The 144,080-nt window shown below is 43.0% G+C and overlaps 6 protein-coding genes and 1 pseudogene across 7 annotated transcripts; all 7 read right to left on the bottom strand.

Moving 5' to 3' along the window:
- Nucleotides 1-9,677: 9,677 nt before the first annotated feature.
- Nucleotides 9,678-20,124, bottom strand: LOC308276726 (vomeronasal type-2 receptor 116-like; the record flags this gene model as incomplete). Its single annotated transcript, XM_080715566.1, has 6 exons — nucleotides 9,678-10,630; nucleotides 11,107-11,230; nucleotides 12,171-12,398; nucleotides 13,946-14,752; nucleotides 18,338-18,629; nucleotides 19,940-20,124. The coding sequence occupies 6 exons, from the start codon at nucleotides 20,122-20,124 to the stop codon at nucleotides 9,678-9,680; spliced, it is 2,589 nt and encodes an 862-aa protein (XP_080571692.1).
- A 10,793-nt stretch (nucleotides 20,125-30,917) lies between these two features.
- LOC308276725 (vomeronasal type-2 receptor 116-like) lies at nucleotides 30,918-40,589 on the bottom strand (the record flags this gene model as incomplete). Its single annotated transcript, XM_080715565.1, has 6 exons — nucleotides 30,918-31,870; nucleotides 32,298-32,421; nucleotides 33,385-33,612; nucleotides 35,980-36,786; nucleotides 38,807-39,098; nucleotides 40,405-40,589. The coding sequence occupies 6 exons, from the start codon at nucleotides 40,587-40,589 to the stop codon at nucleotides 30,918-30,920; spliced, it is 2,589 nt and encodes an 862-aa protein (XP_080571691.1).
- A 1-nt stretch (nucleotide 40,590) lies between these two features.
- LOC308276724 (vomeronasal type-2 receptor 116-like) lies at nucleotides 40,591-58,871 on the bottom strand (the record flags this gene model as incomplete). The annotated part of the gene is made up of 8 exons (XM_080715564.1): nucleotides 40,591-40,732; nucleotides 40,900-41,062; nucleotides 48,639-49,517; nucleotides 49,952-50,075; nucleotides 51,040-51,267; nucleotides 53,445-54,251; nucleotides 56,718-57,009; nucleotides 58,687-58,871. 8 exons carry the CDS (start codon nucleotides 58,869-58,871, stop codon nucleotides 40,591-40,593), a joined length of 2,820 nt encoding a protein of 939 aa, XP_080571690.1.
- A 3,663-nt stretch (nucleotides 58,872-62,534) lies between these two features.
- LOC308276723 (vomeronasal type-2 receptor 116-like) lies at nucleotides 62,535-77,953 on the bottom strand (the record flags this gene model as incomplete). The annotated part of the gene is made up of 7 exons (XM_080715563.1): nucleotides 62,535-62,626; nucleotides 67,389-68,267; nucleotides 68,686-68,809; nucleotides 69,967-70,194; nucleotides 72,195-73,001; nucleotides 75,644-75,935; nucleotides 77,754-77,953. 7 exons carry the CDS (start codon nucleotides 77,951-77,953, stop codon nucleotides 62,535-62,537), a joined length of 2,622 nt encoding a protein of 873 aa, XP_080571689.1.
- A 2,564-nt stretch (nucleotides 77,954-80,517) lies between these two features.
- LOC308276722 (vomeronasal type-2 receptor 116-like) lies at nucleotides 80,518-101,833 on the bottom strand (the record flags this gene model as incomplete). The annotated part of the gene is made up of 8 exons (XM_080715562.1): nucleotides 80,518-80,817; nucleotides 81,180-81,373; nucleotides 89,928-90,806; nucleotides 91,234-91,357; nucleotides 92,531-92,758; nucleotides 94,767-95,570; nucleotides 99,461-99,752; nucleotides 101,649-101,833. The coding sequence occupies 8 exons, from the start codon at nucleotides 101,831-101,833 to the stop codon at nucleotides 80,518-80,520; spliced, it is 3,006 nt and encodes a 1,001-aa protein (XP_080571688.1).
- Nucleotide 101,834: 1 nt separating this feature from the next.
- LOC308276721 (vomeronasal type-2 receptor 116-like) lies at nucleotides 101,835-139,152 on the bottom strand (the record flags this gene model as incomplete). The annotated part of the gene is made up of 10 exons (XM_080715561.1): nucleotides 101,835-101,976; nucleotides 102,195-102,309; nucleotides 120,402-121,277; nucleotides 124,078-124,201; nucleotides 126,329-126,556; nucleotides 128,215-129,174; nucleotides 131,199-131,490; nucleotides 134,610-134,788; nucleotides 135,034-135,302; nucleotides 139,134-139,152. The coding sequence occupies 10 exons, from the start codon at nucleotides 139,150-139,152 to the stop codon at nucleotides 101,835-101,837; spliced, it is 3,204 nt and encodes a 1,067-aa protein (XP_080571687.1).
- Nucleotides 139,153-140,901: 1,749 nt separating this feature from the next.
- LOC308276720 (rab proteins geranylgeranyltransferase component A 2-like) lies at nucleotides 140,902-143,017 on the bottom strand (annotated as a pseudogene). Its single transcript has 2 exons — nucleotides 142,812-143,017; nucleotides 140,902-142,672 (listed from the first exon to the last, which is right to left on the bottom strand). The product of its transcript is annotated as a rab proteins geranylgeranyltransferase component A 2-like (transcript).
- Between the last annotated feature and the right edge of the window lie 1,063 nt (nucleotides 143,018-144,080).

Below are 144,080 nucleotides of genomic sequence, written 5' to 3'. Positions count from 1 at the left end.
AGTCCCTGTGGCACAATGGTCTTATTCCACCAAATTCTCACTGCAGCTTTGAGTGCTAACTGAATGTGAGTGAAGAGGGGTCACAGGCCCTGGACATGTGATTCAGAGTAGAGTCCGATGATTGTCTCAATAAAAACCTTTACCACACTGTGTTCAAGTCTAAAAATCTAAGGTGAAAACTATATAAATTCAACTAAGTAGAAAATATTGGGAGTAGGGTTTGAGCCCAGGGACATTTCACACTCCCAGCCTTTTTTAGTTTTTATTTGGAAATAACATTTCACTAAGTTGCTGGACTGGCCTCAAACCTGCAATCCTCTGGTCTCAGCCTCCCAGGTACTGGGATGTCAGGTGTTACTACCATGCTCAGTTCTCTAAGTAATTTTTAGTTAAGAAAGTTAGCATCATGCCTAATACATAATCATTACACAAAAGTGTCCTGTGTCTGAATTGGCAGGTGGCAAAAGAGAAGAAAGTAGATAAAATTTATGTTAAAGTTAAAGTCAAAGGCAACCTTAATAATCACGATGGAATCAGTAACCATCCCAGAAATCGTCTGCAGTTGGGAGTGGTGGCTTACACCTGTCATCTCAGTACCTGGGAGGCTGAGACCAGAGCATCACAGGTTCCAGCATCAGCCACTTAGCCAAGCTCTCAGCAAGTTACTGAGACCTGTAACAAGCCATGAATAAAATACTCAGTGTTTTACCCCATATTCTTCTAGTGCTGATGTCTCTTTTTTTCCCAACACTCTTCATGGACAACCTTCTATACATAGTTTTACAATTTTTATTTTTTTAAATATAAATAGCCATAAAATTCATATATTTATGGTATATGAGATATTTTGAGACAACTATATCCTGTGCAATTTCTAGAGACCTCGCATACCTTTCTCTTTCTACAGTGAGAACACTTAGATCTGCTCTCTGGATACTTTTCAAAAACATAAGAGATTGCTTTTTAATTTGAATGCTTTTATTAAGGCATTTCATGCTCTATGATTGCAATTATTAGCACAGTGTGGTTCATTGTGATACAGCATACATGGTCTTGGTGTATTGGTTTTGTTTGGGAGTTTGGTGGGTTTTTTTTTTTCTTGATACTGGATATTATACCTGTGAGTTACATTCACAACCTTTTTTATTTTTTCTTTTGAAATGGAGTCCAGGAAAGTTTCTGAAGACCTGGCTAAGATGCCGAGGCTATCCTCAAACCTGTGATCCTCCAAAATCAGCCTCCCAAGAACCCAGATAACAGGCAAGAGCCACGGTGCCTAAGTTGGTAGATTGTTTTTAACTGTAGTGACTGGGATGTAAAACCCATCTCTTGTACTCATGCCTGCTTATCTAACTGAACTTTTGGACAAAAGTTTTAACTGAAAATTTCTTATCTTTGATCAACATGCTTCCTCCCCCAACCAAATATTAAGTTCCTCAGTGAACCTTCATCTTCTCTCATATGCATAACTTAACTCAAAATGAACCAAAAAGCCAGCCATCAATTCTTAATTTCTAATTCTCCTGTGTCTCCTTAACAAGAGCCATTGGGGCATCAGTCACATGACCTCAAAACCACCCTGAAGAAAAGGCTGTGAGATCTGGAACATTCCATGAAGGATAGAATGTAGCTTTTCCCTGCATATCCTCCTTCTCCAGTGGAGATCCAGTGGTTTACCCTGTCCTGGTCTTCCTCATGAAACTGCACTAAGTCCTCATGCTGATAAAGTCTTAAATATCTCAAACAAAATGAATTCTATGCTGACCCAGCATCCCTCTGCCACTGTGTGGACTCAGGTAGGTTGGCGGGGGGGGGGATGCTCATTTCCTGGAAAGTCTTTCCTTGTCCCCTCTTGGTGCGCTCTGCCTTCCATGTCTCTTTCCTGCCTTTCCCAACAAATATGTAATCACCTGCATCACAACATGCATAGCACTGAGCAAACACAGGAAGGTGTTACAGTTGTAATGGAACTGTGGGCTCTGTTCCTCAATTCAAATAGTTAAATTGAATCAGGATATTAAAACTACTAGATAGCTCAGTGCAGCTACAACAAATTTTTATTACAAAGTTAGTAGGCAATAGAAAAGGAAGAGAAGAAAAGCAGTGTGCCTGGAAAACACACTGCAGAGCCCCAAAATGGAATTCTACCCACCTTTCTGTCCCTAGGCCTTAAATACAGGGTTTGGTATCTGTTTTATGTTTTAATTGGGTTATTCTTATTTGTGTTACCAAGGTAACAGGTAGTAACTTTTTTCTTAGGCAAGTGGTACCTACTTGTCTGTGAGCAGTGCACCTACTAAGTGCAAAGGTTAATGATCCATCTTGTTTTTTTTATCTCTGCTGTATCATTTGCCCATCAACTATGGGTGCTTTGAAGTAAAGTCCTGGTTGCAAAGAAGAGGAGGTAAACCGAGGTGCTGATCTCCTCTATGTATATTTAAGGCTAAAGGCTTTGATTGCATCTACATTCTTACTATGAGTATCATTAGGACACAGAGCAGAAGGAAGGGGAGCTGCTCAGTGTTCCAGGCCAAGCTGCTGCTTCTCCGTGCATGAGTGCCTGCTCAGTGCCCAGAATCTTCCTGCATTCACATTTTTTTTTGGAAATCAATACCAGAGCTACTTTTTAATATGGTAAAATGTGTATAGCATATAGGATGAATATAAAACAATTTTTAGTAACTCATAAACAACTTATTTACACATACCAGAACAGAGCTCAGACATTGTGAGAAACTCCTAAGGAACTTGTTTATTTCTGCTATCATATAACTTCAGAAACATGTGTGGACAGGTGAGCACAGGGCTCAGACCAGCACAACAATGCTGCATTTGATAACAGACCCCTGGATCAGGAACTGTATCCTCTCCTCTGATGGACACGCCGCATCAATACTTTGTGACTCTGATGGGAGTCTCATGGTGTTGGATGAGCCTAGAGGAGCCTGCCAAGATGCTGGGCAGTGCCTATGAAGTCCTAGGAAGAGACCTGCCTTCCTATGAGCAGCATGGGGTCCTGTGCTCACAACACAGAAGCCTGCCCCTGTTTGCCACTCCCAGCCAGCAACCACTGCAGTCCTGCTCTTCTCTCTGCCTAAAGATCAATGCAACTCAAAACCACTCTATCAACTCCTGAATCTCTTCTTCCATTCCTAGACTTGGTTCAGTATTCCCCACTCCCTGTTTGTTTGCATCATATTATTTTTCAAATTAATTAAAGTGCTCTGAATGGTTAGTTTTGCTTGTGTGACATGTATTATTTAATGCTCTTTGGTGCTAATTGGCTTTAGCAAAGTAACCACCCGACATTTGAACTTAACCTAACTTCACTTTGAGTTTCCCGGTAAGTTTCTGTGTTCTTTGACTTTCGAGTGTCGAATAAACCTCGGGACATTGTGGAAAGACAACAATTGTGTTTGAAAAGACACACAGTACACGGTGCAGGAAAAAAATAAAAATTTCTCCTATGCGATTATGAGTGAAAGTAGCAGCTGACCAGCTGAGTCAATCAGAGGTGCTGAACACACTGGACACTGTGGCTAACTTGTAAAACTATTCGCTCCAAAAAGCTGTCCAGGCTTTGTAATTCTTTATTTTTTATTTTTTATTTTTTTTAAATGGTGAAAAAACGTTTAATATAGATGTTCTCAAATTTACACACAGTTCAATTGTTCCTGCTTTTCAAGGGCTTTGAGGTGTGTCATAAGGCTATTTATTTGAAGATTTTCTGTTTTTCTTATGTGAGCACTCAGTGCTATAAATTTTCCTCTTAATACTGCCTTCAAAGTGTCCCAGAGGTTTTGATATGTTGTTTCTTTATTTTCATTTGTTTCTAGAAATTTCTTGATTTCACCTCTTACATCTTCTATGACCCATTCTTCATTCAGAAGTGTGGTGTTCAGTCTCCACATGTTTATGTTGTTTCTCTGGGTCTTCTTATAGTTGACTTCTAGTTTCATTCCATTATGGTCTGAAATGACACAGGGAAGTATGTAACATTTTTAAAATTTGCTAGTGCTCATTTTGTGTCCCAGGATGTGATCTATTTTGGAGAAGGTTCGGTGAGCAGCTGAGAAAAATGTAAACTCCGCTGTAGTTGGGTGAAATGTTCTATATGTGTCCAACAGGTCCATTTGGTTAATGGTGTTCTTTAGTTCTGAGACATCTTTACTGACCCTTTGTCTGGAAGATCGGTCTAGTATTGTGAGAGGTGTGTTGAAGTCTCCCAGTATTATTGTGTTGGGATTTATGTGTGACTTCATGTCACAAAGAGTTTGATTTATGAAAGTAGCTGCCCCTATGTTTGGGGCATAGATGTTGATTATTGTTATTTCCTCTTGCTGGACTATTCCTTTTACCAGTAAAATGTGACCTTCTTTGTCTCTTCTAATAAGTTTGGGTTTGAAGTCTAACTTGTCTGATATCATAGTTGCTACTCCTGCTTGTCTTTGAGTACCATTAGCATGGATTACCTTGCTCCAGCCCTTTACCTTGAGTTTGTTCCTATCTTTACTTGTGAGGTGTGTTTCTTGTAAGCAGCAGATGGATGGATTCTGGCTTTTAATCCATTTTGCCACTTTATGTCTTTTTATTGGGGAGTTGAGGCCGTTTACATTCAGTGTGATTATAGAGAGATAATTTTTAATTCCCAACATGTTATGATCTTATTTCTGTTTGAGATACTGTTTATTCTTCTTTGCTTAGTTGTATGCTGAATGGAAAATCTTGTTTCTCTGGTTCTGGTGTGTTTTACCTATTTCTTCTTTGTAGTTCATCTCTTTGAGTATTTTCTCTAGCGCTGGTTTTGAAGACATAAATTCCTTGAGTTTCTGTTTGTCATGGAAGCTTCTCGTTTCCCCATCTAATTTGACAGATAAGTTTGCTGGATAGGAAATTTTTGTCTGGAAGTTGTTTTCTTTCAGAGTCTGGAATATGTTACCCCAAGCCCTTCTGGCTTTCATGACTTGGTTTGGGAAGCCTGGAGTGATTCTAATTCATTTGCCTTTGAATGTCACTTGGCCTTTTGTTTTTGTTGCCTTTAAGATTCTCTGCTTGGCTTCCACATTAGTCATTTTGACAATTATGTGGTGTGGGGAACCTCTTCTCTGATCTTGTCTAAAGGGAGTTCTATAAGTTTCCTGGACCTGTGTATCGATCTCTTGCTCTATGCTTGGAAATTTTTCTGCTATTATTTCTTTGAATAGATAATTGATCCCTTTGGTTTCACCTTCTTTGCCCTCCTCTATTTCGACTATTCTTAGGTTAGCTCTTTTAAAATGGGCCTATATTTCTTCAATGTCAGATTCCTGCTGTCTGATTTTTTTTTCTAAGTTAGAAAGTATGCAATCGTTTTTGGAATGATCATCTTCTAGGAGTGAGATTCTATTCTCCATGTGGTCTAATCGATTGTTTATACTTTGAATTGAGGCCTTTACCTCAATGATTGCTTCCTTTCTTTTAGACTCTCTCTAAATTCTTTTTGAAAGTCCTATATTATTTCTATAGTTATATTCCTGATTTGATCTTCTGGAGATCTCTGAATTTCTGTGTTATCAGGTTCTGATAATATGGGGTTGTGGGCATTCATTGCTCTATTGTTGTTCCTCTTTCCCATAATTTCAGAATTTTGTGCCTTCCCTTGGTCACTACGACTTCACTTAGGGCTCTGTATCTTGAGTCTATTGCAATCGCAGCAGTCACTACTCCTTTACTGGGATATATCTCAAAGTCTCATACAAAGGAGGTTAATCGAGGCTGCGAGAGACCATGGGGGTACCAGGCTGGGTGATTTCATATGGAGAGATGTGACTAGGGTGTGGTATCTCTGCCACTACTACTCCTTCACTGGGTTGGACTGCAAAATATCCGACCCAAGGAGATTATCAAAGCTACTCAAGTCCCTGGGAGTGCAGTACAGGAATTTCTCCTTTAGAAGCTGCAATTACACTCATGGTTATCGTGCGCGCAGTTCTGGAGCTGTGGTGGGGCATGGTGAACTCACTGTTGCTGCTGGCAATATGGCACTGCTGCCATGCCCTTGGCTGTGAGGATGGTGTATTTCTTTCCTGGTTTTGAGCTCTGTTCTGAGAACCTGAAAGGTGTGATGAGCTTGGCCACTGGAAGTTTTAGACATTCATTGCACTGAAAGAACTGCTGAATTACACCCAAATGATCTGCAGCTGCTCACTTCAGCACCTTGTTTACCTTTCCTCTCTATGCCTGGTGCTGTGAGGGAAGATGGTGCCGGCATGGCTCCGCTGCCGCATTGCAGGCTTGATTTCTGGTCTCTAGTTGTTCTTCTAGTCTTTTTTTTCCCTGTCCCTTGTGTTTACGTTTTTTATTTCTCTGCTGATGGTGTTTTCTGACTATGAAAAGCGCTGATTTTGTGGCAACAAAGATCGAGTTTTAGCAGGACTCATAAATGCTGCTTTTCTCGGTTGCCATCTTCCAGGAAGTCCTTATTTTTATTTTAAAATTGGGTCTCAGGGAAGACTGGGATAAGATGCTGAGGCTATCCTCAAACCTGTGATGCTCCAATCTTAACCTCCCAAAGATCAGGATAACAGGCATGCAACACTGTGCTTGAGTTTTTATTGTTTTTAACTGTAGTGACTAGGATGTACAACCCATTTCTTAGACTCATTTTTCCTTATATAACTGAAATTTTGGACTGAACTTTTAACTAAAAATGTCTTACCTTTAATAAAACAACCCCACAGCTGAATATTAAGTTCCTCAGTAAACTTTTATCTATCATATTGCATAACTTAATTATAATGAACTGGAGACCCAAACATAAAATACTAATTCCTAATACTCCTGTGTATCCTAAAAAAGAGCACACTGGAGCATCAGTCACACAACCTATATACCACACAGAAGAAATGGTTGTGAAATCTTGATCATTCCAGGGACAATCAGAATGTAGCTTTTCCTTGTATGTTCTCCTCCTCCAGCAGAGGTCCAGTGTTTTACCCTGACCTGGTCTCCCTGATAAACCTGACACTAAGTCCTCATGCATATATGGTCTTAAATATCTAAAACAAAAGGACTTCTATGCTGACTGCGTGGACTCAGGTCAGTGGGCTGGGAGATGCTCTCTTCCTGGGAAAGTCTCCCCTGTCCCCTTGTGGTGGGCTCTGCCTTCTGTGGCTCTTCCCAGCCCTGCCCAGTAGATATATAACCACCTCCATCACAACATGCATGGCACTGAGCAAACACATGAAGGTGTTACGGTTGTAATGGCACTGTGGGCTCTTTTCCTCAATTCAAATAGATAAATTGAATTGGGAAATTAAAACTAATAGGTCAGTGCAGCTGCAACAGATTTTTATTACACAGTCAGTAGGAAATAGAAAGGGAAGAGAAGAAAAGCCTTCCCCAAATGGAAGGCTGCCCACCTCTCTGTCCCCAGCTTTTAAATACAGGGTTAGTTTATTTTATTAATTGGGAAGTTATGATAGGTGTTAATAAGGTAATGTGTAGTAACTTATTCCTTGGCAGGTGGTGCCTCTTGTCTCTGGGCAGTGTACCTACTAAGTGCAAAGTTTAATGATCCATCTTTTTGGTATAAGCTCGGCTGTATCATTTGCCCATCAACTATGGGTGCTTTTTTAAAAAAAGGCCAGGTCACCAAAGAGGAGGTAAACAGAGGCACTTATCTCTTCGATGTATTTCTAAAGCTAAAGCTTAATTGCATCCACATTCTTACTATGGATATCATTGGGACAAAGGGCCAAGGGGAGGGCAGCTCTGCAGTGTACCAGGCCCAGCTGCTGCCTCTCCTTGCCTGAGTGCCTGCCCAGAGCCCAGACTCTGCCTGCTGTTAACTTTTTTAAATCAATACCATAGCAATTTTTTAATACTGGCCAAAGAAGTATCGAGTATGGAATATAAAAGAATTTTCAGAAACTCATAAACAACTTTTTTACACATGCCAGCAAATAGATCAAACAACTTGAGAAACTATGAGTTTAATTTGTTTATTTCTGCCAGCTTATAACTTCAGAAACTTGTCTGGATGGTCAGCACAGGACTCAGACCAGCATATCTGTGCTGCAGTTGATATCAGACCCCTGGGTCAGGAACTGTCTCCTCTCCTCTGATGGATGCACATCATCAATATATTTCTGACTTTGACAGGAGTCTCATGGTGTTGGAGGAGCCTGGAGGAACCTGCCAAGATGCTGTACAGTGCCCATGAAGTCCTAGGAAGAGACCTGCCTTCCTACAAGCAGCGTGGGCACTTTGCTCACACCACAGCAGCCCGCCTGTGTGCACCACTATCATCCAGCGACCAGTAGGGTCCTGCTCTTGTCCCTCCCTGAGGATCCCCAAAACTCCAAACCATTCTATGAACGTTTGAATCTCCTCTTCAATTCCTGAAATTGATTCATTATTTTCCACCCCGTGTTTATTTGTATCATATTATTTTTCTAATTAATTAAAGTGCTCTGAGTTTATATAATTGTGTGTTGTCCAACACACTTATTTGACCTAAATTGTTAGACTTGCTTGTATGACATGTATAATTTAATGCTCATTTATTGATAATTGGCTTTGTCAAAGCAACAACTTAAACTTCAAACTGAGCCTACTTTCACTTATCAATTCTCGGTTTCTCTGTGCTCCTCTCAGGACACAGCTACCTGGGACCCCACAATTTTATCCCAGAACCAAAGGTCTGGCAAGAAGTGTACCCAGATCCCAGAATAAGATGAAGGAGGAGGCCTTGGCAGACTCTTCACAAAAAGAGGCCAGAGCCACCCGGGCCTCTCCTATGCCTCCTCTCTCCACTCTGCCCACACAAACGTGGCCCTCGCCTCCTGACATAATAAATCCTGATATGATGAAAGCCTCCCATGGCTTCTGTGGCATGATGCTCTTGTTCCACGAAACCATAGCTGCCGCGTGTTCCGTGACTGCTTACTCCAGGTGAGCAAGCAGGGGGCACGGGTCCAGGACTCAGAATTCAGTGTGGATGCAAAATAATTGTCTCAGTGAAAACTCAGAGCACAGTGAATAAAAATGAATAAAAATCTAAGGTCAGAACTATAAAAATTCAACTAAATAAAAACTGATGGGACCAAGAGTTGAGCCCAGGGGCGATTCAACCCTTTTTATTTTTCATTTGAAAAAAGCACCTCACTAAGTTGCTGAGATTGACCTGAAACTTGTGATCATCCTATCTCAGCCTCCCAAGTACTGGGAAGACAGGTGTGTGCCATCATGGTGGGCTGTCTAAGTAATATTTAGGTAAGGAGCAAATAGGTTTTATGCATACTACATAATTCATTAGAGAAAGATGTCCTACTTCTGAATATGCAGGCAGCACAAAAGAAAAAAGTTGATAAAGTTAATGTTACAGTTAGATTCAAAGGAAACCTGAGCAATTTTATGGAATTAATGATCATCCCAGAAAATCTCTGCAGCCAGATGTGGTGGCAAACACCTGTCATCCCAGTACCTGGGAGGCTGCAACCAGAGCATCACGAGTACCATGACAGCTTCAGCAACTTAGCAAGGCTCTCAGCAACTTACAGAGACCAGTTTCAAAACAAAAAAACAAAACTTGGAATGTAGCTCAGAGGTAGAATGCCCCTGGGCTCAATCCTCAGTATCTAGAAGGAGGAGGAAGACAGGAAGACATTACCAAAACTCACAACCAGGCTAGATCTTTAAAAAAGAGAGGGAGATTTATGAGAAAAGTCCTCAGAAATCTTATTTCTCCTAGAACTTCTGTCCTTCAGACCTTTCAGAGAGTTCTTCTCAGGTCTTAGGAGAATGATGTAGCACTTGGGGGCAAAGATGCAGCCCAGGAGCCCCGCACTGGAGGCCAAGATGGAGAAGACCTCCACGGCCACCATGGCCTTCCCCTTGCTGCTATGGTAGACAGGGAGGAAGGTGACCCAGACACTGCAGAACAGCAGCGTGCTGAAGGTCAGGAACTTGGCTTTGTTGAAGGTGTCAGGCAGGTTCCTGGCCAGGAAAGCCACAGTGAAGCTCCCCATGGCCAGGGCACCCAGGTATCCCAAAACACAGTAGAAGGCAGTGACTGAGCCCTTGTTGCACACAATGAAGATGTGGCCATGTTCAGAGTGTGCATCAGTGTCAATAAAGGGAGGAGACGTTCCCAGCCAGATTGCACACAGCATCACTTGAATCAGGGAGCAGATGGGGATGATGAAATTAAGAGCCCCTGACACCAGGAGCTGCCTCATCCTTCTCCTAGGACCAGTGGCCTTGAAGGCCAGAACCACAGTAACCGTTTTGGCCAAGACAGTGGAAACAGCCACAGTGAACCCAACTCCAAACGTAATCTGCTGGAGGATGCAGGTCGCCATGTTGGGATGGCCAATGAAGAGCAAAGAGCAGAAGAAACAGAAGGCAAGGGAGATGAGCAGGACGTAGCTGAGAGTGCGGTTGTTGGCCTTGACAATGGCAGAGTCTCTGTGCTTCACAAAGACCCCAAGAACTCCAGCTGTGAGCGCAGAGAAGCCCAGAGCAGCACAGGCCAGAGCCATCCCCAAGGGCTCCTCATAAGCCAGGAATGCCACCAACTTTGGGAGACAGAGACTCTTCTCTGTATTTGGGAACTCATACAGGGGGCACTGGGTACACTGCTCTGCATCTGGAGGGGGAAAATCAGCAGTTAATAGTTATTGATTTGTCCTCTTTGTCACATCTAAGTCCATGGTCACCACTGCAATGTTACTGTGAGGACAGGATGCTCGTGATGTTCAAGAGCAACCCCTGAGCTTGGGGTAGCACTTGGGGGCAAAGATGCAGCCGAGGAGCCTTCTCTGAGCTTCTCTATTCTTTCTCTGAGCTGGAGAATACTGAACCCAAGCTCCCAGGGACACTGAGCTCACTGTGGGTCCTGGTGGCTTCTCCTGTGGCTCAGTCATGTCACCAAGTCCCTTTCCACAACCCTGAGTCTTTTCATGACAAGAGGACTGCCATGCTTATAACACTGACCCAGAGCCATCATGGGAAAGCTTTCCTGGTACATGCTCAACTCAGAGGCCAACTTCTTATACCATACAGCACCTCCATCCCTGAGAAATGTGACAGAGATGATTACTGTAGGGTGGCTGTGAAATTTACCTGTTTTATTGGAAATGTGTCCCCCTGGGCATAGAACACAGGTAAAACAGCAGACTGGTCTTCCTTCCTGGGGGATTCTCCTGAATCCTGGGCCACAGCTCTGGCTGCACACAGACTGAGGCATCTGAGGGAAACCAGGTGATGGTTAGAGTGTGCTGTGTTATTATCTACTTTAACAGTAAGTCAGAATCTCTCTCCTCATAAGAAAGAACTTTGATCTGAAATAGAAGGTCATCCCTTGTAACACCAAAGGTCACCATGGGATTCTACAGGGACACCTGATTCAGGCTCCTATGATGAACTGCTGTCTCTTGTAAGTTATTACCAAATGTTACCATGGCACAGGATCATGTTGGGTTTAGACATCACCAGCCACACACCCAGGCTTCTCTCTTCTTATGTAACCTCCTTTCTGTATGAGATTCTCTGTGATCTTTCAGCCTGTATGCCTGAGAATATTATAGAGTTGCATCTTTGATGGGGATTGTGGACTTCCTCTCTCTCTCTCTCTCTCTCTCTCTCTCTCTCTCTCTCTCTCTCTCTCTCTCTCTCTCTCTTTCTCTCAGTCTTTTTCTATCTATCTCTATATCTATCTCTACATCAAATCTAAAGAGAACCTCAGATTGTGTGACACACCACTTGGTGCTAAGATAAAGAATTCACAATTGGCATCACCTCAGGACTCTTTTTACTTAACTACTTTTGCAGCAATTGGGATTGAACCCAGAGCCTTGAGCAAGCCAGGCAAGAGCTATACCCCTGAGCTTTTCAAGACCTTGTTTGTTTATTTATTTTTTATTTATCAATTCATTTTTACTGTGGTGCTACTGATTGAAGCCAGGGAAAGTCTACAACTGAGCTAGCCCTATTTTATTTTTATGTTTGTGTTTCCTTTTACTTTTGTCTTTGAACAGTTTTGCTATGTTGTTCAGGCTGTCCTGGAACCTGCAATCTTTCTGTATCAGCATACCAAGTTACTAGGATTGCACACATGTTCCATCACACCTGGCCCCAACTATACTCATGATCCTCTTTGTTTATTCAATAAGGAAACAGAATCATACCTGTGTGAAGCCAATAGGCCACTCTATGATCTCTTCATTGATGACCAAGCCTTGATGGAGTGGACTCCCAGAGGCAAACTCCCCTACTTTAACCAGCAACCCAAGACCACCAGGGAAATTCACAGCGTTCTGGATATCATACGTGGCCCCGTGGTTTCCTTTCTTGTCTAAGGATATGAGCTGCCCCGCATTGTTGGTAAACTGGAGTTTCTTCAGGAGTGGATGGAGCTGGAGGAGAGGCATTGATGTGGCAATGAGGTGTACATACAAATGGAAGGTGGGAAGCCCTTAATTCCTAGGCAGTCCTTCCTACCTCCCTAGGCTCAATTCCTTCTGGGGAAAGATACTGGTCAGTATGTTTCAATGGTCACCTCTCGTGGCCTCTAGGGAAGGAAGAGCTCTCTCATGGGCACAGAGGTAGAGCCCTGGAGTCCAGGGATTGTAAGATGTGTCAAGAGGGTGGTACTGGCAGAGGATCTGCCACAACCCTGACCAGCAAAGCCTATATGGAGCAGCTTGGAAGCTAATCCTTGAACTTAGTAGGACACAAGTGTGGTGGGGCTTTTTAGAAACTGCATACTGGGGAGGGAAGACTGGTGTGTGCATGTCACACCTCATCAAAACTGAAGGAATTCCGGGTGTGGTGGCATACCTTTGCAGTCCACCTGGACACAGTGACCTCCTTTTCTAAGTAGCAACTTCTCATAAAAACCAAATGGCACATTGAATATTATTATAGGAAAAATAGAAATTAGATGGTAAATGAGACTTTCTGACATTTCTTTTTACATATTTGCCTTTGTATACAAAGTAAACTTATTTAGATATTCCAGAAATCTGAATAGTGGTGTTGATTATTATTAATGAGTTGATAAATGTATTTCATACACAGACTAAAGATTCAGATCAGTTAGGATTAAAATAGATAAACATCCATCTCAAATCTGGAGGGCAGTCTGAGATGATAGGAAGCATCCATGGTCTCCTACTTAGAAGTGGAGCCAAAAGCTACATTCCAGTTACTTTTATAGGTTTGAGAAAAATAATAATGTCTAAACTGGATGCAATGGCACATTCCTGTCACCAAGTATTTGGGAGGCTGAGACAGGAGGATCTAAGGTTCAATGCCCACCTCAGCCTCTGAGTGAGGCTCTCAAAAACTTTTGAAACCATGTTTCAAAATTAATATAAAAATTGAGAGACATTTAAAAACATTTAAAAGGCTGGGGGTGTTCAGTCTTCGAAAATTATATGGAACGGTAAGATGGAGGAGAAAGAGAAAGCAGAGGAGGAGGCTTAAGAACAATTCATTTTCCAGACTCATAACTTATATGTAATAGTGATATAGAGTAATAGAGCCTCAATTTGTAGAGTCTACTTTCTCGATGCAAAGTACCCAGAATCAGACATGGCACTGAGTCTATGTCTCCCCACATTAGATACATTCTAAAAATCATACAGATTAAAGCAATTTTAATCACCCACTTATTTACAAGTTGTGTTCACATATTGGAAAGCATTTCTTCCTGCAATAGAAAATGCTTTCCTGGATCAGTTTTCTAATTAAATAGTCTGAGATGGAAGCTCCCAGGAGCAGAATTCTCCCCACATGGGTAACAGTTCCAACTACACCTAGAGCCAGTGTGAAGGTGCCTATGTTCCTTCTTGCTGGATCCTGCTAATCTAAGATGAAAACACAGTCATGATGCCCCTCACTATGGTTCCACAGGTACCAGCAGGTGCTCAGCCCTTGCCTGCTCATGGAGAAGCCTTACCTGCCATGGAGGGGGCCTGGGATGCTCTGCATCCTCTGTAGATCCCTGTGCTATTCTCTCAACAAGCACCTCATGGAGGACGTGGGCCACGGCATACACACCATTATAGAGGAAATAACTGGAGTCAGATAAGGTCATCATGTCGATATCTCCTGTCAAAGACTCCAAGGAGGTATTTGGTCCACACTCAAAAATTTTCCCACATGATGGCCCAGTGTGTGAGCAGTTAAAATGGGAAGTCCAATATTTACTGAAGATAAAATCATCTGGGTACTGAGAAGGGTTGACAGTCTTAAGAAAGTTTTGGAAGCCAGGGATTTCTCGCTTGTGTTCTGAAAATGAGAAGCTTCCATGGAAAGAATTGAGTATATGCATCATCTCTAACACAGTGATGTCCCACTTGTCTGCCATGATCCACACCTTCCCTGTGGTGAGAAAGAACGATGCCATGAGGTCCACTATGATGAGACTCTCTGCTTCTCCGTAGAGTATATGCACGTTTGCAGGTGGAATGCTGAGCCTCCTCAGGGCAGAAGGGACACTTGTTGTATATGCTTTCTTAAGGGCGGGGAGCCTTTCTGTTAAGGCCACACAGATATCTTTCTTCACCATTTCCACATTCAGAGCCTGAAGGAACTGTTCTCCTTTCAAGTCATCAGATATGAAGATCGCCACCCAAGTCCAGCCAAAATGTAGCAGTAATGACACCATTGCATGGACCAGAGAGCTGTCCTCCGGGGCCATCTGGTAGAGTGATGGGAACTGGTCTTTGTCACTTAGCATGGGATCAAAACGTCCATACGTGACCTGAGCAAGCAAACAAAATATGATTGATTCTGAGTTTATTGGGCCTTGGGGTTGTCTGCCTGAGAAAGGAATTAGATATCTGTACATTACAGGGCTAATCAGACAAGCAAAGTTACACACATCAGTGACCTCTGGTTGTGAGGCTCAGACAGGAGGATGGCACATTGGAGACCAGCACCAGCAAATTGTCAAGGCCCTGTTTCAAAGAAAAAAATGAGCCAGGTTTGGGGGCACACATTTGTAATTGCAACACTTCGGAGTCTGAGATAGGAGCATCACATTTCTCAGACAGCCTCAACTATGTAGTGAAACCCTCTGCAACTCAGTGAGACCATGATTCTAAACAAAGAATAAAAAATAAATTTGGGGGTATAGTTTGAAGGTAGAATGCTACTTAGTTCAATCTCCAATGCCAAAAAAATAACAAAAAATGCAGTTTCTCTTTCCTGGAATAGAATCTCCCCAAGACAAATTAGAGAAAGAGAGAAAGGGAGAGGGAGAGGAAAAGAAGAGAGAGAGAGAGAGAGAGAGAGAGAGAGAGAGAGAGAGAGAGAGAGAGAGAGAGAGAGAGAGAGGAGAGAGAGAGAAATTCAACTGAATAAAAAAAATACTTTAAATACTTTTGAGTGGAGGGGAAGACCTATAGACCTTATGTGTTAGCTCATTGTGGGCATAGAAAACACTATGTCTGAGTGTTCTTACCTGTAAAAAGGGAAGAGGACACACACTGACATACAATCATTATCCCTGTACTTGGTTGACTGAGAAAGGAGGATCACAGGTTCTCAGTCAGCCTCTGCAACTTAGTTAGGCTCTGATTCAAAATAAAAATATAATGTGTCTTGGTGTGTTACTTAGAAGGAGAATGCCCCTGGTTTTGGTGCACAGTACCACAATTTAAAAAGGCAAACAAATGGAAGGGCAAAATCTGTAACTGCTTCAACCTCCTGCCTGGGAATGAGGAGGTATGGCATCTGAGTTTCTTGGGCCTTGGGGTTGTCTTTCCTGAGAAAGGAATTAGACAATTCTTTCCATTACAGGGCTATTCAGCCAGGCAAAGTTGCACACATCAGTGACCTCTGTGGTTGTGGGGCTCAGACAGGGGGATTGCACATTGGAACCAGCATCAGCAAATTAGGAAGGCCCTGTTTCAAAGAAAAAATGAGCCAGGTGTGTTGGCACACATTTGGTGGCACACATTTGTAATTGCAACACTTGGGAGGCTGAGACAGGAGGATCGTGGTACTCAGACAGCATCAACTAGTTAGGGAGGCCCTCTGCAACTCAGTGAGACCTTGTTTTAAAATAAAGAATAAAAAGTAAACTTGGGGGTATAGTTTGAAGGTAGACTGCTTCTGAGTTCAATCTCTAGTGCCCCCCCCCCAAAAAAATAACAAAAAGTGGAGGTTCTCTGTCCTGGAATAGAATCTCCCTGGGTTCAAATCAGAGAAAGAGAAAAAGGGAAAGGGAGAGGGAGAAGGAAAAGTAGAAGGAGAGAAAGCGAGAGCAAGAGAGAGAGAGAGACAGAAGAGAGAGAGAGAGAAAGAGAGAGAGAGAGAAATTCAACTGAATAAAATAATTTCGAGTGGAGGGGAAGACCTATCGACCCTATCTGTTTGTTCGTTGTGGGCACAGAGAACACTGTATATCTGAGTGTTCTTACCTTTAAAAAGTGAAGAGGACACACACTGACAATCAATCATAATCCCTGTACTTGGTTGACTGAGAAAGTGGATCGCAGGTTCTCAGTCAGCCTCTGCAACTTAGTTAGGCTCTGAATCAAAATTAAAATAAAATGTGTTGGTGTGTTACTTAGAAGGAGAATGCCCCTGGTTTGGTGCACAGTACCACAATTTATTTTTTTATTATTTATTTATTTATTTATTTATTTATTTATTTATTTATTTATTTTTGGTGGTACTGGGGTTCCTGGAAGCCCTTCTACTTCCGGGCTACACTCCCAGACCATACTTTTTTTTTTGTTTGTTTGTTTGGCTTGGTAGGGCACCAAATATAGTGTAAATGTATACTATTTATGTTCAATAAAAAAATTGTTATAAAAAAAAACAGTACCACAATTTAAAAAGGCAAACAAATAGAAAGGCGAAATCTGCAACTGCTTCAACCTCCCGACTGGGAATGAGGAGGTATGGCATGGGGTGCAGTGCTGAGGTAGCAGGTTGTATTTTGCTCTTGTGGAACAGAGTCAGCACCAGCGACCCATGCTGCCTGTGCACACCAATTATAAAATGATTTCTTACTACACTGACCTCCTGGTAGTCTGGACTTCATTTATGAACACAAGGACTGAGGTCATCTAGAGGATTACTTCCATTTACACTCTCTGGTTTTCTCAAACTTACTTCTCCCTGAACACAATGCTGCTAAGCTACTGCCTGTATTTGGCAGTGACACCATCCTGAGTGTTAGAAGTGTCTCCAGAGCTTCCTGCAAAGAAGCAGTGACGTGGGTATGTCTGATTCCTCACCTCTGTCATCATTCTGACCAAAGTACCTGATGAACACAGCTGAGATGAGGAAAGGTCTACTAGGTTCACAGATTTATAAGTTCTGGAGTTGCCATTCCTCTATCCATGATCAGATGTCTCCAAGTCAGAGACTTTGGTGATAAGACATGGCAGAGGGACAGAAATCACAGCTCATGGCAGGGGAAAGCATCAAGTGAGATGGGAGATCCAGGAACAGACACAGTTCCCAAGACTAGGCCCAGAACCACCTCATCCAGTTATATCTCACTTCTACAGCTGGCTGGTTCTGTAACAGTGAATTCCAAATCACATATATATTAGGGTGAATGTCACTAGGTGGGCTCTCAAGAGATAGTCTTGGATGAATGGGAGTTAGGCAGGCTGGACAGAGGTTGTGTGTAAGTGCCAGTACACATGTCTCTGAGCCTCTGCTCTCCTTGGAATCCTTAGAGGCAGAATGGACAATATTATTGCCCCAAATGCCAGACAGATGCCCAGGGGCTGCTCTCGCCACACCTGACATTCTCTGGTGGAGGTGTCTGAAGTTGTCAAGTCCTGTGTGGACAATCCCTATGCTGTGAACATTCCTAGGAGGCTCACAGAATTGAGCTGTCGAGAGTCAATCTTCCCAGTTTGTGGGAGACAAATACATTGTTGAGACTTATTTATTTATTTATTTATTTATTTATTTATTTGCATTGGGGATTGAGCTCAAGGGCATTCTACCTCTGAGCTACATTCCTAAAAATGGACCATTTTTCATTTGGAAATAGGATCTCCCTGAGTTTCCTTAGCATCTCATTATTTTGCTGAGCCTGGTCTCCAATCTGTGGTCCTGCTCCCACAGCCTCCCAAGTACTGGGATCACAGGTGAGCTCCATGTCCTGCTCACATAGATGCTTAATAGCCAGAGCTCCTTCTTCATCTTTCTCCTCACACTAATGATAGTCTCAAGAGTTTGGGAATTCACTGAGACCCAATCACCTGAACCCTCATGAGTGATAAACACTCAAATTCCACTTTGTTTCGATCACACATTAGGGACAAACACTAGGGGAAATCTGCACATTTCTTTACAAAATTCTTGGCCAACTTACCTGAGGGGTTCTGTAGAGCTGCAACACGGCTCCAATCTCAGCTGAAAACGTTGGCGAGGTCCCAGCAATGGCGGCAACAGGACTGTACTTGCTCTTGCACACGTAGTTGGGGAGAATCACGTCACCACCAGACAGCCACCTCAGAGTGTCACGAAGGGTCCTGTGTTCACTGGAGTAGACATTGTAAAGCTGAAACCCCAAGGTCAGGTTGGGGAGCAGGTGTGGGTCCCTGTTGATCTCCTTGATGGTGAAGTAAAAGGCCAGCACGTGTTGGTATTTCTTCCAAAGCCACCTGGACAGAGGAGCAGCATCAGAGAGAAGGTGAGGTCAGGAGGTTCATGGCTGTGTCCTGAGCCAGCATCACCACCAGACAGGCTAGATCCAGGAGGCAATGCAGAGGTGGCCCTGGCCTTTGGACCCTTTGTGAGTAAGGTTCCCAGGGCTCAGGATGATCTTGAAATGGCTCTTGGATTTTGAGAAGCAAACTGTGTCCTTAACATTGAGAAATTTGTGAGAAAAATGGAGTGGGCTGAGGTGGAGATGTGCTGGATGCTATTGCTATCAACTGGACCACTTTGCTGAAGTTTCTATAAATTTGAAGTGCATTGATGAGTACAACAGGAGCAGGAAGTTGTTAGGGAAATGAGTGAATGTGGCTCACACCATTCTTCATAAACCCTCTTGTTTTATGATGCTGAGGATTGAACCCAAGCAGAACCTAGGCTTTCTACTGTTGAGCCACACCCTCTCCACATAATAGTTTTTTCTTGAAAATAGGTCTCGGTAGAGTACCAAGAGTTTCACTAAGTTTCTGAGACCTGCATTGAACCTGTGATTTTTCTGTCTCTGTCTCCCAAATGCTGAGATGATAGCCATGAGCCAAGAAGCCCGCTCAGACAAACCTTTTCTCCTTTTCCTTTTAGAGCAGAACCAAGCCACAAGCAGTGCTGGTTCTCCCTGTGTTCAGGAATCCTTAGCCAGCCTCTTCCCTGCCTGCTGACCAAAGCTTTGGGAACAGTTTACCCTTTCTCAGGTTTCCCAGAGGAATTCTGAGCAGCTCATGTGGTACAGAGCAACTATAATCTAATCCACAGACACTTAAGAGAGCTAGCCAGTCATAATGTTTTTCTTCAATCATGAACACATTATTCAGGACCTACAATTAATTTTTCTAGGTATCAACATTTTCTCTTTGTGTTCCAAACATTTTATTTTTCCTGTGGCACTGGAGATTGAGCCTAGGGGCTTTCTACTTGTAAAAAAAAAACACCCCAGCACTATTAGCAGTAACCCAGCATGGAGGAAAAGCTTGTAATTGCAGTTTTGGGGAGGCTAAGACAGGAGGATCGTGGCTTGCAGACAGCCCTGGTTTCTTAAGGAGGCCCTCTGCAACACTGTGAGACCCTGTTTCTAAATAAAGAATTAAAAATAGAACTGGGGTGTAGCTCAGAGGAAGAATGCCCCTGGATCCAATCCCAAGTGCCAAAAAAGAAGACATTAAACACACAGAAATTGGCACAGCCATGGCCAAGCATAGCACTGGTTGAGAGTGGAACTTATATAGCAGGTTCCCTGCCCTTTGATTTTATTAAAGAAGATTACCAGTTCATGGAGGACTCCTGTGTTGCATAATAAAGTTGGAAAAAGAGCCCCAGCACCAGGTCTCCTTCTTTCTGGATATTAGGCCTCCGGTATTTCCAACACATCGTGAAAGCATCTTCCTTGGAGGATGAGGACGTGAGCATGAGCTGCAGAATCAGGAAGAAGAGAGACAGAGAGAAGGACATCTCAAGCTCCCCCATACATGGACAGTGCTGCTTTCAGTCTGATCTGCTCAGGTGAGGAGCAGGATCCAGGTGTCGTCTGTGCGGACACAATGGCGTCTCGTTGTTGCCAGATGTCCTGGACTTGTATAAATTGTGCAGCAGGCTTCTCAGCAGAGACACAGCGAGAAGGAAAGGGGGCACAAAGAGAGTCATGCAATTCACACCTGCAACTTCTGGCTGTGGTTACAGCAGCTGTGGTGCCCTGTCATTTCATGGCTCTGCTGCTGTCCCATCCAGGAGCTTGGGGACCCACTGCCCGGGGCTCTACACCTGTCACCTCCATCCTGATGAAAACACTTGGCAAAAACATGTTTGTGCCTCGGCTTCTAAACACCCATCATGATTTCATCATGGTCCAGCAGGGCTCTGAGGACCACAGCAGCCCTGATTGCTGAGATCCCAGAAGTTTAGACTTGGCAACAGTCCACTGCCCTGAGGGAAAGGACAGGGTGAGCAGGAGTCCCTGTGGCATGATGGTCTTATTCCACCAAATTCTCAGTACAGCTTTGAGTACTAACTGAATGTGAGTGAGCAGGGGTCATGGACCCTGGACATGTGATTCAGAGTAGAGACCAACAATTGTCTCAATAAAAACCTTTACCACACTGTGTTCAAGTCTAAAAATCTAAGGTGAAAACTATATAAATTCAACTAAGTAGAAAATATTGGGAGTAGGGTTTGAGCCCAGGGACATTTCACACTCCCAGCCTTTTTTAGTTTTTATTTGGAAATAACATTTCACTACGTTGCTGGATTGGCCTCAAACCTGCAATCCTCTGGTCTCAGCCTCCCAGGTACTGGGATGACAGGTGTTGCTACCATGCTCAGTTCTCTAAGTAATTTTTAGTTAAGAAGGTTAGCATCATGCCTAATACATAATCATTACACAAAAGTGTCCTGTGTCTGAATTGGCAGGTGGCAAAAGAGAAGAAAGTAGATAAAATTTATGTTAAAGTCAAAGGCAACCTCAATAATCACGATGGAATCAGTAACCATCCCAGAAATTGTCTGCAGTTGGGAGTGATGTTGCAAAACTGTCATCTCAGTACCTGGGAGGCTGAGACCAGAGCATCACAGGTTCCAGCATCAGCCACTTAGCCAAGCTCTCAGCAACTTACTGAGACCTGTAAAAAGCCACAACTAAGAAAACTCAGTGCTTTACCCCATATTCATCTAGTGTTGATATCTCTTTTTTTGTCACAAACACTCTTCATGGAAAACCTTCTGTACATAGTTTTCCAATTTTTATTTTTAAAAATATAAATAGTCATAAAATGCTTATATTTATGATATGTGAGATATTTTGAGACAACTATATATTGTGGAATTTCTGGAGACCTTGCATACCTTTCTCTTTCTACAGTGAGAACACTTAAGATCTGCTCTCTGATAATAGATTGATTTTTAATTTGAATGCTTTTATTAGGGCATTTCATGCAGTATGATTGCAATAATCCATACAGTGTGGTGCATTGTGATACAGCATACATGCTCTTGGTGTATTGGTTTTGTTTGAGGGTTTGGTGGGGGTTTTTTTCTTGATACTGGATATTATACCTGTAAGTTACATTCACAACCTTTTTTATTTTTTCTTTTGAAATGGAGTCTTGGAAAGTTGCTGAAGACCTGGCTAAGATGCTGAGGCTATCCGCAAACCTGTGATCCTCTAATCTCATCCTCCAAAGAACCCAGATAACAGATAAGAATCATAGTGCGGGGACAACTACAGCAAGCCGAGGTGAGCCGCTGCAGAACAGCCAGGCGGGAACTTTCGGCGCACGGAGCATCTAAAGCTCCCAGTGGCTGAGCTCAGCACATGCTGCAGGGACTCAGAGTGGAACTCAAAACCAGAAAAGAAAAAATATGCCAGCCTCACAACCGAGGGCGTGGCAGCGGCGCCATATTGCCACCGGCGGCAGCAGCAGTGAATTCACCGAGTCCAGTACAGCTACCTCTGCATACTGAAGAACAGTGAGTCAAATTGCGGGCCACAGAGGAGAAATCCCAGTACTGTACACCCTGGGACTTGACCCAGTTGGGGAATGGCAGTGGCAGAGATGTCACACCATAGGAGAACGCCCAACCTGGCACCCACCCCCCATAGTCTAAAGCAGCCTCTATCGACTCCCGGGGTCGGAGACTCTGTGATACAACCCAGTAAAGGAGTAGTGGAATCAGAGATACTACAGACTCAAGATCCAGAGCACCTTAAGCGAAGACATAGTGACCCAAGGGAAGAACCCAGAGAAGGCACAAACTTCAGAAATCATGGGAAAGAGGAATAACAATGGAGCAATGAATGCCCACAACCCCACAACATCAGAACCCGATAAAACAGAAAATCAGAGATTTCTAGAAGATCAAATCAGGAAAATAACTGTAGAAATAATAGAGGTGCTTCGAAAAGAACTCAGAGAGAGCCAAAAAGAGATAAAGGATGCAATTAATGAAGTAAAGGCCTCAATTCAAAGCATGAACAACCGATTAGAACACATGGAGAACAGAATCTCGCTCTTAGAAGATGATCATTCCAAAAATGAACTCATAGTTTCTAATCTAGAAAAAAATATCCGACAGCAGGAATCTGACATTGAAGAAATATGGGCCCATTTTAAGAGAGCTAACCTAAGAATAATTGGAATAGAGGAGGGAAAAGAAAGTGAAACCAAAGGGATCAACAATCTCTTCAAGGAAGTAATAACAGAAAATTTTCCAAACATACAGCAAGAGGTTGATACACAGGTCCACGAAACTTATAGAACTCCCTTTAGACAGGATCGGAGAAGAGGATCCCCATGCCACTTAATTGTCAAAATAACCAATGTGGAAGCCAAGCAGAGAATCTTAAAGGCAACAAAAACAAAGGGCCAAGTGACATTCAGAGGCAAACCAATTAGAATCACTCCAGACTTCCCAAACCAAGTCATGAGAGCCAGAAGGGCTTGGAGTAACATGTTCCAAACTCTGAAAGAAAACAACTTCCAGCCAAAAATTTCCTACCCAGCAAAACTTTTTATAAAATTAGATGGAAAAATAAGAAGCTTCCATGACAAACAGAAACTGAAGGAATTTATGTCTTCAAAACCAGCGCTAGAGAAAATACTCAAAGAGATTAACTACAAAGATGAAATAGGTAACACACACCAGAACCAGAGAAACAAGATTTTCCATCCAACAGACAACTAAGATTGGTTATCTGTGGAGATTCATTATGTTAGTCTTTTACCTATCTCTAAATTGTATTCTTTGCCTTTATTGTTGTTAATTTTTAGGATGTCTAACTGGAATATTAATATACCTTCAGATATAGCATTTGGAAATATTTTATCCAATTCTATTAGTAACTTTCAACTCTGTTTACATTGTCTTTGGATATACAATATTTTTTTTAATTTTTAGGGAGATTGTATACTCTTCTGTTGCCTGTGCCATTGAAATCATATCCAAGAAATCACTGCCAATTTCAATGTTGTGAGGTTTTATGACCCAAATTTTCTTCTAAAAGTTTATAGTCAAGATTTATATTTAGGTCTTTTATCTATTTTGAGTTAATATTTGTATATGGGATAAGGTAAGGGTCCAATTTTATTATTTTGCATGTAATTATTATTTTTCAACAATATTTAGTTAAAAGATTAGTATTTCCTCCAACAAATGTTCGTGGAAACCTTTTCAAAAATAACTTGACGATATAGGGAAGAATTTAGCTCTAGGCTTTTATTTAACTCCAATGGTTTATATATCTGCCTTTAGAATAGTACTACACTGTTTCAATTATTGTAGCTTTATATGGTTTGAAATCAGAAAATATATATCTTCTACCTTTGTTCTTTTTCAAGATCGTTTTGGGTATCTAGAGTCCATATTCCATATTAAAATAGATTTTTTTTCTGAAAAATGAATATATAAATATATGATAGTTTCACCTAAAAAAAAATAGAAAAAAATATTTTCTGGTAAGAAAGTAAGCAAAAAGAAATATTGAAATGTTATCTTTAAGTCATCAAAAGCTTGGTATCAGACAAATGAAACTGTTATGTGAAATTATCATTTTTAATTTTGGATAAATTGCTATAATACTAGATGTCAACCACTAAGCCAAGAATGGGAAGGAGGGATGGGGAGGGAATGGGGTGGGGATCGGGTGGAGGCTGACTGGGCGATGTGTGCATGTATGTCTACAAAAGTTTGTATCCCACTATGATGTATGAATACAGTGAACCAATAAAAAAAAAAAGAATCAGTGTGCATAAGTTGATACATTGTTTTTAGCTGTAGTGACTGGGATGTACAACCCATCTCTTGAACTCATTCCTGCTTATGTAACTGAACTTTTGGACAAAACTTTTAACTGAAAATTTCTTATCTTTGATTAACATTCTTCGTCCCCCAACTAAATATTAAGTTCCTCAGTGAATCTTCATCTTCTCTCATATGCATAACTTAACTCAAAATGAACTGAGGAGCCAGCCGTAAATTCCTCATTTCTAATTCTCCTATATATCCTTAAAATGGGCACACTTGGGCATCAGTCACATGACCTCAACACTACCCTTAAGAAAAGGCTGTGAGATCTGGAACATTCCAGGGAAGAAAATAAGGTAACTTTTGTGACATACTGGCTTAATTGGGAATAATATGCCCAGCACTGAATATGGCCATTGAGTACATTCGGGACCAAGTTTTCTCAGAAAGGTGTGCAGAGGCTTCGGGTGCAGTTCTGCAGCCACTTATCTGCAGCGATTTTTTCCCTTTTTATGAAATAAACTCCTTTAAGTTCCTATTCCCAGCGCTAAAACTGGAGATTCCTCTCCGGGAAAGAATCTGACATGGACAAATGCCTCTAGTGCAATTGACACGTTATTACAAGAACCCAGGAAAATTTATATCCTTCACCAGTGAGATTAATAGTTTAAAAAAAAAGAAGAGAAGTGTAATCACCACAAAACAATAGTGAAGGACATGTAAACAAAGTAAAAAGACACTAGTCCGGCATTCAAGATTAGCTCCCGATCTTGTGACCAAATCCAGCCCCCTGTCCTTGAGCCCCCTGCCCTTGCAGACAGGCAGCTCCAAAGGGCAAATTCCAGAAGGCACAGGCACGCCCAGGGCTTGGAGAATATGGCCTCTCATGGAATCTCCTATAACTTTTCAGAACTTTCCGTTTCTAGGGCTTAGTCCATATGGCTGGCATGGGGAGATATGGTGATCCAAGGGGATGTGATGGAGGTCTCCCCAGTTTCGTCTGCGTTGCCATCCAAAGTCTGAAAGCTTAAACAAGCTCACAACGCAGTTGAGCAGATAAACACCAAAAAGTAACATGAAGTTTTTAGATTTAGTTGTCAGATGTACTTCTCTAGCTGCTGAGCACTTTTCCTCAAACGATAGGCTCATTAGAAGCCTATTCCTCTTTTTATAATCCATTTTCCTATCACAAACCCTCTGCAACTTCCTTTTCTTTTCTGATTACCCTGATTCTCTCTTTCCCATTTGGGACAATCTTAGGATAAGCTCTTCTTCATACAAAAATGCTTTCTTATTCTCACCATATTTCCTTTCTTTCACACTTACACATTTATTATATCTGTCCTTTGTTCTGACATATTCATTTCTTAGCCACATGGCACCTCCCTGTCTCAGGCAGCGCACATACTGGGTGTAAAGGTCAAGAATCTTCCTAGCCTTCAGCTCTATTGTATTGGGCAGTATTAGCTGCTCATCAACTAGGCTGCTTTGAAGTCACACACAAATTTTATCTTCTCTCTATCTAGGCCAGATCACAAGGAGAGGGGGTAAACAGAGGCACTAGTTGCTTCCCTTGCAAGTTGTTTAGGTCTAATGACTTCAGCTGACTCTTAAGGCTTTTACTATAGGATAATGATTAGAGATAGAGGGGAAATCTGCGTTTGTAATTGCTGTGACTGCAATGCTTCCAGAGCATCTGAATTCTGACTAGATTTTATTACCATTTGAGCAAAGCCTAGGGTGTTTAGAGGCTTAGACAAATTACTAGAAATTTTATTTTCCACGGACTCAGTTTCTCTCACAGTCCTGATCTTACATCACTGGAGCAATTCGTGTAGAAAGTTAAAAGAATCATTACCAAAAGAATAGTAGTTATGAAAGAATATCTAAGAGTGGGGGAGTACTTTGGCCAGAGACAACACTTCCCCTCAGGGCTCTGCTTCCTTTAAGCTTAGCCAATTTCTTGCCTGGGAAATATCTCCATGCAGATGCCAAGGAAAAGGAAGTAATGGCGGCAAACTTTCCCTGCATGTTCTCCTCCTCCAGTAGAGGTCCAGTATTTTAGCCTGAGCTGGTCTCTCTGATAATTCTGCACTAAGTCCTCATGCTTATATGGTCTTAAATAACTCAAACAAAAAGAATTCTATGCTGACCCAGCATCCCTCTGGAACTCTGTGCATTCAGGTTGGTGGGCTGGGGGATGCTCACTTCCTGGGAAAGTCTCCTGTCCCCTCGTGGTGGACTCTGCTTTCTGTGGCTCTTCCCAGCCCTGCCCAGTAGATACATAACCACCTGCATCACAACATGCATGGCACTGAGAAAACACAGGGACTTCCGGGAAGATGGCGGCCGAGAAAAGCGGGGCTTAAGAGCCCTGCTAACAACCAATTTCCATTACCACAAAACCAGCGCCTTTCATAGCCAGAAAACACCATCAACAGAAAAACAAAAAAACCACCAGGCTCCAGAGAGAAAGCTGACTGAGAACAGAGCTCAGGGCCACAGAGGAGACACACGCGCCCGAGGATGCGGCAGCAGCGCCATACTGCCGGCGGCAGCGGCGAACTCATCGGATGGCTAAGCAAGCCGAGGTGAGCCGCTGCGGAACAGCCAGGCGGGATCTTTCGGCGCAGAGAGGATTTAAAGCTCCCAGTGGCTGAGCTCAGCCCACGCTGCAGGGATTCAGAGTGGAAATAAAAACCAGAGAAGAAAAAATACACCAGCCTCATGGCCGAGGGCGTGGCCGCGGCGCCATATTGCCACCGGCGGCGGCAGCAGCAGTGAATTCGCCGAATCCAGCACAGCTACATCTGCGTACTCAAGAACAGTGAGTCAAATTGTGGGCCACAGAGGAGAAATCCCAGTACTGTACCTCACTGAGGTACTCACTGTACCCAGTGAGGGAGTGGTGGTGGCAGAGATACCACACCATAGGAGAACGTGCAACCTGGCACCCCCCATAGTTTAAAGCAGCCTCTATTGACTCCCTGGGTCAGAGACTCTGTGATAAAACCCAGTAAAGGAGTAGTGAGGTCTGAGATACTACTGACTCGAGATCCAGAAAACCTTAAGTGAAGTTATAGTGACCCAAGGGAAGAACCCAGAGAAGGCACAAACATCCGAAATCATGGGAAAGAGGAATAATACTGGAGCAATGAATGCCGCCCACAACCCCACAACATCAGAACCAGATAAAACAGAAAATCAGAGATTTCTAGAAGATCAAATCAGGAAAATAACTGTAGAAATAATAGAGGTGCTTCGAAAAGAACTCAGAGAGAGCCAAAAAGAGATAAAGGATGCAATTAATGAAGTAAAGGCCTCAATTCAAAGCATGAACAACCGATTAGACCACATGGAGAACAGAATCTCGCTCTTAGAAGATGAGCAATCCAAAAATGAACGCATGGTTTCTAATCTCGGAAAAAATATCCGACAGCAGGAATCTGACATTGAAGAAATATGGGCCCATCTTAAGAGAGCTAACCTAAGAATAATTGGAATAGAGGAGGGAAAAGAAAGTGATACCAAAGGGATCAACAATCTCTTCAAGGAAGTAATAGCAGAAAATTTTCCAAACGTAAAGCAAGAGGTTGATACACAGGTCCAGGAAACTTATAGAACTCCCTTTAGACAGGATCGGAGAAGAGGATCCCCACGCCACATAATTGTCAAAATGACCAATGTGGAAGCCAAGCAGAGAATCTTAAAGGCAACAAAAACAAAGGGCCAAGTGACATTCAGAGGCAAACCAATTAGAATCACTCCAGACTTCCCAAACCAAGTCATGAGAGCCAGAAGGGCTTGGAGTAACATATTCCAAACTCTGAAAGAAAACAACTTCCAGCCAAAAATTTCCTATCCAGCAAAACTTTCTATCAAATTAGATGGAGAAATAAGAAGCTTCCATGAAAAACAGAAACTGAAGGAATTTATGTCTTCAAAACCAGCGCTAGAGAAAATACTCAAAGAGATTAACTACAAAGAAGAAATAGGTAACACTCACCAGAACCAGAGAAACAAGATTTTCCATCCAACAGACAACTAAGATTGGTTATCTGTGGAGATTCATTATTTATGTTAGTCTTTTACCTATCTCTAAATTGTATTGTTTGCCTTTATTGTTGTTAATTTTTAGGATTTCTAGTTAGAATATTAATATACCTTCAGATATAGCATTTGGAAATATTTTATCCAATTCTATTAGTAACTTTTAACTCTGTTTACATTGTCTTTGGATATACAATATTTTTTTTTATTTTTTAGGGAGTTTGTATATTCTTCTGTTTCCTGTGCCATTGAAATCATATCCAAGAAATCACTGCCAATTTCAATGTTGTGAGGTTTTATGACCCAGATTTTCTTCTAAAAGTTTATAGTCTTAAGATTTATATTTAGGTCTTTTATCTATTTTGAGTTAATACTTGTATATGGGATTAGGTAAGGGTCCAATTTTATTCTTTTCCATGTAATTATTATTTTTCAACAATATTTAGTTAAAAGATTATTATTTCCACCACCAAATGTTCGTGGAAACCTTGTCAAAAATAACTTGACAATATAGGGAAGAATTTAGCTCTAGGCTTGTATTTAACTCCAATGGTTTATATATCTGCCTTTAGAACAGTACTACACTGTTTCAATTATTGTAGCTTTATATGGTTTGAAATCAGAAAATATATATCTGCTAGCTTTGTTCTTTTTCAAGATCGTTTTGGGTATCTAGAATTCATATTCCATATTAGGATAGATTTTTTTCTGAAAAATGAATATATAAATATATGATAGTTTCACCAAAAAAACAGAAAAAAATATGCTCTGGTAAGAAAGAAAGCAAAAAGTAATATTGAAATGTTATCTTTAAATCATCAAAAGCTTGGCATCAGACAAATGAAACTGTTATGTGAGATTATCATTTTTAATTTTGGATAAATTGCTATAATACTAGATGTCAACCACTAAGCCAAGCATGGGAAGGAGGGATGGGGAGGGAATGGGGTGGGGATCGGGTGGGGGCTGACTGGGCGATGTGTGCATGTATGTCTACAAAAGTTTGTATCCCACTATGATGTATGAATACAGTGCACCAATAAAATAAAAAAATAAATTTAAAAAAAAAAAAAAAGAAAACACAGGAAGGTGTTACAGTTGTGACAGCACTGTGGGCTCTTTTCTTCCATTCAAATTGATAAATTGAATCAGGAAATTGGAATTAATAGACATCTCAGTGCAGCTGCAACAAATTTTTATTACAAAGTCAGTAGGAATTAGAAAGGGAAGAGAAGAGAAGCAGTTTGCAGTTTGCTTGGCAGAAACACTGGAGAGCCCCAAAATGGAATGCTGCCCAACTTTCTGTACCCAGCCTTTAGATACAGGGTTTTGTTTATAATTTAAATGGGAAGTTATTATAGCTGTTAATAAGGTAATGTGTAACCAGGATGGAGGCACACACTTGTAATCCCCTTGCTTGGGAGGCAGACACAGGAGGATCCCAAGTGTTCGAAGCCAGCCTTGCTGATTAAGAGACCTGGTTTCCAAAGAAAAATATAAAATAGGTCTAGGAGTGTAGCTGGGAAGTAGAAGGGTTTCAGGAACCCTAGTACTACCAAATAAAATTTAATAAAATAAAAATAAGGTAATGTGTAGTAACTAATTTCTTGACAGGTGGTGCCTCTTGTCTCTGGGCAGTGCACGTACTAAGTGCAAAAGTTAATGATGTACTGTCTTCTAATATTGATATTCTCTTTTCCATTTCATCTAATCTTCCAGAATTTCTTTCTATTGCTGTCTTCATTTCACTTATTGCCTCTTTCATTTCATTCCAGACCTCTTTCTGATTCTTTTTTAGTGTTTCTATCTCACCTTTAACCTCTCTATACTTGTTTTAAATCCTTTCATCATATTGAACATCAAGATTCTGAACTCCCCTTCTTGCATTTCTAGTAGGTCAGTATTCCTGAATTCTGCTGTCTCTTCATAATTCCTGGTTCTCATATTTATAGCGTTCTCTGTCCTGTTTTTCTGATTTCTACCCATCGTTCGTGAGTATTATGCTTAGTCCAATCTTAATATTAGGAGTTTAGGGGTATCGGCAAGTCAGCAGAGACTTTCCAGTGTTGAGGGTGGGTGATGTGGGAGGAGCTAGGGTGATAGGTAAAGGAGTCGGATTAGGTAGAGGATATGTTTAGGTTGAGAAAGACTTTAAGTATGATAAGGTAATATCTTGCTAGGAATGAGAGAGAGTTAACTAGTAGGACTCTAGTAGGACCTGTCATTCCAGTACCTTGGAGGCTGTGACCAGAGCATCACGAGTACCATGACAGCTTCAGTAACTTAGCAAGACTCTAGGCAACTTACAGAGATGTGTTTAAAAACAAAAAACAAGGTTGGGAATGTAGCTCAGGGATAGAATGCCCCTAGGCTCAAGCCTCAGGATCTAGAGAGAAGAGGAAGACAGGAAGACAAACAATACCAAAACTCACAATCAGGCTAGATTTTTGTCTCAAGCTTTAAAAAAAGGAGGGAGATTTATGAGAAAAGTCCTCAGATATCTTATTTCTCCTAGAACTTCTGTTCTTCAGACCTTTAAGAGAGTTCTTCTCAGGGCTTATGAGAATGACGTAGCACTTGGGGGCAAAGATGCAGCCCAAGAGCCCTGCACTGGAGGCCAAGATAGAGAAGACCTCCACGGCAACCATGGCCTTCCCCTTGCTGCTGTGGTAGACAGGGAGGAAGGTGACCCAGACACTGCAGAACAGCAGCATGCTGAAGGTCAGGAACTTGGCTTCGTTGAAGGTGTCAGGCAGGTTCCTGGCCAGGAAAGCCATAGTGAAGCTCCCCAGGGCTAGAGAGCCCAAGTATCCCAGGACACAGTAGAAAGCCGTGACTGAGCCCTTGTTGCACACGATGAAGATGTGGCCATGTTCAGAGTGTGCATCAGTGTCAATAAAGGGAGGAGAGGTTCCCAGCCAGATGGCACAGAGCATCACTTGGATCAGAGAGCAGATGGGGATGATGAAATTAGGTGCCCCTGACACCAGGAGCTGCCTCATCCTCCTCCCAGGACCAGTGGCCTTGAAGGCCAGAACCACAGTGACAGTTTTAGCCAAGACAGTGGAAACAGCCACAGTGAACCCGACTCCAAAGGTAATCTGCTGGAGGATGCAGGTCGCCATGTTGGGATGGCCAATGAAGAGCAAGGAGCAGAGAAAGCAGAAGGTGAGGGAGATGAGCAGGACGTAGCTGAGAGCGTGGTTGTTGGCCTTGACGATGGCCGAGTCTCTGTGCTTCACAAAGATCCCAAGAACCCCAGCTGTGAGCGCAGTGAAACCCAGAGCAGCACAGGCCAGAGCTGTCCCCAAGGGCTCCTCATAAGCCAGGAAGGCCACCACCTTCGGGAGGCAGCAACTCCTCTCAGTGTTTGGGAACTCGTGCAGGGGGCACTGGGTACACTGCTCTGCATCTGGAGGGGAAACATCAGTAGTTCATAGTTATTGACTTGTCCTCTTTGCCACATCTAAGTCCACGGTCACTACTGAATTGTTACTGTGAAGACAGGATGCCCCTGATGTTCAAGAGAAGCCCCTGAGCAGTCTGTCCCATCTCTGTGCTGGAGAATGCTGAACCCACACTCCCAGGGATGCTGAGCTCACTGTGGATCCAGGTGGCTCCTCCTATGGCTCAGTGACATCACCAAGTCCCTTCCCTCAACCCTGAGTCTTCTCATGACAGGAGGACTTCCATGCTTATAACACTGACCCAGAGCCTTCAGCAGAAAGTTTTCCTTATACATGCTCAACCCAGAAGTCAACTTCCTATGCCATACAGCACCTCCTATCCCTGAGAAATGTGACAGAGAAGATTACTGTAGGCTGGCTGTGAACTTTTACCTGTTTTATTGGAAATGTGTCCCTCTGGGCATAGAACACAGGTAAAACAGCAGACTGGTCTCCCTTCCTGGGGGATTCTCCTGAACCCTGGGCCACAGCTCTGGCTGCACACAGAATGAGGAGTCTGAGGGAAACCAGCTGATGGTTAGAGTGTGCTGTGTTATTATCTACTTTAACAGTAAGTCAGAATCTCTCTACAAAAAGAAAGAACTTTGACCTGAAATAGAAAGTCATCTCCCATAACACCAAAGGTTACCATGGGATCCTACAGGGACACCTGATTCAGGGCTCCTATGCTTAGCTGCTGTCTCTCCTCAAGTTATCACCAAATGTCACCATGGCACAGGATCATGTTGGGTTTAGACATCACCAGTCACACACCAAGACTTCTCTCTCTACTTATGTAACCTCCTTTCTGCATGAGATTCTCTGTGATCTTTCAGCTGGTGTGTCTGAGAATATTATAGAGTTGCATCTTTGATGGGGATTGTGGACTGACTCTCTCTCTCTCTCTCTCTCTCTCTCTCTCTCTCTCTGTCTCTCACTATATCTCTATCTCTCTCACTATATCTCTATCTCTCTCACTCTACTTCTATCTATCTCTACATCTATCTCTATATCAAATCTACAGAGAAACTCAGAGTGTGTGACACACCACTTGGTGCTGAGATAAAAGATTCACACTTGGCATCAACTCAGGCCTCTTTTTACTTAACTACTTTTGCAGCAATTGAGATTGAACCCAGAGCCTTGAGCAAGCCAGGCAAGAGCTATACCTCTGAGCCCTTCAAGACCCTATTTGTTTGATTATTCATTTTTTATTTATCAATTCTTTTTTACTGTGGTGCTACTAATTGAAGCCAGGGAAAGTCTACAACTGAGCTAGCCCTATTTTATTTTTATGTTTGTGTTTACTTTTATTTTTGTCTTTGAACAGTCTTGCTATGTTGTTCAGGCTGACCTGGAACCTGCAATCTTTCTGTATCAGCATACCAAGTTACTAGGATTGCACACATGTTCCATCACACCTGACCCCAACTATACTCATGATCCTCTTGGTTTATTCAATAAGGAAACAGAATCATACCTGTGTGAAGCCAATAGGCCACTCTATGATCTTCTCATTGATGAGCAAGCCTTGATGGAGTGGACTTCCAGAGGCAAACTCCCCTACTTTAACCAGCAACCCAAGACCAGCCGGGAAATTCACAGCATTCTGGATATCATATGTGGCCCCATGGTTTCCTTTCTTGTGTAAGGATATGAGCCGCCCCGCACTGTTGATAAACTGGAGTTTCTTTAGGCGTGGATGAAGCTTGAGGAAAGGCAATGATTTTGGCAATGAGGCATGCATACAAATGGAAAGTGGAAAGCCCTTACTTCCTAGGCGGTCCTTCTTCCCACCTTCCTAGGATCAGGATTTCTCCTGGGGAAAGATACTGGTTGGTATGTTTCAATGATCACCTTCTCGTGGGTTCTAGGAAAGGAAAGAATTCTCTCATGGGCACAGGGGTGGAGCCCTGGAGTCCAGGGATTCTAGTATGTGCCAAGAGGTTGACATTGGCAGGGGCTCTGCCACAACCCTGACCAGCAAAGTTTATTTGTAGCAGCTTGGAAGTCAATCCTTGAACTTAGTAAGGCCACAAGAGTGGTGGGGCTTTTCATAACCTGCATCCTGGGGAGAGAAGATTGGTGTGTGCATGTCACACTTCACCAAAAGAGAAAGATTGCCAGGCATGGAGGCACATGCTTGTAATCCCCTCACTTGTGAGGTGGGGACAATAGGATTGCACAGTTTTTCAACCAGCCTTGCTGGCTTAAGAGACTGTTTCCAAATAAAATATAAAATAAGTCTGGGAGTGTAGCCCAGAGGTAGAGGGTTCCATCCCTAGTACCACCAAAAAAAACCAGAAAGATTAAATATTTGCAATTAATTGTACTTATCAGTTTTATATCAATGAAGGTTTTAAGGAGGCAGAATATGGGACCCTAGTCCCTGCTGTTGGATCATTTTAGTGACCAGGCTTAAGAGATACTGTTTCCAAATAAAATATAAAATAGGTCTGGGAGTGTAGCCCAGAGATAGAAGGATTCCATACCCAGTACCACCAAAAAAAAACAGAAAGATTAAATATGTGCAATTGATTGTGCTTATCAGATTTATATCAATGAAGGTTTTAAGGAGGCAGAATATGGAACCCTAGTCTCTGCTGTTGGACCATCTTAGTGACCAGGCTATTGTCTTGGGACATGACAGGGATCTATTCATGTCTCCCAACTAAAAAAACAACTCTCAATTCTAAGGAGGTTTTGAATTTAGCGTGCTAATCTGTGGATCTCTGGTTCCCAGGGCACTGTGTTGAGAAAAATCACAAACTTCTGATTTGTTGCTTTTCTAAATAGTTGACCCCTCCACTTTTGCAATCCACCTGGACACAGAGACCTCTTGTTTTCTAAGCAGCAACTTCTCATAAGAACCAAATGGCACATTGAACATTATTATAGGAAAAATAGAAATTACATGGTAGATGAGACTTTCTGACATTGATTTTAATATATTTGTCTTTGTCTACAGAGTAAATTTATTTAGATATTCCAGGAATCTGATTAGTGATGTTGACTTTTGTTAATGACTTGAAAAACATATTTCTTACATAGACATAGATTCAGATCAGCCAGAATTAAAATTGATAAACATCCATCTCAAATCTGGAGTGGAGTCTGAGATGATAGGAACCATCCATGGTCTCCTACTTAGAAGTGCAGCCAAAAGCTACATTCCAGTTACTTTTATAGGTTTGGGGAAAATAATGTCTAAAATGGATGCAATGGCATATTCCTGTTACCAAGTACTTGGGAGGCTGAGACAGGAGGATTGAGGTTTCAAGGCCCACCTTAGCCTCCGAGTGAAGCTCTCAAAAACTTTTGAAACCATGTTTCAAAATTAATATAAAAATTTAAGACATTTAAAAAAATTTAAAGGTCTGGGGGTGTCCCGGCCTTGAAAATAATATGGAACAGTAAGAAGGAGGAGAAAGAAAAAGCGGAGGAGGAGATTTAAGAACAATTAATTCCCCAGAGTCCTATCTTATGTGTAATAGATATAGAGTAATAGAGCCTAAATGTGAAGAGTCCACTTTATCGATTCAAAGTACACAAAATCAGACACGGCCCTCAGTCATGACTCCCTGCATTGTATACACTCCAAAAATCCTACAGGTTGGAGCAATTTTAATCATCTTCTCATTGGATCTCGCTTCTGTTCTGAAAATGAGAAGCTTCCATGGAAAGAATGCAGTATTTGATTCCTATCTAACACCGTGATTTCCCACTTGTCTACCATGATCCACACCTTTCCTATGGGGAGAAAGAAAGATGCCATGAGGTCCACTATGAATACGAGTTGTGTTCACAGAATTGAAAGCAATTCATCCTTCAATATAAAATGCTTTCGTGGTTCAGTTTTCTAATTAAATAGTCTGAGATTGAAGCTCCCAGAAGCAGAGTTCTCCCCACATGGGTAACAGTTCCAGCCACACCTAGAGGATGTGTGAAGGTTCCCATATTCCTTGTTGCCTGATCCTGCTGGTATAAGATGAAAACACAGTCACTATACCCCTCTCTATGGTACATGCGGGTCCCAGCAGTGCTCAGCCCTGGCCTGCTCCTGGAGAAGCCTTACCTGCCATGGAGGGGGCCTTGGCTGCTCCGCATCCTCTGGAGATCCCTTTGCTATTCTCTCCACAAGCACCTCATGGAGGACGTGGGCCACGGCATACACAGCATTATAGAGGAAGTAGCTGGAGTCAGATAAGGTCATGATGTCACTATATTCTGCCTTAGTCTCTAAGGAGGTGTTTGGTCCACACTCTCCAATCTTCCCACATGATGACCCAGTGGGTGAGCAGTTAAAATGGTGCATCCAATATTTACTGATGAAAAAATCATCTGGGTACTGGGAAGGGTTGACAGTCTTGAGAAAGTTTTGGAAGCCAGGGATTTCCCGCTTGTGTTGTGAAAATGAGAAGCTTCCATGGAAAGAATGCAGTATTTGATATGTCTCTTCCACAGTGATATCCCACTTGTCTGCCATGATCCACACCTTTCCTATGGTGAGAAATAAAGATGCCATGAGGTCCACTATGATTATACTCTCTGCTTCTCCATAGAGTATATGCACGTTTGCAGATGGAATGCTGAGCCTCCTCAGGGCAGAAGGGACACTTGTTGTATATGCTTTCTTAAGGGCGGGGAGCCTTTCTGTTAAGGCCACACAGATATCTTTCTTCACCATTTCCACATTCAGAGCCTGAAGGAACTGTTCTCCTTTCAAGTCATCAGATATGAAGATCGCCACCCAAGTCCAGACAAAATGTAGAAGTAATGACACCATTGCATGGACCAGAGAGCTGTCCTCCGGGGCCATCTGGTAGAGTGATGGGAACTGGTCTTTGTCACTTAGCATGGGATCAAAAGGTCCATACGTGACCTGAGCAAGCAAACAAAATATGATTCTGAGTTTCTTGGGCCTTGGGGTTATCTTTCCTGAGAAAGGAATTAGAGAGAGAGAGAAAGAGAGAGAGAGAAAGAGAGAGAGAGAGAGAGAGAGAGAGAGAGAGAGAGAGAGAGAGAGAGGAGAGAGAGAGAGAGAGAGAGAGAGAGAGAGAGAGAGAGAGAGAGAGAGAGAGAGAGAGAGAGAGAAAGAGAGAGAGAAATTCAACTGAATAAAATACTTTTGAGTGGAGGGGAAGACCTATCGACCTTATCTGTTTGCTCGTTGTGGGCACAGAGAACACTGTATGTCTGAGTGTTCTTACCTTTAAAAAGTGAAAAGGACACACACTGACATACAATCATAATCCCTGTACTTGGTTGACTGAGAAAGTGGATCGCAGGTTCTCAGTCAGCCTCTGCAACTTAGTTAGGCTCTGAATCAAAATTAAAATAAAATGTGTTGGTGTGTTACTTAGAAGGAGAATGCCCCTGGTTTGGTGCACAGTACCACAATTTAAAAAGGCAAACAAATAGAAAGGCGAAATCTGCAACTGCTTCAACCTCCCGACTGGGAATGAGGAGGTATGGCATGGTGTGCAGTGCTGAGGTATCAGGTTGTATTTTGCTCTTGTGGAACAGAGTCAGCACCAGCGACCCATGCTGCCTGTGCACACCAATAATAAAATGATTTCTTACTACAATGACCTCCTGGTAGTCTGGACTTCATTTATGAACACAAGGACTGAGTTCGTCTAGAGGATTACTTCCATTTACACTCTCTGGTTTTCTCAAACTTACTTCTCCCTGAACACAATGCTGCTAAGCTACTGCCTGTATTTGGCAGTGACACCATCCTGAGTGTTAGAAGTGTCTCCAGAGCTTCCTGCAAAGAAGCAGTGACATGGGTATGTCTGATTCCTCAGCTCTATCATCATTCTTACCAAAGTACCTGATGAGCACAGCTGAGATGAGGAAAGGTCTACTAGGTTCACAGATTTATAAGTTCTGGAGTTGCCATTCCTCTATCCATGATCAGATGTCTCCAAGTCAGAGACTTTGGTGATAAGACATGGCAGAGGGACAGAAATCACAGCTCATGGCAGGGGAAAGCATCAAGTGAGATGGGAGATCCAGGAACAGACACAGTTCCCAAGACTAGGCCCAGAACCACCTCATCCAGTTATATCTCACTTCTACAGCTGGCTGGTTCTGTAACAGTGAATTCCAAATCACATATATATTAGGGTGAATGTCACTAGGTGGGCTCTCAAGAGATAGTCTTGGATGAACGGGAGTTAGGCAGGCTGGACAGAGGTTGTGTGTAAGTGCCAGTACACATGTCTCTGAGCCTCTGCTCTCCTTGGAATCCTTAGAGGCAGAATGGACAATATTATTGCCCCAAATGCCAGACAGATGCCCAGGGGCTGCTCTCGCCACACCTGACATTCTCTGGTGGAGGTGTCTGAAGTTGTCAAGTCCTGTGTGAACAGTCTCTATGCTGTGAACGTTCCTAGGAGGCTCACAGAATTGAGCTGTTGAGAGTCAATCTTCCCAGTTTGTGGGAGACAAATACATTGTTGAGACTTATTTATTTATTTATTTATTTATTTATTTGCATTGGGGATTGAGCTCAAGGGCATTCTACCTCTCAGCTACATTCCTAAAAATGGACCATTTTTCATTTGGAAACAGGATCTCCCTGAGTTTCCTTAGCATCTCATTATTTTGCTGAGCCTGGTCTCCAATCTGTGGTCCTGCTCCCACAGCCTCCCAAGTACTGGGATCACAGGTGAGCTCCATGTCCTGCTCACATAGATGCTTAATAGCCAGAGCTCCTTCTTCATCTTTCTCCTCACACTAATGATAGTCTCAAGAGTTTGGGAATTCACTGAGACCCAATCACCTGAACCCTCATGAGTGATAAACACTCAAATTCCACTTTGTTTCGATCACACATTAGGGACAAACACTAGGGGAAATCTGCACATTTTTTACAGAATTCTTGGCCAACTTACCTGAGGGGTTCTGTAGAGCTGCAACACGGCTCCAATCTCAGCTGAAAATGTTGGCGAGGTCCCAGTGATGGCGGCAACAGGACTGTACTTGCTCTTGCACATGTAGTTGGGGAGAATCACGTCACCACCCGACAGCCACCTCAGAGTGTCACGAAGGGTCCTGTGTTCACTGGAGTAGACATTGTAAATCTGAAACCCCAAGGTCAGGTTGGGGAGCAGGTGCGGGTCCCTGTTGATCTCCTTGATAGTGAAGTAAAAGGCCAGCACGTGTTGGTATTTCTTCCAAAGCCACCTGGACAGAGGAGCAGCATCAGAGAGAAGGTGAGGTCAGGAGGTTCATGGCTATGTCCTGAGCCAGCATCACCACCAGACAGGCTAGATCCAGGAGGCAATGCAGAGGTGGCCCTGGCCTTTGGACCCTGTGTGAGTAAGGTTCCCAGGGCTCAGGATGATCTTGAAATGGCTCTTGGATTTTGAGAAGCAAACTGTGTCCTTAACATTGAGAAATTTGTGAGACAAATGGAGTGGGCTGAGGTGGAGATGTGCTGGATGCTACTGCTATCAAATGGACCACTTTACTGAAGTTTCTCTAAATTTGAAGTGCATTGATGAGTACAACAGGAGCAGGAAGTTGTTAGGGAAATGAGTGAGTGTGACTCACATCCTTCTTCATAAACCCTCTTGTTTTATGATGCTGAGGATTGAACCCAAGCAGAACCTAGGCTTTCTACTGTTGAGCCACACCCTCTCCACATAATAGTTTTTTCTTGAAAATAGGTCTCTGTAGAGTACCAAGAGTTTCACTAAGTTTCTGAGACCTACATTGAACCTGTTATTTTTCTGTCTCAGTCTCCCAAATGCTGAGATGATAGCCATGAGCCAAGAAGCCAGCTCAGACAAACCTTTTCTCCTTTTCCTTTTAGAGCAGAACCAAGCCACAAGCAGTGCTGATTCTCCCTGTGTTCAGGAATCCTTAGCCAGCCTCTGCCCTGCCTGCTGACCAAAGCTTTGGGAACAGTTTATCCTTTCTCAGGTTTCCCAGAGGAATTCTGAGCAGCTCATGTGGTACAGACCAGTTATAATCTAATCCACAGACACTTAAGAGAGCTAGCCAGTCATAATGTTTTACTTCAAGCATGAACACATTATTCAGGACTTATAATTAATTTTTCTAGGTATCAACATTTTCTCTTTGTGTTCCAAACATTTTATTTTTCCTGTGGCACTGGAGATTGAGCCTAGGGGCTTTATATTGTAAAAAAACACCCCATCCCTACTAGCAGTAACCCAGCATGGAGAAAAAGCTTGTAATTGCAGTTTTGGGGAGGCTAAGACAGGAGGATCGTGGCTTGCAGACAGCCCTGGCTTCTTAAGGAGGCCCTCTGCAAAACAGTGAGACCCCGTTTCTAAATAAAGAATGAAAAATAGAACTGGGGTGTAGATCAGAGGACAAATGCCCCTGGATCCAATCCCAAGTGCCAAAAAAGAAGACATTAAACACACAGAAATTGGCACAGCCATGGCCAAGCATAGCACTGGTTGAGAGTGGAACTTATATAGCAGGTTCCCTGCCCTTTGATTTCATTAAAGAAGATTACCAGTTCATGGAGGACTCCTGTGTTGCATAATAAAGTTGGAAAAAGAGCCCCAGCACCAGGTCTCCTTCTTTCTGGATATTAGGCCTCTGGTATTTCCAACACATCGAGAAAGCATCGTCCATGGAGGATGAGGATGTGAACAATGGCTGCAGAATCAGGAAGAAGAGAGACAGAGAGAAGGACATCTCAGGCTCCCCCATACATGGACAGTGCTGCTTTCAGGCTGAGCTGCTCAGGTGAGGAGCAGGATGCAGGTGTCGTCTGTGTGGGCACAATGGCATCCCCCTGTTGCCAGATGTCCTGGGCTTGTGCAAAGTGTGCAGACAGGCTTCCAAGCAGAGACACAGGGAAAAGGAAAGGGGGCACCAAGAGAGTCATGGAGCTGAGACCTGAGCTGTCTGGCTGTGGTGACAGCAGCTCCGGTGTCCTGTCATTTCATGGCTCTGCTGCCGTCCCATCCTGGAGCTCAGGGACCCATTGCCCGGGGCTCTGCACCTGTCACCTCCATCCTGATGAGAACACTTTGCAAAAACATGTTTGTGCCTCAGCTTCTCAATGCCCACCATGATTTCATCATGGTCCAGCAGGGCTCTGAGGACCACAGCAGCCCTGAGTTGCTGAGAGCCCAGAAGTTTAGACTTGGCAACAGTCCACTGCCCTGAGGGACAAGACAGGGTGAGCAGGAGTCCTTGTGGCATGATGATCTTATTCCACCAAATTCTCAGCGCAGCTTTGAGTGCTAACTGAATGTGAGTGAGCAGGGGTCATGGACCCTGGACATGTGATTCAGAGTAGAGACCGGCGATTGCCTCAATAAAAACCTTTACCACACTGTGTTCAAGTCTAAAAATCTAAGGTGAAAACTATATAAATTCAACTAAGTAGAAAATATTGGGAGTAGGGTTTGAGCCCAGGAACATTTCACACTCCCAGCCTTTTTTAGTTTTTATTTGGAAATAACATTTCACTAAGTTGCTGGACTGGCCTCAAACCTGCAATCCTCTGGTCTCAGCCTCCCAGGTACTGGGATGACAGGTGTTGCTACCATGCTCAGTATTCTAAGTAATTTTTGGTTAAGAAGGTTAGCATCATGCCTAATACATAATCATTACACAAAAGTGTCCTGTGTCTGAATTGGCAGGTGGCAAAAGAGAAGAAAGTAGATAAAATTTATGTTAAAGTCAAAGGCAACCTCAATAATCACGATGGAATCAGTAACCATCCCAGAAATTGTCTGCAATTGGGAGTGATGTTGCAAAACTGTCATCTCAGTACCTGGGAGGCTGAGACCAGAGCATCACAGGTTCCAGCATCAGCCACTTAGCCAAGCTCTCAGCAACTTACTGAGACCTGTAAAAAGCCACAACTAAGAAAACTCAGTGCTTTACCCCATATTCATCTAGTGTTGATGTCTCTTTTTTTGTCCCAAACACTCTTCATGGAAAACCTTCTATACATAGTTTTCCAATTTTTATTTTTAAAAATATAAATAGTCATAAAATGCTTATATTTATGATATGTGAGATATTTTGAGACAACTATATATTGTGGAATTTCTGGAGACCTTGCATACCTTTCTCTTTCTACAGTGAGAACACTTAAGATCTGCTCTCTGATAATAGATTGATTTTTAATTTGAATGCTTTTATTAGGGCATTTCATGCTGTATGATTGCAATAATCCATACAGTGTGGTTCATTGTGATACAGCATACATGCTCTTGGTGTATTGGTTTTGTTTGAGGGTTTGGTGGGTGTTTTTTTCTTGATACTGGTTATTATACCTGTGAGTTACATTCACAACCTTTTTTATTTTTTCTTTTGAAATGGAGTCTTGGAAAGTTGCTGAAGACCTGGCTAAGATGCTGAGGCTATCCTCAAACCTGTGATCCTCTAATCTCATCCTCCCAAGAACCCAGATAACAGATAAGAATCATAGTGCGGGGACAGCTACAGCAAGCCGAGGTGAGCCGCTGCGGAACAGCCAGGTGGGATCTTTTGGCGCACAGAGCATCTAAAGCTCACAGTGGCTGAGCTCAGCACATGCTGCAGGGACTCAGAGTGGAACTGAAAACCAGAGAAGAAAAAATACGGCAGCCTCACGACCGAGGGCGTGGCAGCGGCGCCATATTGCCACCGGCGGCAGCAGCAGTGAATTCACCAAGTCCAGTACAGCTACCTCTGCGTACTCAAGAACAGTGAGTCAATTTGCGGGCCACAGAGGAGACATCCCAGTACTGTACACCCTGGGACTTGACCCAGTTGGGGAGTGGCGGTGGCAGAGATATCACACCATAGGTGAACGCCCAACCTGGAAACCCCCCCCCCTAGTCTAAAGCAGCCTCTATCGACACCCTGGGTCGGAGAATCTGTGATACAACCCAGTAAAGGAGTAGTGGGGTCAGAGATACTACAGACTCGAGATCCAGAGCACCTTAAGCGAAGTCATAGTGACCCAAGGGAAGAACCCAGAGAAGGCACAAACTTCCGAAATCATGGGAAAGAGGAATAACAATGGAGCAATGAATGCCCACAACCCCACAACATCAGAACCCGATAAAACAGAAAATCAGAGATTTCTAGAAGATCAAATCAGGATAATAACTGTAGAAATAATAGAGGTGCTTCGAAAAGAATTCAGAGAGAGCCAAAAAGAGATAAATGATGCAATTAATGAAGCAAAGGCCTCAATTCAAAGCATGAACAACCGATTAGACCACATGGAGAACAGAATCTCGCTCTTAGAAGATGATCATTCCAAAAATGAATGCATAGTTTCTAATCTAGAAAAAAATATCCGACAGCAGGAATCTGACATTGAAGAAATATGGGCCCATTTTAAGAGAGCCAACCTAAGAATAATTGGAATAGAGGAGGGAAAAGAAAGTGAAACCAAAGGGATCAACAATCTCTTCAAGGAAGTAATAGCAGAAAATTTTCCAAACATACAGCAAGAGGTTGATACACAGGTCCAGGAAACTTATAGAACTCCCTTTAGACAGGATCGGAAAAGAGGATCTCCACGCCACATAATTGTCAAAATAACCAATGTGGAAGCCAAGCAGAGAATCTTAAAGGCAACAAAAACAAAGGGACAAGTGACATTCAGAGGCAAACCAATTAGAATCACTCCATAATTCCCAAACCAAGTCATGAGAGCCAGAAGGGCTTGGAGTAACATATTCCAAACTCTGAAAGAAAACAACTTCCAGCCAAAAATTTCCTACCCAGCAAAACTTTCTATCAAATTAGATGGAGAAATAAGAAGCTTCCATGACAAACAGAAACTGAAGGAATTTATGTCTTCAAAACCAGTGCTAGAGAAAATACTCAGAGATTAACTACAAAGAAGAAATAGGTAACACACATCAGAACCAGAGAAACAAGATTTTCCATCGAACAGACAACTAAGATTGGTTATCTGTGGAGATTCATTATTTATGTTAGTCTTTTACCTATCTCTAAATTGTATTGTTTGCCTTTATTGTTGTTAATTTTAGGATGTCTTATTGGAATATTAATATACCTTCAGATATAGCATTTGGAAATATTTTATCCAATTCTATTAGTAACTTTCAACTCTGTTTACATTGTCTTTGGATATACAATATTTTTTTTAATTTTTAGGGAGTTTGTATACTCTTCTGTTGCCTGTGCCATTGAAATCATATCCAAGAAATCACTGCCAATTTCAATGTTGTAAGGTTTTATGACCCAGATTTTCTTCTAAAAGTTTATAGTCAAGATTTATATTTAGGTATTTTATCTATTTTGAGTTAATATTTGTATATGGGATTAGGTAAGGGTCCAATTTTATTATTTTGCATGTAATTATTATTTTTCAACAATATTTAGTTAAAAGATTAGTATTTCCTCCACCAAATGTTCGTGGAAATCTTTCAAAAATAACTTGACAATATAGGGAAGAATTTAGCTCTAGGCTCTTATTTAACACCAATGGTTTATATATCTGCCTTTAGAATAGTACTACACTGTGTCAATTATTGTAGCTTTATATGGTTTGAAATCAGAAAATATATATCTTCTAGCTTTGTTCTTTTTCAAGATCGTTTTGGGTATCTAGAGTCCATTTTCCATATTAGGATAGATTTTTTTTCTGAAAAATGAATATATAAATATATGATACTTTCACCTAAAAAAAAAGAAAAAAATATTCTCTGGTAAGAAAATAAGCAAAAAAAATATTGAAATGTTATCTTTAAGTCATCAAAAGCTTGGTATCAGACAAATGAAACTGTTATGTGAAATTATCATTTTTAATTTTGGATAAATTGCTATAATACTAGATGTCAACCACTAAGCCAAGCATGGGCAGGAGGGATGGGGAGGGAATGGGGTGGGGATCGGGTGGGGGCTGACTGGGCGATGTGTGCATGTATGTCTACAAATGTTTGTATCCCACTATGATGTATGAATACAGTGCACCAATAAAAAAAAAGAATCAGTGTGCATAAGTTGATACATTGTTTTTAGCTGTAGTGACTGGGATGTACAACCCATCTATTGAACTCATTCCTGCTTATCTAACTGAACTTTTGGACAAAACTTTTAACTGAAAATTTCTTATCTTTGATTAACATTCTTCCTACCCCAACTAAATATTAAGTTCCTCAGTGAATCTTCATCTTCTCTCATATGCATAACTTAACTCAAAATGAACTGAGGAGCCAGCCGTAAATTCCTCATTTCTAATTCTCCTGTATATCCTTAAAATGGGCACACTTGGGCATCAGTCACATGACCTCAACACTACCCTTAAGAAAAGGCTGTGAAATCTGGAACATTCCAGGGAAGAAAATAAGGTAACTTTTGCGACATACTGGCTTAATCGGGAATAATATGCCCAGCACTGAATATGGCCATTGAGTACATTCGGGACCAAGTTTTCTCAGAAAGGTGTGCAGAGGCTTCGGGTACAGTTCTGCAGTCACTTATCTGCAGCGATTTTTTCCCTTTTTATGAAATAAACTCCTTTAAGTACCTATTCCCGGCGCTAAAACTGGAGATTCCTCTCCGGGAAAGAATCTGACATGGACAAATGCCTCTAGTGCAATTGACACGTTAGTACAAGAACCCAGGAAAATTTATATCCTTCACCAGTGAGATTAATAGTTTAAAAAAAAAAGAAGAGAAGTGTAATCACCACAAAACAATAGTAAAGGACATGTAAACAAAGTAAAAAGACACTAGTCCGGCATTCAAGACTCGCTCCCGATCTTGTGACCAAATCCAGCCCCCTGTCCTTGAGCCCCCTGCCCTTGTAGACAGGCAGCTCCAAAGGGCAAATTCTAGAAGGCACAGGCACGCCCAGGGCTTGGAGAATACAGCCTCTCATGGAATCTCCTATAACTTTTCAGAACTTTCCGTTTCTAGGGCTTAGTCCATATGGCTGGCATGGGGAGATATGGTGATCCAAGGGGATGTGATGGAGGTCTCCCCAGTTTCGTCTGCATTGCCATCCAAAGTCTGAAAGCTTAAACAAGCTCACAACACAGTTGAGCAGATAAACACCAAAAGTAACATGAAGTTTTTAGATTTAGTTGTCAGATATACTTCTCTAGCTGCTGAGCACTTTTTCTCACACGATAGGCTCATTAGAAGCCTATTCCTCTTTTTATAATCCATTTTCCTATCACAAACCCTCTGCAACTTCCTCTTCTTTTCTGATTACCCTGATTCTCTCTTTCCCATTTGGGACAATCTTAGGATAAGCTCTTCTTCATACAAAAATGCTTTCTTATTCTCACCATATTTCCTTTCTTTCACACTTACATATTTATTATATCTGTCCTTTGTTCTGACATATTCATTTCTTAGCCACTTGGCACCTCCCTGTCTCAGGCAGCGCACATACTGGGTGTAAAGGTCAAGAATCTTCCTAGCCTTCAGCTCTATTATATTGGGCAGTATTAGCTGCTCATCAACTAGGCTGCTTTGAAGTCACACACAAATTTTATCTTCTCTCTATCTAGGCCAGATCACAAGGAGAGGGGGTAAACAGAGGCACCAGTTGCTTCCCTTGCAAGTTTTTTAGGGCTAATATTTCAGCTGACTCTTAAGGCTTTTACTATAGGATAATGATTAGAGATAGAGGGGAAATCTGCGTTTGTAATTGCTGTGACTGCAATGCTTCCAGAGCATCTGAATTCTGACTAGATTTTATTACCATTTGAGCAAAGCCTAGGGTGTTTAGAGGCTTAGACAAATTACTAGAAAATTTATTTTCCACGGACTCAGTTTCTCTCACAGTCCTGATCTTACATCACTGGAGCAATTCGTGTGAAAAGTTAAAAGAATCATTACCAAAGAATAGTAGCTATGAAAGAATATCTAAGAGTGGGGGAGTACTTTGGCCAGAGACAACACTTCCCCTCAGGGCTCTGCTTCCTTTAAGCTTAGCCAATTTCTTGCCTTGGAAATATCTCCATGCAGATGCCGAGGAAAAGGAAGTAATGGCGGCAAACTTTCCCTGCATGTTCTCCTCCTTTAGTAGAGGTCCAGTATTTTAGCCTGAGCTGGTCTCTCTGATAAATCTGCACTAAGTCCTCATGCTTATATGGTCTTAAATATCTCAAACAAAAAGAATTCTATGCTGACCCAGCATCCCTCTGGAACTCTGTGCATTCAGGTTGGTGGGCTGGGGGATGCTCACTTCCTGGGAAGTCTCTTCCTTTTCCCCTCGTGGTGGGCTCTGCTTCCTGTGGCTCTTCCCAGCCGTGCCCAGTAGATACATAACCACCTGCATCACAACATGCATGGCACTGAGAAAACACAGGAAGGTGTTACAGTTGTGACAGCACTGTGGGCTCTTTTCTTCCATTCAAATTGATAAATTGAATCAGGAAATTGGAATTAATAGACATCTCAGTGCAGCTGCAACAAATTTTTATTACAAAGTCAGTAGGAATTAGAAAGGGAAGAGAAGAGAAGCAGTTTGCAGTTTGCTTGGCAGAAACACTGGAGAGCCCCAAAATGGAATGCTGCCCAACTTTCTGTCCCCAGCCTTTAGATACAGGGTTTTGTTTATAATTTAAATGGGAAGTTATTATAGCTGTTAATAAGGTAATGTGTAACCAGGATGGAGGCACACACTTGTAATCCCCTTGCTTGGGAGGCAGACACAGGAGGATCCCAAGTGTTCGAAGCCAGCCTTGCTGATTAAGAGACCTGGTTTCCAAAGAAAAATATAAAATAGGTCTAGGAGTGTAGCTGGGAAGTAGAAGGGTTTCAGGAACCCTAGTACTACCAAATAAAATTTAATAAAATAAAAATAAGGTAATGTGTAGTAACTAATTTCTTGACAGGTGGTGCCTCTTGTCTCTGGGCAGTGCACGTACTAAGTGCAAAAGTTAATGATGTACTGTCTTCTAATATTGATATTCTCTTTTCCATTTCATCTAATCTTCCAGAATTTCTTTCTATTGCTGTCTTCATTTCACTTATTGCCTCTTTCATTTCATTCCAGACCTCTTTCTGATTCTTTTTTAGTGTTTCTATCTCACCTTTAACCTCTCTATACTTGTTTTAAATCCTCTCATCATATTGAACATCAAGATTCTGAACTCCCCTTCTTGCATTTCTAGTAGGTCAGTATTCGTGAATTCTGCTGTCTCTTCATAATTCCTGGTTCTCATATTTATAGCATTCTCTGTCCTGTTTTTCTGATTTCTACCCATCGTTCGTGAGTATTATGCTTAGTCCAATCTTAATATTAGGAGTTTAGGGGTATCGGCAAGTCAGCAGAGACTTTCCAGTGTTGAGGGTGGGTGATGTGGGAGGAGCTGGGGTGATAGGTAAAGGAGTCGGATTAGGTAGAGGATATGTTTAGGTTGAGAAAGACTTTAAGTATGATAAGGTAATATCTTGCTAGGAATGAGAGTTAACTAGTAGGACTCTAGTAGGACCTGTCATTCCAGTACCTTGGAGGCTGTGACCAGAGCATCACGAGTACCATGACAGCTTCAGTAACTTAACAAGACTCTCAGCAACTTACAGAGATGTGTTTAAAAACAAAAAAACAAGGATGGGAATGTAGCTCAGGGATAGAATGCCCCTAGGCTCAAGTCTCAGGATCTAGAGAGGAAGACAGGAAGACAAACAATACTTAACTCACAATCAGGCTAGATTTTTGTCTCAAGCTTTAAAAAAAGGAGGGAGATTTATGAGAAAAGTCCTCAGAAATCTTATTTCTCTTGGAACTTCTGTCCTTCAGACCTTTAAGAGAGTTCTTTTCAGGTCTTATGAGAATGACGTAGCACTTGGGGGCAAAGATGCAGCCCAGGAGCCCCGCACTGGAGGCCAAGATGGAGAAGACCTCCACGGCCACCATGGCCTTCCCCTTGCTGCTGTGGTAGACAGGGAGGAAGGTGACCCAGACACTGCAGAACAGCAGCGTGCTGAAGGTCAGGAACTTGGCTTCGTTGAAGGTGTCAGGCAGGTTCCTGGCCAGGAAAGCCATAGTGAAGCTCCCAAGGGCCAGGGAGCCCAGGTATCCCAGGACACAGTAGAAGGCAGTGACTGAGCCCTTGTTGCACACGATGAAGATGTGGCCATGTTCAGAGTGTGCATCAGTGTCAATAAAGGGAGGAGAGGTTCCCAGCCAGATGGCACAGAGCATCACTTGGATCAGAGAGCAGATGGGGATGATGAAATTAGGTGCCCCTGACACCAGGAGCTGCCTCATCCTCCTCCCAGGACCAGTGGCCTTGAAGGCCAGAACCACAGTGACAGTTTTAGCCAAGACAGTGGAAACAGCCACAGTGAACCCGACTCCAAAGGTAATCTGCTGGAGGATGCAGGTCGCCATGTTGGGATGGCCAATGAAGAGCAAGGAGCAGAAGAAGCAGAAGGTGAGGGAGATGAGCAGGATGTAGCTGAGAGCACGGTTGTTGGCCTTGACGATGGCCGAGTCTCTGTGCTTCACAAAGATCCCAAGAACCCCAGCTGTGAGCGCAGTGAAACCCAGAGCAGCACAGGCCAGAGCTGTCCCCAAGGGCTCCTCATAAGCCAGGAAGGCCACCACCTTCGGGAGGCAGCGACTCCTCTCAGTGTTTGGGAACTCGTGCAGGGGGCACTGGGTACACTGCTCTGCATCTGGAGGGGAAACATCAGTAGTTCATAGTTATTGACTTGTCCTCTTTGCCACATCTAAGTCCACGGTCACTACTGAATTGTTACTGTGAAGACAGGATGCCCCTGATGTTCAAGAGAAGCCCCTGAGCAGTCTGTCCCATCTCTGTGGTGGAGAATGCTGAACCCATGCTCCCAGAGAAACTGAGCTCACTGTGGGTCCAGGTGGCTCCTCCTGTGGTCCAGGTGGCTCAGTGACATCACCAAGTCCCTTCCCTCAACCCTGAGTCTTCTCATGACAGGAGGACTTCCATGCTTATAACACTGACCCAGAGGTTCAGCAGAAAGTTTTCCTTATACATGCTCAACCCAGAAGTCAACTTCCTATGCCATACAGCACCTCCTATCCCTGAGAAATGTGACAGAGAAGATTACTGTAGGCTGGCTGTGAAATTTACCTGTTTTATTGGAAATGTGTCCCTCTGGGCAGAGAACACAGGTAAAACAGCAGACTGGTCTCCCTTCCTGGGGGATTCTCCTGAATCCTGGGCCACAGCTCTGGCTGCACACAGAATGAGGAGTCTGAGGGAAACCAGCTGATGGTTAGAGTGTGCTGTGTTATTATCTACTTTAACAGTAAGTCAGAATCTCTCTCCAAAAAGAAAGAACTTTGACCTGAAATAGAAAGTCATCTCCCATAACACCAAAGATCACCATGGGATCCTACAGAAATACCTGATTCAGGGCTCCTATGCTGAGCTGCTGTCTCTCCTCAAGTTATCACCAAATGTCACCATGGCACAGGATCATGTTGGGTTTAGACATCACCAGCCACACACCAAGACTTCTCTCTCTACTTATGTAACCTCCTTTCTGCATGAGATTTTCTGTGATCTTTCAGCTGGTGTGTCTGAGAATATTATAGAGTTGCATCTTTAATGGGGATTGTGGACTGACTCTCTCTCTCTCTCTCTCTCTCTCTCTCTCTCTCTGTCTCTCTCTCTCACTATATCTCTATTCTCTCACTATATCTCTAGCTCTCTCCCTCTACTTCTATATACCTCTACATCTATCTCTATATCAAATCTACAGAGAAACTCAGAGTGTGTGACACACCACTTGGTGCTGAGATAAAAGATTCACACGTGGCATCAACTCAGGCCTCTTTTTACTTAACTACTTTTGCAGTAATTGGGATTGAACCCAGATCCTTGAACATGCCAGGCAAGAGCTATACCCCTGAGCCCTTCAAGACCCTATTGGTTTGTTTATTCATTTTTTATTTATCAATTCATTTTTTACTGTGGTACTACTGATTGAAGCCAGGGAAAGTCTACAACTAAGCTAGCCATTTTATTTTTATGTTTGTGTTTACTTTTATTTTTGTCTTTGAACAGTTTGCTATGTTGTTCAGGCTGTCCTGGAACCTGCAATCTTTTTGTATCAGCATACCAAGTTACTAGGTTTGCACACATGTTCCATCACACCTGGCCTCGACTATACTCATGATCCTCTTTCTTTATTCAATAAGGAAACAGAATCATACCTGTGTGAAGCCAATAGGCCACTCTATGATCTCTTCATTGATGACCAAACCTTGATGGAGTGGACTTCCAGAGGCAAACTCCCCTACTTTAACCAGCAACCCAAGACCAGCCGGGAAATTCACAGCATTCTGGATATCATATGTGGCTCCATGGTTTCCTTTCTTGTGTAAGGATATGAGCTGCCCAGCACTGTTGGTAAACTGAAGTTTCTTCAGGCATGGATGAAGCTTGAGGAAAGGCAATGATTTGGCAATGAGGCATGCATACAAATGGAAAGTGGAAAGCCCTTAATTCCTAGGCAGTCCTTCTTCCCACCTCCCTAACTCAGGATTCCTTCTGTGGAAAAATACTGGTCGGTATGTTTCAATGGTCACCTTCTCGTGGGCTCTAGGGAAGGGAAGAATTCTCTCATGGGCACAGGGGTGGAGCCCTGGAGTCCATGGATTCTAGTATGTGCCAAGAGGTTGGCATTGGCAGGGGCTCTGCCACAACCCTGACCAGCAAAGTCTATTCAGAGCAGCTTGGAAGTCAATCCTTGAACTTAGTAAGGCCACAAGAGTGGTGGGGCTTTTCAGAACCTGCATCCTGGGGAGAGAAGATTGGTATGTGCATGTCACACTTCACCAAAACAGAAAGATTGCCAGGCATGGAGGCACATGCTTGTAATCCCCTCACTTGTGAGCTGGGGACAATAGGATCACACAGTTTTTCAGCCAGCCTTGCTGGCTTAAGAGACACTGTTTCCAAATAAAATATAAAATAGGTCTGGGATTGTAGCCCAGAGGTAGAAGGGTTCCATCCCTAGTACCACCAAAAAAAAAAAAAACAAACAAAACAGAAAGATTAAATATTTGCAATTAATTGTGCTTATCAGTTTTATATCAATGAAGGTTTTAAGGAGGCAGAATATGGGACCCTAGTCCCTGCTGTTGGATCATTTTAGTGACCAGGCTATTGCCTTGGGACATGACAGGGATTTATTTATGTCTCTCAACTCAAAAAAAACAACTCTCAATTCTAAGAAGGTTTTGAATTAAGCATGCTAATCTGTGGATCTCTGGTGCCCAGGGCACTGTGTTGAGAAAAATCACAAACCTCTGATTTGTTGCTTTTCTAAATAGTTGACCCCTCCACCTTTGCAATCCACCTGGGCACAGAGACCTCCTTTTCTAAGCAGAACCTTCTCATAAGAACCAAATGGCACATTGAACATTATTATAGGAAAAATAGAAATTACATGGTAGATGAGACTTTCTGACATTGCTTTTTACAGATTTGCCTTTGTCTACAGAGTAAACTTATTTAGATATTCCAGGAATCTGATTAGTGGTGTTGACTATTGTTAATGAGTTGAAAAACATATTTCTTACATAGACATAGATTCAGATCAGCCAGAATTAAAATTGATAAACATCCATCTCAAATCTGGAGGGGAGTCTGAGATGATAGGAACCATCCATGGTCTCCTACTTAGAAGTGCAGCCAAAAGCTACAATCCGGTTGTTTTTATAGATTTTGAGAAAATATTGATGTCTGAACTGGATGCAATGGCATATTCCTGTTACCAAGTACTTGGGAGGCTGAGACAGGAGGATTGAGGTTTCAAGGCCCACCTTAGCCTCAGAGTGAAGCTCTCAAAAACTTTTGAAACCATGTTTCAAAATTAATATAAAAATTTAAGACATTTAAAAACATTTAAAGGGCTGGGGGTGTTCCGGCCTCGAAAATAATATGGAACAGTAAGAAGGAGGAGAAAAAAAAAAGCGGAGGAGGAGACTTAAGAACAATTAATTCCCCAGAGTCCTATCTTATGTGTAATAGATATAGAGTAATAGAGCCTAAATGTGAAGAGTCCACTTTATTGATTCAAAGTACACAAAATCAGACACAGCGCTCAGTCATGACTCCCTGCATTGTATACACTCCAAAAATCCTACAGATTGGAGCAATTTTAATCATCTTCTCATTGGATCTCGCTTCTGTCCTGAAAATGAGAAGCTTCCATGGAAAGAATGCAATATTAGATTCCTATCTAGCACGGTGACTTCCCACTTATCTACCATGATCCACACCTTTCCTATGGGGAGAAAGAAAGATGCCATGAGGTCCACTATGAATACGAGTTGTGTTCACAGAATTGAAAGCAATTCATCCTTCAATAAAAAATGCTTTCGTGGTTCAGTTTTCTAATTAAGTAGTCTGAGATGGAAGCTCCCAGAATCAGAATTCTTCCCACTTGGGTAACATTTCCAGGCACACCTAGAGCCAGTTTGAAGGTGCATATGATCCTTCTTGCTGGACCCTGCTGGTCTAGAGTTGAAAACACAGTCAGGATGCCCCTCACTATGGTACCGGTAGGTGCCAGCAGGTGCTCAGCCCTGGCCTGCTCCTGGAGAAGCCTTACCTGCCATGGAGGGGGCCTGGGCTGCTCCGCATCCTCTGGAGATCCCTCTGCTATTCTCTCCACAAGCACCTCATGGAGGACGTGGGCCACGGCATACACACCATTATAGAGGAAATAGCTGGAATCAGATAACATCATGATGTCGTTATATTCTGCCACAGTCTCTAAGGAGGTATTTGGTCCACACTCTCCAATCTTCCCACATGATGACCCAGTGGGGGAGCAGTTAAAATGGGAAGTCCAATATTTACTGAAGAAAAAATCATCTGGGTACTGGGATGGGGTGACACTCTTGAGAAAGTTTTGGAAGCCAGGGATTTCTCGTTTGTGTTGTGAAAATGAGAAGCTTCCATGGAAAGAATGCAATATTTGATGCATCTCTAACACAGTGATATCCCACTTGTCTGCCATGATCCACACCTTTCCTATGGGGAGAACGAAAGATGCCATGAGGTCCACTATGATGAGACTCTCTGCTTCTCCATAGAGTATATGCACGTTTGCAGGTGGAATGCTGAGCCTGCTCAGGGCAGAGAAGACACTTGTTCTATCTGCTTTCTTAAGGGCAGGGAGCCTTTCTGTTAAGGCCACACAGATATCTTTCTTCACCATTTCCACATTCAGAGCCTGAAGGAACTGTTCTCCTTTCAAGTCATCAGATATGAAGATGGCCACCCAAGTCCAGCCAAAATGCAGCAGTAATGAGACCATTGCATTGATAAGAGTGCTATCGTCCAGGGCCATCTGGTAGAGTGATGGGAACTGCTCTTTGTCACTTAGCATGGGATCAAAAGGTCCATACGTGACCTGAGAAAGCAAATAAAATATGATTCTGAGTTTCTTGGGCCTTGGGGTTGTCTTTCTTGAGAAAGGAATTAGACAATTCTTTCCATTAAGGGCTATTCAGCGAGGCAAAGTTGCACACATCAGTGACCTCTGTGGTTGCGAGGCTCAGACAGGCGGATTGCATGATGGAGACCATCATCAGCAAATTAGCAAGGCCCTGTTTCAATGAAAAAAATGAGCCAAGTTTGGTGGCACACATTTGTAATTGCAACACTTTGAAGGCTGAGACAGGAGGATCGTGGTACTCAGACAGCATCAACTAGTTAGGGAGGCCCTCTGCAACTCATTGAGACCCTGTTTTAAAATAAAGAATAAAAAGTAAACTTGGATATATAGTTTGAAGGTAGAATTCTTCTGAGTTCAGCCTCCAGTGCCAAAAAAAGTTAATTAACAAAAAGTGGAGGTTCTCTGTCCTGGAATAGAATCTCCACGAGTTTAAATCAGAGTTTAAAGTGAGAAAGGGAGAGGGAGAGGGAAAAGAAGAAGAAGAAGGAAAGAGAGAGAGAGAGAAGAGAGAGAGAGAGAGAGAGAGAGAGAGAGAGAGAGAGAGAGAGAAACAGACACACAGACACAGAGATAGAGACAGAGAGAGAAATTTTACTGAATAAAATACTTTTGAGTCAAGAGGAAGACCTATAGACCTTATCTGTTTGCTCGTTGTGGGCACAGAGAACACTGTATGTCTGAGTGTTCTTACCTTTAAAAACTGAAGAGGACACACACTGACCTACAATCATAATCCCTGTACTTGGTTGACTGAGAAAGTGGATCGCAGGTTCTCAGTCAGCCTCTGCAACTTAGTTAGGCTCTGATTCAAAATAAAAATAAAATGTAAAAAATAAAAAATAAAAAAAATAAAATGTGTTGGTGTGTTACTTAGAAGGAGAATGCCCCTGGTTTGGTGCACAGTACCACAATTTAAAAAGGCAAACAAATGGAAAGGCAAAATCTGCAACTGCTTCAACCTCCTGCCTGGGAATAAGGAGTTATGGAGTGGGGCACAGAACTGAGATAGCAGGTTATATTTACTCCTGTGGAGCAGAGCCAGCACCAGCAACCCATGCTGCCTGTGCACACCGATGATGGAATATCTTCTTACTACACTGACCTTCTGGTAGTCTGGACTTCATTTATGAACACAAGGACTGAGGTCATCTAGAGGATTACTTCCATTTACACTCTCTGGTTTTCTCAAACTTACTTCTCCCTGAACACAATGCTGCTAAGCTACTACCTGTGTTTGGCAGTGACACCATCCTGATTTTTAGAGTGTTTGCAGAGCTTCCTGCAAAGAAGCAGTGACTTGGGGAGGTCTGATTCCTCAGCTCTGTCATCACTCTGACCAAAGTACCTGACGAGCACAGCTGAGATGAGGAAAGGTCTACTAGGTTCACAGATTTATAAGTTCTGGAGTTGCAATTCCTCTATCCATGTTCAGATGTCTCCAAGTCAGAGACTTTGGTGACAAGACATGGCAGAGGGACAGAGATCACAGCCCATGGCAGGAGAAAGCAGCAAGTGAGATGGGGGATATAGGGACATACACAGTTCTCAAGACTAGGCCAAGAACCACCTCATCCAGCCATATCCCACTTCTCCAGCTAGCTGATTCTGTAACAGTTAATTCTAAATCATATATATTAGGGTGAATGTCACTAGGTGGGCTCTCAAGAGATCTTCTTGGATAAACGTGAGTGAGGCAGGTTGGAAAGAGGCTGTGGGTAAGCCCCAGGACGGGTGTCTCTGAGCCTCTGCTCTCCTTGGGATCCTTAGAGGCACAATGGACTTTATTGTTGCCCCAAATGCCAGCCAGATGCCCAGGGGCTGCTCTCCCTGCACCTGACATTCTCTGGTGGAGGCATCTGAAGTTGTCAACTCCTGTGTGGACAGTCTCTATGCTTTCGATGTCCCCTAGGAGGCTCACAGGTATGAGACGTCGAGAGTCAATCTTCCCAGTTTGTGGGAGACAAATACATTGAAGAGACTTTTTATTTATTTATTTATTTATTTATTTATTTATTTATTTGCATTGGGGATTGAGCGCAAGGGCATTCTACCTCTCAGCTACATTCCAAGCAAAGCAGCATTTTTAATTTGGAAACAGAATCTCCCTGAGTTGCATTAGCATCTCATTATTTTGCTGAGCCTGGTCTCCAATCTGTGGTCCTGCTCCCACAGCCTCCCAAGTACTGGGATCACAGGTGAGCTCCATGTCCTGCTCATGTAGATGCTTAATAGCCAGAGCTCCTTCTGCATCTTTCTCCTCACACTAATGATCTCCTCAGAGTTTGGGAATTCACTGAGATCTGATCACCTGAACCCTCGTGAGTGATACACACTCAAATTCCACTTTGTCTTGATCACACATTAGGGACAAGCACTAGGGGAAATCTGCACATTTCTCTACAGAATTCTTGGCCAACTTACCTGAGGGGTTCTGTAGAGCTGCAACAGAGCTCCAATCTCAGCCGAAAATGTTGGCGAGGTCCCAGTGATGGCGGCAACAGGACTGTACTTGCTCTTGCACACGTAGTTGGGGAGAAACACGTCGCCTCCTGACAGCCACCTCAGAGTGTCACGAAGGGTCTTGTGTTCACTGGAGTAGACATTGTAAAGCTGAAACCCCAAGGTCAGGTTGGGGAGCAGGTAGGGGTCCATGTTGATCTCCTTGATAGTGAAGTAAAAGACCAGCACATGTTGGTATTTCTTCCAAAGCCACCTGGACAGAGGAGCAGCATCAGGGAGAAGGTGAGGTCAGGAGGTTCAGGGGCAAGTCCTGAGCCAGCATCAGCACCAGACAGGCTAGATCTAGGACGCAATGCAGAGGTGGCCCTGGCCTTTGGACCCTGTGTGAGTAAGGTTCCCAGGGCTCAGGATGATCTTGAAATGGCTCTTGGATTTTGAGAAGCAAACTGTGTCCTTAACATTGAGAAATTTGTGAGACATTTGGAGTGGGCTGAGGTGAAGATGTGCTGGATGCTATTGCTATCAAATGGACCACTTTGCTGAAGTTTCTATAAATTCAAGGTGCAATGATGGGCACAACAGGAGCAGGAAGTTGTTAGGGAAATGAGTGAGTGTGACTCACATCCTTTTTCATAAACCCTCTTGTTTTATGATGCTGAGGATTGAACCCAAGCAGAACCTAGGCTTTCTACCGTTGAGCCACACCCTCTCCACATAATAGTTTTTTCTTGAAAATAGGTCTCTGTAGTGTACCAAGAGTTTCACTAAGTTTCTGAGACCTGCATTGAACCTGTGATTTTCCTGTCTGTCTCCCAAATGCTGAGATTATAGCCATGAGCCAAGAAGCCAGCTCGGACAAACCTGTGCTCCTTTTTCTCTTAGAGCAGAACCAAGCCACAAGCAGTGCTGGTTCTCCCTGTGTTCAGGAATCCTTAGCCAGCCTCTGCCCTGCCTGCTGACCAATACTTTAGGAACAGTTTTCCCTCTCTCAGGTTTCCCAGAGGGATTCTGAGCTGCTCATGCTGTACAGAGCAGTTATAATCCATCGACACTTAAGAGAGCCGGCCGGTCATCATGTTTTTCTTCAAACGTGAACACATTATTCAGGACCTATAATTAATTTTTCTAGGTATCAACATTTCTTCTTTGTGTTCCTGGACTTTCTTTCCCTGTAGAGAATTCCCTTGATCCTTCCTCCTCTATTCTGCCCTTTCTCTGCTATTTTTATACCTAGATTTACCAAAAGTATTTCTTGGATTTTAGAGCTACATCTCAAAGGCTTATATTTCTGAAATAATTAATTAAAAAAACTTTTTTATGGTGTGTGTGTTTGTGTGTGGGTGTTTGTGTGTGTTTGTGTGTGTGTGTGTGTGTGTGTGTGTGTGTGTGTGTGTGTGTGATTATTGGGATGAAAACCAGGGCCACTCTACCTTTGATATACATCCAAACATTTTATTTTTCCTGTGGCACTGGAGATTGAGCCTAGGGGCTTTCTACTTGTGAAAAACACCCCAGCCCTATTAGTTTAATTTATTTTTTAAATGACAGCTTTGCTAAGTTGCTGAGGCTGTTTTTGTTTTTTGTTTTTTTTGTTTTTTTACAAAGACAAATAGCAGTAACCCAGGGTGGATGAATCTTGTAACTGTAGTTTTGGGGAGGCTAAGACAGGAGGATCGTGGCTTGCAGACAGCCCTGGCTTCTTAAGGAGGCCCTCTGCAACACAGTGAGACCCTGTTTCTAAATAAAGAATGAAAAATAGAACTGGGGTGTAGCTCAGAGGAAGAATGCCCCTGGATCCAATCCCAAGTGCCAAAAAAGGAGACATTAAACACACAGAAAATCGCACAGCTAATGGCCAAGCATAGCACTGGTTGAGAGTGGAACTTATATAGCAGGTTCCCTGCCCTTTGATTTCATTAAAGAAGATTACCAGTTCATGGAGGACTCCTGTGTTGCATAATAAAGTTGGAAAAAGAGCCCCAGCACCAGGTCTCCTTCTTTCTGGATATTAGGCCTCTGGTATTTCCAACACATCGAGAAAGCATCGTCCATGGAGGATGAGGATGTGAACAATGGCTGCAGAATCAGGAAGAAGAGAGACAGAGAGAAGGACATCTCAGGCTCCCCCATACATGGACAGTGCTGCTTTCAGGCTGAGCTGCTCAGGTGAGGAGCAGGATGCAGGTGTCCTCTGTGTGGGCACAATGGCATCCCCCTGTTGCCAGATGTCCTGGGCTTGTGCAAAGTGTGCAGACAGGCTTCCAAGCAGAGACACAGGGAAAAGGAAAGGGGGCACCAAGAGAGTCATGGAGCTGAGACCTGAGCTGTCTGGCTGTGGTGACAGCAGCTCCGGTGTCCTGTCATTTCATGGCTCTGCTGCCGTCCCATCCTGGAGCTCAGGGACCCATTGCCCGGGGCTCTGCACCTGTCACCTCCATCCTGATGGGAACACTTTGCAAAAACATGTTTGTGCCTCGGCTTCTCAATGCCCACCATGATTTCATCATGGTCCAGCAGGGCTCTGAGGACCACAGCAGCCCTGAGTTGCTGAGAGCCCAGAAGTTTAGACTTGGCAACAGTCCACTGCCCTGAGGGACAGGACAGGGTGAGCAGGAGTCCCTGTGGCATGATGGTCTTATTCCACCAAATTCTCAGCGCAGTTTTGAGTGCTAACTGAATGTGAGTGAGCAGGGGTCTCGGGCCCTGGGCATGTGATTCAGAGTAGAAGACCGGCGATTGCCTCAATAAAAATCTGTACCACAGTGTGTGTATGACTAAAAATCTAAGGTCAAAAATATAAAAAATTCAACTAAGTAGAAAATATTGAGACTAGGGTTTGAGTCAAGGGACATTTCATACTCCCAGCCTTTTGTAGTTTTTATTTGGAAACAACATCTCACTAAGTTGCTGGACTGGCCTCAAACCTGCAATCCTCTGTTCTCAACATCCCTAGTACTGGGATGACAGGTGTGGCTACCACACTCAGTTCTCTAAGTAATTTTTAGTTAAGGAAAGAGGAGGCATCATACATAATATATAATCATTACACAAAAATGTCCTGTGTCTGAATTGGCAGGTGGCAAAAAAGAAGAAAGTAGATAACATTTATGCTAAAGTTAGAATCAAAGGCAACCTTAATAATCATGATGGAATCAGTAGACATCCCAGAAAATGTCTGCAGCTGGGCGTGGTGGCGCACACCTGTCATCTCAGTACCTGGGAGGCTGAGACCAGAGCATCACAGATTCCAGCATCAGCCACTTAGCCAAGCTCTCAGCAACTTACTGAGACCTGTAACAAGCCACGAATAAAATACTCAGTGCTTTACCCCATATTCATCTAGTGCTGATGTGTCTTTTTTTGTCCCCAACACTCTTCCTGGAAAACCTTCTATAAATAGTTTTCCAAATTTTATTTTTAAAAATATAAATAGCCATAAAATGCTTATACTTATAATATGTAAGATATTTTGAGACAAGTATATTTTGTGGAATTTCTGGAGACCTCGCATACCTTTCTCTTTCTACAGTGAGAACACTTAGATCTGCTCTCTGGATACTTTTCAAGAACATAATAGATTGCTTTTTCATTTGAATGCTTTTATTAATGCATTTCATGCTGTATGATTGCAATTATCAGTACAGTGTGGTTCACTGTGATACAGCATACATGCTCTTGGTGTTTTGTTTTGTGTGAGACTTTTGTGGTATTTTTTTTCTTGATACTTGGTATTCCACCTCTGAGTTACATTCACAACCCATTTTATTTTTTATTTTGAAATGGAGTCTCAGGAATTTGCTAAAGACCTGGCTAAGGTGCCAAGGCTATCCTCAAACCTGTGATCCTCCAATCTCAGCCTCCCAAGAACCCAGATAACGGGCAAGAACCAAAGTGCCTAAGTTGGTAGATTGTTTTTAACTGTAGTGACTGGGATGTACAACCCATTTCTTGGACTCATTCATGCTTATCTAACTGAACTTTTGGACAAAAGTTTTAACTGAAAATTTCTTATCTTTGATCAACATGCTTCCTCCCACAACCAAATATTAAGTTCCTCAGTGAACCTTCATTTTTCTCTCATATGCATAACTTAACTCAAAATGAACTGAGAAGCCGGCCATCAATTCCTAATTTCTAATTCTCCTGTGTCTCCTTAACAAGAGCACATTGGGGCATCAGTCACACGACCTCAACACCACCCTCAAGAAAAGGCTGTGAGATCTGGAACACTCCAGGAAGGAGAGAATATAGCTTTTCCCTGCATGTCCTCCTTCTCCAGTGGAGACCCAGGGTTGTATCCTGACCTGGTCTCCCTCATAAATCTGCACTAAGTCCTCATGCTTATATGGTCCTAAATATCTCAAACAGATGAATTCTATGCTGACCCAGCATCCTTCTGCAACTGTGTGGACTCAGGTCGGTGGGCTGGAGGATGATCATTTCCTGGGAAAGTCTCTCCCTGCCCTGTCTTGGTGTGCTCTGCCTTCCATGGCTCATTCCTGCCCTGCACAGTCAATAGATAAGCTCCTGCATCACAACATGTATGGCACTGAGCAAATACATGAAGATGTTATGGTTGTAATGGCACTGTGGGCCATTCTATTTAAGATCACATAATCATGAGGACTTACTGCAGAATTGTCTTAAGACAATTTCCCAGTAAGTTTTTCTGTACTTTGACCTACAAGTGTTGAATAAACCTGTTGGGACCTGTGGAAAGGCACCAGTTGTGTGTAACAAGACACACAGTCCCCAGTAAAACAAAAACATAAATAAAATATTTCTCTTGTGCGGGTATGAGTGAAAGTATTAGTTTAACAGATGAGTCAAATGGATTGGCTATCTCCTTTGAAAGGGTGCTGAACACACTGAACACAGTAACTAGCTGGTAAAACTATTCAACCTTTAAAACTCTCTACACTTTGTGAGTCTTTGAAAACAGTGCATATTCATTAATATAGAGACACAGGGTAACTACATGAACACAAGCTAATTGTGGTGTTGTAGTATGTAAATCTGGGTTTTCTTTTAAACTTATTAATGATGAAGTTTTCCAAATGAACATGCTTGTAAATTATTATTTTATTTATTTTTATATGCAGTGAGCATGTGCCTTTCCCTTTTTGCTGTCTTAGACAGGGAGGAAGGTGACCCAGACACTTCAGAACAGCAGCATGCTGAAGGTCAGGAACTTGGCTTCGTTGAAGGTGTCAGAAAGGTTCCTGGCCAGGAAAGCCATAGTGAAGCTCCCCAGGGCCAGGGAGTCCAGGTATCCCAGGACACAGTAGAAGGCGGTGACTGAGCCCTTGTTGCACATGATGAAGATGTGGCCTTGTACAGAGTATGCATCGGTGTCAATGAAGGGAGGAGAGGTTCACAGCCAGGTTGCACAGAGCATCACTTGGATCAGGGAGCAGATGGGGATGATGAAATTAGGTGCCCCTGACACCAGGAGCTGCCTCATCCTCCTCCCAGGACCAGTGGCCTTGAAGGCCAGAACCACAGTGACAGTTTTGGCCAAGACAATGGAAACAGCCACAGTGAACCCAACTCCGAAGGTAATCTGCTGGAGGATGCATGTGGCCATGTTGGGATCGCCAATGAAGAGCAAGGAGCAGAGGAAGCAGAAGGTGAGTGAGATGAGCAGGACATAGCTGAGAGCACTTTAGATTGATTAGGATGGCAGAGTCTCTGTGCTTCACAAACACCCCAAGAACCCCCGCTGTGAGTGCAGAGAAGCCCAGAGCAACACAGGCCAGAACCGTCCCCAGGGGGTCCTCATGCCAGGAAGGCCACCACCCTGGGGAGGCAGCGGCTACTCTCAGTGTTTGGGTACTTGTTCGGGGGACACCGTGTACACTGCTCTGCATCTGGAGGGGAAAATAAGCATTTCATTTAATTGAGGTGTTTGGGTTGGGTTTTTTTTTGCCACATCAAAGTCCATTTTCACGCCTGCAATGTCACTGTTAGGACAGACTTCCTGTGATGTCTCAGTGAGAAGCACCTGAACACTATCCTAAATTTAGAAGATCTGTACCACACCCCAACCCTTTGAAAAAGGAAACTTCCTGCAGCCTGACCCACTGTCTTTCCCACTGGGAAATGGAAGCAAGATGTCACCATGGCATGGTTTGACAAGTCAAGACTAAGGAAACTCCGTGCTTTGCCTGCTATTCATCCAGTGCTGCATCTCAATTATTTTCCAGCACTCTTCGTAAAAATCCTTGTCTACAGTTTTCCTATTTTTAATTCTATAAAAAATTAAAATCCATAAAATGCATGTTTATGCTGTTTGAGATTTTTTTGAGGTGCTGGAAATGAAACTCAGGGGCATTCTACCTCTGATCCATACCCTCAGATCTATTTTTTATTCTTTCTTTTGAAACAGGGTCTCACTGACTTGCAAAGGGCCTCACTAGTAACTGAGGCTGCCCACGAGCCACAATCTTCCTGTCTCAGCCCCTCAAATGCTGGGATTACAAGTGTGCACCACCATGCCGAGCTAGACTTTTGATGCAAGTATATATTGTGGAATTCTGGATACCTCGCATACCATTCTCTTTCTATGGTGAGAACACTTAAGGTCTGCTCTGTTGGTATTTTTCAAGAAGACAGTAGATTGCTTTATAATTTGAATGCTTTTATTACTGCATTTCATGCTGTATAATTACAGTTTTACAGCACACTGAGGTTCAGTGTGACACAGCACACATGCCTACACTTCTTGGTGTATTGGATTTGTTTGTTTCAGTTTTTGTTGGGATTTTTTTCGTGGCACTGGGTAGTCTAATTATGAGTTATATTTGCAACACTTTTAGTTTTATTTTGATATTTGGATCTCAGAAAATTGCTGAAGACCTGGCTAAGATGCTGAGGCTTTCCTCAAATCTGTGATCATCCAATCTCAGCCTCCTAAGGATCGAGATAATAGGCATGCACTACTATGTCCAAGATTTTATTGTTTTTAACTGTAGTTACTCTTATGTAAAATCCATTTCTTGCAATAATTTCTCCTTATCTAACTAAAATTTTGGACAAAACTTTTAACTATAAATTTCTTACCTTTAATAAACAACCACCCAATGGAATATTTATTTCCTCAGTGATCCTTTACTTTTTAGCATATGCAAACTTATCTCAAATGAACTGAAGAGCCAAACATGAAATACTAAATCCTAATACTCCTGTGTCTCCTTAAAATGGGCACAGTTGGGCATCAGTCACATGACCTCAACACCACCCTAAGAGAAAAGGCTGTGAGATATGGAAGAAGAGAATGGAGCTTTCCCTGAAGGTTTTCCTCCTCCAGTGGAGATCCAGTGTTGTACCCTGACCTAGTCTCCCTCATAAATCTGCACTAAGTCCTCATGCTTATATGGTCTTAAGTATCTCAAACAAAAGGAATTCTATGCTGACCCAGCATCCCTCTGCAACTCTGTGCACTCAAGTTGGTGGGCTGGGGGATGCTCACTTCCTGGGAACGTCTCTTCCTTTCCCCTCATGGTAGGCTCTGCCTTCTGTGGCTCTTCCCAGCCCAGCCCAGTACATACATAACCACCTGCATCACAACATGCATGGCACTGAGCAAACACAGGAAGGTGTTACAGTTGTAACAGCACTGTGGGCTCTTTTCCTCCATTCAAATAGATAAATTGAACCAGGAAATTCAAATCAATAGACGTCTCAGTGCAGCTGCAACAAATTTTTAATACAAAGTCAGTAGAAATTAGAAAGGGAGCTGTTTGCCTGGCAGAAATGCTAGAGAGCCACAAAATGGAATGCTGCCCAACTTTCTCTCCGCAGCTTTTAGATACAGGGTTAGGTTTTTTTTTAACTGGGAAGTTCTTATAGCTGTTAATAAGGTAATATGTAGCCAGGCTGGTGGCCCACGCTTGTAATCCCCTTGCTTGGGAGATGGAGACAGGAGGATTGCACAGGTTTGAAGCGAGCCTTGCTGGCTTAAGACCCTGTTTGCAAAGAAAAATATAAAATAGGTCTGGGAGTATAGCCGGGAAGTAGAAGGGTTTCAGGAACATCATATAACCAAAAAAATGAGATTTAAAAAAAAATAAGGTAATGTGTAGCAACTTATTTCTTGGCAGGTGGTGCCTCTTGTCTCTGGGAAATGCACCTACTAAGAGCAAAAGTTAATGATTCATCTTGTTTGTTTGTTTGTTTGTTTGTTTGTTTGGTGGTACTGGGGTTCCTGGAAGCCCTTCTACCTCCGGGCTACACTCCCAGACTTATTTTTACATTTTTATTTGGAAACAGGGTCTCCTAAGCCAGCGCACGTGGCTGGCTTCGAACCTCCGCAATCCTCCTGTCTCTGTCTCCCAAGCGCGGGGATTACAAGCATGCGCCACCATGACCGGCCTCATCTTGTTTTTTTAATCACAGCTGTATCAGTTGCCCATCAACTATAGGTTCTTTGAAAGAAAGGCCAGGTCACAAATGAGGAGGTAACAGAAGTGCTGATTTCCTGTTTGTATTTTTAAAGCTAAGGGCTTGAATTGCATTTATATTTCTGCTATGGGTATCATTAGGACAAAGGGCCGATGGGAGTGAAGCTCTGCAGTGGACCAGGCCAAGCTGCTGCCTCTCCCTGCCTGAGTGCCTGTACGTGCCCAGACTCTGCCTGCTGTTCACAGTTTGTAAATCAATACCAGAGTTAGTGTTCAATACCAGCCAAAGGTGTATAGAGTATGGTTTATAAAACAATTTTCAGAAACTCATAAATAAACAACTTGTTTACACATGCCAGATAGTACCTCAAACAACTTGAGAAATTCATGAACAATTTGTTTATGTCTCCCAGCTTATAACTTCAGAAACTTGTGTGGATGGTCAGCCTAGGGCTCAGACCAGCACATCTGTACTGCAGTTGATAACAGACCCCAGGTCAGGAGCTATCTCCTCTCCTCTGATGGACACACGTTGTCAATACATTTGAGACTACTGACAGGAGTCTGATGGTGTTGGATGAACCTGTAGGAGCTGCCAAGATGCTGTGCAGTGCCCATGAAGTCCTAGGAAGAGCCCTGCCTTCCTACAAGTAGCGTGGGGCACTTTGCTGACACCACAGCAGCCCAACCCTGTGCGGCACTATCGTCCAGGGACCACTGCGGCCCTGCTCTTGTCCCTGCTGAGGATCCCAAGACTCCAAACCACTCTATCAACTCCTGAATCTCCTCTTCCATTTCTGGACTTGATTCATCATTTCCCACTCCCTGTTTGTTTGTATCATATTTTTATTTCTAAAATTATTTCTAGCATTATTTTTCTAATTAATTAAAGTGCTCTGAACTTAAATAACTGTGTGTTGTCCAGCACACTTATTCAACCTAAATGGCTAGACTTGCTTGTATGACATGTATTGTTTAATGCTTATTTGTTGCTAATTGGCTTTGTCAAAGCAACCACCCAAAATTCAAACTGAGTCTAACTTCACTTAGATAATTCCCGGTTTCTCCATGCGTGAAACTCGGGACATTGTAAAAAGACAATTGGGTGTGACGAGACACACAGTCCCCAGTGCCACAAAAAAATAAAACTAAAAAACTTTTCCTATGCAATTCTGGGTGAAAGTAGGGGCTGACCATTGAGTCAAAGGGGTTGTCTGTCTTCAACAGGGTGCGGGACACACTGAATAATGTAGCTAACTCTTAAACTACTCACTCACAAAACCTGTGCAGGCTTTCTGAGTCTTTGAAAACAGTCTATATTCTCTAATATAGAGACACAGGGTACCTACTTGAACCAATCTCATCGTGGTGTTGTACTATGTAAGTTCAGAGTTTTCTTTTAACCTTCTTAATGATAGAATTTTCCAGATGATTATGCTTAAAATAGTATTTTTTATTTATTTTGATATGCACTAATCAGGCACCTATGGGTTTAGATATTTTCAAGTAAATTGTTCCTTTGTTTGTAGGGGTTACTTTGACATACCAAAGTATTCTAATGTATTGGTAATAAATGTTCAGACACTTCTATAGCATTTCTCATAAAAATCCAGGATTAAATTATAAATATTGAGTACTCATTTTAATTTTAAGTTCTATTATATTTGTGTGTATAATTATGGGAGGTAGTATGAGGGATATAACTCAGAGATATTCTAACTCTGAGTCACTCCTACCCCAGCCTTTTTTTACTTTTTATTTTTTTATTTTTATTTTTTTTTTGTAATAATGGGGTTCCTGGATGCCTTTCTACTTCTGGGCTACACTCCCAAACCTATTTTATATTTGTATTTGGAAATAGGTCTCTTAATCCAGTGAGGCTGGCTTAGAACCTGTGTGATCCTCCTGTCTCCACCTCCCAAATACAGGGATTATAAGTGTGCACCACCAAGCCTGGCCCTCTTCTTTCTTTTATTTAAAGAAAAGATCTCACTAAATTGTTGAGGACTCTCTAAATACTGACGCTGGCTGCAAACCTTTATCCTCCTGCCTCAGCCCCCCACACACACACTTTTGGGATTCCAGGCATGCAGCACCATACCTGGCTGTTGCTATATTATCCCCACTTCATCTGTCTCAAGCTTTTGTCTCAAGCTTTAAAAAAGAGAGGGTGATTTATAAGAAAAGTCCTCAGAAATCTTATTTCTCCTAGAACTTCTGTCCTTCAGACCTTTCAGAGAGTTCTTCTCAGGTCTTAGGAGAATGATGTAGCACTTGGGGGCAAAGATGCAGCCCAGGAGCCCCGCACTGGAGGCCAAGATGGAGAAGACCTCCACGGCCACCATGGCCTTCCCCTTGCTGCTATGGTAGACAGGGAGGAAGGTGACCCAGACACTACAGAACAGCAGCGTGCTGAAGGTCAGGAACTTGGCTTCGTTGAAGGTGTCAGGCAGGTTCCTGGCCAGGAAAGCCACCGTGAAGCTCCCCAGGGCCAGAGAGCCCAGGTATCCCAGGACACAGTAGAAGGCGGTGACTGAGCCCTTGTTGCACACGATGAAGATATGGCCATGTTCAGAGTGTGCATCAGTGTCAATGAAGGGAGGAGATGTTCCCAGCCAGATGGCACAGAGCATCACTTGGATCAGGGAGCAGATGGGGATGATGAAATTAGGAGCCCCTGACACCAGGAGCTGCCTCATCCTCCTCCCAGGACCAGTGGCCTTGAAGGCCAGAACCACAGTGACAGTTTTGGCCAAGACAGTGGAAACAGCCACAGTGAACCCAACTCCAAAGGTAATCTGCTGGAGGATGCAGGTGGCCATGTTGGGACGGCCAATGAAGAGCAAGGAGCAGAGAAAGCAGAAGACGAGGGAAATGAGCAGGACGTAGCTGAGAGCACGGTTGTTGGCCTTGATGATGGCAGAGTCTCTGTGCTTCACAAAGACCCCAAGAACCCCAGCTGTGAGCGCAGAGAAGCCCAGAGCAGCACAGGCCAGAGCCATCCCCAAGGGCTCCTCATAAGCCAGGAAGGACACCACCTTGGGGAGGCAGAGAATCTTCTCTTTGTTTGGGTACTCATTTGGGTGGCACTGGGTACACTGCTCTGATTCTGGAAGGGAAACATCAGTAGTTCATAGTTATTGATTTGTCCTCCTTGCCACATCTAATCCACGGTCACCACTGCAATGTTACTGTGAGGACAGGATGCCCCCTGATGTTCAAGAGAAGCCCTTGAGCAGACTGTGTCATGTCTGAGCTGGAGAATCCTGAACCCACGCTCCCAGAGACACTGAGCTCACTGTGAGTCCAGGTGGCTCCTCCTGTGGCTCTGCATGTCACCAAGTCCCTTCCCACAACCCTGGGTCTTCTCATGACAGGAGGACTGCCATGCTTATAACACTACCCAGAGCCTTCAACAGAAAGCTTTCCTGATACATGCTCAACCCAGAGGTCGACTTCCTATACCATACAGCACCTCCTATCCCTGAGAAATGTGACAGAGAAGATTACTATAGGGTGAAATTTACCTGTTTTATTGGAAATGTGCCCCTCTGGGCATAGAACACAGGCAAAACAGCAGACTGGTCTTCCTTCCTGGGGGATTCTCCTGAATCCTGGGCCACAGCTCTGGCTGCACACAGACTGAGGAGTCTGAGGGAAAAGAGGTGATGGTTAGAGTGTGCTGTGTTATTGTCTACTTTAACAGTAAGCCAGAATCCCTCTCCAAAAAGAAAGAACTTTGACCTGAAAGGGAAGGTCATCTCCAATAACACCAAATGTTACCATGGGATCCTACAGGGACACCTGATTCAGGGTTCCTATGCTGAGCTGCTGTATCTCCTCAAGTTATCACCAAATGTCACCATGGCACAGGATCATGTTGGGTTAGACATCACCAGCCAAACACCCAGACTTCTATCTCTTCTTATGTAACCTCATTTCTGTTTGAGATTCTCTGTGGTTCTTTCAGCTCGTATGCCTCATAATATTACAGATTTGTATCTTTGATTGGAGATTGTGCTTCTCTCTCTCTCTCTCTCTCTCTCTCTCTCTCTCTCTCTCTCTCTCTCTCTCTCTCTCTCTCCCTATCTCTCTCACTCTATCTCCATCTATCTCTACATCTATCTCTACATCAATTCTATAGAGAAACTCAGAGTGTGTTACACACCACTTGGTGCTAAGATAAAGCATTCACACTTGGCATCACCTTAGGACTCTATTTACTTAACTACTTTTGCAGTAATTGGGAATGAACCCAGAATCTTGAGCATGCCAGGCAATAGCTATACTCCTGAGCTGTACCCTAAGCCCTTCAAGACCCTATTTGTTTGTTTATTTGTTTTTTATTTATCAATTCATTTTTTTACTGTGGTACTATTGATTAAATCCAGGGCAAGTCTACAACTGAGCTAGCCCTGTTCTATTTTTATATTTGTGTTTACTTTTATTTTTGTTTTTGATGTTGTTTTGGTGGTACTGGGGTTCCTGGAAGCCCTTCTACCTCCGTGCTTCACTCCCAGACCTACTTTATATTTTGAAACAGGGTCTCTGAAGCCAGCACGGCTAGCTTCGAACCTGCGCAATACTCCTGTCTATGCCTCACTAGCACGGGGATTACAAGCATGCACCACCATACCCAGCTTTATTTATGTTTTTGAAACAGTCTTGCTATGTTGTTCAGGCTGTGTGGAACCTGCAGTCTTCCTGTATCAGCATCCCAAGTTACTAGGATTCACACATGTTCCTTCACACCTGGCCCTGACTCTACTATGTACTTATTTTTATTCAATAAGGAAACAGAATCATACCTGTGTGAAGCCAATAGGCCACTCTATGATCTTCTCATTGATGACCAAGCCTTGATGTAGTGGACTTCCAGAGGCAAACTCCCCTACTTTAGCCAGCAACCCAAGACCACCAGGGAAATTCACAGCGTTCTGGATATCGTATGAGACCCCGTGGCTTCCTTTCTTGTCTAAGGATATGAGCTGTCCAGCACTGTTGGTAAACTGGAGTTTCTTCAGGTGTGAATGGAGCTGGAGGAAAGGCAATAATTTGGCAATGAGGCATGCATACATATGGAAGGTGGAAAGCCCTTAATTCCTAGGCAGTCCTTCTTCCCACCTCCCTAGGCTCAGGATTCCTTCTGGGGAAAGATACTCATCGGTAGGATTCAATGGTCACCTCTTGTGGGCTCTAGGGAAGGGAAGAGTTCTCCCATGGGCACAGAGGTGGAGCCCTGGAGTCCAGGGATTCTAGGATGTGTCAAGAGGGTGGCACTGGCAGAGTATCTGCCACAACCCTGTCCAGCAAAGTTTATTTGGAGCAGCTTGGAAGCCAATCCTTGTACTTAGTAAGGACACAAGAGTGATGGGGCTTTTCAGAACCCGCATCCTGGGGAGGGCAGCCTGTTGTGTGCATGTCACACTTCACCAAAACAGAAAGATTGCCGGGCCTGGTGGTGCATGCTTGTAATCCCCCCACTTGTGAGGTGGGGACAGAAGGATTGCGCAGGTTTAAAGCCAGCCTTGCTGGCTTAAGAGACACTGTTTCCAAATAAAATATAAAATAGGTCTGGAAGTGTAGCCCAGAGGTAGAAGGGTTCCATCCCCAGTACCACCAAAAAAAAAACATAGAAAGATTAAATATGTGCAATTAATTGTGCTTATCAGTTTTATATCAATGAAGGTTTTAAGGAGGCAGAATATGGGACCCTAGTCTCTGCTGTTGGACCATCTTAGTGACCAGGCTATTGTCTTGGGACATGACAGGGATCTATACATGTCTCCCAACTCAAAAAAACAGCTCTCAATTCTAAGGAGGTTTTGAATCAAACGTGCTAATCTGTAGATCTCTGATGCCCAGGGCACTGTGTTCAGAAAAATCACAAACCTCTTTTGCTGTTCTAAATAATTGACCCCTCCACCTTTGCAATCCACCTGGACACAGTGACCTCCCTTTCTAAGCAGCAACTTCTAATAAGAACCAAATGGCACATTGCACATTATTATAGGAAAAATAGAAATTACATGGTAGATGAGACTTGCTTTTTACAGATTTGCCTTTGTCTACAGAGTAAACTTATTTAGATATTCCAGGAATCTGATTAGTGATGTTGACTATTGTTAATGAGTTGAAAAACATATGTCATACATAGACATAGATTCAGATCAGCCAGAATTAAAATCAATAAACATCCATCTCAAATCTGGAGGGCAGTCTGAGATGATAGGAACCATCCATGGTCTCCTACTTAGAAGTAAAGCCAAAAGCTACATTCCAGTTATTTTTATAGGTTTGGGGAAAATAATAATGTTTAAACTGAATGTAGTGGCACATTCCTGTCACCAAGTACTTGGGAGGCTGAGACAGGAGAATTTAGGGTTCAAGGCCCACCTCAGCCTCTGAGTGAGGCTCTCATAAACTTTTGAAACCATGTTCAAAACTAATATAAAAATTGAAAGACATTGAAAAACATTTAAAGGGCTGGGGGTGTCCTGTCTTCGAAAATAATATGGAACAGTAAGAAGGAGGAGGAAGAAAGTGCAGGAAGAGGTTTCAGAACAATTCATTTACCAGAGTCATCTGATATGTAATAGAGATATAGAGTAATAGAGCCTCGATGGGTAGAGTCCACTTTATGGAAGCAAAGCACCCTGAATCAGACATGGGCACTCAGTCCATGTCTCCTGGCATTAGATACATTCTAAAGAATGTACAGATTAAAGCAATTTTAATCACCCTCTCATTTATGAGTTGTGTTCACATATTTGAAAGCATTACATCCTGCAATAGAACATGCTTTCCTGGTTCAGGTTTGTAATTTAATAGTCTGAGATGGAAGCTCCCAGAAGCAGAATTCTCTCCACATGGGTAACAGTTCCAGTCACACCTACAGCCAGTGTGAAGGTGCCCATGTTCCTTGTTGCCTGGTCCTGCTGATCTAGAGATGAAAACACAGTCATGATGCCCCTCACTATGGTCCCGAGGGTGCCAGCAGGTGCTCAGCCCTGGCCTGCTCCTGGGGAAGCCTTACCTGCCATGGAGGGAGCCTGGGATGCTCTGCATCCTCTGGAGATCCCCATGCAATTCTCTCCACAAGCACCGCATGGAGGACGTGGACCACGGCATACACAGCATTATAGAGGAAATAACTGGAGTCAGATAAGGTCATCATGTCGATATCTCCTATCAAAGATTCCAAGGAGGTATTTGGTCCACACTCTCCAATTTTCCCACATGATGACAAAGTGGGGGAGCAGTTAAAATGGGAAGTCCAATATTTACTGAAGAAAAAATCATCTGGGTACTGGGAAGGGTGGACGTACTTGAGAAATTTTTGGAAGCCAGGGATTTCTCGTTTATGTTCTGAAAATGAGAAGCTTCCATGGAAAGAATTGAGTATATGCATAATCTCCAACACAGTGATATCCCACTTATCTGCCATGATCCACACCTTCCCTGTGGTGAGAAAGAAAGATGCCATGAGGTCCACTATGATGAGACTCTCTGCTTCTCCATAGAGTATATGCACGTTTGCAGGTGGAATGCTGAGCCTGCTCAGGGCAGAGAAGACACTTGCTCTCTCTGCTTTCTTAAAGGCAGGGAGCCTTTCTGTAAATGCCACACAGATATCTTTCTTCACCATTTCCACATTCAGAGCCTGAAGGAACTGTTCTCCTTTCAAGTCATCAGATATGAAGATCGCCACCCATGTCCAGCCAAAATGCCAAAGTAATGACACCATTGCATGGACCAGAGAGCTGTCCTCCGGGGCCATCTGGTAGAGTGATGGGAACTGCTCTTTGTCACTTAGCATTGGATGAAAAGGTCCATACGTGACCTGAGCAAGCAAACAAAATATGATTCTGAGTTTATTGAGCCTTGGCATTGTCTCTCCTGAGAAAAGAATTAGACATCTGTATATTACAGGGCTAATTGGACAAGCAAAGTTGCACACATCAGTGACCTCCATGGTTGTGAGGCTCAGACAGGAGGATTGCATGTTGGAGACCCCCATCAGCAAATTGGCAAGGTGCTATTTCAAAGAAAAAAATGAGCCAGGTTTGGTGGCAGACATTTGTAATTGCAACACTTGGGAGGCTGAGACATGAGTATCGCGGTTCTCAGACAGCCTCAACTACTTAGGGAGGCCCTCTGCAACTCAGTGTGACCATGATTCCAAATAAAAAATAAAAAATGAACTTGGGGGTATATTTTGAAGGTAGAATACTTCTGAGTTCAGTCTCCAGGGTCAAAAATAATTATTAACAAAAAATTCAGGTTCTCTGTCCTGGAATAGAATCTCCCCAAGTTCAAATCAGAGAAAGAGAGAAATGGAAAGGGAAAGGGAGGTGGAAAGGAAGAAGGAGAGAGAGAGAGAGAGAGAGAGAGAGAGAGAGAGAGAGAGAGAGAGAGAGAGAGAGAGAGAGAGAGAAAGATTGAGATTCAACTGAATAAAATACTTTTGAGTGGGATTCAACTGAATAAAATACTTTTGAGTGGAAGGGAAGACCTATAGACCTTATCTGTTCGCTCATTGTGGGCACAGAAAACACTTTATGTCAGAGTGTTCTTACCTTTAAAAAGGGAAGAGGAAAGCCGGGCGTGGTGGCGCATGCTTGTAATCCCAGCATTTGGGAGGCTGAGACCAGAGGATCACGGTTCGGGGACAGCCTCAGCTACTTAGTGAGGCCCTCCGCAACTCAGTGAGACACGGTTTCAAAATAAAGAATAAAAAATAGGGCAGGGGGTGTAGCTCAGAGGTCAAATGCCCCTGGGTTCCACCCCCAGACCCACAAAAAAAAAAAGGGAAGAGGACACACACTGACATACAATCATAATCCCTTTACTTGGTTGACTGAGAAAGGAGGATCGCAAGTTCTCAGTCAGCCTCTGCAACTTAGTTAGGCTCTGATTCAAAATAAAAATAAAATGGGTCTTGGGGTGTTACTTAAAAGTGGAATGCCCCTGGTTTGGTGCACAGTACCGCAATTTAAAAAGGCAAAGAAATAGAAAGGTAAAATCTGCAACTGCTTCCACCTCCTTCCTGGGAATGAGAGATATGGTGTGGGGTTCAGCACTGAAGTAGCAGGTTGTATTTGCTCTTGTGGAACAGAGCCAGCACCAGCGACCCATAATGCCTGGGCACGGCAAAGATGGAATGTCTTCTTACTACACTGAACTCCTGGCAGTCTGGACTTCATTTATGAATGCAACGACTGAAGTCCTATTAAGGATTACTTTTATTTACAGTCTCTAGTTTTCTAAAACTTACTTCTCCCTGAACAAAATGCTTCTAAGCTACTACCTGTGTTTGGCAGTGACACCATCCTGAGTGTTAGAAGTGTTTCCAGAGCTTCCTGCAAATAAGCAGTGACACGGGGAGGTCTGATTCCTCAGCTCTGTCATCACTCCGACCAAAGTGCCTGATGACCACAGCTGAGATGAGGAAAGGTATACTAGGTTCACAGATTTAGAATTTCTGGAGTTGCCATTCCTCTATCCATGTTCAGATGCCTCATGTCCGAGACTTTGGTGACAAGACATGGCAGAGGGACAGAGCTCACAGCTCATGGCAGGAGAAAGCAGCAAGTGAGATGGGGGATCCAGGGACAGACACATTTTCCAAGACTATGCCCACAACCACCTCCTCCAGCCATATCCCAATTCTCCAGCTGGCTGGGTGCTCTAACAATGAATTCCTAATCATATGCTTTAGGGGGAATGTCACTGTGTGGGCCCTCAAGAGATCCGCTTGGATGGACGTGAGCGAGGCAGGCTGGGCAGAGGCTGTGAGTAAGTCCCAGGACAGGTGTCTCTGAGCCTCCACTCTCCTTGGGATTCTTAGAGGCACAATCGACTTTATTGTTGCCCCAAATGCCAGACATGCCCAGGGGCTGTTCTCCCTACACCTGACACTCTCTGGTGGAGGCCTCTGAAATTGTCCTGTCCGGTGTGGACAGTCTCTATTATGTGGACGTCTCCTAGGAGGCTTACAGGTTGAACCATCAGGGGTCAATCTTCTCAGTGAGTGGGAGATAAATATATTGTTGAGACTTATTTATTTATTTATTTAATCATTTGCATTGGGGATTGAGCTCAAGAGGATTCTACCTCTAAGCTACATTCCCCAAAATGGAGCATTTTTCATTTGGAAACAGGATCTCCCTGACTTGCCTAGGGTCGCATTATGTTTCTGAGCCTGGTTTCCAACCTGTGTTCCTGCTCCCTCAGCCTCCCAAGTACTGGGACCACAGGTGAGCCCCATGTCCTGCTCATGTAGATGCTTAATAGCGGGAGCTCCTTCTTCATCTTTCTCCTCACACTGCTCATCTTCTCAGAGTTTGGGAATTCACTGAGACCCAATCACCTGAATCCTCGTGAGAGATACACACTCAAATTCCACTTTGTCTTGATCACACATTAGGGACAAGCACTAGGGGAAATCTGCACATTTCTCTACAGAATTCTTGGCCAACTTACCTGAGGGGTTCTGTAGAGCTGCAACAGGGCTCCAATCTCAGCCGAAAATGTTGGTGAGGTCCCAGTGATGGCGGCAACAGGAATGTACTTGCTCTTGCACACGTAGTTGGGGAGAACCACATCGCCTCTCGACAGCCACCTCAGAGTGTCACGAAGGGTCCTCTGTTCACTGGAGTAGACATTGTAAATCTGAAACCCCAAGGTCAGGTTGGGGAGCAGGTGTGGGTCCCTGTTGATCTCCTCGATGGTGAAGTAAAAGGCCAACACGTGTTGGTATTTCTTCCAAAGCCACCTGGACAGAGGAGCAGCGTCAGGGAGAAGATGAGGTCAGGAGGTTCATGGCTGTGTCCGGAGCCAGCATCAGCACCAGACAGACTAGATCCAGGAGGCAATGCAGAGGTGGCCCTGGCCTTTGGACCCTGTGCGAGTAACGTGTAGGGCAAATGATGATCTTGAAATGGCTCTTGGATTTTGAGAAGCAAATTGTGTCCTTAACTTTGAGAAATTTGTGAGACATTTGGAGTGGGCTGAGGTGGAGATGTGCTGGATGCTACTGCTATCAAATGGACCACTTTGCTGAAGTTTCTCTAAATTTGAGGTGCATTGATGAGTACAACAGGAGCAGGAATTTGGTTGGGAAATGAATGAATGGGGCTCACACACTTCTTCATAAACCCTCTTGTTTTATGACACTGAGGATTGAACCCAAGCAGAACCTAGGCTTTCTACTGTTGAGCCACACCCTCTCCACATAATAGTTTTTTTCTTGAAAATAGGTCTCTGTAGAGTACCAAGAGTTTCACTAAGTTTCTGAGACCTGCATTGAACCTGTGTTTTTTCTGTCTGTCTCCCAAATGCTGAGATTATAGCCATGAGCCAAGAAGCCAGCTCAGACAAACCTGTCCTCCTTTTCCTCTTAGAGAAGAACCAAGCCGCAAGCAGTGCTGGTTCTCCTTGTGTTCAGGAATCCTTAGCCAGCCTCTGCCCTGCCTGCTGACCAAAGCTTTGGAAGCAGTTTCCCCTTTCTCAGGTTTCCCAGAGGGATTCTGAGTAGCTTATGCTTTACTGACCAGTTATAATCTAATCCACAGACACTTAAGAGAGCCGGCCGGTCATCATGTTTTTCTTCAAACATGAACACATTATTCAGGACCTATAATTAATTTTTGTAGGTTTTGACATCTTCTCTTTGTGTTCCTGGACTTTCTTTCTCTGTAGAGAATGTCCTTTGATCCTTCTTCTTCTCCCATCTGCCCCTTCTCTGCTATTTTTGTACCTAGATTTACCAAAAGTAGTTCTTGGATTTTAGAGCTATCTCTCAAAGCCTTATGTTTCTGAAATAATTCATTTTTTAAAGGAAAACTTTTCTCATGGGTGTGTGTGTGTGTGCATGTGTGTGTGTGTGTGTGTGTGTGTGTGTGTGTGTGTGTGTGTGTGATTTGGGGGATGAAAACCAGGGCCACTCTACCTTTGTGATACAGCCAATCCTTTTTTATTTTTCCTATGGCACTGGAGATAGAGCCTAGGGTCTTTCTGCCTGTGAAAAACACTCTATCCCTTTTAATTTTTTTTTTTAAGAGAGCTTTGTTAAGTTGCTGCGGCTGTTTTTTTGTTTTGTTTTGTTTTGTTTTGTTTCCCTTGGTGGTACTGTAGTTCCTGGAAGCCTTTCTACCTCTGGGCTACACTACCAGACCTATTTTTTATTTTCTTAAATTTGGAAAAACGGTCTCTTAAGCCTGTGCTACAAAGCCTGGCCAAGGCTGTTTTCTTTTTTTTATAAAAACAAATAGCAACAAGCCAGGGTGGAGGCACAAGCTTGTAATCACAGTTGTTGGGAGGCCAAGACAGGAGGATCGTCACTTGCAGACAGCCCTAGCTTCTTAGTGAGGCCCTCTGCAACACAGTGAAACCGTGTTTCTAAATAAAGAATTAAAAGTAGACCCGGGGGTGTAGCTCAGAGGACGATGCCCCTGGATCCTATCCCCAGAGCCAAAAAAAGAAGACATTAAACACACAGAAAATCACACATCCATGGCCAAGCATAACACTGGTTTAGAGTGGAACTTATATAGCAGGTTATCTGCCCCTTGATTCCATTAAAGAAGATTACCAGACCATGGAGAAATCCTGCGTTGCATAGTAAAGTTTGAAAAAGAGCCCCAGCACCAGGTCTCCTTCTTTCTGGATATTAGGCCTCTGGTATTTCCAACACATCGAGAAAGCATCTTTCTTGGAGGATGAGGACATGTGCAAGAGCTGCAGAATCAGGAAGAAGAGGGACAGAGAGAAGGACATCTCAGGCTCCCCCATATATGGACAGTGCTGCTTTCAGTCTGATCTGCTCAGGTGAGAAGCAGGATCCAGGCGTCCTCTGTGCAGGCACAATGGTGGTCCCCTGTTGCCAGATGTCCTGGGCTTGTGCAACGTGTGCAGACAGGCTTCCCAGCAGAGACGCAGGGAGAAGGAAAAGGGTTATTCAAAGGGAGTCACAGAGCTGAGACCTGAGCCATCTGGCTGTGGTCAAAGCAGCTCCAGCGCCCTGTCATTTCATGGCTCTGCTGCCATCCCAAACAGGAGCTCAGGGACCCACTGCCTGGGGCTCTACACCTGTCACCTCCATCCTGATGAAAACACTTTGCAAAAACATGTTTGTGCCTTGGCTTCTCAATGCCCACCATGATTTCATCATGGTCCAGCAGGGCTCTGAGGACCACAGCAGCCCTGAGTTGCTGAGAGCCCAGAAGTTTAGACTTGGCAACAGTCCACTGCCCTGAGGGACAGGACAGGGTGAGCAGGAGTCCCTGTGGCATGATGGTCTTATTCCACCAAATTCTCAGTGCATCTTTGAGTGCTAACTGAAGGTAAGTGAGCAAGGGGATCATGGACCCTGGACACGTGATTCAGAGTAGAAGACTGGCCATTATCACAGATTACAGCATCAGCTACTTAGCCAAGTTCTCAGCAACTTACTGAGACCTGTAAAAAGCCACCACTAAGAACTCAGTGCTTTTCCCCATATTCATTTAGTGATGATGTCTATTTTATCCCAACACTCTTCATGGAGAATATTCTCTGTATAAGTTTCCAATTTTTATTTTTAAAAAATATAAATAGCCATAAAATGCATATATTTATGGTATTTGAGATATTTTGAGACAACTATATTTTGTGGAATTTCTGGAGACCTCACATACCTTTCTCTCTCTACAGTGAGAACACTTAAGATCTGCTCTCTGGATACTTTTCAAGAACATAATAGATTGCTTTTTAATTTGAATGTTTTTATTAATGCATTTCATGCTGTATGATTGCAATTATCAGTACAGTGTGGTTCCTTGTGTAACAGCATACATGCTCTTGGTGTATTGGTTTTGTTTGGGGGTTTTGTAGGATTTTTTTTCTTGATACAGGGTATCTACCTCTGAGTTACATTCACAACCTTTTTTACTATTTCTTTTTGAAATGGAGTGTTGGTAAGTTGCTAAAGACCTGCCTAAGGTGCTGAGGCTATCCTCAAACCTGTGATCCTCCAATCTCAGTCTCCCAAGAACCCAGATAACAGGCAAGAGCCACGGTGCCTAAGTTGGTAGATTGTTTTTAACTGTAGTGACTGGGATGTACAACCCATCTCTTGGACTCATGCCTGCTTATCTAACTGAACTTTTGGACAAAAGTTTTAACTGAAAATTTCTTATCTTTGATCAACATGCTTCCTCCCACAACCAAATATTAAGTTCCTCAGTGAACCTTTATCTTCTCTCATATGCATAACTTAACTCAAAATGAACTGAAAAGCCAGCCATCAATTCCTAATTCCTAATTCTCCTGTGTCTCCTTAACAAGAGCACATTGGGGCATCAGTCACACGACCTCAACACCACCCTCAAGAAAAGGCTGTGAGATCTGGAACACTCCAGGAAGGAGAGAATATAGCTTTTCCCTGCATGTCCTCCTTCTCCAGTGGAGACCCAGGGTTGTATCCTGACCTGATCTCCCTCATAAATCTGCACTAAGTCCTCATGCTTATATGGTCCTAAATATCTCAAACAGATGAATTCTATGCTGACCCAGCATCCCTCTGCAACTGTGTGGACTCAGGAAGGTGGGCTGGAGGATGATAATTTCCTGGGAAAGTCTCTCCTTGTCCCCTCTTGGTGTGCTCTGCCTTCCATGGCTCATTCCTGCCCTGCACAGTCAATAGATAAGCTCCTGCATCACAACATGTATGGCACTGAGCAAATACATGAAGATGTTATGGTTGTAATGGCACTGTGGGCCATTCTATTTAAGATCACATAATCATGAGGACTTACTGCAGAATTGTCTTAAGACAATTTCCCAGTAAGTTTTTCTGTACTTTGACCTACAAGTGTTGAATAAACCTGTTGGGACCTGTGGAAAGGCACCGGTTTTGTGTAACAAGACACACAGTCCCCAGTAAAACAAAAACATAAATAAAATATTTCTCTTGTGTGAGTATGAGTGAAAGTAGTAGTTGAATGGTTGAGTCAAAGGGATTGACTGTCTCCTTTGAAAGAGTGCTGAACACACTCGACACAGTAACTAACTGGTAAAACTATTCAACCTCTAACGCTCTCTAGGTTTTGTGACACTTTGAAAACAGTGCATATTCTCTATTACAGAGACATAGGGTAACTACATGAACACAAGCTTATTTTTGTGTTGTATTATGTCAATCTGGGTTTTATTTTAACCCTATTAATGATAAAGTTTTCCAAATAAAATGCTTGTAATTCTATTATTTTATTTATTTTGATATGCAGTGATCGTGTGCCTTCCCCTTTCTGCTGTCTTAGACAGGGAGGAAGGTGACACAGGCACTGCAGAACAACAGCATGTTCCTGACATCGAAGTCAGGAACTTGACTTTGTTGAAGTTGTCAGGAGGTTCCTGGCCAGAAAAGCCACAGTGAAGCTCCCCAGGGCCAGGGAGCCCAGGTATCCCAGGACACAGTAGAAGGCGGTGACTGAGCCCTTGTTACACAGGATGATGATGTGGCCATGTTCAGAGTATGCATCAGTGTCAATGAAGGGAGGAGAGGTTCCCAGCCAGATGGCACAGAGTATCACTTGGATCAGGGAGCAGATGGGGATGATGAAATTAGGAGCCCCTGACACCAGGAGCTGCCTCATCCTTCTCCCGGGACCAGTGGCCTTGAAGGCCAGAACCACAGTGACAGTTTGTCCAAGACAGTGGAAACAGCCTGAGTGAACCCGATTTCAAAGGTAATCTGCTGGAGGATGCAGGTGGCCTTGGTGGGAAGGCCAATGAAGAGCAAGGAGCAGAAGAAGAAGGAGAAGGAGAAGGAGAAGGAGAAGGAGAAGGAGAAGGAGAAGGAGAAGGAGAAGGAGAAGGAGAAGGAGAAGGAGAAGGAGAAGGAGAAGGAGAAGGAGAAGGAGAAGGAGAAGGAGAAGAAGAAGAAGAAGAAGAAGAAGAAGAAGAAGAAGAAGAAGAAGAAGAAGAAGAAGAAGAAGAGAAGCAGAAGGTAGCTGAGAGAGCGGTTGTTGGCCTTGACGATGGCAGAGTCTCTGTGCTTCACAAAGAGTTCAAGAACCCCAGCTGTGAGCGCAGAGAAGCCCAGAGCAGCACAGGCCAGAGGCATCCCCAAGGGCTTCTCATAAGCCTGGAAGGCCACCACCTTGGGGAGGCAGCAACTCCTTTCAGTATTTCGGTACTTGTTCAGGGGACACTGGGTACACTGCTCTGCATCTGGAGGGGGAAATAAGCATTTTATTTAACTGAGGTGTTTGGGTTGGGGTTTTTTGCCACATCAAAGTCCATTTTCATGCCTGCAATGTCACTATTAGGACAGACTGCCTATTATGTCACAGTGAGAAGCACCCGAACACTATCCTAAATTTAGAAGATCTGGACCCCACCCCAACCCTTTGCAAAAGGAAACCTCTTCCTGCAGCCTGACCCACTGTCTTCCCACTGGAAAATGGAAGCAAGATCTCACCATGGCATGGTTTGACAAGTCAAGACTAAGGAAACTCCGTGCTTTGCCTGGTATTCATCCAGTGTTGCATCTCAATTATTTTCCAGCACTCATCTAAAAAAAACCTTGTCTACACAGTTTTCCTAATTTTAATTCTATAAAAAATTAAAATCCATAAAATGCATGTTCATGCTGTTTGATTTTTTTTTGAGGTGCTGGAAATGAAACCCAGGGGCATTCTACCGCTGATCCATACCTCACATCTATTTTTTATTCTTTCTTTTGAAACAGGGTCTCACTGAGTTGCAACGGGCCTCACAAGTAAGTGAGGCTGTCCACGAGCCACAATCTTCCTGTCTCAGCCTCTCAAATGCTGGGATTACAAGTGTGCACCATCATGCCTAGCTAGACTTTTTGATGCAAGTATATATTGTGGAATTCTGGATACCTCGCATACCATTATTCTCTTTCTATGGTGAGAACACTTTAGATCTGCTCTGTTGGTATTTTTCAAGAAGACAGTAGATTGCTTTTTAATTTAAATGCTTTTATTATACTGCATTTCATGCTGTATAATTACAGTTTTACAGCGCACTGAGTGAGGTTCAGTGAGATACAGCACACATGCCTACACTTCTTGGTGTATTGGATTTGTTTGTTTCAGTTTTTGTTGGGATTATTTTCTTGGCACTGAGTAGTCAAATTCTGAGTTACATTTGCAACACTTTTATTTTTTATTTTGATATGGGATCTCAAAAAATTGCTGAAGACCTGGCTAAGATGCCGAGGCTATCCTCAAATCTGTGATCATCCAATCTCAGCCTCCCAAGGACCGAGATAATAGGCATGCACTACTCTGTTCAAGTTTTTATTGTTTTTAACTGTACTTACTGTTATGTAAAACCCATTTCTTGCAATCATTTCTCCTTATCTAACTAAAATTTTGGACAAAAATTTTAAATATAAATTTCTTACCTTTAATAAACAACCACCAAATGGAATGTTTAGTTCCTCAGTGATCCTTTACTTTTTAGCATATGAAAACTGAACTCAAATGAACTGAAGAGCCACACATGAAATACTAATTCCTAATACTCCTGTGTCTCCTTAAAATGGGCACACTTGCGCATCAGTAACATGACCTCAGCACCACCCTGAAGAAAAAGCTGTGAGACATGGAACATTCCAGGGAAGAAAATAAAGTAACTTTCCCTGCGTGTTCTCCTTTTCCCGCAGAGGTCCAGTGTTGTACCCTGACCTAGTCTCCCTCATAAACCTGTCCTCATGCTTATATGGTCTTAAATATCTCAAACAAAAGGAATTCTATGCTGACCCAGCATCCCTCTGCAACTCTGTGCACTCAAGTTGGTGGGCTGGGGGATGCTCACTTCCCGGGAAAGTCTCTTCCTTTCCCCTCGTGGTGGGCTCTAGCTTCTGTGGCTCTTCTCAGCCCTGCCCAGTAGATACATAACCACCTGCATCACAACATGCATGGCACTGAGCAAACACAGGAAGATGTTACAGTTGTAACATCACTGTGGGCTCTTTTCCTTCATTCAAATAGATAAATTGAATCAGGAAATTCAAATCAATAGACATCTCAGTGCAGCTGCAACAAATGTTTATTACAAATTCAGTAGGAATTAGAAAGGGAAGAGAAGAGAAGCAGTTTGCCTGGCAGAAACATGGAGAGCCCCAAAATGGAATTCTACCCAACATTCTATCCCCAGATTTTAGATACAGAGTTAGGTTTATTTTTTAATTGGGAAGTTATTACATTTGTTAATAAGGTCATGTGTAGCCAGGCTGGTGGCGCACACTTGTAATCCCCTTGCTTGGGAGGTAGAGACAGGAGGATTGCACAGGTTTGAAGCCAGCCTTGCTGGCATAAGACCTTGCTTCCAAAGAAAAAATATAAAATAGGTCTGGGAGTGTAGCTGGGAATTAGACGGTTTTCAGCAACCCCAGTACCACCAAAAAAAATAAAAAATAAAATAAAAAATAAGGTAATGTGTAGCAACTTATTTCTTGGCAGGTAGTACCTCTTGTCTCTGGGAAGAGCACCTACTAAGTACAAAAGTTAATAATTCATCTTGTTTTATTAACCACAGCTGGATCAGTGGCCCTTCAACTATGGGTTCTTTGAAGTAAACGCCAGGTCACAAATGAGGAGGTAAACAGAGGCGCTGATCTCCTCTTTGTATTTTTAAAGGTAAGGGCTTTAATTGTATCTATATTTCTGCTATGGGTATCATTAGGACAAAGGGCTGAGGAGAGTGGAGCTCTGCTGTGTACCAGGCTAAGCTGCCACCTCTCCCTGCCTGAGTGCCTGCACAGTGCCCAGACTCTACCTCCTGTTCATATTTTGTAAATCAATACCAGAACTAATTTTCAATACCAGCCAAAGGTGTATAGAGCATGGTTTATAAAACAATTTTCAGAAACACATAAACAACTTGTTTACACATGCCAGCAAGTAGCTCAAACAACTTGAGAAATTCATAAACAATTTGTTTATGTCTGCCAGCTTATAACATCAGAAACTTCTGTGGATGGTCAGCCTAGGGCTCAGACCAGCACAACTGTGCTGCAGTTGGTAACAGACCACAGGTCAGAAGCTGCTTCCTCTCCTCCGATGGACGCACATTGTCAATACATTTGAGACTACTGACAGGCATCTGATGGTGTTGGATGAACCTGGAGGAGCTGCCAAGATGCTGTGCAGTGCCCATGAAGTCCTAGGAAGAGCCCTGCCTTCCTACAAGTAGCGTGGGGGCACTTTTCTGACACCACATCACACCAAAGCAGCCCAACATTGTGGGCCACTAACATCCAGCGACCACTGTGGTCCTGCTCTTGTCCCTGCTGAGGATCCCAAGACTGCAAACCACTCTATCAACTCCTGAATCTCTTCTTCCATTCCTGGACTTGGTTCATTATTTCCCACTCCCTGTTTGTTTGTATCATATTACTTTTCTAATTAATTAAAGTGCTCTAAACTTATATAATTGTGTGTTGTCCAACACACATATTCGACCCAAATGGTTAGACTTGCTTGTGTGACATGTATTGTTTAATGCTCATTTGTTGCTAATTGGCTTTGTCAAAGCAACCACTCAACATTCAAACTCAGCCTACCTTCACTTAGATAATTCCCGGTTTCTCTGTGCATGAACTTCAAGTGTTGAATAAACCTCAGTACATTGTAAAAAGACAACAATTGTGTGTGACTAGACACGCAGTCCCCAGTGACACAAAAAATAAAACTAAAAAACTTTTCCTATGAAATTCTGGGTGAAAGTAGGAGCTGACCAGTTGAGTCAAAGGGGTTGACTGTCTGCTTACATGGTGAAGGACACACTGGACAATGTAGCTAACTCTTAAACTACTCACTCACAAAACCTGTGCAGGCTTTCTGAGTCTTTGAAAACAGTCTATATTCTCTAATATAGAGACACAGGGTACCTACTTGAACCATTCTCATCGTGGTGTTGTACTATGTAAGTTCAGAGTTTTTTTTAACCTTCTTAATGATAGAATTTTCCAGATGATTATGCTTAAAATTGTATTTTTTATTCATTTTGATATGCACTAATCAGGCACCTATGATTTAGATTAAAATCTAATGTTTAGAAAATGTCTAAACCTATGGGTTTAGATATTTTCAAGTAAATTGTTCCTTTGTTTGTAGGGGTTACTTTGGGGTTTTTTATTTTTATTTTTTTATTTTTATTTATTTATTTATTTATTTTTATTGGTGCACTGTATTCATACATCATAGTGGGATACAAACTTTTGTAGACATACATGCACACATCGCCCAGTCAGCCCCCACCCGATCCCCACCCCATCCTCTGCCCATCCCTCCCTCCCATGCTTGGCTTAGTGGTTGACATCTAGTATTATAGCAATTTATCCAAAATTAAAAATGATAATCTCACATAACAGTTTGTCTGATACCAAGCTTTTGATGACTTAAAGATAACATTTAAATATTTCTTTTTACTTTCTTTCTTACCAGAGAATATTTTTTTTCTATTTTTTTAGGTGAAACTATCATATATTTATATATTTATTTTTCAGAAAAAAACTCTATCCTAATATGGAATATGGACTCTAGATACCAAAAATGATCTTGAAAAAGAACAAAGCTAGAAGATATATAGTTTCTGATTTCAAACCATATAAAGCTACAATAATTGAAACAGTGTACTACTATTCTAAAGGCAGATATATAAACCATTGGAGTTAAATAAAAGCCTAGAGCTAAATTCTTCCCTATATTATCAAGTTATTTTTGACAAGGTTTCCACGAACATTTGGTGGCAGAAATAATAATATTTTAACTAAATATTGTTGAAACATAATAATTACATGGAAAAGAATAAAGTTGGACCCTTACCTAATCCCATATACAAATATTAACTCAAAATAGATAAAAGACCTAAATATAAATCTTAAGACTACAAACGTTTAGGAGAAAATCTGGGTCATAAAACCTCACAACACTGAGATTGGCAGTGATTTCTTGGATATGATTTCAATGGCACAGGCAACAGAAGAGTATACAAACTCCCTAAAAAATAAAAAAAATATTGTATATCCAAAGACAATGTAAACAGAATTAACATTTACTAATAGAATGGGATAAAATATTTCCAAATGCTATATCTGAAGGTATATTAATATTCCAACTAGACATCCTAAAAAGTAACAACAATAAAGGCAAACAATACCATTTAGAGATAGGTAAAAGACTAACATAAGTAATGAATCTCCACAGATAACCAATCTTAGTTGACTGTTGGATGGAAACTCTTGTTTCTCTGGTTCTGGTGTGTGTTACCTATTTCTTCTTTGTAGTTAATCTCTTTGAGAATTTTCTCTAGCGCTGGTTTTGAAGCCATAAATTCCTTCAGTTTCTGTTTGTCATGGAAGCTTCTTATTTCTCCATCTAATTTGATAGAAAGTTTTGCTGGGTAGGAAATTTTTGGCTGGAAGTTGTTTTCTTTCAGAGTTTGGAATATGTTACTCCAAGCCCTTCTGGCTCTCATGACTTGGTTTGGGAAGTCTGGAGTGATTCTAATTGGCTTGCCTCTGAATGTCACTTGGCCTTTTGTTTTTGTTGCCTTTAAGATTCTCTGCTTGGCTTCCACATTGGTCATTTTGACAATTATGTGGTGTGGGGATCCTCTTCTCCAATCCTGTCTAAAGGGAGTTCTGTAAGTTTCCTGGACCTGTGTATCAACCTCTTGCTGTATGTTTGGAAAATTTTCTGCTATTACTTCCTTGAAGAGATTGTTGATCCCTTTGGTTTCACTTTCTTTTCCCTCCTCTATTCCAATTATTCTTAGGTTAGCTCTCTTAAAATGGGCCCATATTTCTTCAATATCAGATTCCTGCTGTCGGATATTTTTTCCTAGATTAGAAACTATGCGTTCATTTTTGGAATGATCATCTTCTAAGAGTGAGATTCTGTTCTCCATGTGGTCTAATCGGTTGTTTGTGCTTTGAATTGAGGCCTTTACTTCATCAATTGCATCCTTTATCTCTTTTTGGCTCTCTCTGAGTTCTTTTCGAAGCACCTCTATTATTTCTACAGTTATTTTCCTGATTTGATCTTCTAGAAATCTCTGATTTTCAGTTTTATCGGGTTCTGATGTTGTGGGGTTGTGGGAATTCATTGCTCCAGTATTATTCCTCTTTCCCATGATTTCGGAAGTTTGTGCCTTCTCTGGGTTCTTCCCTTGGGTCACTATGACTTCACTTAAGGTGTTCTGGATCTCGAGTCAGTAGTATCTCAGACCCCACTACTCCTTTACTGGGTTGTATCACAGAGTCTCCGACCCAGAGAGTCGATAGAGGCTGCTTTAGACTGTGGGGGGTTCCAGGTTGCACGGTCTCCTATGGTGTGATATCTCTGCCACTGCCTCTCCCCCACTAGGTCAAGTCCCAGGGAGTACAGTACTGGGATTTCTCCTCTGTGGCCCGCAATTTGACTCACTGTTCTTGAGTACGCAGAGTAGCTGTACTGGATTCAGTGAATTCTCTGCTGCTGCCGCCAGTGGCAATATGGCGCCTCTGTCACGCCCTAGGCCGTGAGGCTGGCGTATTTCTTCTTGGTTTTGATTTCCACTCTGAATCCCTACGGCGTGTGCTGAGCTCAGCCACTGGGAGCTTTAGATTTTACCTGCAGCGAGAAATCCCGCCTGGCTGTTCCGCAGCAGCTCACCTCGGCTTGCTGTCTTTAGGGGTTACTTTGACATACCAAAGTTGTCTAATGTATTGGTAGTAAATGTTCAGACACTTCTATAGCATTTCTCATAAAAATCCAGGAATAACTTATAAATACTGAGTACTCGTTTTAATTTTAAGTTCTATTATATTTGTGTGTATAATTATGGGAGGTAGTATGAGGGATTTAACTCAGAGATATTCTACCTCTGAGTCACTCCTACCTCAGCCTTCTTTTACCTTTTATTTTATTTTATTTTATTTTTTTTTTGTGGTACTGGGATTCCTGGAAGCCCTTCTACCTCTGGGCTACACTCCCATACCGATTTTATATTTGTATTTGGAAACAGGTCTCTTAAGCCAGTAAGGCTGGCTTCGAACCTGTGTGATCCTCCTGTCTCTGCCTCCCAAGCACAGGGATTACAAGTGTGCGCCCCTAAGCCTGGCCCTCTTTTATCTTTCATTTAAAGAAAGGATCTCACTAAATTGTGGAGGACTCTCTAAGTACTGATGCTGGCTGCAAACCTGTATCCTCCTGCCTCAGCCTCCCCACTTTTGGAATTCCAGGTATGCAGCACCATGCCTGGCTATTGCTATATTATACCCACTTCATCTGTGAGAGAACTGGTAGAGTGCACTTGGGTTGCTTTCCTGAGTTCCCTGGCTGGTGAGAGTAGAAACCAGACTGGAACCCAGAACATCCCTCCCTGCCCACCAGCCTACTGATTAAGTACATTTGGTGGGCAAAGTGAGGTGTGACCATGGCTGTACTTCATCCTAAGGGAGAATGGGTTGGATGATAGACAAGCAGGAAAAAGGGGCATTCCATGTGCAGAAAGTGTTCCATGTACCTACCTGAATGGACTTTGTGTATTATAACTGGGAACAGCCCCTTGTGTGTACTCATGGAGAGTGGGTAGTGCCAGCCATCTAAACACCCCCTTGGAGGAAGCGTTCCTCTCAGGATGCAACTCCCTGGGACCCCACAACTTCACTCCCAGTACCCTAGGTCTGGCAACAAGTGCACCCTGATCCCAGCACAGGAGGAAGGAGAAGGCCTTGGCCAACATTCACACAAAGAGGTCAGAGCCACCCAGGCCTCTCCTGGGCCTCCGCTTTCCACTCTGCCCACACCTGCATGGCCCTGGCCTCCTGACATGATGAAAGCCTCCCATGACTTCTGTGGCATGACATTCTTGTTCCACCAAACCCTGGCTGTCATGTGTTCCTTGACTGCTTACTCCAGGTGAGGAAGCAGGGGACACGGGCCCTGGACTCAAAATTCAGTGTGGATGGCAAAATAATTGTCTCAGTGAAAACTCATACCACAGTGAATAAAAAGGAATAAAAAGGAATAAAAATCTAAGGTCAAAACTATAAAAATTCAACTAAATAAAAACTGATGTGATCAAGAGTTAAGCCCAGGGATGTTTCAAACTTTTTTATTTTTCATTTGAAAACAGCAGGTCACTAAGTTGCTGAGGTTGACCTGAAACTTGTGGTCCTCCTTTCTCAGCCTCCAAAGTACTGGTAAAACAGGTGTGTGCCACTGTGGCTGGCTATCTAAGTAATTTTTAGGTAAGAAGCAAATAGGTATCATGCATATTACATAATTCATTAGAGAAAGATGTCCTGCTTCTAAATATGCAGGTGGCACAAAAGAAGAAAGTAGATAAAATTTATGTAAAAGTTAGAGTCAAAGGCAACCTGAGTAATCTTTATGGAATCAGTGATCATACCAGAAAATGTCTGCAGCCAGAGGTGGTGGCACACACCTGTCATCAAAGTACCTGGGAGGCTGCAACCAGAGCATTGCAGGTTCCAGGACAGCATCAGCAACTTAGGAAGGCTCTCAGCAACTTACAGAGACCTGTTTAAAAACAGAAAAACAATATTGGGAATATAGCTCAGAGGTAGAATGCCTCTGGGCTCAATCCTCAGTATCTAGAAGGAGGAGGAAGACAGGAAGATGAACAATACCAAAACCCACAACCAGGCTAGATTTTTGTCTCAAGCTTTAAAAAAGAGAGGGAGATTTATGTGAAAAGTCCTCAGAAATCTTATTTCTCCTAGAACTTCTGTCCTTCAGACCTTTCATAGAGTTCTTCTCAGGTCTTAGGAGAATGATGTAGCACTTGGGGGCAAAGATGCAGCCCAGGAGCCCCGCACTGGAGGCCAAGATGGAGAAGACCTCCACGGCCACCATGGCCTTCCCCTTGCTGCTGTGGTAGACAGGGAGGAAGGTCACCCAGACACTGCAGAACAGCAGCGTGCTGAAGGTCAGGAACTTGGCTTCGTTGAAGGTGTCAGGCAGGTTCCTGGCCAGGAAAGCCACAGTGAAGCTCCCCAGGGCCAGGGAGCCCAGGTATCCCAGGACACAGTAGAAGGCAGTGACTGAGCCCTTGTTGCACACGATGAAGATGTGGCCAGGTTCAGAGTATGCATCAATGTCAATAAAGGGAGGAGAGGTTCCCAGCCAGATGGCACAGAGCATCACTTGGATCAGGGAGCAGATGGGGATGATGAAATTAGGAGCCCCTGACACCAGGAGCTGCCGCATCCTCCTCCCAGGACCAGTGGCCTTGAAGGCCAGAACCACAGTGACAGTTTTGGCCAAGACAGTGGAAACAGCCACAGTGAACCCAACTCCAAAGGTAATCTGCTGGAGGATGCAGGTGGCCATGTTGGGACGGCCAATGAAGAGCAAGGAGCAGAGGAAACAGAAGGCGAGGGAGACGAGTAGGATATAGCTGAGAGCACGGTTGTTGGCCTTGACGATGGCAGAGTCTCTATGCTTCACAAAGACCCCCAGAACCCCAGCTGTGAGCACAGAGAAGCCCAGAGAAGCACAGGCCAGAGCCATCCCTAAGGGGTCCTCATAAGCCAGGAAGGCCACCAGCTTCAGGAGGCAGAGACTCTTCTCTGTGTTTGGGAACTTGTGCAGGGGGCACTGGGTACACTGCTCTGATTCTGGAAGGGAAACATCAGTAGTTCATAGTTATTGTTTTGTCCTCTTTGCCACATCTAAGTCCACGATCACCACTGCAATGTTACTGTGAGGACAGGATGTCCCTGATGTTCAAGAGAAGCCCCTAAGCAGTCTGTCCCATCTCTGTGGTGGAGAATGCTGAACCCATGCTCCCAGAGACACTGAGCTCACTGTGGGTCCAGGTGGCTCCTCCTGTGGCTCAGTGACATCACCAAGTCCCTTCCCACAACTCTGGGTCTTCTCATGACAGGAGGACTGCCATGCTTATAACACTGACCCAGAGCCTTCAGCAGAAAGCTTTCCTGATACATGCTCAACCCAGAAGTCAAATTCCTATACCATACAGCACCTCCTATCCCTGAGAAATGTGACAGAGAAGATTACTGTAGGGTGGCTGTGAACTGTTACCTGTTTTATTGGAAATGTGTCCCTCTGGGCATAGAACACAGGAAAAGCAGCAGACTGGTCTTCCTTCCTGGGGGATTCTCCTGAATCCTGGGCCACAGCTCTGGCTGCACACAGACTGAGGAGTCTGAGGGAAACCAGGTGATGGTTAGAGTGTGTTGTGTTATTATATACTTTAACAGTAAGTCAGAATCTCTCTCCAAAAAGAAAGAACTTTGACCTGACAGAGAAGGTCATCTCTCCCGACACCAAAGGTCACCATGGGATCCTACAGGGACACCTGATTCAGGGCTCCCATAATGAGCTGCTGTCTCTCCTCAAGTTATCACCAAATGTCACCACGGCACATGATCATGTTGGGTTTAGACATCACCAGCCACACATGCAGACTTCTATCTCTTCTTATGTAACCTATTTTCTGTATGAGATTATGTGTGGTTCTTTCAGCTGGTATGCCTCAGAATATTATAGATCTGCATCTTTGATGGGGATTGTTGAATGACTCTCTCTCTCTCTCTCTCTCTCTCTCTCTCTCTCTCTCTCTCTCTCTCCCTCTCCCTCTCTCTCTCTCTGTCTCTCTCTCCCTATCTCTCTCACTCTATCTCCATCTATCTCTACATCAATTCTACAGGGAAACTCAGAGTGTGTGACACACCACTTGGTGCTAAAATAAAGGATTCACGCTTGGCATCACCTGAGGACTCTTTTTACTTAACTATTTTTGCCGTAATTAGAATTGAACCCAGAGCCTTGAGCATGCCAGGCAAGGGCTATACCCTTGAGCTGTACCCTAAGCCCTTCAAGACCCTATTTGTTAGTTTACTTATTTTTTATTTATCAATTCATTTTTTACTGTGGTACTACTGATTGAATCCAGGGCAAGTCTACAACTGAGCTAGCCCTGTTCTGTTTTTATATTTGTGTTTATTTTTATTTTTGTTTTTGTTGTTGTTTTGTTTTGGTGGTACTGGGGTTCCTGGAAGCCCTTCTACCTCCGGGCTACACTCCCAGACCTATTTTATATTTTGAAACAGGGTATCTTAAGCCAGCACGGCTAGCTTCAAACCTGCATGATAATCCTGTCTACGCCTCCCAAGCACGGGGATTACAAGCATGCATCACCCACGCCTGGCTTTATGTTTTTGAAACAGTCTTGCTATGTTGTTCAAGCTGTGTGGAACCTGCAATCTTCCTGTATCAGCATCCCAAGTTACTAGGATTACACACATGTTCCATCACAACTGGCCCTGACTATACTCATGATCCTCTTTGTTTATTCAATAAGGAAACAGAATCATACCTGTGTGAAGCCAATAGGCCACTCTATGATCTCTTCATTGATGACCAAGCCTTGATGGAGTGGACTTCCAGAGGCAACTTCCCCTACTTTAACAAGCAACCCAAGACCAGTAGGGAAATTCACAGCATTCTGGATATCATACGTGGCCCCGTGGTTTTCTTTCTTGTCTAAGGATATGAGTTGCCCTGCATTGTTGGTAAACTGGAGTTTCTTCAGGTGTGGATGGAGCTGGAGGAAAGGCAGTCATTTGGCAATGAGGCATGCATACAAATGGAAGGTGGAAAGCCCTTAATTCCTAGGCAGTCCTTCTTCCCACCTTGCTAGGCTCAAGATTTCTTCTGGGGAAAGATACTGGTTGGTAGGTTTCAATGGTCATCTCTCGTGGGCTCTATGGAAGGGAAGAGTTCTCCCGTGTGCACAGAGGTGGAGCCCTGGAGTCCAGGGATTCTAGGATGTGTCAAGTGGGTGGCACTGGCAGAGGATCTGCCACAACCCTGACCAGCAAAATTTATTTGGAGCAGCTTGGAAGCCAATCCTTGAACTTAGTAAGGCCACAAGAGTGGTGAGGCTTTTCAAAACCCGCATCCTGGGGAGGGCAGCCTGTTGTGTGCCTGTCACACTTCACCAAAACAGAAAGATTGCTGGGCATGGTGGTGCATGCTTGTAATCCCTCCACTTGTGAGGTGGGGACAGGAGGATCATGCAGGTTCAAAGTCAGCCTTGCTGGCTTAAGAGACACTGTTTCCAAATAAAATATAAAATAGGTCTGGGAGTGTAGCCCAGAGATAGAAGGGTTCCATCCCCAGTACCACCAAAAAAAAACCCAGAAAGATTAAATATGTGCAATTGATTGTGCTTATCAGTTTTATATCAATGAAGGTTTTAAGGAGGCAGAATATGAAACCCTAGTCTCTGCTGTTGGACCATCTTAGTGACCAGGCTATTGCCTTGGGACATGACAGGGATCTATACATGTCTCCCAACTAAAAAAACAACTCTCAATTCTAAGAAGGTTTTGAATCGAGCGTGCTAATCTGTGGATCTCTGGTGCCCAGGGCACTGTGTTCAGAAAAATCACAAACCTCTTTTGCTGTTCTAAATAATTGACCCCTCCACCTTTGAAATCCACCTGGGCACAGAGACCTCCTTTTCTAAGCAGAAACTTCTCATAAGAACCAAATGGCACATTGAATATTATTATAGGAAAAATAGAAATTACATGGTAGATGAGACTTTCTGACATTGCTTTTTACAGATTTGCCTTTGTCTACAGAGTAAACTTATTTAGATATTCCAGGAATCTGATTAGTGATGTTGACTATTGTTAATGGGTTGAAAAATACATTTTATACATAGACATAGATTCAGATCAGCCAGAATTAAAATCAATAAACATCCATCTCAAATCTGGAGGGCAGTCTGAGATGACGGGAACCATCCATGGTCTCCTACTTAGAAGTGGAGCCAAAAGCTACATTCCAGTTATTTTTATAGGGTTGGGAAAGATAATAATGTCTAAACTGGATGCAATGGCACATTCCTGTCACCAAGTACTTGGGAGGTTGAAACAGGATAATCTAAGGTTCAAGGCCCACCTCAGGCTCTGAGTGAGGCTCTCAAAATCTTTTGAAACCATTTTTCAAAACTAATATAAAAATTGAAAGACATTAAAAAGCATTTAAAAAGCTAGGGGTGTCCCGTGTTTGAATATAATATGAAAGAGTAAGAAGGAAGAGAAAGAAAGTGCAGGAAGAGGTTTCAGGACAATTCATTTACCAGAGTCATCTGATATATAATAGAGATATAGAGTAATAGAGCCTCAATTGGTAGAGTCCACTTTATGAAAGCAAAGCACCCTGAATCAGACATGGGCACTCAGTCCATGTCTCCTGGCATTAGATACATTCAAAAGATTGTACAGATTAAAGCAATTTTAACCACCCTCTCATTTATGAGTTGTGCTCACATATTTGATAATATTTCATTCTCCAATAGAAAATGCTTTCCTGGTTCAGGTTTGTAATTTAACAGTCTGAGATGGAAGCTCCCAGAAGCAGAATTCTCTCCACATGGGTAACAGTTCCAGCCACACCTACAGCCAGTGTGAAGGTGCCCATGTTCTTTGTTGCTGATCCTGCCTATCTAGAGATGAAAACACAGTCACGATGCCCCTCACTATGGTACACGCGGGTCCCAGCAGATGCTCAGCCCTTGCCTGCTCCTGGGGAAGCCTTACCTGCCATGGAGGGGGCCTGGGATGCTCTGCATCCTCTGGAGATCCCTGTGCTATTCTCTCCACAAGCACCTCATGGAGGACGTGGGCCACGGCATACACACCATTATAGAGGAAATAGCTGGAGTCAGATAAGGTCATCATGTCAATATCTCCTGTCAAAGACTCCAAGGAGGTATTTGGCCCACACTCTCCAATTTTCCCACATGATGACCCAGTGGGGGAGCAGTTAAAATGGGAAGTCCAATATTTACTGAAGAAAAAATCATCTGGGTACTGGGAAGGGTTGACACTCTTGAGAAAGTTTTGGAAGCCAGGGATTTCTCGCTTGTGTTCTAAAAATGAGAAGCTTCCATGGAAAGAATGCAGTATATGCATCATCTCTAACACAGTGATATCCCACTTATCTGCCATGATCCACACCTTCCCTGTGGTGAGAAAGAAATACGCCACAATGTCCACTATGATGAGATTCTCTGCTTCTCCATAGAGTATATGCACGTTTGCAGGTGGAATGCTGAGCCTGCTCAGGGCACGGAAGACACTTTTATATGCTTTCTTAAGGGCAGGAAGTCTTGCTGTTAAAGCCACACAGATATCTTTCTTCACCATTTCCACATTCAGAGCCTGAAGGAACTGTTCTCCTTTCAAGTCATCAGATATGAAGATCACCACCCATGTCCAGCCAAAATGCCAAAGTAATGACACCATTGCATGGACCAGAGAGCTGTCCTCGGGTGCCATCTGGTAGAGTGATGGGAACTGCTCTTTGTCACTTAGCATTGGATCAAAAGGTCCATAAGTGACCTGAGAAAGCAAACAAAATATGATTCTGAGTTTATTGGGCCTTGGGGTTGTCTGCCTGAGAAAGGAATTAGACATCTGTACATTACAGGGCTAATCAGACAAGCAAAGTTGCATACATCTGTGACCTCTGTGGTTGTGAGGCTCAGACAGGAGGATTGCACGTTGGAGATCCCCATCAGCAAATTGGCAAGGCCCTGTTTAAAAGAAAAAAATGAGCCATGTTTGGTGGCACACATTTGTAATTGCAACACTTGGGAGGCTGAGACATGAGAATCGCGTTTCTCAGACAGCCTCAACTACTTAGGGAGGCCCTCCACCACTCAGTGAGACCCTGTTTTAAAATAAAGAATAAAAAGTAAACTTGGATGTATAGTTTGAAAGTAGAATACTTCTGAGTTCAGTCTCCAGTGCCAAAAAAAAAAAATAATTAACAAAAAATGCAGGTTCTCGCCGAGGGGTAGGCCGGTGCCAGTGCCAACAGCTGGCATCAGAGCCTTCTGTGAGGCAAGGCCACTACTGAGGCCTCCAAGGCCAGGGTTGAAGCCTGCCAAGGGGTTAGGCCAGTGCTGGGACCAGCGAGGCTGGGATTGGAGCCTACCATGAGGCAAGGCCAGTGCTGGGGCCTCCAAGGCCGGGATCCGAGACTGCAAGGGGTTAGGCCGGTGCCAGGGCCAGCGAGGTCAGCATTGGAGCCTGCCTCAGAGGCTGGGATCGGAGCCTGCGAAGGGGTTAGGCCGGTGCCGGGACCAGCGGCCAGCATCGGAGCCAGCTGTGAGGCAAGGCCAGTGCTGGGGCCTCCAAGGCCGGGATCCGAGACTGCAAGGGGTTAGGCCGGTGCCTGGGCCAGCGAGGTCAGCATTGGAGCCTGCCTCAGAGGCTGGGATCAGAGCCTGCGAAGGGGTTAGGCCAGTGCCGGGACCAGCGGCCAGCATCGGAGCCAGCTGTGAGGCAAGGCCAGTGCTGGGGCCTCCGAGGCCTGGATTGGAGCCTGCTGAGGGATTAGACCGGTGCTGGGGCCAGCGAGCCTGGGATCGAGCCTGCCCTGAGGCAAGGCCGGTGCTGGGGCCTCCGAGGCCGTGATCAAAGCCTGCCGAGGTGTTAAGCTGGTGCCAGGGCCAGCGAGGCCGGGATCAGAGCCTGCCATGAGGCAAAGCCAGAGCTGGGGCCTCCAAGGCCAGCATCGGAGCCTGCCAAGGGGTTAGGCCGGTGTCGGAGCCAGCGGCCGACATCAGAGCCTCCATGAAGCAAGCCCACTACTGAGGCCTCCAAGGCCGTGATTGGAGCCTGCTGAGGGGTTAGGCCGGTGCTGGGAACAGCGAGGCCGGGATCAGAAGCTGCCATGAGGCAAGGCTGGTGCTGGGGCCTCCGAGGCCAGGAGAGGAGTCTGTCGAGGGTTTAGGCTGGTGCCAGGGTTAGCAAGACTGGGACGGAGCCTGCCTTGAAGCTAGGCCAGTGCTGGGGCCACTGAGGCAGGGATTGGAGCGAGCCGAGGGGTTAGGCTGGTGTGGGGGCCAGTGAGGCCAGAATCGGGGCCTCCCATGAGGCAAGGCCACTGCTTGAGCCAGCGAGGTCTGGATCAGTCCACTGGGTAGCCAGGCCACTATTGGGGCCGTCAAGAGTGGGATCGGTACTTGCAACGTGGCATGCACAGAGAAATATCACAGAAAATAAAACCCAGAAGCTTCCCCTAATCAGCAATAACTAGGAGGAAAGGGGCAACAGGAAGAGGTCGAGTTATAGAAAGGGCCCTATAGTGAAGCAATTAAGGTGACCAATCAGAGGGTATGGAATAGAGGAGGATGGAACCTCTTTAAAACGCAGGAGGTACATAAACATATGTATCAAAGTTAATCACCAAACAAGCATGGATTGAGGGAGGGGGAGGGAATGGGATGGGGGCTGGATGAGGGCTAATTGGATGATGTGTGCTTGTATATCCTCTCAAGTCTTGTATTCCAATGTGATGTATGGTCACAATGCACCAATAAAAATAAATTAAAAAAAATGCAGGTTCTCTGTCCTGGAATAGAATCTCCATGAGTTCAAATCAGAGAAGGAGAGAAAGGGAAAGGGAGAGGGAGAGGGAAAGGAAGAAGGAGAGAGAGAGAGAGAGAGGGAGAGAGGGAAGACCTATAGACCTTATCTGTTCGCTCATTGTGGGCACAGAAAACACTGTATGTCTGAGTGTTCTTATCTTTAAAAAGGGAAGAGGACACACACTGACATACAATCATAATCCCTGTACTTGGTTGACTGAGAAAGGAGGATCACAAGTTCTCAGTCAGTCTCTGCAACTTAGTTAGGCTCTGATTCAAAAAATAAATAAATAAAATGGGTCTTGGGGTGTTACTTAAAAGTGGAATGCCCCTGGTTTGATGCACAGTACCACAATTTAAAAAGGCAAAGAAATAGAAAGGCGAAATCTGCAACTGCTTCCACCTCCTTCCTGGGAATGAGAGATATGGTGTGGGGTGCAGCGCTGAAGTAGCAGGTTGTATTTTGCTCTTGTGGAACAGAGCCAGCACCAGCGACCCATGATGCCTGGGCACGGCAAAGATGGAATGTCTTCTTACTACACTGAACTCCTGGCAGTCTGGACTTCATTTATGAATGCAACAACTGAAGTCCTATTAAGGATTACTTTTATTTACAGTCTCTAGTTTTCTAAAACTTACTTCTCCCTGAACAAAATGCTTCTAAGCTACTACCTGTGTTTGGCAGTGACACCATCCTGAGTGTTAAAAGTGTTTCCAGAGCTTCCTGCAAAGAAGCAGTGACACGGGGAGGTCTGATTCCTCAGCTCTGTCATCACTCTGACCAAAGTGCCTGATGACCACAGCTGAGGTGAGGAAAGGTATACTAGGTTCACAGATTTAGAATTTCTGGAGTTGCCATTCCTCTACCCATATTCAGATGTCTCATGTCCGAGATTTTGGTGACAAGACATGGCAGAGGGACAGAGCTCACATTTCATGGCAGGAGAAAGCAGCAAGTGAGATGGGGGATCCAGGGACAGATACAGTTCCCAAGACTATGCCCACAACCACCTCATTCAGCCATATCCCACTTCTCCAGCTGGCTGGTTCTGTAACAGTGAATTCTAAATCATATATATTAGGGGGAATGTCACTGGGTGGGCTCTCAAGAGACCCACTTGGATGGACGTGAGCGAGGCAGGCTGGGCAGAGGCTGTGAGTAAGCCCCAGGATGGGTGTCTTTGAGCCTCCACTCTCTTTGTGATCCTTAGAGGCACAATCGACTTTATTGTTGCCCTAAATGCCTGACAGATGCCAAGGGGCTGCTCTCCCTGCACCTGACAGTCTCTGGTGGAGACCTCTAAATTTCTCATGTCCTGAGTGGGCAGTCTCTATGCTGTGAATGTCTCCTAGGAGGCTTACAGGTTGAACCATTGGGGGTCAGTTTTCTCAGTAAGTGGGAGACAAGTATATTGTTGAGACTTATTTATTTATTTATTTATTCATTTATTTATTTATTTGCATTGGGGATTGAGCTCAAGAGCATTCTAACTCTGAGCTACATTCCCAAAAATGGAGCATTTTTTCATTTGAAAACAGGATCTCACTGAGGGTCGCATTATGTTTCTGAGCCTGGTCTCCAATCTGTGGTCCTCCTCCCACAGCCTCCCAAGTACTGGGATCACAGGTGAGCTTCATGTCCTGCTTACTTAGATGCTTAATAGCCAGAGCTCCTTCTTTGTCTTTCTCCTCACACTGCTGATCTTCTCAGAGTTTGGGAATTCACTGAGACCCAATCACCTGAACCCTCATGAGTGATAAACACTCAAATATCACTTTTGTCTTGATCACACATTAGGGACAAGCACTAGGGAAAATCTGCATATTTCTCTACAGAATTCTTGGCCAACTTACCTGAGGCATTCTGTAGAGCTGCAACATGGCTCCAATCTCAGCCGAAAATGTTGGTGAGGTCCCAGCGATGGCAGCAACAGGACTATACTTGCTCTTGCACTTGTAGTTGGGGAGAAACACGTCGCCTCCTGACAGCCACATCATGGTGTTCTCAAGTGTTCTGCGTTCACTGGAGTAGACATTGTAAATCTGAAACCCCAAGGTCAGGTTGGGGAGCAGGTATGGGTCCCTGTTGATCTCCTCGATGGTGAAGTAAAAGGCCAGCACGTGTTGGTATTTCTTCCAAAGCCACCTGGACAGAGGAGCAGCATCAGGGAGAAGGTGAGGTCAGGAGGCTCAGGGCTGAGTCCTGAGCCAGCATCAGCACCAGACAAGCAAGACCCAGGAGGCAATGCAGAGGTGGCCCTGGCCTTTGGACCCTGTGTGAGTAAGGTTCCCAGGGCTCAGGATGATCTTGAAATGGCTCTTGGATTTTGAGAAGCAAACTGTGTCCTTAACATTGAGAAATTTGTGAGACATTTGGAGTGGGCTGAGGTGAAGATGTGCTGGATGCTATTGCTATCAAATGGACCACTTTGCTGAAGTTTCTATAAATTCAAGGTGCATTGATGGGCACAACAGTAGCAGGAAGTTGTTAGGGAAATGAGTGAATGTGGCTCACACCATTCTTCATAAACCCTCTTTTTTTATGATGCTGAGGATTGAACCCAAGCAGAACCTAGGCTTTCTACCGTTGAGCCACACCCTCTCCACATAATAGTTTTTTCTTGAAAATAGGTCTCTGTAGAGTACCAAGAGTTTCACTAAGTTTCTGAGACCTGCATTGAACCTGTGATTTTTCTGTCTCTGTCTCCCAAATGCTGAGATTATAGCCATGAGCCAAGAAGCCAGCTCAGACAAACCTTTTCTCCTTTTCCTCTTAGAGCAGAACCAAGCCAGAAGCAGTGCTGGTTCTCCCTGTGTTCAGGAATCCTTAGCCAGCCTCTGCACTGCCTGCTGACCAAAGCTTTGGAAGCAGTTTCCCCTTTCTCAGGTTTCCCAGAGGGATTCTGAGCAGCTCGTGCTGTACTGAGCAGTTATAATCTAATCCACAGACACTTAAGAGAGCCGGCCGGTCATCATGTTTTTCTTCAAACGTGAACACATTATTCAGGACCTATAATTAATTTTTGTAGGTTTCGACATCTTCTCTTTGTGTTCCTGGACTTTCTTTCTCTGTAGAGAATGTCCTTTGACCTCCTTCTTCTCCTATCTGCCCCTTCTCTGCTATTTTTGTACCTAGATTTACCAAAAGTAGTTCTTGGATTTTAGAGCTACCTCTCAAAGCCTTATGTTTCTGAAATAGTTCTTTTTTTTTTCAAAAAAACTTTTTTCATGGTGTGTGTGTGTGTGTGTGTGTGTGTGTGTGTGATTATTGGGGTGAAATCCAGGACCGCTCTACCTTTGTGATACAGCCAACCCTTTTTTATTTTTCCTGTGGCACTGGAGATCGAGCCTAGGGTCTTTCTATTTGTGAAAAACACCCTAGCCCTTTTGCTTTAATAATTTAATAATTTTAAATAATAATTTTAAATAATTTTTAAAGAGAGCTTTGTTAAGTTGCTGAGGCTGGTATTTATTTATTTATTTATTTATTTATTCACTTATTTATTTTGGTGGTGGTGGCACTGGAGTTCCTGGAAGCCCTTGTACCTCCAGGCTACAATATAAGACCTATTTTTTATTTTTTTAAATTTGGAAACAGGGTCTCTTAAGCTAGAGAGCCTGGCTCTGAACCAGCGTGATCCTCCTGTCTTCACCTCCCAAGCACGGTGATTACAAGCCTGTGCAACCACGCCTGGCCAAACTGGTTTTTATAAAAAACAAATAGCAGCAATCCAGGGTGGAGGCACAAGCTTGTAATCACAGTTTTGGGAGGCTAAGACAGGAGGATCGTGGCTTGCAGACAGCCCTAGCTTCTTAGTGAGGCCCTCTGCAACACAGTGAGACCCTGTTTCTAAATAAAGAATTAAAAGTAGACCCGGGGGTGTAGCTCAGAGGACGATGCCCCTGGATCCAATCCCCAGTGCCAAAAAAGAAGTCATTAAACACACAGAAAATCACACATCCACGGCCAAGCATAACACTGGTTTAGAGTGGAACTTATATACCAGGTTCCCTGCCCTTTGATTTCATTAAGGATGATTACCAGACCATGGAGAAATCCTGCGTTGCATAGTAAAGTTGGAAAAAGAGCCCCAGCACCAGGTCTCCTTCTTTCTGTATATTCGGCCTCTGATATTTCCAACACATTGTGAAAGCATCGTCCATGGAGGATGAGGACGTGAGCAAGAGCTGCAGAATCAGGAAGAAGAGAGACAGAGAGAAGGACATCTCAGGCTCCCCCATACATGGACAGTGCTGCTTTCAGGCTGAGCTGCTCAGGTGAGGAGCAGGATGCAGGTGTCGTCTGTGTGGGCACAATGGCGTCCCCCTGTTGCCAGATGTCCTGGACTTGTGCAAAGTGTGAAGACAGGCTTCCCAGCAGAGACACAAGAAGAAGGAAAGGGGTTATTCAAAGGGAGTCACAGAGCTGAGACCTGAGTGGTGTTGGCTGATGTCAGAGCAGCTCCAGCGCCCTTTCATTTCATGGCTCTGCTGCCTTCCCATCCAGGAGCTCAGGGACCCACTGCCTGGGGCTCTGCACCTGACACTTCAATCCTAATGAAAACACTTTGCAAAAACATGTTTGTGCCTCGGCTTCTCAATGCCCACCATGATTTCATCATGGTCCAGCAGGGCTCTGAGGACCACAGCAGCCCTGAGTTGCTGAGAGCCCAGAAGTTTAGACTTGGCAACAGTCCACTGCCCTGAGGACAGGACAGAGTGAGCAGGAGTCCCTGTGGCATGATGGTCTTATTCCACCAATTTCTCACTGCAGCTTTGAGTGCTAACTGAATGTGAGTGAGCAGGGGTCACAGGCCCTGGACACGTGATTCAGAGTAGAAGACCAACAATTGTCTCAATAAAAACCTATACCACAGCTTGTTCATGACTAAAAATCTAAGGTCAAAAATATAAAAAAATTCAACTAAGTAGAAAATACTGGGACTAGGGTTTGAGCCCAGGGACATTTCATACTCCTAGCCTTTATTTTATTTTATTTTATTTTATTTTATTTATTTTTTAGGGCTCAATCTAGTGATCTTTTTTTTTTATTTTTTATTGGTGCAATGTATTCATACATCATAGTGGTATAAAGAAAATACTTTTGTAGACATACATGCACATCTCGCCCAGTTAGCCCCTACCACGATTCCCACCCCATTCCCTCCCCATCCCTCCTTCCCACGCTTGGCTTACTGGTTGACATCTAGTATTATAGCAATTTATACAATATTAACATTGATAATCTCACATAACAGTTTCATTTGTCTGGTACCAAACTTTTGATGACTTAAAGATAACATTTCAATATTTCTTTTTGCTTTCTTTCTTACCAGAGAATATTTTTTTCTTTTTTTTTTTAGGTGAAACTATCATACATTTATTTATTTATTTTTCAGAAAAAATCTATCCTGATATGGAATATGGACTCTAGATACCCAAAACAGTCTCAAAGAAGAACAAAGCTAGAAGATGTATATTTTCTGATTTCAAACCATTTTTTTTAATTTGGAAACATCTCACTAAGTTGTTGACACTGGCCTCAAACCTGCAATCCTCTGGTCTCAGCCTCCCAAGTACTGGGATGACAGGTGTGGCTACCATACTCAGTTCTCTATGTAATTTTTAATTAAGGACAGAATAGGCATCATACATAATACATAATAATTATACAAAAATGTCCTGTGTCTGAATTGGCAGGTGGCAGAAAAGAAGAAAGTAGATAAAATTTATGTTAAAGTTAGAATCAAAGGCAACCTCAATAATCATGATGGAATCAGTAACCATCCCAGAAAATGTCTGCAGCTGGGCATGGTGGCTCACACCTGTCTTCTCAGTACCTGGGAGGCTGAGACCAGAGCATCACAGGTTCCAGCATCGGCCACTTAGCCAAGCTCTGAGCAACTTACTGAGACCTGTAACAAGCCACGACTAAGAAAACTCAGTGCTTTTCCTCATATTCATCTAGTGCCAATGTCTCTTTTTTTCCCAACACTCTTCATGGAAAACATTCTTTATATAGGTTTCCAATTTTTATTTTTTAAAAATATAAATAGCCATAAAATGCATATATTTATGGTATGTGAGATATTTTCAGACAACTATATCCTGTGGAATTTCTGGAGACCTCACATACCTTTCTTTTTCTACAGTGAGAACACTTAGATCTGCTCTCTGGATACTTTACAAGAACATAATAGATTGCTTTTTAATTTGAATGCTTTTATTAGGGTATTTCATGCTGTATGATTGCAATTATCAGTACAGTGTGGTTCATTGTGATAAAACATACATACTCTGTATGTATTGGTTTTGTTTGGGGGTTTTGTGGGATTTTTTTTTCTTGATATGGGTATCTACCTCTGAGTTACATTCACACCTTTTTTCTTTTTTCTTTTGAAATAGAGTCTTGGAAAGTTGCTGAAGACCTGCCTAAGATGCTGAGGCTATGCTCAAACCTGTGATCCTCAAATATCAGACTACTAAGAACCCAGATAACAGGCAAGAGCCTTAGGTGCCTAAATTGGTAGATTGTTTTTAACTGTATTGACTGGGATGTACAACTCATCTCTTGGAGACATTCATGCTTATCTAACTGAACTTTTGGAAAAAAGTTTTTTTTTAAACAAAATTTTTATTGAACATAAATGGTATACATTTAAACTATATTTTGTGCCCTCTCCCCCCCAGCCCCTGTTTTCCCTTCCCCCTCCCACCAATGGTTGAACAGGATAAACATGTCATATTCATAATTTTACACATATTCAGATGTAGACCCTCATTAATCAAGATCAGCCTTCCTCCTCTCCTATCTTTCCATTCAAACTTTGCTGATATGTCCCCTCCATTGTCTGGAGTCCCACTGGTATCCTCTGTGTTTCCTAGTTTGGGCATATTAGAGGAAACATATATCCCTTCTCCTTCTGTGCTTGGCTGATCTCACTTAACATAATGTTCTCCAGGGCTTTCCATCTTCTTGCAAATGATATAATTTTGTTCTTCTTTATGGCTGAATAGAATTCCATTGTGTGTATTTCCCAAAGTTTTGCTATCCATTCATCTGTTGATGGAGACCTGGGTTGGTTCCATATTTTGGCCATTACAAATTGTGCTGCTATGAACATAGGTATGCATATGTTGCTGTATTTCTCTGAATTCAACACCTTTGGAAAGATACCCAGGAGTGGTATAGCTGGGTCATATGGTGGATCTATTCCCACCTTTCTTTGGAATCTCCACACAGATCTCCATAGTGGCTGAACTAGTTTGCACTCCCACCAACAGTGTAAAAGAATTCCTCTTTCCCCACATCCTCACCAGCATTTGTTGTTTGATTTCTTTATGCTTGCCACTCTGACTGGGGTTAGATGGAATCTCAGAGTAGTTTTGATTTGCATCTCCCTGATGGCCAGTGATGAAGAACATCTTTTCATGTATCTATTGGCCCTTTGTATCTATTCTTTTGTGAACTGTCTATTTAGTTCCTTTGCCCATTTCTTGATTGTGTTGTTTGTTTGCTAGTGTAGAGTCTTTTGAGCTCTTTGTATATTCTGGATATAAGCCCCCTATCAGAGCAGTGGCTGGTAAAGATCTTTTCCCATTCTGTAGGCTTCCTCTTTAGGTTGCTAATGGTTTCCTTTGATGAGAGCAAACTTTTAGTTTGATGTTATACCACTTGTTAATTCTTGCTTTAATTTCCTAAGCTTTGGAGGTTTTGTTGAGAAAGTTGCTGCCTGTGCCAATATGTTATAGTGTTGAACCTATGCTCACCTCTACTACCTTCACAGTCTCAGGTCTAATTTCTAAATCTTTGATGCATCTTGAGTTGATTCCTGTGCATGGTGAGTTATAGGGGTTTAGATTCATCTTTTTACAAATGGATAGCCAGTTCCCCCAGCACCATTAGTTGAAAAGGCTGTCTTTTCTCCAGTATATGAATTTGGCCCCTTTGTCAAAGATTAATTGGCTAAAGCTGTGTGATTTGTTTCTGTATCTTCTATTCTAATCCACTGGTCAGTATATCTGTTTTTGTGCCAGTACCGTGCTGTTTTTACTACTATTGCTCTATAGTATAGTTTGAAGTCTAGGATTGTAATGCCTCCTGCATGTTTCTTATTATTGAGAATTGCTTTGGCTATTCTAGGTCTTTTCTTTCTCCATATGAAGTTCATGATTGATTTTTCTAGGTCTCTGAAGAATGTCACTGGTATTTTAATGGGAATTGCATTGAATCTATAGATCAGTTTTGGCAGAATGACTATTTTTATTATATTTATTCTGCCTATCCATGAGCACTGGAGATCTTTCCATCTTCCAAGGTCTTCTTCAATTTCTTTCTTTAATGTTTTATAGTTTTTGTTGTAGAGGTATTTTACATCTTGGGTTAGGTTAAATCCTAGGTATTTTATTGGTTTTGAGGTTATAGTGAATGGAATTGTTTTCTTTGTTTCTTTTGTTGTGGATTCATGGTTGACGTAAAGAAAAGCCACTGATTTCTTTAGGTTGATTTTGTATCCTGCGACTTTGCTGAATTTGTTAATCAGCTCCAGAAGTCTTTTGGTTGAGTTCTTTGGGTCTTCCAGATAAAGGATCATGTCATCTGCAAATAAGGATAATTTTAATTCCTCTCTTCCTATGTGAATTCCTTTGATTTCCTTCTCTTGTCTTATTGCTGCAGCAAGAGTCTCAAGGACTATATTGAAAAGGAGTGGTGATAGTTGGCATCCTAGTCTTGTTCCTGACTTTAGAGGAAATTCTTGAAGTTTTCCCCCATTCAATATAATGTTGGCTTTGGGTTTACAGTATATTGCCTTAATGATGTTGAAGTACATTCCTTCTATCCCAATTTTCTGCAGTGTTTTTAACATAAATGGGTGTTGGATTTTGTCGAATGTTTTTTCAGCATCTATTGCTATGATGATGTGGTTTTTGTTCTTGGGTCTATTTATGTGGTAAATAACATGTATTGATTTGTGTATGTTGAACCAGCCTTGTTTTTCTGGGATGAACCCAACTTGGTCATAATGTATTATTCTCTTGATATAGTTTTGAATGCGTATAGCTAGTATTTTGTTTAGAATTTTTGCATCTATGTTCATTAAGGATATTGGTCTGTAGTTTTCCTTTCTTGAGGTATCTTTATTTGGTTTGGGGATTAATGGGATACTGGCCTCATAAAAGGAATTTGGGAGAGTTCCATCTCTTTCTATTTCCCAGAACATGTTATGAAGTATTGGTATTAGTTGTTCACTGAAGGTTTTGTAGAATTCAGCTGGGAACCCATCTGGGCCTGGGCTTTTCTTTGGTGGAAGAATTTTATTGTTGTTTCTATTTCTTTGGTTGTTATTGGTTGGTTTAGGCTTGCTATGTCCTCTTGGCTGAGTTTAGGAAGGTTAACTGTGCTTAGAAATCTATCAATTTCTTCCAGGTTTTCAAGTCTATTGGAGTATAAATTTTTAAAGTCATTTCTGATAATCTTTTGAATTTCTTCACTATCTGTGGTGATATCTCCTTTTTCATTTCTAACTTTGATAATTTGAGTTGATTCTCTTTTTCTTTTGTTTAGGTTGGCCAGGGGTTTATCAATTCTATTAATCTTTTCAGAGAACCAACTTTTTGTTTTATTGATTCTTTGAATTGTTTTTTTGTTCTCTATTTCATTTATTTCTGCTCTAATTTTAATGATTTCTTGCCTTCTGCTGGCTTTGGGAATAGACTGTTGCAGAATTTCTAGGTCCTTGAGTTGTGTCATTAGGTTCTTTACTTGGTGTTTCTCTGTCCTTCTTATGTGGGCACTCAATGCAGTAAACTTTCCTCTTAATATTGCCTTCATGGTGTCCCATAGATTTTGGTAGGTTGTGTCTCTGTTTTCATTTGTTTCCATAAATTTCTTTATTTCTTACCTAATTTCTGCTCTTTCCCATTCATCATTCAGTAGTGTATCATTCAATCTCCATGAATTTGAATACTTTCTTTCAAATTTCCTGTTGTTGATTTCTACTTTTATTCCATTGTGGTCTGACAAGGAATTATATTACATCTTTTGAATTTGCTGGTATTTTCTTTGTGTCCCAGGATGTGGTCTATTTTGGAGAAGGTTCCCTGAGCTGCTGAGAAGAATGTGTATTCTGTAGTTCCTGGTTGAAATAATCTGAAAATGTCTATTAGGTCCATTTGGTTTATGGTTTCCCTTAGTTTTATTTTTTTATTTATTTTATTTTATTTTTATTTTTTTATAACAATTTTTTATTGAACATAAATAGTATACATTTACACTATATTTGGTGCCCTCTCCCCCCCGCCCCCATTTCCCCCCCCCCACCAATGGTTGTCCAGGTTAACCATGTCTTATTCATAATTTTACACATGTTCAAGTGTAGACCCTTATTAATCAAGACCGGCCTTTCCCTTAGTTTTAAAGCATCTTTACTCATCTTTTGCCTTGAAGATTGATCCAGTGGTGTGAGAGGTGTATTAAAGTCTCCCAGAATTATTGTATTTGGATCTACTTGGGATCTTATGTCCAGAAGGGTTTGTTTTACAAATGTGGTTGCACCCACATTTGGGGCATAAATATTTACTATCATTATATCTTCTTGGTGTATTGTTCCTTTTAATAAAAGGAAGTGCCCTGATTTGTCTCTTTTGATGTGTTTTAGTTTAAAGTCTGTTTTGTTGGATATCAGGGTTGCTACCCCTGCTCTTTTTTGGTCACCATTGGCATGGTATATCTTTTTCCATCCTTTCACTTTCAGTCTGTGAATGTTTTTGGCTGTAAGGTGAGTTTCCTGCAGACAGCATATATTTGGATTATGTTTCCTAATCCACATTGCCAGTCTATGTCTTTTGATTGGTGAGTTAAGTCCTATGACATTAAGAGATATTATTGAAATATAATTTTTGTTTTCTGCCATTTTGTGTTCTGTCTACTCTTGAGTGGTTTGATCTTTCTTCTTTACTTAAATGGCCCACTTATTAACTTCCTCTCTTCTCTGGTTCTAAAGTCTGCTTCTTTTTTCTTCCTTATGGTTTATTTCTTTAAGAATTTTCTCTAGTGTTGGCTTTGAATTCATGAATTTTCTAAGATTCTGTTTATCCTAAAAGACTTTGGTTTCACCATTGATCTTGAATAGTAGTTTTGCTGGATAAATAAGCTTTGGTTGGAAATTATTCTCTTCCAGGGTCTGAATCACGTTGTACCAGTCTCTCCTAGCATTCATGACCTGGATTGTATAGTCTGGGGTGATTCTTATTGTTTTGCCTCTATATGTCACCCGTCCTTTTGTTCTCACTGCTTTTAAGATTCCTTCCTTGGCCTCTATGTTAGTCATTTTGGTTATTATGTGGCGTGGAGTAGTCTTTCTTTGGTCCTGTCTCAGTGGAGTTCTGTATGCCTCCTGGACATAAAGGTCCAAGTCTCTTTCCATCTTTGGAAAATTCTCTGGGATTATTTCCTTGAAGAGATTACAGATGCCCTTGGTCTGTACCTCTATCCCTTCCTCAATGCCTATTATCGGTAAGTTAGGATGCTTCATATCATCCCATATTTGCTGGATGTTTAGGTTTTTTTGCTGTAAAGATTTCTGTATATTGCTGACTGTATTTTTGGTTTGGGATGTACTGTCTTCTAATATTGATATTCTGTTTTCCATTTCATCTAATCTTCCAGAATTTCTTTCTATTGCTGTCTTCATTTCATTTATTGCCTCTTTCATTTCATTACAGACCTCTTTCTGATTCTTTCTTAGTGTTTCTAACTCACCTTTCATCTCCTCTAGACTTGTTTTAAATCCTTTCATCATATTGTACATCAAGAATCTGAACTCCCCTTCTTGCATTTCTAGTAGGTCAGTATTTGTGATTTCTGCTGTCTCTTTATTATTCCTTGTTCTCATATTTATAGCATTCTCTGTCCTGTTTTTCTGATTTCTACCCATCGTTTGTGAGTATTATGCTTAGTCCAATCTTAATATTAGGAGTTTAGAGGTATTGGCAAGTCAGCAGAGCTTTTCCAATGTTGAGGGTGGGTAATGTGGGAGGAGCTGGGGTGATCGGTAAAGGAATCGGATTAGGTGGAGGGTATGTTTAGGTTGAGAAAGACTTTAATTATGATAAGGTAATATCTTGCTGAGAATGAGAGAGAATTAACTAGTAGGACTCTTGTAGTTAGTAGAGTAAGTATGGAGATATGAAATACTTTGAGTATTAAACAAGGAGGTATATAATGGGGAAAAGTTTGGGGGAAAAAGAGTATATAGGTTAGTGTGGGGAAGTTTGTAAGATGGGTGATGGAAGGAGCAGACAAACATAAAAAAATCCATATAAGGTACCAAGACTATTATGTAATCCAAGTAAAAGAAAGGAAAAACCAATCAAAAGAGGAGAACAAAAAAGGAAGGAGGAAGAAAGAGGGAAAAAGGACAAGAATAAAATAAAAGGAACTAGCAGCTGTGTGAAATCAGAAAACAAGGCAAACTATCAAATATATATATAGTAAAAAACAACTAGTTAAAGTAAAAGAAGGATAGGGAAAAAATAAAACAGCAGTAACCATAACAAAACAAAAGCACTGTAAAAGCAAAACAAAACAAAACATTCACAATAAAAGTAAAAAAAAAGTCCTACTTATTTACAAATATGGGGTCAGGTCCATATAATATTTGTGTATCTGATTGCTTTGGTAGCTTTCAGAATATAATCCAATGTCTCTTAGTTTTCTTTGTACTCTATTTTTATCTTCTTAGGTCACTCTGGGTGTTTGGACACCTTTCTTTCCTTTAACTGCTTTGGGTTTATGTGTCAGGATGTCTGGTATCACTGTTATTAGATTCTGTACAATTCTCAGGTTCTGCATAATTCCAACCTGTAGTCAGCACCTCTGCACTCACCAACCTAGACTCTGGCCTGTGCTTCCCTACAGCAGGAGTGGAGGATGTCCAAAGTAGGCTTGCAATCTCCCCCTGAGGTCCTGTGCAGATATTGTGTCTTGATGGATTTTCCTGTGTCTCTGGAATTTCTAACTGGGCTAGCCGGTGTGGTCCCAAGATGTGCCCTGGGCAAAGGGATGCTGGTTCCTGGATGCCCACACTTACTGCCAGAGCTCTGCCTATTCCGAGAGTGCAGGCTGGGTGCGCTGCTATTACTGTACCCAGGTGTGAGTGGGTGCAGATGCCTAGTGCCTGCTGCTATGCTCCTCCAAGGTACACTGGGCTGTGCTCTAGACTAGAATTGAGTCTCAGGCTGCTGGGAAGGCAGGAACTCCCAATGGTGGGCCAGGGGTATGGGATAGGTACACAAGGGTCTGGGGGCACAGGCGCTGTGCAGTGTCCAGCAATGATCTCTGCCTCCCACATAGCATGGAAGCTGGGGGCCTGAGGAGGTCTCACGGGCGCACAGATCTTTCGCCGCCTGGAAAGCAAGCCTCCGGTAAGGTGGGTGTCTGGGCTCCAGTGGGGGGCAGGGACTATGCACACAAGGTAAGCTCTGATTTTACAGGTAGGGGTGGCACAGGCACTGACTACTAGCAGGGGTCCGGGGCGCAGACAGGGTGCGTGAGGAGAGTGCTGGATTCTGAGGCGTGGGACAGATGCCCCGGGCCAGTGCTGGGCCTGGGGCACACGCTAGGACCCGCACTTTCTCTGGATGCACTCAGGTACCTGGCTTCCTTGGTCCAGGCATCCGTGGGAGTCCCTGTGCTGTTGTGATCCAGTCTCTGGTGAGCACACAGAATTCTGACATGGGTGCTGCTCGCTGCTTAAGATGAGGCTCTATGTCCGTTTTCAGTCTCCGATTATCTTCCCACGGTGATTTCAGTCAGGGCTCGGGAGTGCAGATTGGGCAGGCAGGCAGCCCGCACAGGCAGCCCACCGGCGGGCATCCCGATTGTATCTGCAGCAGGTCTGGTGCCCAATCGTTCTTCCTCCTCCTCCTCCTCCTCCTCCTCCTCCTCCTCCTCCTCCTCCTCCTCCTCCTCCTCTTCTTCTTCTTCTTCTTCTTCTTCTTCTTCTTCTTCTTCTTCTTCTTCTTCTTCTTCGAGTTCAGGGTTTCCTCTGAGGTACCTGGATCTGTTTTGGTTCCTGGGGTGTATTTATTTTGTTGATTAAGACACTGCTTTCTAAGTAGTTGAACTTTATTTGTTTCAGCTACTGAGAAGTGCTGTGTCCCTCAGTTGCCATTTTGAATCCTCCTACTCTAAGTAATTTTTAGTTAAGGACAGAATAGGCATTGTACATAATACATACTTATTACACAAAAATGTCCTGTGTCTGAATTGACAGGCAGCAGAAAAGAAGAAAGTAGATAAAATTTATGTTAAAGTTAGAATCAAAGGCAACCTCAATAATCATGATGGAATCAGTAACATCCCAGAAAATGTCTGCAGTTGGGCGTGGTGGCACACACCTGTCATTTCAGGACCTGGGAGGCTGAAACCAGAGCATCATAGGTTCCAGCATTGGCCACTTAGCAAAGCTCTCAGCAACTTACTGATTCCTGTAACAAGCCACGACTAAGAAAACTCAGTGCTTTTCCTCATATTCACCTAGTGCCGATGTCTCTTTTTTTCCCAACACTCTTCATGGAAAGCATTCTCTATATAGGTGTCCAATTTTTATTTTTTAAAAATATAAATAGCCATAAAATGCATATATTTATGGTATGTGAGATATTTTGAGACAACTACATTTTGTGGAATTTCTGGAGACCTCGCATACCTTTCTCTTTCTACAGAGAGAACACTTAGATCTTCTCTCTGGATACTTTTCAAGAACATAATAGATTGCTTTTTAATTTGAATGCTTTTATTAGGGCATTTCATGCTGTATGATTTCAATTATCACTACAGTGTGGTTCATTGTGATACAGCATACATGCTCTGGATGTATTGGTTTTGTTTAGGGTTTTTGTGGGATTTTTTTTCTTGATACAGGGTATCTACCTCTGAGTTACATTCACAACTTTCTTTTTACTCTTTCTTCTGAAATGGAGTCTTGGTAAGTTGCTGAAGACCTGCCTCTGGTGCTGAGGCTATGCTCAAACCTGTGATCCTCCAATCTCAGACTCCCAAGAAACCAGATAATAGGCAAGAGCCACGGTGCCTAAGTTGGTAGATTGTTTTTAACTGTAGTGACTGGGATGTACAACCCATCTCTTGAACTCATTCCTGCTTATCTAACTGAACTTTTGGACAATTTTTTTTTTTGGTGGTACTGGGGTTCCTGGAAGCCCTTCTACCTCCGGGCTATACTCCCAGACCTATTTTTGCATTTTTATTTGGAAACAGGGTCTCCTAAGCCAGCGCGCGCGGCTGGCTTCGAACCTGCGCGATCCTCCTGTCTCTGCCTCCCAAGTGCGGGGATTACAAGCGTGCGCCACCACGCCCGGCTTGGACAATTTTTTAACTGAAAATTTCTTACCTTTGATCAACATGCTTCCTCCCCCAACCAAATATTAAGTTCCCCAGTGGATCTTTATCTTCTCTCATATGCATAATTTAGCTCAAAATTAACTGAAAAGCCAGCCATCAATTCCTAATTCCTAATTCTCCTGCATCTCCTTAAAAAGGGCACATTGGGGCATCAGTCACATGACCTCAAAACCACCCTGAAGAAAAGGCTGTGAGATCTGGAACATTCCAGGAAGAATAGAATATAGCTTTCCCCTGCATGTCCTCCTTCTCCAGTGGAGATTCAGTGGTTTACCCTGTCCTGGTTTTCCTCATCAATCTGCACTAAGTCCTCATGCTGATAAAGTCTTAAATATCTCAAACAAAATGAATTCTATGCTGACCCAGCATCCCTCTGCGACTGAGTGGACTCAGGTCAGTGGGCTGGAGGATGATCATTTCCTGGGAAAGTCTCTCCCTGTCCCCTCTTGGTGCACTCTGCCTTGCGTGGCTCTTTCCTGCCCTGCACAACAAATATGTAATCACCTGCATCACAACATGCATAGCACTGAGCAAACACAGGAAGGTGTTACAGTTGTAATGGAACTTTGGGCTCTGTTCCTCGATTTAAATAGTTAAATTGAATCAGGATACTAAAACTACTAGATAGCTCAGTGCAGCTACAACAAATTTTTATTACAATGTCAGTAGGCAATAGAAAGGGAAGAGAAGAAAAGCAGTGTGCCTGGAAAACACACTGCAGAGCCCCAAAATGGAACTCTGCACACCTCTCTGTCCCCAGGCCTTAAATACAGGGTTTGGTATCTGTTTTATGTTTTAATTGTGTTATTCTTACTTGTGTTACCAAAGCAACAGGTAGTAACTTCTTTCTTAGACAAGTGGTACCTTCTTGTCTGTGAGCAGTGCACCTACTAAGTACAAAGGTTAATGATCCATCTTGTTTTTTTAATCTCTGCTGTATCATTTGCCCATCTGCCACTGTCCTTTCTCGGCATATACATGCATGAAAACGCTCATATGTTTGGCAAAATTGCTTCACGGAAGCAAAGCCCGGAGAAGGAAGTGTCATCTCTGGGAAAAGTACTCCTTGCTCTTAGAATTCTATACTAATAAGCTCCAATGATGTAAAGTGGAATCCCAATAATTAGGACTGTGGAAGAAGTTGAGTCCATGAAAGATAAAATGTCTGAGGCCTCAGACTTTCTCTACATTGCTCCAGCTGTAATAAAGCACAGTCACAATTCAGGGGCTGCAAAATTCCTCTCAGCCTTTCTGCAGGCAGGTCATTTGATCTACAGATTAGCTCCCAACACCTCTCTGCCAGCAGAGGAAGTTCCTACCTTTTGCCCCACTCTCCAAAGAGATGTAAAATTGTATCTCTGGAATCTAGGCCATCTGCCCCCCTCTCTTAGAGATGGAAATAAGCCTTTTTTTCTAGCCTTGACTTAACGAAAGCCTACCATTTGTGACTCAGCAGCAGGATAGTAAAAAATCCCAAAAGTCTGCAATAAAAAACTGACTTCAAGATTATTCATTAAAGAACAATTAGAGAAATCCAATCACCTGTGTTATAATGTTTTGGCCCTGTCTACTAACTGTAATATAAGTATTGCCTCATAGGAGATGGCGGAGCAGACAGGACCGGACAAATCCTCACCAAAGCCCTCTGAATCTTGCCAGACAGAGGAAGGCATGGACTAAGCCCTTTCGGGACTCTGGACCTTGCCCCCTATGGCTCACCTGTGAGGCCAGAAACCTGATTTCAGTGACAAAAGCAAAGGGGACTGACTTTAATCGCCCAGTCCCAGATGAATCTTAAACTGTGATGCCATGGATATTCTTTTATCCTGTTTATCTTGTTTATACTTAATGCTTCACTATTGTCCTTTGGTGCTTACACTGGGTATAAGTACTGGTGATGAAAATTAAAACTTTGTCAGATGCACAAGAGGCAGTTGTCCGCGTCATTTCTCCAGATTCCTCTCTCCCAAGCACCCGGGGATGGGACCCCACACTTACAGGGACATGAAGAATCTGTTACTTGCTAAGGGAGAGTAATCCCTGCAGAAATTAACCCCTGAAGAACCCCAACTGAAGCCTTTGCCCACCTTTCTGAGAAACTTGGTCCTGATTGGACTCAGTGCCAGGATTTTTTATTGTGCCCAGTTGAGCAAGCCATCCCACCCATCAACTATGGATGCTTTGAAGTAAAGGCCTGGTTGCAAAGAAGAGGAGGTAAACCGAGGTGCTGATCTCCTCTATGTATTTTTAAGGCTAAAGGCTTTGATTGCTTCTACATTCTTACAATGGGTATCATTACGACAAAGAGCAGAAGGGAAGGGGAGCTCCACAGTGTTCCAGACCAAGCTGCTGCCTCTCCCTGCATGAGTGCCTATACAGCACACACACTCTGCCTGTATTCAGATTTTTTGGAAATCAATACCAGAGGTAATTTTGAATACTGGCCAAAGGTGTATAGCATATGGGTTTAATATAAAACAATTTTTGCTAACTCATATACAACTTGCTTATACATACCAGAAAAGAGCTCAGACAATGGGAAATACTCCTAAGGAACTTGTTTATTTCTGCTATCATAAAACTTCAGAAACATGTGTGGACAGGTGAGCACAGGGCTCAGACCAGCACATCGATGCTGCAGTTAATAACAGACCTCTGGATCAGGAACTGTCTCCTCTCTTCTGATGGAGGCACACCATCAATACTTTGTGACTCTGAGAGGAGTCTCATGGTATTGGATGAGCCTACAGGAGCCTGCCAAGATGCTGGGCAGTGCCTATGAAGTCCTAGGAAGATACCTGCCTTCCTATGAGCAAAATGGGGTCCTGTGCTCACAACACAGCAGCCCGCCACTTTTCACAACTCCCACACAGCGATCCACTGCGGTCCTGCTCTTCCCTCTGCCTAAAGATCAATGCAACTCAAAACCATTCTATCAACTCCTGAATCTCTTCCTCCATTCCTAGACTTGGTTCAGTATTCCCCACTCCCTGTTTGTTTGTATCATATTATTTTTCTAATTAATTAAAGTGCTCTGAATGCATAGAATTTGCAAGTTATCTAGCATATTTATTCGACTTAATGGTTAGTTTTTCTTGTGTGACATGTGTTGTTTAATGCTCTTTGGTGCTAATTGGCTTTAGCAAAGTAACCACCCAACATTCAAACTTAACCTAACTTCACTTTGACAGTTTCCTGGTAAGTTTCTGTGTTCTTTGACTTTTGAGTGTCAAAAAAAAACCTTGGGACATTGTAGAAAGACACCGATTGTGTGTAACAAGACACACAGTACCCAGTGCAGCAAAAAAAAAAAAAAGATTTCTCCTATGCGATTATGAGTGAAAGTAGCAGCTGACCAGTTGAGTCAAAGGCTTTGGCTGGCTGCTTTGAGAGGTGCTGAACACACTGACACTGTAGCTAACTGGTAAAACTATTCACTCCCAAAAGCTGTCCAGGCTTTGTAATTCTTTAAAAACAGTGTATATTATCAAATATAGAGACACAGGGTACCTACATGAACACAATCTAATCATGGTATTTAAGTTCAGAGTTTTCTTTTAATCTTATTAATGATAGAGTTTTTCAGATGAACATGCTTGTAATTTTATTATTTTTATTTATTTTGATATGCAGCAATCAGGTGCCTATAAGTTTAGATATTTTCAGGTGAATTGTACCTTTGTCTGAAGGGGTCATTTCTTTCTTTCTTTTTTCTTTTTTCTTTTTTTATTGGTGCACAGTATTAATACATCATAATGGGATAAAAAATAGTTTTGTAGACATACATGCATACATAGCCCAGTCAGCCCCTACCTGATCCCCACCACGTTCCCTCCCCATCCCTCCTTCCCATGCTTGGCTTAGTGGTTGACATCTAGTATTATAGCAATTTATCCAAAATTAACAATGACAATATCACATAACAGTTTCATTTGTCTGATACCAAGCTTTTGATGACATAAAGATAACATTTCAATATTTCTTTTTACTTTCTTTTTTACCAGAGAATTTTTTTCTTCCTTTTTTTAGGTGAAACAATCATACATTTATTTATTTTTCAGGAAAAATCTATCCTAATATGGCATATGGACTCTAAATACCCAAAATGATCTAGAAAAAGAACAAAGCTAGAAGATGTATATTTTCTGATTTCAAACCATATAAAGCTACAATAATTAAAACAGTGTAGTACTGTTATAAAGGCAAATATATAAGCCATTGGAGTTAAATACAAGCCTAGAGCTAAATTCTTCCATATATTGTCAAGTTACTTTTGACAACATTTCCACGAATATTTGGTGGAGGAAATAGTAATCTTTTAACTAAATATTGTTGAAAAATAATAATTACATGAAAAAAAATAAAATTGAACCCTTACCTAACACCATACACAAATATTAACTCAAAATAGATAAAAGACCTAAATATAAATCTTAAGACTATAAACTTTTAGAAGAAAATCTGGGTCATAAAACCTCACAACATTGAAATTGGCAGTGATTTCTTGGATATGATATCAATGGCACAGACAACAGAAGAGTAAACAAACTCCCTAAAAAATAAAAGCATGTTGTATATCCAAAGAAAATGTAAACAGAGTTAAAAATTACTGATAGAATGGGATAAAATATTTCCAAATGCTATATCTGAAGGTATATTAATATTCCAACTAGAAATCCTAAAAATTAGCAACAATAAAAGCAAACAATACAATTTAGATATAGGTAAAAGACTAACATAAATAATGAATCTCCACAGATAACCAATCTTAGTTGTCTGTTGGATGGAAATTCTTGTTTCTCTAGTTCTGGAGTGTGTTACCTATTTCTTCTTTGTAGTTAATCTCTTTGAGTATTTTCTCTAGCGCTGGTTTTGAAGACATAAATTCCTTCAGTTTCTGTTTGTCATGGAAGCTTCTTATTTCCCCGTCTAATTTGATAGAAAGTTTTGCTGGGTAGGAAATTTTTGGCTGGAAGTTGTTTTCTTTCAGAGTTTGGAATATGTTATTCCACGCCCTTCTGGCTCTCATGACTTGGTTTGGGAAGTCTGGAGTGATTCTAATTGGTTTGCCTCTGAATGTCACTTGGCCCTTTGTTTTTGTTGCCTTTAAGATTCTCTGCTTGGCTTCCACATTGGTCATTTTGACAATTATGTGGCGTGGGGATCCTCTTCTCTGATCCTGTCTAAAGGGAGTTCTATAAGTTTCATGGACCTGTGTATCAACCTCTTGCTGTATGTTTGGAAAATTTTCTGCTATTACTTCCTTGAAGAGATTGTTGATCCCTTTGGTTTCACCTTCTTTTCCCTCCTCTATTCTGATTATTCTTAGGTTAGCTCTCTTAAAATGGACCCATATTTCTTCAATGTTAGATTCTTGCTGTCGGATATTTTTTTCTAGATTAGAAATTATGCGTTCATTTTGGATTGATCATCTTCTAAGAGCGAGATTCTGTTCTCCATGTGGTCTAATCGGTTGTTTGTGCTTTGAATTGAGGCCTTTACTTCATTAATTACATCCTTTATCTCTTTTTGGCTCTCTCTGAATTCTTTTCGAAACACCTCTATTATTTCTACAGTTATTTTCCTGATTTGATCTTCTAGAAATCTCTGAATTTCTGTTTTATTGGGTTCTGATGTTGTAGGGTTGTGGGCATTCATTGCTCCATTGTTATTCCTCTTTCCCATGATTTCAGAAGTTTGTGCCTTCTTTGGGTTCTTCCCTTGGGTCACTATGACTTCACTTAAGATGCTCTGGATCTCGAGTCTGTAGTATCTCAGACCCCACTACTCCTTTACTGGGTTGTATCACAGAGTCTCAGACCCAGGGAGTCTATCAAGGCTGATTTAAACTATGGGGGATGCCAGGTTGGGCATTCTCCTATGGTGTGATATCTCTGCCACCGCCACTCCCCCACTGGGTGGTGTGTAGACACCCCAGGAAAATGTAGCATTCCATGTGCAGGAAGTGTTCTGCACAACTGATGGGAGTTTGTGGGTTGTATCTGGGAACAGCCTCTTGCTGTGTACACTGAGGGTGGGCCCTGATGCCTCCATGCACACACCTCCCCAGAGGGAGTTTTTTTCTCAGGATGCTACTTCAAGGAGTCTCACAGCTCCACTCCCAGAATCCAAGCTTGGCCAGAAGCAAACTGAGGCCCCAGCACAGGTGGGAGTGAGGTGACCTCTACAGACTCCTCACTGAGCCATCCGGGCCTCTCCTGTGCCTCCTCTCTCCACTCAGCCCACACCTGCATGGCCCTCTCTTCCCGACATGCTGAAAGCCTCCCATGGCTACTGTAACGTGATGCTCTTATTGCACCAAATGCTGACTGCCGCTTATTCCTTGAGCGCTTACTCCAGATGAGCGAGCAGAGACACAGGCCCTCGACTCAGGATCCAGTGTGGATAGCAGGTGATTGTCTCAATGAAAACCCATAACACAGTGTGTTCATGAGTAAAAATCTAAGGTCAAAACTATAAAAATTCAACAAAATATAAACTGCTGGGACAAGAATTTGAGCCCAGGGATGTTTCACACACAAGCTCTTTTTATATTTTATTTGGAAGCAGCATATTAATAAGTTTTTTTTAATTTTTTTTATTGGTGCATTATATTCATACAACCCATTGGGGTAAAAAACTTGTGTGTACAAACATGTACTCATCGCTGATTTAACCCCTACCCAAATCCCACCCCATTCCCTCCCCGCCCCTCCCTCCCTTGCTTGGCTTAGTGATTGACTTCGATATGTTTAAGTACATTGTGAGCTTTAGAGATTTTTTGAGACTGGTCTCAAACCTACAATCCTCCTTTCTCAGCCTTCTAGGTACTGGGATGACAGATGTGGGCCACCATGGCCAGCTTTCTAAGTAAATTTTTAGGTAAGGAGAGAATAGGTATCATTCATATTACACAATTTCTTATACAAAGATATCCTGTCTCTGAATTAGCAGGTGGCAAAGAGAAGAAAGTAGATAAAAATACATTAAAGTTGGAATCAAAGGCAACCTGAATAATCTTCATGGAATCAGTAACCATCCCAGAAAATATCTCCAGCCAGGTGTGGTGGTTCACACCTGTCATCCAGCACCTGGAGGCTGAGCCTGGAGCATTGCAGATTTCAGGCCACCATGAGCAACTTAGCATGGCCCTCAGCAACTTACAAGGACCTGTTTAAAAATAAAACAAACAGGGCTGGGGATGTAGCCCAGAGTTAGGATGCCCCTGTGCTCAATGATCAGTATCAAAAGAGGAAGAGGCAGAGAGGAAGACAATAATTAAACAATGTCTCAAACTTGAAGATTAGGAAGAAGACTTCTGGTAGAAGCCTCCAGAATGCCTATTTCTCCTTAAATTCTTGTCCTTCAGACTGTTCAGGGTCTTATCAGGTCTTATGAGAATGATGTAGCACTTGGGGGCAAAGATGCAGCCCAGGAGCCCTGCACTGGAGGCCAAGATGGAGAAGACCTCCACGGCCACCATGGCCTTCCCCTTGCTGCTGTGGTAGACAGGAAGAAAGGTGACCCAGACGCTGCAGAACAGCAGTGTGCTGAAGGTCAGGAACTTGGCTTCGTTGAAGGTATCGGGCAGGTTCCTGGCCAGGAAAGCCACCGTGAAGCTCCCCAGGGCCAGGGAGCCCAGGTATCCCAGGACACAGTAGAAGGCAGTGACTGAGCCCTTGTTGCACACGATGAAGATGTGGCCATGTTCAGAGTGTGCATCAGTGTCAATGAAGGGAGGAGAGGTTCCCAGCCAGATGGCACAGAGCATCACTTGGATCAGGGAGCAGATGGGGATGATGAAATTAGGAGCCCCTGACACCAGGAGCTGCCTAATCCTCCTCCCAGGACCAGTGGCCTTGAAGGCCAGAACCACGGTGACAGTTTTGGCCAAGACAGTGGAAACAGCCACAGTGAACACGACTCCAAAGGTAATCTGCTGGAGGATGCAGGTGGCCATGTTGGGGCGGCCGATGAAGAGCAAGGAGCAGAGGAAGCAGAAGGCGAGGGAGACGAGTAGGACGTAGCTGAGAGCGCAGTTGTTGGCCTTAACGATGGCAGAGTCTCTGTGCTTCACAAAGACCCCAAGAACCCCAGCTGTGAGCACAGAGAAGCCCAGAGCAGCACAGGCCAGAGCCGTCCCCAGGGGCTCCTCATAAGCCAGGAAGGCCACCACCTTGAGGAGGCAGCGGCTCCTCTCAGTGTTTGGGAACTCGTGCTGGGGGCACTGGGTACACTGCTCTGCATCTGGAGGGGAAACATCAACAGTTCATAGTTACTGATTTCTCCTCTTTTTTACATCAAAGTCCACAGTCCCCTCTCCTATGTGAGGATAGGCTTCTCATGACATCCAAGAGAAGCCCCTTGAGCAGCAGGCTGAGCCATTGCTGAGCTGGAGAATGCTGAACCCACACTCCCAGGGACACTGAGCTCACTGTGGGTCTCGGTGGCTCTTCAGTGGCTCAGTGACGTCACCAAGTCCCCTCCATCACCCTGGGTCTTCTCATGATGGGAGGACTGCCATGCTTATAACACTGACCCAGAGCCATCAGGGGAAAGCTTTCCTCATACATGCTCAACCCAGAAATCACCTCCTACACCTCAGAGGACCTCCTGTGTTTTAATTTATCCTAAAGTCTACTAGTTTCAGTATATAGCTTCACATCCGCTGGAAGCAGTTTTGTTCCCATCCTACAACTCAATGTTCCCATGACGATTCTTGTCAATGTTTCCATAAGAATATTGAGAAAAGTTTGAATTGAAAAGTTTTAAACTTCAAATGAAATTTAATTGCCATTATTTAATTAACTTTTTCTGCAGAAGTTTGAACCCCGGGTGTGCTCTGCCACTGACCTAAACCTCCAGACTCTTTTCTTTTTATTTTAAATTAGTTTTGGCTAAGTTGCCCACGCTGGCCCCAAACCTGTGATCCTCCTGCCTCTGCCCCCCAAGTGGCTGGGATTTCAAGCGTGTGCCACAGCACCCAGTTATAACTCAGGAAGTTTTTCAGTAGTGAGCATTTTTATTAAAATATAAAAAATAGAATGTGTTTTTACATTTTTACATGCATTTAAAACTGAGAGCATGGTTTGGCAACCATTTGTTCAGTGAAGTGGAAGGTTATAAGGATCTTGAGTTTGGCATAATGTTAAGTACCTTCTGCCCCATCCAATGTCTACTCTTACTGCAAGAAAACAGTCAAGGGATATACATTTATTAACAAGGATGTCTATATTTTGATTAAATATAATTTCTCAGTCAGGTATGTTGCTGCTGCCTGTAATCCCAGTATTTGGAAGGCTAAGGCAGAAGGACCCCAGGTTGGAGCAACTTAGTGACACCTCAGCTAACTAGCCTCACCCTCTTTCAAAATAAAAAATTTAAAAGGGCTGTGAGTGTAGCTTGGAGGTAGAACACCTCTAGATTCACCTCCAGAACCAAAGGGTTTATTTTGTTTGTTAGAACAGGCAGCAATTTTCCTGCTCCTGCCTCAGCTTATTAATATCATTTTATGAAGGGAAGATCTGTGCAAGGGGACAGGATTCTGAAATAATTCAGAGTGATCCTCTCTCATGGTTATCATGAGACACTCCTCTCCATAGCATAAGCAGGCAATTTGGACTTCTGTCTTATGCTAGGCACACCCAAGTGTGTGAATATTGTATTACAGACCCCCAGTCCTGTATCTTTTTTACTTCCCTTTTATGTTTAATATACAAAAAAAATTTGGCACAAATAAAGAGATTGTCTTCTCATTAATGTATACCTCCCTGACTTTAACTATTCATCAAGCAATTGAACTCAAGTACTTACTACTGCTTAGACCATGGGAGCCAGGCACAATCCTGGTATTTTCAAAGCTAGGACAGAAGGACTTTGGGCTCAACTTCAGCCTCAGCAACTTAATGAGACTCCATTTCAAATAAAAATAAAAATGGGCTGGGGGCATAGCTATGAGGTAGAATACCCTTGGATTTCATCCCTATTACCTCATACACACACACACACACACACACACACACACACACACACACACACGATGGGAATTACATAGTATTTATGCATGCATTCAAATCATATGTTTGTTATGAACAATTAGGAAGATGAGAGCAGTTTTAATTAGTCTTTCAATAATCTGTGTTTCACAATAACACATTATGTTTTGATCTATATAATTTCTGAAATTGATGACTTGGGTGAAAACTACATATACTCATACTGCATTGTGACTTTTCTTAAAATATCACTTCATCTTATTTATTTGTTTATATATCTATTTATTTGTTTATCTATTTATATATTTATTTGTTTATCTATTTATTCCCACTGGAAATTGAATCCAGGAATATTCTACCTCTGAGCTCCACCCTCAGCCTGATTGAACAGGGTCTCCCTAGGTTGCAGAGGATCTTGACAAATTGCTGAGGCTGGCCTTCAATATGCAATCCTCTTGTCTCAGCCTCCCAAGTACTAAGATGATAGACATGAGGAACCATGTTCAGCTCATGCCTTCACATATTAACTGGATCTTTTTCCCTATCATAAAATATTATTGCAAAGATCAGTGTAAAGGTCTGGTGCAAAGAATGTGTCCTCAGGCCTTGCATGGTGTTTAACAAGGCTCATTGCACTAAAACCTTCCTGTGACAATTCCTGTATACTTGCTCTGTGTGTATCCCCTGCTTATGAAGAGCCCAGGCTTTCTTTTGGTTTTACACCTTCAAGGCACCCACAGGTAGCCTTGAGGATGGCTCATCTTGCATTCCATGGGTGGACTTTAGCCTGGCCCACCCTGAGGTCTTAGGAGACTGTCTGGGGCAGCACTGGAGGCTAACAAAGGCAGACTGGACTGTACACCACAGCTGACCTCATAGGCTGAGCTGTGCTGGGCCACAGCCATATTAAGTGGGCAGTGACCTCAGCAGGCATCTATACAGAATGGTGGACAGTGAACAGTGGCTTCTGTGGCCCACTGCCAATGCCTTTGGCTCTTATCCCTGTGAAATGTGACAGAGAAGATTACTGTAGGCTGGCTGTGAACTGTTACCTGTTTTATTGGAAATATGTCCCTCTGGGCAGAGAACACAAGTAAAGCAGCAGACTGGCCTTCCTTCCTGGGGGGTTCTCCTGAATCCTGGGCCACAGCTCTGGCTGCACACAGACTGAGGATTCTGAGGAGAGCAAGGTAATGGTTAGAATGTGCTGCGTTATTATCTACTTTAACAATAAGAATCTCGCTGCAAATAAGAAAGAACTTTGACCTGGAAAAGAAGGTCATCTCTCATAACACCAAAAGGTCACCATGGGGTCCTACATGGACACCTGATTCTGAGCTCTTATGCTGAGCTACTGTCTCTTCATCTCAAGTGATCACCAAGTAACACAAAGGCGCAGGATTGCATTGGGTTCAGACATCACCAGCCACACACCCAGGTTTCCCTCTCTCTTCTTATGTAACCATATCACCCAACTCCTTTCTGTATGAAATTCTCTGTGGTTGCTCACTGGTATGCCTGAGAATAATTTAGGGTTGCATCTTTGAAGGGACTGTTGGCCCTATCTATCTATCTATCTTCATCTATCTAATCTGTACTTTATACCTACAGAGAATTTCAGAGAGTGCATGACACACCACATATTATGGGCTTCTGAGGCCAAGTGAGGCATCAGAATATAATTGATAATATAATTATTGAGAATTATAATTATGCATATAATGGTAATATAACTATGTGTGCAAAATTGATTGTTATACAAATCTACCGCAGTAGAAAGAAAGAAGGGTACTGTGGGAGGGAGATGGGCAGAGAAAGAGGACAGAAGAAGAAAACAGTTCAATAATACTGTGGTGATAGGTGAAGGCATTACTACCAATTTCAGGAGCTTGTATGTGGAGAGAGGAGGAGAGAGAGGGTGGTGAGATGCTTAAGGAAACACACCTGGCTGTGTGCATGTACGCTTGTATCACACTCAACCTCACTGTGATGCATAATTAATATGAACTGATAAAAGTATTAAGAATTTCCTGGAAATGTTCAGTTGTGGAAGAAGACATGAACTTACCATGCATTCATGTGCTGAGTAGAGCTGGGCATGGTGGCACACGCCTGTAATTCCAGTACTTGGGAGGCTGACACAGGAGGATTGCAAGGTCAAGGCCAGTCTCTGCAACTTAGTAAGATACTGTTTTCACAATTTGCTTTAAAAAAAAACTCAAGGTTGATCTCAATGATATAATGTCCCTAGTTCCAATCCTCAGGACCATGATAAAAAAAAAAAAAAGAAGTAGAAAACATGCTGAATAGAACATCGTTCGAGGAGTAAATGGCATAATTTTTTTTTGGTGGTACTGGGTTTCCTGAAAGCCCTTCTACCTCCTGGCTACACTCCCAGACCTATTTTTTATATTTTTATTTGGAAACAGGGTCTCTAAAACCAGCGCAGCTGGTTTCGAACCTGCACGATCTTCCTGTCTCCGCCTCCCAAGCAGGGGATTACAAGCGTGCACCACCACTCCAGGCGAGTGAATGGGATCTTAATACCAAGAACAGTGTAAAGCATGCCTCCCAGGAGGGGAATGGTGTCCTAATCCATAATCTACTTGAGATTATACTACACAGCAACACATCCCAAGTATTCTCACCAGATAGGATAAAGGTTCTCAGGTCGTATGGACTGATGTATTTGGTATTTATGCATCTGTACTTGCATTTCTGTTGTAATTTCTTAACATTGCTTAATTTTATTACAGCTGCATGAATCATTGCACCAAAACCTTAAAAACAACTTCTTCAAACTTGCACTTTCAATGGATTTTAGCTCAGAATTTGTCCATTCAAAATCTCATCATACAATATCAGGACGTGATCGTCTCAGGACTCTTTTACTTAACTATTTTTGCAGTATTTGGGATTGAACCCAGGGTCTAGAGCATGCCAGGCAAGGGCTGTACCCCTCAGCTGCACCCCAAGCTTTGCAAGACCCATATGTTTATTTGTTTATTTATCAATCCATTTATTTATTATGGATATATGATTGAATCCAGGGGCATTCTACCTCTGAGCTACAACCCTAGCCTACTTTTATGTTTCTGTTTCTGTTTAACTTTTCTTTTTATTTCTGAAGCAGAGTCTATCTAGGTTGATGAGGGTCTTACTACTTATTCAGGCTGTCTTCGAACCAGCAATTCTCCTGTCTCAGACTCACAAGTTACTAGAATTACAGATGTGTTCCACCACACCCAGCCAGATTTTATTTATGTTTCTCTTTGTTTTACCAATAAGGAAACAAAATCATACCTGTGTGAAGCCAATAGGCCACTCTATGATCTCTTCATTGATGACCAAGCCTTGATGGAGTGGACTTCCAGAGGCAAACTCCCCTACTTTAGCCAGCAACCCAAGGCCACCAGGGAAATTCACAATGTTCTGGATATCATACATGACCCCGTGGTTTCCTTTCTTGTCTAAGGATATGAGCTGCCCAGCACTGTTGGTAAACTGGAGTTTCTTCAGGAGTGGATGGAGCTGGAGGAGAGGCATTGATGTGGCAATGAGGCATGCATACAAATGGAAGGTGGAAAGCCCTTAATTCCTAGGCAGTCCTTCTTCCCACCTCCCTAGGTTCAGGTTTCCTCCTGGGGAGAGGCTCTGGTCTGTTTGCTTTGAGGTCACCTTCTTGTGGGTTCAATAGAGGGGAGAGTTCTCCATGGGCAATGTGGTGGAGCCATGGAATCCCCAGATTCTAGGGTGGGCCAAGAGGGTGGCACCAGCATGGCTCTGCCACAACCCTGACCAGCAAAGTCTATTTGGAGCAGCTTGGAAGCCAATCTTTGTACTTAGTAAGGCCACAACAGGAAAGGGGCTTTTCAGAGACTACATGCTGGGGAGGGCAGTCTGGTGTGTGCATGTCACACCTCATCAAAACACAAGATTAAATATGTGCATTGATTGTGCTCATCAGTTTTATCTCAGTGAAGTTTAAAGGAGGCAGAACATGGGCTCCTTTTTCCTGTTGTTGGACCTTCTTAGTGACCAGGCTATAGTCTTATGACAGGGAAGGGAGCTATTGGTGTCCCCCAACTAAAAAACAACTCTCAGTTCTAAGGAAGTTTTGAATGGAGTGCACTAATCTGAGTCTCTGGTGTCCAGAGCACTGTGTTGAGGGATACTACTAACCTCTGATTTCTTACCCAGTTTTTTTCTAAATAATTGACCCTTCCGTCTTTGGAATCCAGCTGGACACAGTGACCTTTCCTAAGTGTTAACTTCCAATAAGAACCAAATCACACATCGAACATTATTATAGGAAAAATAGAAAATAGATGGTGGATGACTTTCTGACATTGCTTTTTACATATTTGCCTTTTTCTACATAATAAATTTATTTACATGTTCTAGAAATCTTATTAGTGATGTTGACTATTGTACATGAGTTGATAAATGTATTTTATATATAGACTATGGATTCTGATCAGTCAGAATGAATATCCAGAAAAATCCATCTCAAACCTGGAGGGCAGTCTGAGATGATCGCCACCAATCGAGGTCTCCTACTTAAAAGGAGAGCCACAGGCTACCTTGTGGTGGTTTTTATAGATTTTGGAAGAATAATGATATCTAATTTGGATTCAATGGCTCATTCCTGTCACCAAGTACTTGGAGGCTGAGACAGGAGGATCTCAGCTTCAATGCACCTCTCAGCCTCTGAGTGAGGCTCTCAGAAAGTTTTGGAACCGTGTTTCAAAGTTATAATAAAAATTTAAAGTCATTTAAGAAATTTTTAAAGTACTGAGGGTGTCCCCTCTTCCAAAACAATATGAAAGAAGAAGGAGGAGGAGAAGGAGGAAGTGGAGGAAGAGGCATAAAAACAATTCATTTCCCAGAGTCACATCTTATATGTAATAGAGATATAGAGTAAAAGAGTCTAAATGGGTAGAGTCCAACTTTATCAATGCAAAGAACCCAGAATCACACATGGTCACTCAGTCAGTGGTTCCCAGCATTGGACACATTCCAAGAAAAGTGCAGATGGGAGCAATTTTAATCAATTACGAGTTGTGTTCACATATTTCATAGTGTTTTATCCTGCAATAGAACATGCTTTCCTGGTTCCGTTTTGTAATTAAATACTCTGAGATGGAAGCTCCCAGAAGCAGAATTCTCCCCACATGGGTAACAGTTACAGCTATACCTAGAGCCAGTGTGAAGATTCCCATATTTCTTCTTGCCAGATCCTGCTGGTCTAGAGATGAAAACACAGTTGTGATGCACCTCATGATGGTGCCCGTGGGTGCCAGCAGGTGCTCAGCCCTGGCCTGCTCCTGGAGAAGCCTTACCTGCCATGGAGGGGGCCTGGGCTGCTCTGCATCCTCTGGAGATCCCTGTGCTATTCTCTCCACAAGCACCTCATGGAGGACGTGGGCCACGGCATACACAGCATTATAGAGGAAATAGCTGGAGTCAGATGAGGTCATGATGTCGATATCTCCTGCCAAAGACTCTAAGGAGGCATTTGGTTCACAATTTCCAATTTTCCCACATGATGACCCAGCAGGTGAGCAGTTAAAATATAGAATCCAAATTTTACTGAAGTAAAAATCTTCTGGGTACTGGGAAGGGTCTACGGTCTTGAGAAAGTGTTGGAAGCCAGGGATTTCCCGCTTGTGTTGTGAAAACGAGAAGCTTCCATGGAAGGAATGCAGCATTTGGACCATCTCATATGCAGTGATATCCCACTTGTCTGCCATGAGCCACACCTTCCCCGTGGTTAGGAAGCAATATGTCATGTGGTCTACTACTAAGAGACTCCCTGCTTCACCATAGAGTATATGCACATTTGCAGATAAAATGCTGAGCCTGTTCAGGACAGTGTATACCCTTGGTAGACTTATTGTCTTAAATGGAGGGAGCCTTTCTGTTAAGGCCACACAGATATCATTCTTCACCATTTCCACATTCAGATCCTGAAGGAACCTTTCTCCTTTCAAATCATCAGATATTAAGATCACCACCCATGTCCAGCCAAAATGCATCAGCAAAGAGACCATTGCATGGACCATATCACTGTCCTCAGGGGCCATTTGGTACAGTGATGGGAACTGGTCTTTGTCACTTAGCATGGGAACAAAAGGTCCATATGTGACCTGAGTATGAAAACAAATATGATTCTGAGTTACAGGGAGTCGGGGTTTTCTCTTCTTAGAAACGAATTAGAATACTCTGTACAAAAGAAGGCTATTCAGCCAGGCACAGTAGAGCACACCTGTGATCTCTGCACTTGAGAGGCTCAGACAGGAGGATTGCAGGTTGGAAGCCAGAAGCAAAAATTTAGCAAGACCCTGTTTCAAGAAAAAAAAAAGCCCTGTGTGGTGGCAGATACTTATAATCTTAGAACTTGGGAGTCAAAGATAGAGGAATCTGGGTTTGTGTCCAGTCTCAGATATATAGTGAGGCCCTTTTCAACTCAGTGAGACCCTGTATCAAAATAAAGAATAAAAAATAGGACTAAGGGTGTGGCTAGTAGGTAGAATGCCCCTTGGTCCATCCCCAGTACCATCAAAGAATAAAAAAATTAAAAATTAAAAAAATGCAGGTCCTTTGGCTTGGAGTAGAAGGAATTTCCTGGTTCCCTGGGGGGGGGGGGCGAGAGCAAGAGCGAGAGCGAGAGAGAGAGCGAGAGAGAGAGTGAGAGCGAGAGAGAGAGGACACAGAGAGAGAATATGAAACTGAATAAAATACTTGGAGTGATAAATTCCTATGGAGGTTTCCCTGTTCTCCCCTTGTGGGCATGCAGAACACTTTTTCTAACTGTCCTTATCATTAGACAGTAACGAGAATCCAGGCATGCTGGCACACATCTGTAATCCCAGTAGTTTGTTGACTGAGAAAGGAGGATCACAGGTTCCAGGCCATTCTTGACACCTTAGTGAGACTCTTTAAAAATAAAATTAAATATGTCTGGGGGTATAACTTAGAGGGAGAATACCCCTAGTTTCAATGCCCTGTACCAAAATAAAAAAGGCAAGAAAATAGAAAGGTGAGATTGACAACTGCTTTCACCTCCTGCCTGGGAATAAGGAGGTCTGACGTGGTACAGTGTGGAGGTAGCAGGTTGTATTTCACTCCTCTGGAGCAGAGCCAGCACCAGTGACCCATGCTGTCTGTGCACACTGGTGATAAAGTGTCCTCTACTACACTGTCCTCCTGGTAGTCTGGACTTCAGTTATGAACACAAGGACTGAGGTACTGGGTTAATGGATTTAGAAGTTCTGGAGTTTCCATTTTTCTATCCATGGTCAGATGTCTCCAGGGCAGAGACTTTAGTGGCAAGACATGGCAGAGGAACAGAGCTCACAGCTCATGGCAGAGGAAAGCAGTGAGTGGGACAGGGAGGGCCAGGGACAGGGACAGATACAGTTCCGAAGACCACAACCCAGGTCCTACTCATCCAGCCCTATCCCACTTCTCCAGCTGGCTGGGTGCTGTAACAGTGAATTCCAAGTCATATACTTTAGGGGGAATGTCACTGGGTGGGCTCTTAAGAGATCTGTTTGGATGGACGTGAATGAGGCAGGCTGGACAGAGGCTCTGGTTGAGCCCCAGGACAGGTGTTTCTGAGCCTCAGCTCTCCTTGGTACCCTGGAGCCACAATGACCTCTTCATTACCCCAGATACCAGCCAGATGCCCAGAGACTGCTCAACAGTTACTGGAGCCTGGAGCCCTCTAAGGTGGTCATGTCCTACAGGCAGTCTCCTTGCTGTGGACATCTGGGTGCCCCACAGCTCTGAGCCATCGGGAGTCAATGTTCCCAGTGAGTGGGAGATGAATATGATGTTTGATATCTTTTTATTTTTTGTTTTTGCACTGAGGATTGAGCTCAGGTGCATCCCAACTCTGACTGTGATCCTGCTCCCTCGGCCTCCCAAGTACTTGGATTACAGGAGAGCTCCACGTCCTGCTTAGTTAGATCCATAATCTCCAGAGCCCCTTCTTCATTTTTCTCCTCACACTGCTGATATTCTCAAGAGTTTGTGAATTCACTGAGACCTCATCATCTGAACCTTCATGATTGATAGACACTCAAACTGAATTTTGTCTTAATCATTCTTTAGGGTCCAGCGCTAGGGGAAATCTGCACATTCTCTACAGAATTCTTGGCCAACTTACATGAGGCATTTTATAGAGCTCCAACAGGGCTCCGATCTCAGCTGAAAATGTTGGAGAGGTCCCTACCATGGCGGCAACAGGTCTGTACTTGGTCTTGCACTGGTAGTTAGGGAGAACCGCATCGCCTCCCGACAGCCACATCAGAGTGTTCTCCAGTGTCCTGCGTTCACCAGGGAAGATATTGTAGAGCTGGAACCCCAGGGTCAGGTTGGGGAGCAGGTGGGGGTCCCTGTTGATCTGCTCAATGGTGAAGTAAAAGGCCAGCACATGTTGGTAGTTCTTCCAATGCCACCTGGACAGAGGAGCAGATAAGGGAGAAGGTGAGGTCAGGAGGCTCAGGAGTAAGTTATGATTGAAGAGCATTCCAGGATGCTCTTCAGAGGTTCCTTGGCCTCTGGGTCCTGTGTGAGTAAGTTTCCCAGGGCTCTGGTGACCTTGGAATGACTCTTGGCCTCTTGGGAAGCAAACTGTCCCAAATACTGAGAGATTTGTGGGCATTTGGAGTGGGCTGAGGTGGAGATGTGCTGGATGAAGTAACTGTCAACTGGACCACTTTGCTGAAGTTTCTATAAATTTGAGGTGCCTTCATGGGTACAACAGGAGCAGGAAATTCTTAGATGAATGAATGTGGCTCACACCCTTCTTCATTAAACCCTCTTGTTTCATGATGCTGAGGATTGAACCGAGGGGCAGAACCCAGACTTTCTACTGAGGAGCCACACCCTCTCCACATACTTGTTTTTCTTGAAGCTGGGTCTCACTAGAGTACCGAGAATTTCAGTAAGTTGCAGAGACCTGCATTGAACCTGCGATCCTCCTGTGTTGTCTCCCAAGTGCTGAGATTACAGCCATGAGCCAAGAGGCCAGCTCAGACAAACCTGTCCTCCTTTTCCTCTTTGAGCAGAACCAAGACACAAGCAGTGCTGGTTCTCTCTGTGTTCAGGAATCCTTAGCCAGCCTCTGCTCTGCCTGCTGACCAAAGCTTTGAGGGCAGTTTCCTCTTTCTCCAGGGCTCCCAGAGGGATTCCGTTCAGCTCATCCTGTGTGGAGCAGTTACTACTCTACTCCACGGTCACTTATTAAAGCCAGTGGGTCATCACGTTTTCCTTCCAACATGAACACTTTAACAGAACCCCTAATTTATTTTCATAGGTCTCAACATGTTGGTTTTGTGTTCCTGGACTTTCTTTCTCTGTAGAGAATGCCCCTTGATCCTTTCTCCTTTCTCCTCTGCCTCTTCTTAGATATTTTTGTGCCTAAAATTACCAAAAGTGAATTTCTTGGATTTTAGAGCTACCTGTCAAAGACTTATGTTTCCGAAAAAAATACATAAAAAATTGTGTGTGTGTGCGTGCGCACACACATTTGTATGTTTTAATTGAAATCAGAGGCACACTATCTCTAAGCTATACCCTCATCTTTTTTATTTTATTTTTCTTTGGGTCCTGGAGATCAAGCCCAGGAGCATTCTCCCTGTAGCAACATCTTAGCTTTTTGCATTTCATTTTATTTTTTCAAGCACATATTTCTAAATTGCTGAGGCTATATATGTTTTTGTTTTTGTTTTTGTTTTTACAAAACAAGCAATAATCAGCCGGGTGTGGTGGTGCATGCTTGTAATCCCAGCACTTGGGAGGCTGAGACCAGAGGATCATGGTTGGGGACAGCCTCAGCTACTTAGTGAGGCCCTTTTCAATTCAGTGAGACCCTGTTTCAAAAGAAAGAATAAAAAATAGGGCTAGTGCCGGGCGTTGTGGCACACACTTGTAATCCCTGCGCTTGGGAGGCAGAGACAGTAGGACCATGCAGGTTCAAAGCCAGCCGCGTGCACTGGCTTAGGAGACCCTGTTTCCAATTTTTTTTTTTAAATGTAAAAATAGGTCTGGGAGTGTAGCCCGGAGGTAGAAGGGCTTCCAGGAACCCAAGTACCACCAAAACATAAATAAATAAAATAAAATAAAATATGGCTAGGGGTTTAGCTGGGAGGTAGAATGCCCCTGGGTTCTAACCTGGTACTACAATACATACAATATATACATACATACATACATACATACATACATACATACACACACATATGCTAAAAGTGCCTGGGATGTAGCTCAATGGAGAAGCCCTCCTTGATTCAGCCCAATACTGACAATCTGTGTGTGTTAGTATGGTAAATCAATCATTAGAGACCCATGCAGAACCCTTGCATATAGTCCATATCCAATGCACTTTCTGCAGAATGTGCCGGGCACCGTGGCCCGTTAAGCCTGGGTGCAATCTGTGGAAATGCTGTGCCAAACCAACTTGCCAGACAATGGCAGTGGCCAAGGAAAACCAAAGGACCAGCCGGGCGTCATGGCACACGCTTGTAATCCCCGCACTTGGGAGGCGGAGACAGGAGGATCGTGCTGGTTCAGAGCCAGCCTTGCTGGCTTAAGAGACCCTGTTTCCACATAAAAAGTAAAAATAAAAAAAAAAAATAGGTCTGGAAGTGTAGCCCATGGGAGTGTATCCCAGAGGTAGAAGGGCTTCCAGGAACCCCAGTACCACCAAAAAAAAAAAAAAAAAGAAGAAAGAAAGAAAAGAAAGAAAAGAAAACCAAGGGACCTTCCTAAGGGTTTCGTGGGTCTGACACTGTGAGCAGGGTCACAGAGTATCAGACACCTGTGTGTCCCTGTAAGGGGTTTCTGCCAAAAGGCGAGGCAGATCCTACCACATCCATTCCAAAACCCACACTGCTGGATCACATACATCAGGCTGAAGGAGTAGGAAAATATGTTGCCTACTCTCCTCAGTACCAGTGGAGCTGAGAGCAAACTGCATGGTTGTTGATTCACAAGGATGAGAGAGAACTTCTGCATTTCTCTCATTGCTATGCAGGCTCATAGAGGATTAGATACTTGAAAGGTTGAGACATCAGGATCACAGGCTCAAGGCTTCAGAAACTAAGCAAACTGTTGAGACCCTGTTCCAAAGGGAAAAAAAGACTAGGGGTGTGTGGCTCATGAATAGACTGTGCCTTGGTTCATTCCCTAGTACCCTACACAATAAGAAAATGAAATTTACCCCAGTGTGGTGGTGCACACATGTAATCTCAGTAATTTGGAGGCAGAGACAGGAGGATCACGGTTCACAGCCAGCCTCAGCTATTTAATGTGGTCCTCAGCAACTTAGTGAGACCCTGCTTCTATAAAAAGAAGAAAATAGGTCTTGGGGTATAGCTAAGGGATTGATAGTCCTTGGGTTTTATCCCCCATACCAAAAAATATATAAATAACACAAAATAAAAGAAAAAGGCTGAGGATGTCTCAGAAGCAGAATGTCCCTAGGCCATCCCCAGTGCCAAAGCAGAGAAATTAAACACAAAGAAAATCACACAGCCCAGCCATGCATACCATTTGGGTAAGGAGTAAAACTTACACTGAAGGTGGCTTGTGCTCTGATTTCACTAAAAAAGATTGCCGGACCACAGGTGACACCATATTTGTGTTGTAAAGGAGGAAAAAGGCTCCCAGCACCAGGTCTCCTTCTTTCTGGATATTCGGCTTCAAGTCATTGACAAAGAAAAAGTGATCATCTTTCCAGGATGTGTGCAAGGGCTGCAGGAGCAGGAAGAAGAGAAACAGAGAAAAGAACATCTCAGGCTCCGCCTGACACAGAGACAGTCTGGCATTCAGGCTGAGCTGCTCAGGTGAGGAGCAAGATCCAGGTTTTCTCTGTGCAGGCACAATGACGTCCCCCTTTCACTGAATGTCCTGGAGTTGTGCAGAGTGTTCAGATGGGCTTCCCAGCAGAGACACAGGGAGAAGGAAAGGGGGCTCCAAGGGAGTCATGGAGCTGAGACCTGAGCTGTCTGGCTGTGGTCACAGCAGCTCCGGTGTCCTGTCATTTCATGGCTCTGCTGCCGTCCCATCCAGGAGCTCAGGGACCCACTGCCCGGGGCTCTGCACCTGTCACCTCCATCCTGATGAGAACACTTAGCAAAAACATGTTTTTGCCTCGGCTTCTCCAAGCCCATTATGATTTCATCATGGTCCAGCAGAGCTCTGAGGACCACAGCAGCCCTGAGTTGTTGAGAGCCCAGAAGTTTAGACTTGTTGTCAGTCCACTGCGCTGAGGGACAGGACAGGGTAAGCAGGAGTTGGTGTTGAGGGAACTGAAGTTAGACTCCTACAGTGAGTCCTGCACACCCATGATTATCCAGGACCATTCACAACAACCTTGGTGTTCGAGAGAGAAAAGAATAAATACAATGTGGAATATGCACACAGTGGAATTTTACTCAGCTATAAAGATGAAGTTATGTAATTTGCAGATAATGGATGGAAGTAAAGTACAGTATGCTAAGTGAGACTGGCCCATCTAATAAAGACAAAGGTCATAGGTTTCCTATCTTATATGAGCTCTAGAGAGAAATGGGACTTCAGCTGAATGAGGAGAGAGGCCAGGAGAGCAGTGGAAGGGTTTGGGGAAGGAGAGGGGAAGGGCAAGAGGAGGACAGAAGAAGGAAACAGACGACTTCATGCTCTATCCATCGAAGAAGGATTCGCCACCAGCCTCTCTGACATGTATGGAGCAGGAAGGGGCTGGGTGGGTGTGTAAGGAGGGAGCACACCCAGAGATGTGTACAGGAAAGTAGGGATCACTTTGAATCCCACTATGATGTATAATTACACACCAATAAATGTATATCAAAAACACAAAATACCAAAAGGGAGGTGGTGTAGCAGTGAACAAAATCTCGTAGCAAAATTCCATCACTTGGAATCTTCACCAAGAACATGAGGAGTGAGGTCAGCTGGGGAAGTTTCCTGTGATGCTCAGGGAAGGTGCATTGACCCTGTGCCCAGCGTCACTCCCAGGGGCGCAGCATCCTCCTGAAGAAGTAGGCTTTGTAGTTTACTAGGAAGGAGGCTGTGAGACAAATGTGGTGGTGCACACTTGGAATCTCAGCATTTGGGAGGCTGAGAGAGAAGGATTGTGGTTTGCAGACAGCCTCAGCTACTTAGTGAAGCCCTTTGCAACTCAGTGATACCCTGTTTCAAAATAAAGAATAAAAAAATAGAATGCCCCAGGGTTTCATCCCCATTTCTGGAAGAAAAAAAATGAAGTCTGTGCTCTAAAGAAGATTTGTCAGTCACCCCACCATAACCCTTTGCCTCATGCTCTGTCTTTGTCCACTGGGGAATGGAACCAAGAACTCAACATTGCATGGTTTAACAAGTCAAGTGTAAGAAATCTCAGGGCTTTGCCTCGTATTAATCTAGTGCTGCATCTCAATTTTTTCCACCACACTTCGGAAAAAAAAACCCTTCTCTACAGTTTTCCTATTTTTAATTTTCTAAAAAATTAATAGCTATAAAATGGATATGTTTATGCTGTTTGAGATTTTTTTTTCAGATGCAGGAAATGAAACCAAGGGCATTCTACCTCTGTTTCAAACCCTCACTCTATATTTTGTTCTTTATTTTGAAACAGGGTCTCACTGAGTTGCAAAGGGCCTCACTAAGTTGCTGAGGCTGTCCGTGAACCACAATCCACCTCTCTCTGCCTCACACATGCTGGGATTACACGCATGCACCACCATGACCGGCTAGATGTTTTTATACAAGTATATATTGTGGAATAGCTGGATACCTTGCATACCATTCTCTTTTTATGGTGAGAACACTTAAGATCTGATCTGTTGGTACTTTTCAAGAAGACAAATAGATTGCTTTTTATTTTGAATGCTTTGCTTAGTGCATTTCATGCAGTGTAATTGCAATTTTACCACACAATGAGGTTCAGTGTGATACAGCACATATGCCTACACTTCTTGGTGTATTGGTTTTGTTTGTTTTGGTTTTTTTGTTGGGATTTCTTGTGTTGGTACTGAGTATTCTAGCTCTGAGTTATATTTACAACATTTTTATTTTTTATTTTGAAATGGGGGTCTCAGAAAGTTGCTGAAGACCTGGCTAAGATGTACATGATATCCTCAAACCTATGTCCTTCCAATACCAGCTTCCCAAAATCCAGGATAACAGGCACGCACCACTGTATCCAAGTTTTTATTATTTTTAACTGTAGTGACTGTTATGTGCAGCCCATCTCTTGGACTCTTTTTACCTTATCAAACTGAAAATTTGGACAAAAAGCTTGACTAAAAATTTCTTACTTTTAATAAACAACCCCCCAGCTGAACATTAACTTCCACAGTGAACCTTTAACTTCTGTCATATGCCTAACTTAACTCTAAATGAACTGAAGAACCAGCAGTAAAATCCTAATTTATTTTCTATTTTTTCCTTTTGGTGGTACTGGGGTTCCTGGAAGCCCTTCTACCTCCGGGATACACTCCCAGACCTATTTTTATACTTTTTATTTGGAAACAGGGTCTCTTAAGCCAGCGTGGATAGCTTCGAACCTGCACGATCCTCCTGTCTCTGCCTCCCAAGCATGGGGATTACAAGAATACGCCACCATGCCCAGGTAAAATGCTAATTTCTAATACTCCTGTGTCTCCTTAAAAAGGACATACTTGAGCATCAGTCACATGACCTCAACACCACCCTGAAGAAATGACTGTGAGATCTGGAACATTCTAGGAAGACAGAATATAGCTTTTCCCTGCATGTCCTCCTCCTCCAGTGGAGATCCAGTGGTTTTCCCTGACCTGGTCTTCTTGATAAATCTGCTCTAAATCCTCATGCTTATATAGTCTTAAATATCTCAAACATAAAGAATTTTGCGCTAACTACATGGATTCAGGTCAGTGGGCTGAGGATGCTGGTTTCCTGGGAAAGTCTCCCCTGTCCCCTTGTGGTGGGCTCTGCCTTCTGTGGCTCTTCTCAGCCCTGCCCAATAGATACATAACCACCTGCATCACAACATGCATGGCACTGAGCAAACACATGAAGGTGTTACAGTTGTAACAGCACTGTGGGCTCTTTTCCTCCATTCAAATAGACAAAATGAATTGGTAAATTAAAACTAATAGACAGCTCAGTGCAGCTTCAATAAATTTTTATGATAAAGCCAGTAGAAAATAGAAAGGGAAGAGAAGAAAAGCAGTGTGCCTGGCAGACACGCTGGAGAGCTCCCAAAAGAACTCTGCCCACGTCTCCATCCTCAGCTCTTAAATACAGGGTTTTCCTTTTTATATTATTTTAATTGGGATGTTATTGTAGGTGTTAATAAAACAATGTGTAGTAACTTATTTCTTATGCAGGTCATGCTTTCTTGTCTCTGGACAGTGCAGTTTTTTTTTTTAAGTATCTAAATTTTTATTCATTTAAATTAGTATCTTGTAGGTCAGCCAGGAGGCATTTCAGTTGTTTTTATAGGTTTAAACTTTAGGATGATCCATTTCTACCTTCCTGTAACTATAAAGTCAGTATTAATGTCAACTGTGACTTTTCTACATTTGGCATGCTCTCAGTTACTCAATCTGTCTCACCTCATTTCCCGCACAAGCAAAGAAGAGTGGAAATCAGAATGTATCTGGCCTACTAACATTTTTATAACATAATCTTCAGAACAAAAGGTGTTACTGAAGATCATTATTTTTGTTAAAACTTGGCCAAGTTTTGCTTCAATGAGATTCACAGATCTAAAACATATTACTCTCGCCAGGCGTGGTGGCTCACTCTTATAATCCCCACACTTGGGAGGCGGAGACAGGAGCATTGCACAGGTTCGATGTCAGCTGTGCTGGCTTAAGAGACCCTGTTTCCAAATAAAAAGTACAACATCAGTCTGGGAGTGTAGCCCAGATAGAAGGGTTTCCAGGAACCCCAGTATCACCACCAAAAAAAACCCAAACAAAACAAAACAAAAAACCATATTACTCTTATTCACATTTCTCTAGTTCAGTAAGTAACTGCAAGACCAGTGCAGCAATACTATCATGCCCAGCAATACTAGATTCCAATTTTTAAGGGGATATTTTTCTTTTCATACCATTCACTCTTCTAACCATGGATATTAGTAGAAAGACTGAGAGATTTACTTATTCATTTTTATGGTACTGGAGACTGAATCCAGGAACATTCTACCTCCAAGCTGCACCTCCAGTCCTATTTTATTTTTTATTTTGAAATAGAGTCTCATTAGATTGATGAGAGTCTTACAACTTGCTGAGGCTATTCTCCAAACTGCAACCCACTTGTCTCAGCCTCCCAAGTATTGGAATTACAGGTGTGCACCACCAGGCTCGGTTTTTTTTTTTAAAGGTTTTATAATCTTGAGAGTACTTTCCAATGTTGATTCTCCCACAAGCCGACTCTGAGAAAAGTAGTAACTGAGTCTCCATTCCTGTCTGAAAGCATATGCTGTTGTATCTACTTTGTTGGGAACCTGTGATGAGGACGCACAATAGTACCTACCATAGAGTACTGCAGTTACAAGCAAAGCCTGTTCGCTTCCTCCAGGATAACCATTCTTTGCCTGAAAAGGAGGAGATACACCTCTCTGACAGCCCACAGATGTCCACTACTAGAGCACGTCAGTGTTTGTTTTATTTACTTCTGGTGGTTCTGAGAGGGAAAAAGCTCTTTTTTTTTAATCAGATGCCAGCCAAGAGGCATTAATGATTATGAAAGCTGTCACCTCACTCTCTGTGGGGTGGAACAACCAAAAGGACATGGTAAACACTATTCTGCCTCAATTGACTACTTAGCGTTGCTAACTAAAGTGGTGGAGACAACACGGTATTATGTTTCATCCTGAGAAAACTGGGATGAGAAAATCAATGTACAGAGGGTTCTAAAACTATCTGTGATCCCAAGTTAAAAATGCCTCACTTGGTTTCTTCTTAGGAATTGCCTTTTAGGAATTTCAGAAACCTGTCCTAACATATCTTTTCTGGGGTGCTTTATTTCTTATATTGACCCAAATTACTTGTTGGGGATTCTTTTGGGTATTGGAGTGGGGCACTACAGAAATTTTTTGAACTGATCTCTTATCTCCTAGATTTTCTTTTGAATGTACCACCATAAGCCTTGTAATCTCCAACTACTAACTCCAACTTATTTTTATAGTAGAAGGCTACAGTGATCTCAGTCCCTCATTGGTTACAAGGGTCAAGTAGGTGAAGTCATATACAAAATATATTGTAAACACCAGACATAACAACTGGAGACAACTGTATTTCATCACATTGGCATCTGTATTAGTTGCTGTCCCTCTTACCAAGTCTACAAATTTATATTATATACAGAAGACTCACATAATTTACTATTTGTGTCTTTTTTTCCTTATTCTAACATAGTGGTGGCAACTTTAAGCTGCCTGAGTTACTCAGGTGTTCCTTATGTCTATCACTAATTGTTCTGCAGACAAAGGATAAAACTTGAAGCTCAATATCAGGCACAATTCTACCTTCCTTTAAGGAAAGTTGGTAATATTGAACCCTCACATACATACAAAATATCAACCCTGTTTAAGGATTCTGGGTCATGGAGCTGAATGATTCTGAAACAGAAAGCCCAATGATCAATCAATCAGTTACTGATAGGTCAAGAAAGACACTCAATGCCCAATGTCTGAGAGAGAGAGAGAGAGAGAGAGAGAGAGAGAGAGAGAGAGAGAGAGAGCGTTAAATACAACTTCTGCATATACTATGCATTTGTATATACCATATACTAATTTCCATTTAGTCACATGGGAAGCTGTCCTTCAAAGGAGAATATTCTGACCAGGATGAAGAACATTTCCAGTTTGCTCTTTTCTAATTTTGAAGGCTCTTCCTTGGGATTTCTAGGATGCTGTTGTCCTCAAGGGATTTTGGCATGGCCATTATTATATTGTTAGTTCCAGGTGCGTCTGGTTGCTTATTATCACCATCAAAGAGAATGTCTTCTGGATTTGGAGGGGGAGGGCAGAACTCTTCACCCGGAGAGATCTCCTGGAATAGTGTTTCTGCCTGCTTGACTGCATGCTCATTCTCTAGTCCAGAATCGGGCCAGAGCAGACATACATGTTAGAGGGTAAGCCGATGTAGGAGCTTCTGCTGACTCCTGAGGAATGTCTCATATTAAAATACAGCGCCCACAAGAGTCTTGGCTTTCTGAGTTGTCCTTTTTCTACTTCTGTTTCAGTGAATGGAGTGAATAATTTCCTCACCACTGACTCAAAGTCTTCTCTTGCCATTTTTGAAGACAAACAGGTCAGATGTAGTAGGTAGGTGTCTTTCATGCATGCCATGGTTGATGAACATGACTCTGTGACCCAAACAGAACAAGCTCCTGGTTCTACTGGAGGCACTATCAAAATGGAAATCTGCTGATCTGACTCTGCCTTCAGTACAGACTGATCTGTAATGACCACTGCCCCTGAGATCTGTTTATACTGCACATTTGAGCATGTTTCCTTGGAAAGGTAACTATCCTCCACAATAAAATATTTAGCATGTATTCTCTGACCACAGGAATCTATAAATATGCCTTACATCTTCTCGATTCTCTGTCAAGTACAAGTCATTGTCCTTTATGGTGCAGACAATAGATTCCACCAAAAACTGCACACATCCTGCAGAAACACTGGGGAATTTCTCCTCGGCCATACAAGGGAAATAAAAATGGAGTATTGTTGAACTGTCTGAGACACTGAAGGAAGTTTTTTTGTTACCACGAAGCCATCTAATGTGGTGCAAGGTGATTCTGATGTCATTGCAACTGCGTGCAGTATAAAATGTTGGAGACTGGGTGTTAATTTTTTAGTCTTCAAGTACTCTGCAAATGGACACTGCTCGAACTCTTGGTAGTCCTCAGGTTGTTGTTCATAGTCTAAACAGAATGTAAGAAATTTCATCAGCATCTTTTTGCAAACCATAGTGAGTTCTTTGCTATTAAAGACATCTAGGAAGGAAAAGTGGCACTTGTTCCACTTTTCCTTCCCGAAATGAAAGAATCCTAGTGGTGTTTTCAATTTCTGCATAACGACTCACATTTGATTCGATTAAAAGATCAATTAGCAATCCTTGAGAATTAAGAAGCTCTGATACCAAATCAATATTAAATTTCCTGCCTTCTTTAATCATCTGAGGGGAAGTAATCCTATATGTCTCTTTGGTTGATTGGTGTTGTCTTCCAATGGAGGTTAGTTTTCATCATTATGTTCATGGGAAACTATCTGGGGACAAGTTTTATCTCCACAATCATTTTCTTCCTCCACTGATTCCTCTACATCAGTTACTTCTGGTGAAATCTCTCTAACACTCTTCTGAGTGTGTTTGGGAGGCATTGTAACTAGCAAAGTATGGCGAGTGGTTTTCTTCAGGTAAGTGCGCGGAATCCAGAAATTTGATGGGGCACCGGATGCCACTGAGGAAAGACCCTTCTGCCAAGTACCAGTCTCTTGAACACAGTCCTCCATGCCTTGACTAGCATAAGAGAAAACTTCTCTCCGTTGGATAGTTTCATCCCTCTTGCAAAGTGATGGCTTCTTCTGTTTCATGGATCAAGTCTTGCCACGTAGCAGTATTTTCTTCCTCAACATCCCTGTTTTTTTTTGTTTTTTTTTTTTTTTTGCAGAAGCTGTCTTTTTATTTTTTTATTTTTTTTATTTTTTTTAATTTATTTTTTATTGGTGCAATGTATTCATACATCCTAGTGGTATAAAGAAAATACTTTTGTAGACATACATGCACATCTCGCCCAACACTCTTTCAACCATGATAGCAATCCTGTGAAGCTAAAGCTAGCCCAATTCCCTCCATAGTAACTTCTCAAGTCAATATGCAGAACCCTCTGTCCACCACTTGAGCATGCAGCTGCAAGGATGGAATCAACAAGACCTGTGCCTATTATAACCACATCAAACTCTGTGGGGAGATCATCAGCCATCTTGGAAGCAAAAGGGTCTGGTGGAAGCTGCTGATGAGAGAAGGCTGAGGGCTCTGCTGAGATGCGCTTGTGTGTAATAAAAATTCTCCTTGTGATGTTCCAGTTCATCCCAGAAGCACTGGCTTTGCTGGTGCTAGCTGTTTAACTGTTGCCTTTTTCACATACTCTTTTTATAAGTCAGTAGCATAAAAACATGACAAAGTACATCTAATCACATCTGTGAATATTAACATGGATGTGTGATTTTCATTTCTGCATTTCGGCTTAGCAGTAAATGTTAAAATGCATCACATGTGCATTTGTGACTGGAACTCTTCTCTTAGATTTTGATGATGGATCGGACTGCCATCCCATGTGCAGCCCGCAGCATCCCATGCCCAGCCATTCCTCAGGCAGGCCGCGAAGGCAAAGGCACTGCCTCAGAGCAAGGCCAGCAGATTGCCAAGGATGACATGCACCAGCAGAGGTGTCTGGGCACGCTGCACCGCGGGAACTTGTAGTAGATGACCAGCACCAGCAGTGCCGGTTGCTCCTAGGCACCCCAAGGTGAAGGGCTCCTGCTGAGCATGTCCACCTGGCCCTTTGTGCCGCCCCACCGTTCTCATACCAGCCCTGGCCTGAGCTGCTGTTTCCCAGAACATGGCCAGGCCTGGCTTGTGGCACTCTGGGTAGGGCCTGGACTCCACTGCCCCCAGTGCACTTATTAAGTGCAGAGGCTAATGACCTATCATTCTTTTTTTAATCTCTGCTATACCAATTGCCCATCAACCATGGGTGCTTTGAAGTAAAGGCTGAGTCACAAAGAGGAGGAGATAAGCAGAGGCTCTGATCTCCTCTATGTATTTCTAAGGCTAAAGGCTCCAGTTGCATCTATATTCTTGCTATGGCTGTCATTAGGAAAAAGGGCTGAGGGGAGGGGAGCTACGCAGTGTACCAGGCCAAGCTGCTGCCTCTTCCTGTCTGAGTGCCTGCACAGCACCCAGACTCTGCCTGCCACTCACATTTTTTGTAAATCAATACCAGAGCTAGTTTTTAATACCAGCCAAAGGTGTATGCAGTATGG

This window comes from Muscardinus avellanarius (genome assembly GCF_963383645.1).
Source record: "Muscardinus avellanarius genome assembly, chromosome: 18".
NCBI classification, from domain to species: domain Eukaryota; kingdom Metazoa; phylum Chordata; class Mammalia; order Rodentia; family Gliridae; genus Muscardinus; species Muscardinus avellanarius.
The sequence above is the reverse complement of the archived record's forward strand: the minus strand, read 5'-3'. Positions and strand labels throughout refer to the sequence as shown.